Source organism: Prionailurus viverrinus, chromosome B1, assembly GCF_022837055.1.
Source record: "Prionailurus viverrinus isolate Anna chromosome B1, UM_Priviv_1.0, whole genome shotgun sequence".
Taxonomy (NCBI): Eukaryota; Metazoa; Chordata; class Mammalia; order Carnivora; family Felidae; genus Prionailurus; species Prionailurus viverrinus.
In genome coordinates, this window is record NC_062564.1 from 84859018 (window position 1) to 85003196 (window position 144179).

Genomic DNA, 144179 nt, shown 5'->3' on the forward strand with positions numbered 1-144179 from the left:
TGCTAACACAAACAAGCTCACAAGAGGACAACAGTGAAAAAAATTTATCACAAGATGTATAATTGGCAAAGGACCAGATGCATGCATCTTTAGGCTAGTACCTCCTCTCTCTGTAGGCAAACCAACAGGAATCCAGCTTTTGTTCGGAGATTTGCTCATTGAACAGGACATCAGAGCAAGAGAATAAGGGAAATTCAAATACTCACTGACGTTCAGGTTCTGAGAGCCTGGTACATGTGTCACTATGAGAGGAGTATAGTTATCTCTGGCAATGATAAGTCAAGTCTTAAACCACAAAACCCTTTTTCCAGGGAACAAAAACATGACCGTTCCCTGCATTTGCTTGTCTCTGTAGCTCTCCTTTATCTTGGTTCCATTTATGGCTAAAACTCCTTATCATGGACACACCCCTTCTTCAGTCATATTAGCTTTATCCATAAAGTTATATTCCACTCATTTCCTCTTTTAAACAAGACTTTGCAAAGCTCTGAATTCACCATTCTGTGCAGAGTAAAACTTGTGTTTAAATTGTCTTAGAAATCTAATCTTTAATGTTATTTTTCCACGTTTACTTGTTAATATCGGTAAGACCAGCAGAACGCTACATGGTCAGCTCAAATAACAAGACTAACAGACAGAGAGGGAAAAAAAGATAGAATCTAGAAAGGGATCTATGTATATATGTAAAAGAATAATCATATAGTAAAATGTGGTAGGTTAACCTTTGGGGGAAATAATGAACTGAGACACCACCCCCCACCCCAGCCTCACTTCATACGTTATATCAAAATAAAGGGTCAAATGTTTCCAAAACCAAAATGAAACCAAAAACCTACCTGGAGGAAAGATTCATGGACTTTCATTTGGGCTAAAGAAAGACTTTCCAAACAGGGTACCAAGGGCTGAAACCATAAAGAAAGTATTTGATTGATTTGACCATGAGTACATGGACATAAAAACTTTTGTCAAAAACATGACAAGTGTACTTGATAATATGCTCTGAGTCTTTCTCATGGCCACAGCACTTTCTTAAGGAAATAAGCATAGATTTTTTTATTTCACTACTCACCTATCCTCTGTTTTGGGTTTTACTAATGAGTGAGGATGCACAAAAGAAATGATGGAGAAGTAAAGTACTCTTCCATTTAATATTGGCCAGCGCTTAATACTACCCCTGCCTCGATCCCCTTCACATACACACTGACACATTGGACCAAGCTAAAAACATGGCCAGGAGTCTTAAGTAAGACCTTTTATTTCTTAATCCTTAACCTTTGAATCTAACTAACTCTGTTTATGCTCCCAACCAAAAGAACCTGGAATCAAGAGAGAGAATTATGGTGTCAATTTACCCACCCACTCAGTCACAGAACAAAGTATGGTTGGGCCAGAGAGAGGTAGATAGATGGTCAGTCCCAGACCACAGAACAAAATGCTGGAAGTAGGAGACAAGGCAAGAGGCAAGATGCACTCAAATCTGACTTTTGATTTAAAAATGCTAACTGCTAGTGGAAAGAGCCCCTTGATCAATTAGATTAGCCACCCTTCCTCCTGGGAGAGGGTGGAGAATGAGAGGCTGAAATGTCAGATGTATCCTCTATCACACTTTCCTAAATGAATAAGCTGGGGCATGTTAAATCTTTTTTTTTCTGAGCAGGAGCAGAAATGTGAGAGGGGGAGAAGGGCCCCATTCAACCACATTGCATCCTTAAATTTATCCAGATCCTTTGACAGAGAGGCATATATCCTAAAAGAATAATTAGAAGTATGCAAAAATATTGTCTCAAAGATATTCACTGAAGAGGTGGTTTATAACAATAAGAGTGTAAAGTAACTAATGTCCAACATTAAAAAAAAGGTTTTGAATAAGAAAATATTTTATATTAATACAATAGACTGCTATATAGCCATTAAAATCAGGTTAACAATAAATTTGCTGAAAATTGCTCATAAGAAATTATATATAATATAATCTTATTTTTATATTTAAGAAATGTACACACACAAGAATGGCAAGTTAGAAAAATAATTGCTCGTAGTGATTGTCTCTAAGTGGTAGAACCAGGTGTGATTTTAATTATTTCTTTATTAGAACCTGAATTGTCTGATCTTCCCATAGCAAATATGTAATATGAAAATTAATAATGAAGAGTGGATTGGGTCTATCACTATGAAAGACACAGCTGTGTCAGGAATTGGCAAAGAGTATTAACATCTGATTTATGCAAGAACCACTTCTCAACAACTCAATAATTGATCGAAACACTCCATTTTGGGTCTCTTATTAGAAATTGCTATGTGTCTCTTAACATGGGTTTCTTCTAAAGTAAATGTCACCTGGTTTTATCTTGCCTATTTGACCTTACATTATTCACTCTCACCTGCAGATGAACTAATTTAGAGATCTGCAGGTTCATTCATCTATCTAGTCACACACATTTGCAAGTGGAATGAATGCATGATTTACTAGTGCCCTGGAGATGCAAAAAAGATAATAGTTCCTCTTGAGAGAAACTTTCTGCAAACTTGATGCCTATTCTGGGAAATATATCATACCTGCTTGAAATAACTTGATTACACTCACAAGATAATATGATAACACTGCATGACGCAGAAATTTTCACCAAGGACTGTGAAGAGTTGGACAGATCCAGATGTCCTAGCACGCCATGGTTAAGGATTCTTGGCGAAGAATCAACTTACCTTGAACCTTAGAGAGTAAATGGGATTTGAATTTGCAGGAGGGAATATTTCATTATTTTAGGGCATCAGAAATGATGAGGTTAGGGGAAGAGGAAGTTTTAGGGAACTAGAGAGATGGGGTTGGAAAACTAAAGTGGACCATTTGATGGAAAATTCCAAAATCCGGATTAAGGAATTTTTTTAACTCAAAAATTAAATAAAAAAAAACTGACCTCCATAATTAAAGTCACTATAATTATTCCCAAATCTGTCTATGGTGCCCATTGGCCACTTCCAGGCAATAGCATCCCCAACCAAAAAGATCCTGTTCAGGGTCACTGAAGAATGCTAAGTACCTTTCTCCAGCCACATTGCAACACCTTGTAAACCCTAAGACATAGCAGGATTAGACTTAAAGATGTTATGTTAGACCATTGTGCTAAATAGGACTAGTTACGGGGGAGGGATTAAAGATTTTAGTCTTTGTGTTGGTGTGGGTGTGGAGGGGGTCTTTTTTGGCTTTCCTTTTTCACTAGAGACTCTCCACTTCTTATGGAACCAATAATGTTAACAAGAATTCTATGACTAAGGGTAACCAGGCTGACTCTCCTCTAAGGATTAAGCAAATGTCCCATTCTTTGTTTTTCCTGATAGTTTATTTTTACTGTCTCAGCCTTGGTGCTGAGCTTTGAGATTCAGGGGATGAGCTTACAGTGTCAAAGGCAAGAGCAACCACCAGGGCCATCACATAGCATAGCTCAAAAAGATTCCATACTGGGACTTGGAATTGCCAAAACAAGATACAAGTTGTGTCTATCTTCTTCTTTTGTACATACATCTGTCTCAGAAATCTCTCTGGAAAAGGTGGCACTAGCAGCCAGGATTTGTGTTCTGACACCATGGATTTTAAGATGACCCCATGATATAAAATATAAGTGTCAGGATCTTCCAGTGGTTGTATAATCAAATGGCAGCAGAGACCAGGGAGTTACACAGATGTAAAAGCCAGGCAGGTATGTGGAGACTGTGTCGAAATAGAGCCTACCCCATTGATAAAAGAAATGTTGGACTAAGCTGAGTATTTTATAAAACTATAAAATGACTTCAAATCGTCACCCAACTCTCTCAGAAATGTCTGAAATGTCAAGGAAAGACACAAAAGAATCTAAGCCAATCTCAAAGATGACCAGAAAAGCCAGAAGTCATGCATTCTTGATAATTCTTTCTAAAATATTACAGCCCCTGTGTTGGGTGAACCACCAGAATTCCCTGGCAATTGTTTAGGACCAGTATCTCTATAGACCCTGCCTTCTTTCTCAAACACCAATCCTCATTTCAGTTGGATTAATTTTCCTTATGTGATTGCTAGGACATTAAAGCAAGATCATCCCAAGTAACAATTTTGTTCTTAAGTTTTTGGGGAAACAGCTGTACAGAAAAGGTTAAATTATTAGTGTTTGGGGAAAATGATGTGGGGAGAAAATGAAAAATAATTTTGTCTTGTTCTAACAAAGAACAATCTGTGCAGCACTTAAGAACAAAAGATCACAAAAACTTTGCTCTAGTGCATGCTTTCTTCTACTCTTCTGTAAGAGGGAGGAAGACTGAGATGGTCACAGGGTGGGGAGAAAATATCCAAGAGGTGAAAGTGATGAGGGCACAGTGGTGACAGCAAAAATTCTGAGGTCAAGGTAATGGTATTGGGATGCCCTTGTCCATCAACCTCTTTTGGTCAACTTCTACTCATCTTTTAAATTTTTGATATTACCTCTTTCAAGAGATATACTTTAACCCCTGTCAGGCTCCTTTCAAGACTCTTGAGTTCCTATAACACTCCCAAGAATGTATCGAACGATGCACTTCCATTTAGTACTCTTTTGAGGTACAGATAGAAGTGTGACTCTTCCTCCTTTTGCCTCACCTCATCCTCCTTGAGGTCTGGGCAATTTAGCTGTGAAAGGTAGAAAACAGAGTTACGACACCCAAAATTCTGTAGGACATATGATAGAGACAAAGGTAAAATGCTGTGTGGTTTTGCCTTTGCAAAGTATGTCCAATGATAAGTTACCTATTTGTTGGCCATACAATAAATTCTACTAGCCAATGATGGTTTCCATAAACTTTATTTACTTCTAGAATAAAGGAATATTCCACTGCCCCAATTCATGGCTAAGAGCAATCATCAGGTTCCTTCTTGTCATCACATGGCATAGTCAACAATTTGTATCCTTGCCTTATCAATGTGATAATTGACTTACTGAAAAATTATATGGTATGTCCATAAGAGGTTTTATTCCTAGCAATTTGTTCTTAAAATTGTTTTTTTTTTTGAGGTTCCATCAATAAATTCTACTCTGTTTTTTTTTTTTTCTAGCTACCAATGGCCAGCCACATACCTGGCCTCCATATATACATTGGGACCAAAACAGAGTTAAAGATATTGGTGCAGAGGGGTGTCTACATGGCTCAGTTGGTTAAGCATCCTACTCTTGGTTTAGGCTCAGGTCGTAATCTCACAGTTCATGGGTTCAAACCCCGAGTTTGGCTCTGCACTGACAATGTGGAGCCTGCTCAGGATTCTTTCTCTCTACCTCTTTCACTGCCCCTCCCCTGCTCTCTCTTTCTCTCTCAAAATAAATAAATAAACTTAAAAAAAAGATATTAATGCAGATCTCTTCAATATATCTGATAGCCAAAGTCACTTGGGAATATCAAAACACTCTGGAAAGGAGAAATAACACCCAGGAATTGGGTAGATAAGTCAAATCCTTTCTTTTTAGACAGAAATGCTAACATTAAAAAAAAAAAAAAAGTACTAGAAACAACAAATCCCCCTCCCTCAGGTAAGCACCCAGAACCTCCTTTAGGAAAAGGGAGGAGAACACTCAGACCTATGTCCCAGAAAAAAAGGAAATAAGGAAATTACTTTTTTTTTTTTTTAGATGGTATCAATCAACTTAATGGCTACAGCTTCCAGAAAGATCTCAGAGGCAACATGCATCATCACTGATGTGCTTGCTAGCTGAAGAGTCCCCATGGGAAGGGTGTTCATTTTGTAGCTAATGTAAATTACAGTGCCTGTCTTTGTATTTCAGTGATTTGAAGTGACATTCTATTAAAGGTGTTCCTGATATAAACAGGATTAGGTGGTAATGGGAGAATTAAACAAGAATTACGCTTGGCTGGTAACCTTGAGACTAATGGTCTTCAAGAATAACACAAAAGTCTTCCTTTCTCTCTATTTTTTTACACTGTGATTTCTCTTTGTAAGTGGCAACTTCAAAAATTGAAAACTTGTAGATTAAGACCTGTTTTCTACCACATTTGTTTACTACCATCTGCTTAGAGACTTTATCAATAATGAAATTTTGATAGTAGGTCAACCTAATGTAAGTTCCATGTTAATCACGACCTTGATACTTTGGTAAAAAAAAAAAAAAAAATACTGACCAAATTGTCCTGCCTTTGTAGCTTAATGAGAGCATGAAATCATTCATTAGCAAGGCAGTGAACTAAACTACAAGAAAGAGTGACCGTGACCTATTCGAAAGCATTTCAGCCTCAGCTTCACCTGGCACTTGGGAGTTGTGATGCAATGCAACCTAGACATATTTGCTTATTGACAATCTGAGGACAAAAAATAAGAAGATGAGTAACTAAGGTAATATATCAGATAAAAAATAATACAAATAATGTAAGCAATTACATTCAGCAGCAGTAATAGGGTCAACATTGCAGGTCTTATGTTTGTAAGATAGGTGAAAGCTAGCAGATGAAACAGCTTGGAAATGAGTTGGAAGAGAAGATAAGAATTTTGGAATATCACAATATTCCCTGTAACAGGTGACAATTAACCAATACAATTCAGATAAGTAAGTGTTAAAGTTGAAATAGAGGTGGGAGAGGCAATGGTCAAATTAGCTTAAAGGCAGCATTCCCCAGGGCAACCAGTTGCTAAGCCAAAAAGCCTAGCAAAGGGACAATTTGTTTTGAGACTTTACTGATGAAATCTGATAGGTAGACAAGACTGGAACTCTAAAAATTCTGCTCAAGTCCAAGAGGTATTAAAATAGAACTCTTTCAAGCAAATTCTGGACATATTTAATACTGTACTTTTTTTATCCTGAGGCTATTCTGTTTTGCTGATTATAACTCCTGAGTAATCGCCTCACTAGAGTAACAGGAAACCACAAAGTGCTCAGGGGAGGAGATAGGGAACACAGTTATCTCGTATTTACTCTGTACCAAGAACTGTAGTCAGCATCTAACTTAATTCACAACAATCCTGTCAGATAATATTGTTACTCCTTTTTTAGAGACAAGAAAATAGGCTCAGAGTGGTTAGGCAACTTGCGCAGCATCAGGTGACGATGAATACCACATCACGTTTCTTGACTCTGTAGGTGGTGTCAACTCAGTAATGGCTCCTGGAATTGTGGCCTCCTGGAAGACCTCAGAGGCAAAAGCTCTCCTATGTCACATTTTATGAGTATTATACCTTTGTTATTCAAAATGTGGTCCTTGGACCACAACATCGCACTTCCTGGGAGCTAATGAGTCATAATCTGCATTGAAACAAGATCTTGAGATGGCATTAAAGTAGGGTGCAAGTTTTACAAGACCTAGCACTGCCTGACCCTTTGACTTAGTAAGGAGGAAAAAAAGATTCCTAGAGAGGCAATCTTAGCATCTTCTGATTCATGGAACACTCTAAGAGCCTGATGCAAACTTTAGACCTTCTCCTAAAAAACAATATATGCACACTGATAGACACACTTATACTTACTTCTTGAGAGTTAATGACTCCCTGAAACCCATGCACTACAACCTAGGTATCTAGATGCTAGGTTAAAAATGCCTTTGAGAGGTGATTAAGGTGACAGAGAAATCTACACAGTATACAAAGTTTGGATAGTGAAAAACCATGGCCAAAAGAGAAAAATTTACTCTTTCAATCATCAGCAATATGATCATATAAGTTGAACCACATACATATTCTTAGAAATTGGCAGAACAGTATCATCTTTAACTCATTTACATGAACACAATTGATTTTCCTAGAAGAAAATCAATTTTTGCCTCTATTTCTTTATTTATTCATTCCTTCTCCATGGACTTGATCAATAGTTATTTGGAGTTTCACTCCCAATGCTAAGATCTTCCATATTGATAAAATGTGTTTTTCAAAGATGATGTTTGAATGTTACATTATTCTGGGGACTTTTGGATATAGCTTCAACCATGATTTCAAAACCTAACTTCAATAATTTTATAATTATGTACTTAGTTATAATCCTGGATATTTCAGCTTTTGTATTTATTAACTATAAGTCTGCAGAAAAAAAAACACAACCAAATATGTATTTTTTATTTTGAATAGACTCTCCAAGTTCTCAACTCTTTTTCACCATTTTATAAATACTCTTAAAGCTATAAAGTCATCAAATATGGACTTCCTTCTTTACCCTTTTCTCCCTTTCCTTTGGACTTCAGAGAATGGATATTTTTATCCTGAAGAGTTCAGTTCCTTCCTAGCCAGACTTTCACATCATCTGGAAAGTAATATAGAAATAGATTCTGGACAAATAGTAATATAGAAATAGATTATCATCCATCCTGTCCTCTTGCATAAAGTTTTGGTCATGTCCAAGCCTTTACTAGTGTCTTGGTCTAGTCTTACTTGGCTTTTGCTAGTGCCTTTCTCTCTTCCATTAAAAGAAAAGAAAAAGAAAAAGAAAAGAAAACTCTTGGTTTTGAATTTTGCTAACATTTCTTCTCTTGTCCTCACTGTCCATGCCCCTAGAAGAGAATTCACTGTCAATGTAATTTCCTGTTGGAATAATTTCCTCACACATATTTCTTTACAAAATCAGAATAATTAGAATTCGTTGTTAACTTTCACAAAAATGCTACAAAAATTTTAAGTTCCTTTAAGTTTATGAAGAAAAAAACCACAACTACTTAATTTTTTAAAATCAATATAAGAGTTCAGACTTTGATTCTGTAGTGACAATCTGATAAAGTAACATTTTGTATAAATAACTGACCGAGCATCTTTTCACAAGGGGGAAGAGAAGGGGGAAAAAATAGTTACAAACAGAGAGGGAGAGAGGCAAACCACAATAGACTATTAAATACAGAGAACAAACTAAGGGTGGATGGGGGGGTAGGGGAGAGGGAAAATGGGTGATGGGCATTGAAGAGGGCACTTGGGATGAGCACTGGGTGTTGTATGTAAGCCAACTTGACAATAAATTATATTCATTAAAATAAATAAGTAAATAAGTAAATAAATAAATAAATAACTGACCATAAACTAATCAGTAAATTTTAACGAAATTGAAACATCTGCAAAAGGCACAATTATGACATTGTCTAAATAAATCATACCACCAATGACACTTTTTGTTTTCTTCCTTTTTGTTTTAGTTTTAAACCAAACACTTAACACCATAACAAGACCAAATTTCAAAGTTAAATATAATTAGTCACATGCAGAAAACTATTTAATGAGGGAATTAAAATCTGAATTTACTAAACTATTACACCTTATGGTTTGGTCGCTTTCTCAGATTGTTAAACACAAATCAAAATTGAAGTAATATTTGATTTCTTAATCTCCACAATCACTATATTATCCTTGTTTATTTCAATCTATTTAAAGAATGTGCAAGACCAGAGCAGTGAGAATACCAACTATGCTCAAAGCCAGTGTGAACAAGCCTGAACACTTCAGAAGTGGCTGACAATCGAATCCACTAGAGTTGATGGCCAGCCATGTAACTGAGGTCTCCAAGTTAGCTTCCATGTAGAATACAATGTTTATTAAAGGATAAGTAATAAATATGTGCCAATTTGCAGATCACATATATATTATTAAAAACAATGTAACCTGAACAATTGCTTAACACTTGGGACTTCCAAAAATATTTTTCAGGGAAGGGTATTTTACCATTGACATTGCTTAGAATCACTGGCACATAGTGATCATAAAACCAGACAGACATTCAGTTTTATTATTGTTTTTAAATTCTCTACAGACAATGCACCCACTTGAAGCCTACACCTGGGCTTCCATGGTCAGCCCTAGGTATACCTCTGCTTGCAAATATTTATTCCTCTGAGCATATTTTATGTTTATTGTTTGAAATAAAATAAAGATGACTAAGAAATGAAATAAATCTTTAGGGACAAGTCAGCTTGCCAGGAAAACACTATGGCCTCGTGGGAAACCAAGTTCCTTAAAACAGGAAAAGTCTGAAGCCCAGATGCCTTGCAGAGTTATGATCTCATCGTGTTGACAGGAGGTTATACTTCCTATCTCTTCTGGTTCAGGGTTCAAAAGACCTCTCTGTGAGGAGAAAGGGTTCCTCTGCTTTGCAGACCTACCTTGTCTTACCAAAGGAAAAAAAAATCCCTTCTATATTAGCCATATCACCCATCAAAAAAGCCATTCAACTGAAAAGCAGGGAGTAGCATCATGGTGGCCATTTAGATGAAGTCTGTGGCTGCCTGTTAACTTTCTGTTTCCAGGGAGAGTGGCTTTGCTGATTTCCAGATGCTTAACCTGTGAAACACTGAAGAATCAGGGCCAAATGACCAACACAAACAATAACCATTTTAAAAAAGTACTGCCTAACATCTGCAATTTGAATTAAATCCTTCTTCTACAGAAAGTATGATATTTTTCTTATGCTGCAGTGAAGAAAGATAACAGGTCTGTGGTTTTCATAAACTCTGGGACACCAAGAGCTTATATTATATTGAAAATAGTGGATTTCTTTTCACATGAGATGTTTAAAACAATGCTATTAATAATGCTGTGTATAACAACTGCCTTTATTTATTCATAAATACAGCACAAACATCTTACTTGTCACGAGGAGAGGATTTTCTTTTACTATAAAAAGATAATTAATTCAGGCTGAATAAACTTAATGGTGCATTTGCCATCTGGGCAAAGCAAACAAAACACCAGAATAGAATTGTGTGAAGAAAAAATAATCAAAATATGGAATTAAAATACATGCTTAAGCTCTGTTTTGATTTCTTTAACAACAAATAACTTTCCACCCCAAGTATTATGCTCCTGCTTATTTGAAAGGAAATAGAAAAGGCAATAGGGCATTTAAAAATACAGAACTGAACACGGACAAAAATTTCAGGTGATTTCTTTCTTCCTTTGTTTTTTACACATCAGCAACATAAGCAAATTGTTACACATAAGCGACAAAGCATCTCTTCTCATCTCTACCCATGAGGGACAGAAACTCTTACCGAATACAATCATATAGATACAAGTGTTTTGTGGACTTTAAAGAGCCATAAAAGTATAAGGGGATTCATATTATTTCCGTCAGCCTGGTGTGCCCTTAGAGAGCAGAACTCAGACACACCGAGGGCTTTGACTTTATTAAATCGACTCTCGAAAGTGAACTTCGCTGACAGCCATGATCTTTAAAAACTCTGGAGAGGGGCGCCTGGGTGGCGCAGTCGGTTAAGCGTCCGGCTTCAGCCAGGTCACGAGCTCACAGTCCGTGAGTTCGAGCCCCGCGTCAGGCTCTGGGCTGATGGCTCAGAGCCTGGAGCCTGTTTCCGATTCTGTGTCTCCCTCTCTCTCTGTCCCTCCCCCGTTCATGCTCTGTCTCTCTCTGTCCCAAAAATAAATAAACGTTGAAAAAAAAAATAAAAATAAAAAAATAAAAACTCTGGAGAAGATGGTACTTGTCATGTGGAGCCATCACTGCCCTGACATTCTAGTCTCACCTGTAGGCTTTTAGCTGCTTATTCAGAAATTTGGCTTCTTTCTTATCCTCTCCTTAAACATCTCGGATTCATCTCTTCTCAATCCTTCTGCAGCATAACCCCCTGATTATATGTATGTAATTGTGCTTTCAAAGCTTCCCCCCCACCTCCCCCCACCCCCCCCAGTCACACCTATCTTGCACCTTTCCATTCCCTGTTTTAACTGTGCCTTGCCACCAGACAGCAGAGCACCATTATTACCTCCTGGTGCCTTCCTCTATCCCAGTTTTCTTGCTGAAGATGGTTGGTTTCTCTTATATCAAATAGTTCTCATTAAAAAGTGATTTTAAAAAGTCCTTTTTTTCCAGAAAGGCTTCCAGGTGTGAAGATTCGGACCACAGATCAATTCTGACTGGCCTCAGAACCCAGCACTGGATTTACGTGTTAATCCTGAGACCTTGGCCTCTCAAGTCATATATACAGCAAACAGGTTTGTTGCACTTGACAGTGAATGAATAATTACTTGCTGAAGTTGGTCTCCATTAAGTGTTGCAAGGAGTCCATTAATGATGACAATAATAAGGCCCGTAGAAGATGATGCTATTAGAAATAATTTTATTATCCTGGGATTTAGCAGTAAGGAGATTTTGACTTCAACTCTTTTCTCAACAGCAGAAACAAAACCTGCTGTATTTTTATACATATCAGAGTAAGAGTCCCTTTCTTTTGGAGTGTAACGCAAAATTTTTACCACCAATATCCTTACTTGGCCTATGAGACCAGTTGATATTTATCTTACCAGCTTCTTTCATTGTTTTCTTTGACCCTAGCCACTCTGGCCTTTCTTCTGCTCTTTGAACGTGCTGTAATCCTTCCATACTCAAGGTTTCGGCAGGCTGTTTCCCGGACTGATCCCCCTGCAGCAAGACTTTATAATTCATAGCAGAACTCAGATACCACTGTTTCAAAGAAGCTCTGACAGCTGGAATGAATCTGCCCCTTCCTTTATATGCTCACCTCGTGCCCTTCATAGAACCAATAATAACTGAATCAGCACACGATTAATTTAATAACACGACCCTCCTCCTAGAATGTAAACTCTGTGAGAGTTGAACCTATGGCTGCCTTCTTCAGAGTTGTAACCGCAGCACCTGGCAGAATGCTTGCACACAGTGGGTTTTCAATAAATGGAGTTACAATATGGCCAGAGAAGTGAATTCTTTCATGATAGTGAGGATGATGAAGACAAATCGCCTTTAGGGTGACACTGGAGTCCCTGATAATGTTCTCAAAGTGTTGACGCAGTTTGTAAAAACTAAATGTACGATTTTCAATTTGGCTTCTATGTAACAATTTCCTCTTCAATTCCTCTCGTAGATAACTTCTTTTCAAATCCAGGATTAAAGAGCTAAACTATAGGACTGTCAAAAGTTCAGAAATAACAGAAATAAAACCAGCGAATCACTGAAGTAGTAATTAGTAAAAGTTTATTGTGCACACACCAAAAAGTCTACAAACCAGAAGCGCTCAGACCAAAACATGGAAGGCAGCTCAAGGGGTATATTGTGATAAAGTAGTTCCTGTAGCGAGAAGGCAGACTATTCTTTACAGTGATTGGTTATAATACTAAAATTTTCTTAAATGATAGGGAATTGGTCAATGGTTACCTCATACCCATCTCGAGAAATAGTTTAGATTTTGTTTATGGTTTTCAGAGGCATAAGCAAGAAATGACCCAGTCAGGTCAGCCTTGCAAAATAAGCTAAATTAGGGTTTGTTTGTATGATTAAACTGATTTTGTCTGCTTAGGGGATTTTCAAGGCTGGTCTCCATTTGTTTTTTAACAAGGACAAAATCACAACTCTTTATTAATGATTCATTAGTTTTTTTTTTTCTACATTGCATCCGATGGATTGTACAATTAGGGGACTTTTCAATGAAGCTAAAGTTTGCCTTGCATAATAAATTCCTTAGCGAAGATAAAATTCAATCATCAGATACATTCAGAAGCATTGAACTAAATCTCTATGGAAATGGGATTTCCTCTGGGCAAAATATTTATACATGACATGCATATGTTAACTGTGACTCATATATGAATGCAGAGAACTTACACTAAGCCTGATCTAACACAGATAGAGGAACAAAAATGCATTTCCTAGTATTTCTGCATGTGGGGAAAGGGATCAACCACATACTTACTTGGTTTTCATATTGTGTATGTTGGTTTGACCTTATGAGCCTTTGAATTTGATGGACAGAAGAAGTAACACATCAAAACACATTATTAATAAGGCTCTCTCACAACAGTAACAGCAGCAAAAGAAATAATTCCATCGATTCTCTGTTCTGAGGTGAAAAATGAGAGTATGTAAAACTAGGTTTGTGCTTGGGTTTTAAAAATCTCTGGGCTCACAAATTATGTATTGGTTCAGTTTGATTTCCATGTCCTCTGATTTCTAACCCATTTTTGCTTATTGCAAGAGAGTGTAGAAATGATATTCTCTCATATCTTTTGTTCATCTGAAATTTTTAAAAGGTAAGGATATCATCCACAAAAATGATATTGGACTGTAAACCTAATTTTTATTAGGCTTGCCTTTTCTATTTGGAGTTTTAAGTCTACGGATTTGTGCTTGATTAAATGTAGTGTAAGGCCAATGCTTTCAGCATATAGGACAGCAGGTGAGACACAAACACTGTATTCCAGTCTACACAAATAACATTAAGCTGGTTTACAACAGAGGACAGTTTAAGAAGGCAAAATTTTGAAACATAAATGAAAAACTGATTTTGTTAAGAATTCAGGCATGAAAAAAAAAACCGCTTAGGATGTTTAACATGATTAGTTCTTTTCTTAAGTTAGCTAAGAATGTTTTAAGAAGCTTCACATCTATGCCTTGAGTTCCTTAAGATTAACTGAAGTGACTCATACTAAGTAAATAATGTGTGAGGAATTCTGAGTGCCAGAAAATGCCAAATTAAAAAAAAATTAATGTTTATTCATTTTTGAGAGACAGAGACAGAGCATGAGCAGGGGGTGGGGCAGAGAGGGAGACACAGAATCCGAAGCAGGTTCCAGGCTCTGCTCTGTCAGCACAGAGCCCAACATGGGGCTCAAACTCACCAATGACATGATCATGACTTGAGCCAAAGTCAGATGCTTAACCAACTGAGCCACCCAGGTGCCCCTGGAAAATGCCAAATTGGACTTGTGTGCTTATATAACAAGAACAGATCATTGGCCACTATAAAATATTGGTGACATGACATTATGATTTTCCTTCTCCATCCCAACAAACACTGTAAGGAGGCTAACTTTTGTCTAAGGGTTGGAATAGCAACTTGCAGTTAAAAGTGGTGCACTTTTCCTATTCTCCATCAATAGAAAAGCTAGGGAAAAAAAATAAAATGTAGATTTAAAAAACCCATTTCAGATGAAATTAAAACAAATAAACAAAAAAACTTGCCACAATCTTAATCCCTAAACTTTAAAGTGTGGCTGTAAAATACTATTTGATATCAGGGAACAAACTGATAGCCAACACATGACTCTTTGAAATTCAAATAGGATATAGATTTCTCCAAAACTATCCTGAAAGAAATGCTTAAGCATACATTGACTAGAGCAATGAAGATACACGAGCATGGGTGGGGTACTGGGGATAAAAGAATGTTTTGACAGATAACTGGTTTGTATTGTGAGATGGAGAGAAAATGAATTTGTAGGAGATCAGTTCCTACCCTGGAGTCTCTCAGTGAAGAACGGACCCACAAATATATGGTCAACTAATCTTCAACAAAGCACAGAATAGTATACAATAGAAAAAAAGACAGTCTCTTTAGCAAATGGTGCTGGAAGAACCAGACCACAGCATGCAGAAGAATGGAACTGGACCACTTTCTTACACCATACACAAAAATAAACTCAAAATGGATGAAACACCTAAATGTGAGACAGGAAACCATCAAAATCTGACAGGAGAAAACAGGCAGCAACCTCTTTGACCTTGGTCACAGCAACTTCTTACTAGACATGTCTCCGGAGGCAAGGGAAATAAAAGAAAAAATGAACTATTGGGACCTCATCAAGATAAAAAGCTTCCGCACAGTGAAGTAAACAATAAACAAAACTAAAAGGCAACCGACAGAATGGGAGAAGATACTTGCAAATGACATATCAGGTAAAGAGTTAGTATCCAAAATCTACAAAGAACTTACTGAACTCCCAAAACACAAATAATCCAGTGAAGAAATGGGCAGAGGACATGAATAGACATTTTTTTCCAAAGAAGACATCCAGATGGCAAACAGACACATGAGAAGATGCTCAACATTGCTCATCATCAGGGAAATACAAATCAAAACCACACTGAGATACCACCTCACACGTGTCAGAATGGCTGATTTCACAACTCAGGAAACAACAACTGTTGGTGAGGATGTGGAGAAAGGGATGTGCACTGTTGGTGGGAGTGTAGCCACTCTGGAAAACAGTGTGCAGGTTCCTCAAAAAATTAAAAATAGAAATACTCTATGACCCAGCAATTGCACTACTAGGGATTTATCCAAAGGATACAAAAATGCTGATTTGAAGGGGCACATGCACCCCAATGTTTATAGCAGTGCTATCGACAATAGTCAAAGTATGGAAAGAGCCCAAATGTCCATCAACTGATGGGGGAATGGATTAAGAGGATGTGGTATATACTTACAATGGAATACTGCTCAGCGACAAAAAAGAATGAAATCTTGCCATTTGTAACAGTATGGATGGAACCGGAGGGTATTATGCTTAGCGAAATAAGTCAGTCAGAGAAAGACAGAGATCATATGATTTCACTCATATGTGGAATTTGAGAAACTTAACAGATGACCATAGGGGAAGGGAAGGAAAAAGAAGATAAAAACAGAGGAGGCAAACGATAAGAGACTCTTAAATACAGAGAACAAAATGAGGGTTGATAGGGGGTGGGGGAGTGGGTTAAAGGTGTGATGGGCATTAAGGAAGGTACTTGTTGGGATGAGCACTGGGTGTCATATATAAAAGATAAATCACTGGGTTCTATTCCTGAAGCCAAGACTATACCATAAGCTAACTAACTTGAGGAAAAACAAAACAAAAGAAAAAAATGAAAAACAAACAAAAACACCATAAGTGAACTAGGTGAAAGAAATGGTGATAAGACAAAAATATTTCATTTTAGTCATAGTTTTATTAAAAAAGACCTTGCAAATTTCAGACAGCATACTGCAAAAATATACAATTACTTTATGTCAGATAATGCTGGCTCTAACGAACCAGCAAATTTTTTATTATACATGCGTGGCAAAAAAAAAAAAAAAAAGTGAAAATAAAATACCTGCACTTGGGAAAGCATGGAATACAAACATCATTACAACCATTAGTTTCCTATACACGATTCTACCTATCTACCTCAGTGGAGCTTTATTATTGTCACTCCCACCTAAGATTTACTGACACATATTACCTGCCAGGTACATGCACTTTTTGTCTTTTATAACAGGTGCTTTATATATCAATTACAGAGTAAAACACCGGTTTCACACCTATTTCTTCCTTTATCATTGGTAGTTAATTCTTCCTCCTTGTGCTACACCTAATGGAGAAGTGAAGGCTGGTGGTCAGTGGTCCTATGCTGGCTGGAACATACGGTTTCCCTGCCCCAGGGGTGCTCAGCCCCACAGCTTGTGCAATTTGACTATTGCCCTTGAACGAATGTCCCCTATTTTCTTACAGGAGGTAAACATCAATGCAATTTCGAAGGATAAAGTATATACACAATTTTATTCAATACTTTATATTATGCTACAAATATGTACAATTTCAATAATAAATTAAGAATAAATGAACGAAATAAGTACGAAGACAGTTCATAGACACCATGTTGCTCAATGACATTTTTCTGCCTTCATTTCTAACAGTTCGTGTGATCCAAGATTCCAGATTGTCCTCTTGTTAAAAAAATTGGGGCAGCATGCATGAAATGAGGAGTTTCACAGCCTCTAAGCTGCAGGAAGATGTTTGCTAACAGTAGAAATGCTGAAGGGGATCAATCACAATCAAGAAGAGTTGATAAACATTTGTACAATATGTACAAAACTCTGCAGAAATTCTTTAATGTTCTTTTCCTCCAGTTCCTCACATTCTTTGCATCCTGTTTCAGTTATATTCTAGTGAATAAGAAGAAAGGATTAGATTGCAAAGACTACTATATCCCTTTCCTGGGAATATCACATCATTTGAACCATACAGTGAGGTCTTGAGACATAAAAACTTTGGCACATTAATGTCATATTTGGAAAAACCACTAGAAAAAACTGGGAGATCTGGTTTAGGCTTATTTTTCCTATAATGGGTTAAGGACATTGGAGACATAAGCCATGTCTATCAGACCATGGACTTCCTGCTTAGAGCCCTTCAGTAGTTTCTGATCGTCTACCCCATAAAGACTATGCCTCCCTTGCATGGGACACAGGCCCTCCTTGAGGGGTTCCTCACCTGTTTCTTTCACCTGTCCCCACCACCTCCAATGACATACCCTAAGTACAATGAGCTCATGCCTTTACCCCCACATACACATCATGCTATTAGATGCCCCACTGCCTTTGTTCTTCTCTCTGCATATTCCACACTTGCTATTTTAGCTACCACTACTCAGGCTGAGATTACTCAGGTCCTATCTCCATTAGGAAGGCATTCCTAAACCTAGGAGTTCCCCAGGTTGGGCTAAATGTTCCATCTTTACATTCTCAGAACTCTCCCTCATATATCAATCATATCATGTCATATCATATCATATCATATATTGATATTAGGGAGTTTTTTGATTTTTATACCACTAGTCTCTAGGCTTTTCTAAGAGCACAAGGCCATATATTTTTGTTTCCCTAGCCTTTAGCATAAGGCCTAGCACATAGCATTCCCCCAGTCATTGCTGGTTGAACTAAACTATGTAGGTGAATACCACAAATTGTAATTCAAACACCGTTTCATGGATAACTAGAATATTCCAAATGTAGTAATCATAAATAAACTACTTAGAGATCATCCAAACCAGGAAAGCTGTACCAGCAAAAATCAAAATGAGATTTTATGTCCATTAAGCACTTGAAATTCAGATTCACCAACATTTATCAAGCACATACTCTATGCCAGGGACTGTCATATTCTATGTAGCGCTGTCCTATTTGAAAATAATCATGTCAGATAGCAAGGCAGAGATGTTACACGATGCATCTCAGTTGACATAACCAGTGAAATGCTCTGCATCCAGCTCTTCTGACTGCAGTCTTGCCAGCTCCTTCTGCTACACGTGCTACACATACCAGGCCATGATGACGGTGACTGTGAACATGCACACTGAATATTCTACCAATAACAGAGAGGTAACCTATCACAAGAGTATTTTAAACATCAGTATAGGCATTTCATAAATATATTAAGTGTCTAGAATATGCCCGGCATTGTTCTGGGAGCTGGGACACAGCTCTAAAACACACACACACATATACACAGACACACAGAAATACCTGCCCCTTAGACACTGACATTCTAGTAGGGAAAAGCAGACAAGTAAGTAAAATGTCAGATAGGGGGGCGTGCAGAGAAGGGGACAGGGTGTGGGGGTGGATTGCAACTGTGAAGAGGTGACATCACTGAGAAGGAGACATTTAAGCAAAGACCTTAAAGCAACCTGGCATTTTTAGAGCAGTTCAGGGTGTCCAGCCCTACTCGCTCAGAGGGTCTTGGCACATTCAGTTTCCTCGGCCTGTTAAACATACTTCCCCAGATAGGAGGCTCATTCCCTCATGTCTTTCCAAATGTCAGCTTAGCGGGTAAACCTTTAAAATAGAACCCCAGCCCTCTTACCTGCCTTCTTTTTGGCCACTGATTTAATAAATAACTGAGTCATTATTCATTTCCTTTTGCTTGCTTTATTTATGATTTACGTTTTACTTATGTCCCTTAAGAGCAGAGACCATGTGTGTTTTTGCACGTCTGTTATCCTGAAGGCCTACAACGAGGCCCCAAAAGTATATGTTAAATTCATGAATTATTGTTATGCCTTCTTTGTTTGTAAAACTTCCTTCTATCCACTCTGCTTTGGCCACTCGTGTTTTGCCATGAAAACCATCATTCTTTTACTTCAGGGCCTTTGCCCAGCTCACCCTCAGGCCTGCTGTGGGAGTCCCTGGCATTTTCTCTCCTAGAACCATACTTCTCGTGGTGCATGGCAAGGCCCAAATTCTACTTGAATTTTTAATATTTTTATTAGTATCTTCTTGTGGCATTTGTCCTTCCAGTGGATAAGAAGACCTCCCCTGAAGCAAAGCCGCTTGCGTATGAATCCGGCTCCCCATTTTACCAGCTGTGTGGACTGGAGGGAGTGATTCAAGCCCTTGGTGCTCCGATTTCTTCAACCTTAAAACAGAAACAAGGAGGGGCACCTGGGCAGCTCATTTGGTTAAGAGTCTGACTCTTGATCTCGGCTCAGGTCGTGATCTCACAGTTCATGAGTTTGAGCCCCACATCGGGCTCTGTGCTGGCCGTGTGGAGCCTGCTTGGGATTCTGTCTCTCCCTCTTTCTCCCCCTTCCCCTCGTGCATTCTCTCTCTCTCAAAATAAATAAATAAACTTAAAAAAAAAACAGAAACAAGGGTAACTCACAGATTTATTGTGAGGATGTAATGAATCACCGTTTAAGCCTCAAAGAACAGTGTCTGGCATAGAGTAATTACTGAATAAATGTGAATTGCTATTATTGATGCTAAACACTTAACCATGTAATTAGACCGATGTCTATCCACTGCACCTGGTGATAAACACCTTGGGGCCAACGACCTCACTGGTTCATCACTGTCACTCTAGCACAAAAGGGCCTGGAATCACGCAGTAAATGTTTGTTGAATGAATACACTGATAGACCACTTTAAGATTTTGGACATACTACTGATGGTGCCAGTTCTGAAGGTCACTCCGCTGGCATTAACTCCCTCTCCCGAGTGCCTCTTCGGACAATCTGCTTGTTCATTACATCTGGCTAATGACTTCTCCCAACCAAGACATAAACATCCGATATAGCTCTGTATGACTATTGGGTAACTCACCCTGTTAGAAGATAAACCGCTGTTTGCTAGGATAATAATGTTTTCTACTGTTTGATGAATGGTCTCATTTTTGGACTCAAGCGAAATAACATGTAACTCCAGGAGAAAGCACTTCATCGCTGTTACTTTGCAATTGGGCTAAAAAAAAAGAGTTGCAAAGAATCACTTTGAAAAAATTATCTTTCCATTATGCACTTTTACATAGATGCAATTTTGATTTTTTTAAAAAGTTAATCCAAATATTTTATAAAGAAACACAAAACCCCTAAGAAGTTTTACACAGGAGGCAATTTTTTGCTTTGTTTTGTTTTTAAATCAAAACCAAAACAAACGGACAATAAAACAATCTAAAAAGATGGCAATAGTATACAGAAGAAAGAACACAAAGCTAGAAAACATGGAAATAACAGGCCACTTTTTCTCAATGAGAGCATTTCCTCCTTGTAAAAGGGTAGTAATACCAGCCTGAGACTCTCAAAACATTAGTATAGATAGTCTGCTAAAAGAATTTTTAGAATCAGACTGTACTGTTAATATCTGAAACAGTGACAGCTGCTGGCCATGCTAGTTCCATAAGTCCCAGAGCTCCAGGGGCAGAAGAAATCCCAAGAAATTTATTAGAAAAATAAGGGTAGGAGTACTGCCCATTCACGGGCTGGCCACATCAGAAAGGTACCTTTCAGATACCACAAAAATATGTTTCCCACAATAGTGACTTTAACAAAATCCCCAACTTAAAATAAAAGAAGCATTAATGATCATCTGGGGATGTGACCATGGATTGTCTGACTTTAGGTTCTCACTGCCTTGTACAGTGCCTGGGATCCTACAGGCACTTCTAGAATGCTTACTGAATGGATGAAGGGAGGAGGGAACATACCCACATGCCTGGCATTGGCCATCTTCCTTATCTCCCACAGCAGCCGCTCAGGATTGCAAGGGTAAATACCATCCCCACAGATAGATAGGTAGGTAGGTAGGTAGATAAAATAATAAATAAAACTGAGGCTCATAAATGTTTAGTGACTTCTTAGGCAACGCACCTAGGAAGTGGCTGAATCAGAGTTTACATCTAAATTTCAACCTCAGCTTCTTTCTATAAGCCGTGAGTTACAAGGTTATCTTCTTGCAAAAAAAAGCAATCTCAGGATGCTGAGTTTGGGTGGTTACCTGACTGCTCTCTACTTTGAAAGAAAAATGGAAAACATACTAAAGCCTAAGGAGGAAGACAATGTCTATGTGTAGCACCGCTATCCAAGGGGTTGATGAATATCTGGTTTTTCTAGCTTGTGGTGAAGCCCTCTTCCCAAAGCTGAAAAAGCCTTCACAGGTGCAAATTCTTCCATTTCAGAGAAGTTCTAATTGAGCAATCACAGAGAGTGGACTCACTGTTCTCCTCGCACACAACATAGAGTTCGTTTTCCGTGAGGTGAAGAAGTTGGGGATTTGTTTCTTGTTTTTTAGTAGCCAACCCAGAGGGGAAGAACAGCAACATAGCTAAAATTATACAGGCCTTAGGCAATGTCAGTGTATTAATGAAACAAGTTCAAGATCATTTTTTAATTCTGATAGGTTTTATGAGTTGTGTTTATTTCTTTTCTCACATCGAGAGTAACTGGCCAGAATTCTTTTCTGACAATTGTAGAGATTCATGCAAAATGTGGAACATGAGTGCATTTAAGCAATTTGTAGAAAATATAATTAAGCGTGGAAATACACTCCAGGACTGGAAACAAGGGCTATGGCGGACAGCTTTAAATTGAATACATTAACCTGATTTTTGCACTTAATTGCATCATGATCTAATTGCATCATAAAATATGTAATATATTTTGTTTGACATTGATGGAAAAGGCTGTTTTATATTTTGATTTGGTACCATAATGAAAATAGCATCTATGTAAGCTCTTTGTCCCCAAGTCCCACAACCTCAACAATTACTTACAAAATGCATTGATCGCATGTTGTCAGAACACAACAAAAGTTAGACTTAAAAACTATACATTCTTCAGTAAGTTTATGAAAATATGCTTCTTCAACTTTTGAAAACTGGAAAATATAACAATTTTCAAAAAAAAATAAACTCTACTCACATGAACATCACTTTCAGTATATAAAGTGGCATCGATATGTAAGGACTGAAAGGAAACAAAATTAGATAATATGAAAAATTATGACCTGCTTTAGATATAGTGAAAACAACTTACTGAACATTTTAAACTTTTTAAATTACATTTTTTAAATTTTGAGATAATTTCAGTTTCATATGCAATTGTAAGAGAAAATGTAGAGAGATCCCACAAACCCTTCACCATTCCTCAGTGGGAATATTCTGAATGCCATAGTACAATACCATAACCAGGAAACTGACACTCATACAATCCACCCACCTTGTTGAGATTTCACCAGTTCCATGTGCACTGATGTGGCTATGTAGTTCTACTCAGTTTTACCAGATGTGTAAATTCATGTAACCACCTCCACAGTTAAGGCACAGAACAGTTCCATCACCATTAAAATCCTCCTCCCACACTTTCATAGCCCAAACCACCTTTCTCCCTACACATTCCACCCCCCACTTTCTAATCCCTGGCACCCACTTCTCTCTTCTCCATTCCTATATCACTTCAAGAATGTTATGTAAGTGGAATCATATAGTACATAACCTTTTGAGACTGGCTTTTTGAAAAACTTAATAGACTATTCTTTGAGCAGTTGTAGGTTTCTGAGAAGAAAGTACAGAAACTTCCCAAACTTCCTTGTCCCCCTGCACAGTTTCTTCTATTATTAGTATCTTGCATTAGCGTGGTACATCTATTACAATTGATGAACCAATACTGATACATCTGTAACAAAAGTTCGTAGATTACATTGGGATTCACTCTTAGTGTTGTATATTCTATGAATTTTAACCAATATATAATGACATGTATCCACCATTACAGTATCACACAAAATAGTTTTATTATAAAAATCACCTGTGCTCCATCTATTCATTTCTCCCTTTCCTCTAACACCTGGAAACCACTGATGTTTTTACTATAGCCATATGACATTCTTATCCATTGGATACATTCTGCATCCATTGGATATTCTTATCCATTGGACATTCTTATCAAATGGATACATTCTGTATCCATTCTTGCAGAATGTCATAGAGTTGGAACCACATGTAGCCTTTTTAGATTGGCTTTTTTCACTCAGTGATATGTTTTTAAGGTTTCTCCATGTCTTTTCATGTCCAGAAGCTCATTTCTTTTTATTGCTGAATAATATTCTACTGTATGGATGTACCTCTGTTAGCTTATTCAGACTGGCTTTTTTTCCACACAGCATAATAGAGAGCCATCCAACTTGTTGTATCAGTAATTTTTCCTTTTATTTGCTCAGTATTATTCCATGATTAATGTACCACAGTTCATTCATCTGTTCAAGGGCATTTGGGCTGTTTTCAGTTTTTAGCTATTATAGATAAAGGGCTACGAACGTACATGTGCCTGTTTTCCTGTGGAGGTAAGTTTTCATTTCTCTGATATAAATGTTCAAGAGTGCAACTGTTGGATCACATGGCAAATGTGTTTTATATTGGTGGCAAATTTGTTTTATAAAAAACACCCAAACTATTTTAGAGTAGCTATAAAATTTTACATTCTCATCAGACATATGTGTGATCCAGTTTCTCCACATCCTTGCCAGCATTTAGCATTATTACTTTTAATTTAAATATTCTTACAAGAGTATAGTGATATGTCATTGTCGTTTTAATCTGCAACCTCTAAATAATATGCAGCAATTTATGGGTACTTTCTTCCAGAACAAAGTCTTGGAGTGATTTATAATTTCTTCCTTTCTAATCTGCCACATTTAGGTCTTGTTCTTGCCTTGCCAATTTACCTAAAGTTCCAACACTGTTTTGAATAAGAGTAGTGAGAGGTGACATATTTGCCTTGTTTCTAATCTCAGCAGAAAAACATTCAGTCTTTACCCATTATGTATGATGTTAGCTCTAAGTTTTTTGTACATGCTTGGTATCAAGTTGAAAAAGTTACTTCTCTATTTCTGGTTTGCTGAGAAATTTTACTAGGAATAGGTATATTTTAAAATGCTATTTCTCCATCAATTGATCTAATCATATGATAGTCTACTTTAGCCTGTTGATAACGTGGATTACATTGACTGATTTCCCAATATTAAGCAGGTCTTGCATATCTGGAAACGATCCCTTTGGTCATGGTGTGTAATTTTTTTTAATACACTGGTGGATTTTATTTGCTAATATTTTATTGAGAATTTTGCATCTAAGTCATTAGAAGTATTTTCTGCTTTCTCTTTTGGTACTGTCTTTGTCTGGTTTTAGCATCTGGGTAATACTTGCCTCCTAATATGAGTTAGAAGATGTTCTTCTATTTTTGGAAGTTATTGTAAAATTGGTGTTAATTCTTCTTTAAGTGTTTGGTAGAACACTCCAGTGAAACCAGCTGGGCGTAGGGATTCGTTTGGGGGAGTTCTTTTTGGCAAATTCAGTGTCTTTAATAGTTATAGTAGTTTGAGGATTGTTTATTTCATCTTTGTTAAATTTTGGTAGTTTGTGTTTTTGAGGAATTGGTCCATTTCTTCCAAATTGTCAAATTTAGAGAATAAAGTTGTTTATAGTTTTTCTTTATTATCCTTTTAATGTCTGCAGATTCTGTAGTGATAGTCTCTAATTTCAGTCCTGATATTAATAGTTTATATCATCCCTCTTTTAATCTTTGTCAGTCCTGCTGGAAGTTTATCAATTTTACTGATTTTTTCCCCTAATAATGAGCATCATGTTTCATCAAGTTTCTCTATTGTTTTCCTGATTTCAATTTCATTATTTTCTGCCCTTATATTTACTTTTTCTTTCCTTCTGCTTGTGTTAGGTTTATTTTGCTCTTCTCTCTCCAGTTTTTTGAGGTGGGAACTTGGATAGTTGATCCAAGATCTTTCCTTTTTCCTAATATAATCACTTAGCTTTACAAATTTCCCTCTCAGTAATGCTTTACCTGAATCCTACAGATCTTGATATGTTGTATTTTCATTTTCATTCAGTTCTATGTACTTTTTTTATATCCTTTGAGACTTAATCTTTGACCTATAGAATACTTAGAAGTATTATTTAATTTTCAAGCGTTTGGAGACTTTCCTGCTATATTTATATAATTGACTTCTACTTTATTCCACTGTGGTCAGAGAACATACTCTGCATGATTGCAATTCTGATGAATTTGTTAAAGTTTGTTTTATGGCCCGTGACATGTTTAGTCTTGGTGACTCATCCCTGAAAAAAATACTAATTCCCTGTTGGTGGGTGAAAGGTTTCATCTATTGTTGGCTGACTGTGTTGTCCAGTTTTTCTATATCCTTTTTGATTCTCTGTCCAGTGATTCATTTGTTACTTAGGAAGTGGTAAAGTCCTGCACTATAATTGTGAATGTGCTTTTTCTCCTTTCAGTTTGATTCGTTTTTGCTTCTTGCCTTGTCAGGCTCTGTCATTGGGTGTGTACACATTTAAGATCACATTGTCCTGGTGGATTGATCTCTTACCATTTTGAAATGTACCTCTTGATTCTAGTATTTTTACTTGCTGTGAAGTCTACTTAATCTGATATTAATATAACTACTTCTGATTTTTAAAAATTACTGTGTGCATGTGCATCAGCTTCCTAAAGCTATTGTAATTAAGTATCAAAATGAGGGCTTAAAACAAAAATAATTTATTCTCTTACAGCTTTGGAAGCTAAAGGTACAAAATCAAGATGTCAGTAGGGCCATGCTCCCTCCAAAGGTTCTAGAACAATCCTGGTTTACCTCTCCCAAGTCTCTAGTGGCTCCTGGCAATCTTGGACCTCTTGTGGCTTATAGCTGCATCATTCTGGCCTTCTTTGGCTTGTAGCTGCCTCCAATTTCACATGGCCTTCTTCCCTGTGAGTCTCTCTATGTTCTGACCTCTTCTTGTAAGGACAGCTAGACATTGGAGTTAAGGCCCAACCCACCCCAGTATGACTTCATCTTAACTAATTATATTTGCAAAGACCCTATGTCCAAATAAGTTCACCTTCTGAGTTTCCCAGTAGACATGACTTTTTTATGGGGGGGGGGGGGGGCACTATTCAAACCATTATAATATGGTATATTTTTTTCTCTTTTCAATTTCAACCTACTTATGCCACTGTATTTGAAGTATTATTATTTAATTTCCAATTGTAGACAGCAAAATAGCAAAATGCGGTTGGTGTTTTGTTATCAATTTGGCTAATCTCCCTCCTTTACTGTATTCTGTTTCTCCTCCCTTTTGAGATGCTAATGATAGGAATGTTGAACCTTTTATTATCCCAAAGATCCCTGAGGCTTTTTTTCCCCCCACAGTCTGTTTTCTATTACCCTATCTTCAAGTTCACTGCCTTTCCTCTGTCACAGTCATCCTGCTCATGAGTTTCTCCAGTTTGTTTTGTATTTCAGTTATTGTACTTTTCAGTTCTGTCATTTTCATTTGGTTCCTTTTACATATTGTATTTCTTTGCTAAGACTTCATTTTATCCAGTTGTTTTCAAGGGTATGTGTAATTGCTTGGTACATTTTTATGATGGCTGCTTTAAAATCCTTGTCAAATAATTCTAACATCTAAACCATCTCCATTTCAAAGTCTATTTCAGAGACTTTTCTCATTCCAGTTGTGTTTTTCCTGCTTCTTGGCACAATGAGTGATTTTCAGCTGTATTCTGATATTTTAGCTTTATGTTAGGAGACCCTGGTTCCATCTAAACCTTCTATTGTAGCATACAGCCACCCTGTTTGGGTTGAGGCTCTGACTTACATATATTTGCTGTGGTTCCCATGATGATTTAGTTTTCAGAATCTTTGCAGTGCTAACTTGAAATGCTCGGTTCACCAGATGCCCCTGGGATGCCCACTGGCCCCTGCTGTATCACTCAAGGGGTGGAGGACAATTCTCTTAGCCAATTATCAGTGGGACTCCTGTTTTCCTCCCCCTGCTAGTTCTGCCAGGCCAGCTGGTGTCTCTAGGTGAGAGACGGGGTTCTCTGGCCACAGGACAGAGAGCTCTTCCCTGGGCCAGGCCATCCCCCCTGCAAGTGCCTCCAGGCTGCCAGGTTTCTTTGGTAGGAGAAGGGAGTCTTTGGCCTGTGGTGATAGAGAGCTCTTCATAGTGGGCCACTTATAAATTGAGTTTTAAAGATAATTACGATCCAAAAATTGTTAAGTAAAAGCATTGAAGGTTTTACCAGGCTCATGAATTTCTACAAAAATATTGCTTCAAGTGAGGTTTCATTAAGACTGACAGCGAAACACAGGGAGAGGCATACTCCACAGCAATCATACCAGATAGCTTATGGAAAAATGAGTACTCACTTGAATAAGCTTGTCAATTATTTTCAAATCACTTATTACATCCTGCCAGTTTGCCTCTGTTTTAGGAAGACCTGCACTGATACAGCTGAAAGCAAAACCAAAGAGCAAAACATTTTGAATAAGCATAATACTGGCTTGATGAATACATAGGCAAAAGAGCAATCAAGATTTTCTTATTCTGATCAGTGAAAAGATAAGTGTTATCCTTGCCTTTGTGCATTCAACAGCTTTGTAGATGAATATAAGCGCAGAATATACAGTACAACCCCTTAACACTTTAGATTAATTTAAGGGCTGACCAACTGGGATTGGAGAAAAACCTAATTTGGAAGGATAACTATAAATAACCTGGTGCAATTTATCACAATGGAAAACACACAGCACGTAATGTGTGGTAGTGCTCAGTAAATGTTTTTGAATAAACTGCTGATATTCTTTAAGTAGAAGATCCATCAGACTTTTAAGTCTATTAAATAGGTGAAATTCTTTACATATATATATTTTTAATGTTTTTTTAACATTTATTTATTTATTTTTTTTATTTTTTTTTTTCAACGTTTATTTTATTTTTTGGACAGAGAGAGACAAAGCATGAACGGGGGAGGGACAGAGAGAGAGAGGGAGACACAGAATCGGAAACAGGCTCCAGGCTCTGAGCCATCAGCCCAGAGCCTGACGCGGGGCTCGAACTCACGGACCGCGAGATCGTGACCTGGCTGAAGTTGGACGCTTAACCGACTGCGCCACCCAGGCGCCCCACATTTATTTATTTTTGAGACAGAGAGACAGAGCATGAACAGGGGAGGTTACAGAGAGAGGGAGACACAAAATCTGAAGCAGGCTCCAGGCTCTGAGTTGTCAGCACAGAGCCCAATGCGGGGCTAGAAATCACGGACTGCGAGATCATGACCTGAGCTGAAGTTGGACGCTTAACTGACTGAGCCACACAGGCGCCCCTATATATTTTTTAATGTTTATTTATTACTGACAGAGAGAGACATAGGGCACGAGTGTAGGGAGGGGCAGAGAAAGAGAGAGACACAGAATCTGAAATAGGCTCCAGGCTCTGAACTATCAGCACAGAGCCTGACACTGGGCTTAAACTCACAAACCACCAGATCATGACCTGAGCCCAAGTCACACGTTTAATGAACTGAGCCACCCAGGTGCCCCAGGAGTGATTCTCAAAATAAGCAATAATCACTTTCATGGAATGACTTTGATAATAAATATTCTTTACTATAGATTCAACATGCACCTTGCACATTGCTCATGTTACGACTATGCTTGCCCTAGCTTCCTTCATAAATATTACAGACTTGAGCCAAATATAGTCTTGAATGATCATATACTTACTCATTTTGGTAACACTGAAATTTAACATCAGGACAAAAGACTTATCATACACTGACCAAGTGACTGTGGAATGATTCTTCAAACTTCAGGAACCAATAGTTGCTTCCTGATGGATCTTGTACAGAAGCAAGATAGCCAATACTAATTTTTCGTGTGAGCAAAGATGCACTACACACATCCACAGCTCCCCACACCAGGAGGGCATCAGTAAGGGAAAGTGAGCTGGGAGTCATACTACATAACTACAGGTTGGGTACTTTGGGCCAACTGTGTACACAGTGTTAGCTGCATCTAAGAAAGAAGAAGAAAGTTAATAAAGCACAGAAATGTCTGAATGTTTATGAAGAGGAAAAGCAAAAGGCCTAAATAAAGAAATGTTTCCAATTGAGGGAGGATAAGGTTCAAAGGACAGGAGACTTCAGTGCCAGGGATAGATAACAGAATAACACGAACAAGCCCTCAGTATCTATTTTTTATGTTGTGAAAATCATGTAAGATGTGAATAAGGAATGTACTTCCAAGTTTAGGTAAATGTTAAGAGATCCAGTTTATTGGAAGGGTATAACACTTAGCTGGGATATTAGCAGAATGTAGAAATGTTCAAGTGGGTGTTAACCAAACTTCCTCTGAGTGTTCATAATCTGCCCTCTATTGTTCCCAAATACTTAGAGCCTAAGGATTTAAGCAAACTGGACATAAACCAATTTAATAGAGAATATGCTGAGTAACAATGATCATGGCCATTAACATGATGATATTTAGGCTGAAAGATAAAATTACCTCAAAATGAAGACAGGAATGCAAGCTTCAGTTAAAAAATGGCTGTTCAGAAGTAAACACAAGTAGCACTGGATGGAAGTACTTCTCAAAAATGGTTTCTGAAAAACAGAATCATATGCAAAGCAGTTAAAACATGTTTAGTTAAAAAATGATATACATTTAAAATGATATTTTATCATGTTGTAGGTTCCAGGAGGTAAATTGATCAAAACTTCAGAATTAATGCTCTCTATTAGAATTAATGAAGCTAGAATTTATCTTTCTTCCTTTCTCCCTCCTGCCATCTCTGTCTCCTATGTGCAAAATTACTTGCTATATATTTTTCCAGATGCATTTCAATGATGATAATTTTAAGAAAATTCCCATATTACTAATCTATGTATATACTAACATTACTACTTACTTTGTTTCTATTATCCTTATTCTCCTCATATTTTTTTTCCTTTTTAATAATTCAACAGATATTTTTTGTTTGTTTGTTCTTAATTATCTATGGCATGTTCATTCTTTTTTCTTTGGATGTCATTGAAAATAGTTACAGACCCAACTAAAGATACTCTGTGCCATCCTAACAAGTGATACATAGTAATTTTTCTTGGTGATTTAGGGAAATATTCATCTTAGAACTTCTCAGAGTTTTGATATGTTTGCCTGCCTCTTTCACACTGTCAAAGCCTTTACAGTTTCAGAGAGCCCTTGAACCACTAAGAATCTGTTTCATTTAGTCTACACTGAAAGGATGAATAATACCTAGACCTTGCCATCAAAGACTACACTATTCATTGAGTAGAAGAAAATTCAAAGAACAAAACAGGGTGAGAAAAGTGAAATGATACATTTACAATGGCACGAAGAGCCCATCAGGGTGTTAGTAGAGTTCAAATACCTATTCCACTTAGTTTCAAAATAAGAATAGTCCACACATGAATAGACCCCTGGGACACAACAAGATCTTTGGAGAATTGTCATATAACTTATCATGAAGTATCTGAGATTCAAGTGATCCTTTTGAAAAGTCCATATACTATCTCTACTAATTTTCCTTACCGAAATTCTCATTACTCAATGCCAGAGTAAATCCTTAAGTGTTGAAGAAGAGCTGGCTATGACAGTGGGATTCCAGCAGCCATCCATCCAGAATACTTCCTACAATACAATCGAGGGTAAGGAATTAAAAACACGGTGGGCTAGTGAGGAAAAGGACTAGTGAGGAAAAGGAAGGAAGGGAATTAATATTCACTGAGCACTTACTTTTTCATGGGCACTCATCAGTCACTTCATATATACATCACTTTTAAATTATTTTTTAAGTTTATTTATTTATTTTTGAGAAAGGGACAGAAAGAGTGAGCAGCGTGGGGCACAGGGAGAGAGAGGGAGACAGAGAATCCTAAGCAGGCTCTGCACTGTCAGCACAGAGCCTGATGTGGGGCTTGAACTCACAAACTGTGAGACCATTGACCTGAGCTGAAACCAAGAGTCGGACCTTTACCCCACTGAGCCACCCAGGCGCCTCTATACACATCACCTTTAATCCTCACAACAATCCTACAGGGTGGGGTTACCAGCATTTGGGTAAACTGCCCAGGCCCCAGAGCAAGTCCAAGACCGCCAGGATTTGAGACCAGGTCTGTCTGAAGACAAAGCCCAAACACTTTCCACTATAGTATGTTCTTGAATTGGCAAATTCCAAAGTTGAATATTTACTTAGTAACCAATAGAAGTCACCAAATACCTGGCTTCATATAAACCACTGACTGTTAATTTAATTTACAACAGAAGTATCTACTTCTACAGACATTGAACAGCTGTTTTCAGTCTTTGAAATAAATCAGTGTTAATTGAAATGTTATTTGAGAATTTCATAAGTAACAAATTCTATTTTTTCTAATTCAAGACAATGAAGAATGTGAGGTTTACACAGTCCCATATTCAACTCCATTTTATTAAAGTAAAGATTAAAACTAAGACATATAAAATATAAACAATTATTTTTGCCATCCTTTAAAAATAGTATGTATTTGTTGACCTCTCCACAAAAATCAAAATCTGCTCTGCCCCTGACATAAATATTCATTGCAATTAAGTTTTGTAAGCTCAATTAATTAAATTATTTTATTTTTCACATGACTGTTTTATGATATATGATGTATAAATCTTTATTATTTTAATGTTTTATTTATTTTCGACAGAGAGAGTGCACACACACATGCATAAGTGGGGGTGAAGCAGACAGAAAGAGAGAGACAGAGGATCCAAAGCAGGCTCCGGGCTCTGTGCTGACAGCAGTGAGCCTGACAAGGGGCTTGAACTCATGAACCGTGAGATCATGACCTGAGCCGAAGTTGGACGCTCAACCGACTGAGCCACCGAGGCACCCCCGATGTAAAAATCTTTAAAAGAAAAACTAGTATTTACCTACATGTTAAATAAGACACTATGAGACTACATTCAACAGGAATGCCTCTTTTTCAATAACATATTAAATTGAGTCCTCCTGTTACATATGACCTGAATCGTATGTACGATTTTAATTAAAGCAAACTCTCCTTATTCCTCTCAACCAATAATCATTCTCTTTGCCTGTATTATCTCAATGCTTCAAGTTTTTACAAAACTTCAGTTATCTCGTAATTGTCCAAAGCCTCTTAAATTCCTTCCATCTTTTTGAGTTATGGTATCCCAAACTTCGCATTGGTCAAATAACAGTATCTATTGACCTGGGACTGAGGGGTACCGAGGGTGACGGAGGTGTTAGTAAGGCCTTGGGAAACTACTGCAGTAAGCAATGAGGATTTCACTCCTGGGCTTTTGCAGCAGAGCATCTCCCCACGTGCAGGGTGTCTGACCCTTACCAGTGTGGCAGTGGACTTGCACTGCCCTGCCCAGCCACCTCCAGCTGGCATAGGTCAAGGAGACTAAATGCTGTGCTCAGAATGCTCCTACCAAGCATGGTGGAATGCAGCCGAAAACCACATCAAAAGCTTCAAGCAAAATAATGTTAATAGAGACCAATGGAGGGGAAAAGGAAACTTTTACAGCTTTGCCACCAACAAAAGAACTGATGTGGTTTCCTAGGCTAAGAGCAAAAAATGTGGCTTTCAAAGCAGCTTTGAAAGCATTCAACCTGCCACTTACTAGTGCTGTGGACCAGTAATTTTACTAAAATATGTGTGAGTGCAAGCATGCACGTGTGTGGGTCAAAAATCAGTGTGGATCTTAAAAACTGAAAAGGTAGAATACCCTATTCCTTTCTCTTTAGCCAGGACTCAATGTTAACTATTAATATAATTAATATTAATGACGGTAATATTATAATATGTATTGCTTACCTAGTGCTTTCGGTTTATAACATTATTTCCTATACAGTACTACATTCAATCCTGGCAATATCTTATAGCGAAAGACATTACTCTTATTTTACAGTGACGAAATTGAGGTTCTGAGAGGTTAAATGACTTGCTTCAGGTAAATGTCATGCATGTGGCCATGAAAATCTACCTCACAATCCAAGTTGGGCAGAAGGAGGAGGGATGCAAGAAACTGAGAAGTGTAAGCCCCTTAATATAGGAAGTAGCTGGGGCACCTGGGTGGCTCAGATGGCTGAGCATCTGACTCTTGGTTTTGGCTCATGTCATGATCTTGGTGGTTTGTGGGTTCAAGCCCCACATCCAGTTCTGCTCTGGCAGCGCAGAGCCTGCTTGGAATTCTCTCTCTCTCCTCTCTCTCTGCCCCTTCCCTGCTCTCTCTCTCTCTGTCTCAAAATCAACAAACATTAAAAAACATATACATATGTGAATAATAAAAATATATATGTGAATATATATATGTGAATATATATATATATATATATATATATATATATATATATATATAAAATAAAAATCCCTGCTCTCTAACAGTTTAAAAACAGGTCTTTCAAATTTCTTGTGTGAAACAGAATTCAAGTTCTTCCACATCCATTATTCCATGTGATTCTCACAAAACACTTGCTAGAAGTGGCTGAAACCAGGTTAATTACTTTCTGAGAAGGCAAATCTAGGTATGAAATAAATTACCCACTCCCTTTATGTCATATTTTTGGAGAACTGGGAAAGCAGTGTTTAATCCTGGCGTACTAATGGCATATGGTCACGAAATGCCCTCACAATCAGCGTCTTTGGTTTGCCCTTCATTCAACTGGGTGCACGACTCCAGGAAAAAAAGAAAGACTAAATCCCAGCCCTACACCCAAGTTGCTCACAAAGTTTGAGCAGGAAATTTTTTGCGATCTTGTGATTGGGTGTCACTGCAGGGTGGCTGTTGACCTTATGGTGGCACTGAAAAGCTAGCAGGATGTCACTGCCCAGGGGTAAGACATTGGGAAGAGTTGACAAATCAACACAGCTGGGCAGCTCTAAGAGCTCTAATTCCAGAGTGACTTGTGGAAAATAATTGTGCACATCTTGCATTCCATACCAATATTGTAGTCCTTCCCGGTGAGGAAATATAACCTAATGCACTGCCGTTTGGCCTTGTTTTATTCTGTTTCGTTATTTACTCGCCTTGTCACACATTTAAAGTAAATTTAAAAAGGCTTAGCACAAAAGAAGAGTTATAAGTATTGGTTAATTTGGTAAACACATTAATCTGTTCACTCAAAAAAAAAAAAAAACTAAAAGTGAGGGCAAACCAATGTTGCGTGCTTCTGGAGAATATAAAGAATGGAAGACAGCATTGCTGCCCCTTATGCATTTAGTAAATGTTTACTGAGTACTTACTATGTGCTAGACATTTCTCTATGACCTTGGGATACATCGATCAATGCAGAGGGCAGAGAACCTTGATTTTAGGAGGAAAGAGACCATTTGTAACATACATAAACTAGTTAATTATATATTTGATTAGAGAGAGGTAGGTGATATAGGGAAAAGAAAACACAAAGTAAGGCACGAAAGATGTGGTCGTGATTTTGAGTAGGTGATCAGGATAGAGTTCAGCGAGAATAAAATCAGATCAGAGATGCAAAGGCAGGAAGGGAATGTGCCCTAATACACCCAAGTAAAGAGCATTTGAGGCACCTGGAAGAGCTAGATCAAAGGCACATTGGCACCTGCATGTCTGTGAGTCTGAGGATCACAAAAGAGGCTGAGGGAGTGAGCAAGGCAGAGCATAGTCTGAGATGGGGTCAGAAAGGTGGACAGGGAGGGGTGGCTCAGATTGTGCCCTTTCAGCCACTCTACACTCTAAGGATCTGAAGTGAGAAGTCACTGCAGCATTTTGGGCAAATAACTGATACCCTCTGAATGACGTTTTAAGCAATCTGTCTTGGCCCCTGTGTTAAGGACAGGCAAGGATGGAAGCAGAGGTCCTGAGACTACAGGAATGCAGGTGACACACAGTGGTGGCTGCAGTGTGCAGGGTGGCAGTAGAGACAGGGACATGTAGTTGGAGTCAGGAAACATTGATATGACAGAACCAACAGGATTTCCTGAAAGACTGGATGTGGGCCATAAGAGAACAAAATACTCCCAAGTCTTTTGCCTGAGCACCTGAGATCTGAAGCTGCCGTAAACTGAAACGAGATGGACTGTGGGCCGAACAGATGCTCTGAAAGGAGGGGTCGTATCAGGAGTTTTCATTTTGGACATGTGCAATTTGTGAGAGGCTGAGTGCACAGCCACACAGAAACGCCAAACGGGCCGTTGGATGCAAGAATCTTGAGTTCGGGAAAGTGGTTTGAGCCTGAAATCGATATGGAACTCATGATGCTGGTGGACTTCACAGAGGGAAAGGTAGAGAAGAGGACCAAACCTGAGCCAAGGTATTTCAATATTAATTAGTTGGGGGGGGGGGGCAGAGGGGGAGAAGGACCAGCAAAGAAAATCTCAAAGGGAAGACCAGTGAAAGGGGGGAAAAAGGAGAGAGTGTGATGTTCTAGAAATCAATGAGAATTATATCCAGGACAAGAAATGACAATCACATCAAAGGTGCTGAGAGTTCAAAGAAGATACAGATTGAGCCCTGACCAGTGAGCTTATAACCTGGGGGTCATGGGTGACTCCGACAAGAGCACTCTCAGCAGAGTGATGGAGACAGAAGCCTGCCTGAAATGGACTGAGGAGAAAGTAGGAGGAAAGAATTAATGAAATGCTAAGTACAGGCAATGTTTTGCAGAATACTGCTCCAAAAGGGAGAAACAAAAGATGGTGGTAATAGGTATTAGAAGGTAGAGATGTGCTGAGGGAAAAATCGAGGATGTTAGCGGGAGAAAGGACCATTGCCAGGACCATTGCCAGATGACGTTCTTGAAAAGTCAGGTGAGGATGAGAAAAGAATTTTGTGCACAAGTGGGGCGGTGGCTAGGTCACCTGTTGTCATGGAAGGAAGGCTGAGGGTCAAGGTGGTGCAATAGCTAGGTGGTAGATAACTGTGTTGGTATATGTCCTCCACTACTGCTTCAATATTCTCAATGAATCAGGATAAAAAGTCATTAGCAGACAGTGAGGACAGGGAAGGTGTTGGGTTGAGGACAGAGGAAAATATATGACAGAGGAGAATGACAAATGTAAGTACGGTATGAGAGCTATGCCTATTGGAAGGAAGTCCATGGCCGTGAATGGTCAGAGAGTAAGATTCATCAGCATGTGCGTGTTTTCTGCAGCCACATTAAACTGCAAGGATCAGGCAGGCCTGCCGTAGGTGGAGAACTGGATTTGATCATGGTCATGTACGCCAGCAAGCACAAACAAGAGAGAGGCAAGGGACTTGAGGTTATGTGAGAAAGTACAATGGAGATATGGCCAGGAAATCTAAGTTTTTGTTTTTACTGTAAGACTTCATGGAGGAAGTGTTCCCGGAACCATACCTTAAAGAATGATTAGATTTTAGGGGCGCCTGGGTGGCTCAGTCGGTTGAGTGTCCGACTTCAGCTCAGGTCATGATCTCGCGGTCCGTGGGTTTGAGCCCCACGTCGGGCTCTGTGCAGACCGCTCAGAGCCTGGAGCCTGTTTCGGATTCTGTGTCTCCCTCTCTCTCTGACCCTCTCCCATTCATGCTCTGTCTCTCTCTGTCTCAAAAATAAACGTTAAAAAAAAAATTAAAAAAAAAAAAGAATGATTAGATTTTAGATGTGAGTAAAGACAGAGAGACAACATTCTAGGTTAGGTAGAGGAAAGAGCCTGAACAAGGACATACACAAACAAGTGCAGTGTGTATTCAGAGGAAAGTGTGTCATTTGATAATAGTGTGAAAGCAGTGAAAAGGAAGAATGGACAAAACTGTTGTGAGTATATAAAGCAGGGATTGCCAAACATGTTCTCTAAAGGGACATATGTCAGCCTTTGTCTTACATTCTCGGTCACAACTACTTAAGCCTGCTATGACAGTGGGAAAACAGCCATAGATGATGTATGAATGAATGCATTCAGAACAGACAGTTGGTGAATTTGGCCCACAGGCTATCGTTTACAGACCTCTGACTCCTGGGGATCTCTTAATCAGTCCCAATTGGAATACAGTTGAGAAAGCAGTATGTTTAAACGTCTCAAATTGTCCTACCATTAACGGTACCAGCATTTTTTTCTGTAATTGCTTTTTAGCTGTTTTCAATAGACACTAATATGAAATTTTCAAATATGAAATTACATTAAAGACAATCTATGTTCAATATTAAAGCTTTAAAAAACACCCAATTTGGACTATGTTACTGTGGGTTCCTTTTTTTTTTTTTTTTTTTTTTTTTTTTTTTTGAGAGTGAGAGACCGAGGGAAAGGGGCAAAGGGACAGAAGGAATCTTAAGCAGGCTCCATACTCAGCACAGGGCCCAATGCAGGGCTCGATGCCACAACCCTGGGATCATGATCTGAGCCAAAATCAAGAGTCAGACGCTCAACTGATGGGGCACCGAGGCGGCTCAGTTAGTTAAGTGGCCGACTCTTGATTTCAGCTCAGGTCATAATCTCACAGTTCCTGAGATCAAGCCCTGCATTGGGCTTTGTGCTTAAAGCGTGGAGCCTCCTTCAGATCCTCTGTCTCCCTCTTTCTGCCCCTACCCCACTCAAGCTCTTGCTCCCCACCCCCCTCTCTCAAAAATAAATAAAATTAAAAAAATTATTTTTTAAAGTCAGACACCCAACTGAAGGAGCCACCTGGGTGCCCCACATAAGGTCACTACTTTGACTTTTAAAAATTAATTCATATAATATCTGAAGTTGGTATTTAATTCTCTCATAAGGCCACACATCATGTTAACAGAGCCTGTAAATCTCACAATTTATCAAAATAACAAAATAAATGATTAAGATGTTTCTTCTTTTAAAAATACTATTTCATATAAGGTTTACAAAATACATATTTTCAATATATATTTTCAATTAAACAATGGTTAAGTTTTCGGGAATACTTAAGACAAGACAAATTGCTTAATTATAGTGAAAAGCTTCTAAAGCAAATCACAACCATTTACATGCCTATACTGCCAAGGACAAAGGCAGTGATAAAATCTGGACACCTTAGTTACCATGACTACTCAAAAAACATTAATTAAATAGATGGTATAAAAAATGAATATAGAAACACTTCAGGTAGTTTATCATCTAACAAAGACGATGGTTCGTAAATGTAGCTGGACGGCATATACGCTCAAACCACTCTATGATCATAGTTCCATGTAGCAATATGTTCATGTGCTTTTTTTTGATTATTTGGTGCAAATGTTCTTGAAAAATGTGTTGTGTAAGTGTTTTTGAAAAATGGTAGCTAGTATAATTCTCTAGGGCAGGTATAATGGACAGCTTGCCCAGGATAGCACAGCTATAATATTTAACCTACTGTCTAGGAATAGGTAATGAGATCTGTTCCTCTACCCCATTTTCCAAAAGTACTGCATTCAGAACGCTTGGAAAAGGTGAAGAAATTCTCCCAAACCAGAGCACAAAAGGAAAAATATGGAAATTATGAGATAGATCTAGAAATTCCAACATAGTACTGAAGCAGAACTCCAGAAAGAGCAAAGAGAATAGAGAACAAGAATTAATTACAAAATGATTTTTACAAATTCTACAGAGTTGGAAAAGGACACTAGCTTTTACATTGAAGGGACATAAAAAGCATAGATAAAAAATGTAGTATTTAAAAATTTTTTTTTCAACGTTTTTATTTATTTTTGGGACAGAGAGAGACAGAGCATGAACGAGGGAGGGGCAGAGAGAGAGGGAGACACAGAATCGGAAAGAGGCTCCAGGCTCCGAGCCATCAGCCCAGAGCCTGACGCGGGGCTCGAACTCACGGACCGCGAGATCGTGACCTGGCTGAAGTCGGACGCTTAACTGACTGCGCCACCCAGGCGCCCCTAAAAAATGTAGTATTTTTAATTTAAACTCTCTAATTCCAGGATAAAGAAAACCACGCTAATAGTATTCATGGAGTAAAACCAAGTTAAACACAAGAATCAGAATGAATCTGATTAAATCTGGTACTTAAAAGACAATAGAACTAACCTTCAAACTTTAATGGAAAATGGACTTGAACCTAAGAAGGTATTAAAGAAAGAGGGAAAAAATACTGTTTCGTAACAATATCTTAGAAAATGTAAGATCCACAGAATGTGAAAAAATAGTGTGAAAATGTATTTTGGGAAAATAAAAATGTCCAAAAAAATAGAAAAAGATGTGGGATGTAAAAATAGGAAGCATAAAACAAATAACATTTATATTTGGGTCTAAATAATGGCACCATTCTTCTGAAGTATGTGGTTTTTTACCTACTTTATTCATTCATTTATTTTGCAAAAATGTGAGATCCTTGGGGCACCTGGGTGGCTCAGTCAGTTAAGCTTCCGACTTCAGCTCAGGTCATGATCTCATGATTATTGGGTTCAGGCCATGTAGGGCTCTGTGCTGACAGCTCAGAGCCTGGAGGCTGCTTCAGATTCTGTGTCTCCCTCTCTTTCTGCCCCTCCCCTGCTTGTGCTCTTTCTCTCTCTCAAAAATAAATATTAAAAAAAGTAAAAATAAAAATAAAATTTGAGATCTTTGTGGTTAAAAACCCTATTTATCTTGTCCATTACGTACCTCCAACACATAAAAGCATACTAGGTACATAATAAGCACATATTCTATGTTTGTTGGATTTGATTTTTCATTTGTTTGCAATTACATTGTTCTTGTCCTCACAACCATCAACCTCTTCACTGCACTTGCTTCTCCATCCAGATGTCCCAGTTAGTCACTGTAATACTATGCTACATGGCATCCTAAATTCCCTCCACGTTTCATCTTTCTGCTATTTTTATTTTGCTAATTTCAAATTACAAGCTACAAAGCACTGCTGGAAAAAAATGCACCATTATAACTTCTTGAGAACTTCTGCTGGGCCTTTTCTACATCTAGCCAATAATCTCTCGCTCTCCCTGACATTCTCCACCACTTTTAAAATCCACTTTATTGAGGTATAATTTCAACATAATAAAAAAACACCTATTTTAGGTATACAGTATGCAGGATTTTAACAATCGTATACATCTTAAAATCACCATGGCAACCGTAAAACACATAGATAGAAAGCATATACATATAATCACAAAAATTGCCTTCAAGCCCGTTTACAGTCACTCTATTCCCAACCCCAATACCAGGTAACTACTGACCTAATATGTACTTTCCCAAGTAGTGATGCGGAAGGAAAAGTACAGATAATCTCTGTGGGAAAAGAAGAGGAAGTAAACACATGCTAGGATCATTATTTACTTACAGAACATAAAACACATTCATGGTGAGTAACTGCAAAACAATCAAGATAAAAGCTTACTACAGAAAAAACAAAAAAAACCTAAATATATATTATCATTATAATTTCCAAACCCTGCCCCTCCCCCCCAAAAAAGGAAAATAAGGCAATGAAAACTTGAGGAATCTAACAGAAGATAGCGGAGGCAGAAAGGGAAAAAAAATAGAGGAAGTATAGTAAAAAATACAGAGTAAAGTGGCAGTAGTAAGTCTAAATATACAAGCATATCCCTCCACACATGCAATGTGATAAAATTGTGATATGTGATAAAAACTACTCCTGCTTCCTGAAAGAACAGACACTGAGACTGAGTTTAAAAAGTAGAGAGACAGAAAGACAGATGAATGTTAAAATATGCTATTTATAACAAAAGGAACAAAAATAAAATGGCACAAAAAGCTTGAAAATGAAAGAACAAAAAATGATATGCTTAAGCCAATATGATTATAGTAATAATAAATTATGGAAAAATTAGAATTCAAGTGGCCAGTACTAAGCAACACAAAGGCTGATACACATGGATAGAAGTTATAATCTTCAAAATATATAATAATCATGAACTTTTATGCACCTAATAACATGGTTATAAATTGTATAAAGGAAAAACTAATAGAAAAACAAGGGGTTATTATAGATTTTAGAACATTTTTCAGAAATTTAAATATGAAAATGAGTAGGCCTATGGTCTGTGGTGTGCAAGTAAGCTGGTTCTTTAAAACAAACAAACAAACAAACAAAACACTGATATGTAGCATTTGCCAATATCTGATGTGGAAAATACCCAATCATTCTGATTTCAAGCCACCAATGGTTTAACAACTAGTTCATTAAATGCCTGACTAGCCGCTCACTTTCACAAGCCAATTAGAACTGTTTTCAGCAAACCATTGCCTATGGTAAAATTTAAAAGCAGAATGAATAATGTTTCATGTAGTACATATGTCTTTTAGATTAAATAGATATAGATAGATGAAAACATTCTAGCCTACAGAATAGCACATAAAATACTCATAAAAGTTGTCCATGACCTAGATCTAAAATGTCCATGTGCCAGACGTAAAACAAAGCCTCAAAAAATAATAAAAATCTGAAAGCATATATACCACATAATATGATCACAAACCAATAAACATTGGATTACTGAATGGAATCATATTGAATTACAATAATATTAGTAACTTTGAATTAAAATCAATAATAAAAGAAAAGAAAAATTCTAAAATCTGCCCACTAAAAAATGTAAAATGATACTTTTAAATAATGCTAGTATAAAAGATAAAGTCAATATGAAAAGTACACTTCATTAAAAAAAACTGGGGGCACCAAAATCTGATACCAATACTAAATAATAGTATCCCAAAAAAGAAAATTATATGGCAATCTCTTGTGAACACAGATGCAATTTTCCAAAATAAAAAATTAACCAATTCAGGGGTGCCTGGGTGGCTCTGTCAGTTAAGTGTCTGACTGTTGACCTCAGTTCAGGTCTTGATCTCAGTCGTGAGTTCAAGCCTCTCATTGGGCTCCATGATGGGCATGAAGCCTACTTTAAAAAAAAAAAAAAAAAAAAAATTAACAAATTCATCAAGCAGTGTTTTAGCAGAGTACAATTAAATGACTAAGTAGATTTCATTTTTGAATTGAAAGGATGATTAACATTGGGAAGTTTATCAGTGTACTTGCTATATTAAGACATTAAAGGAGAAAAGTCATGTGGTTGCCTTCATAGACAGGACAAAACTCAGCATAAATTCCTAAAATAAAAAATGTCAAAATATTCTCCAACTGATAAAGACTATTTAATACAAACCCGCAGGATTCCTATCTGGGGCCATTTTCACTATAGGTACAGAACAAGGAGGCACACAATCAGGGCTGCTAGTCAACACTGATATATGATCACAGCTACATGGGTTCAAATCCTGGCTCTCTCACTTACTATCGGGGTGACCCTAAGACAAGTATATACCTTGGTTATTTTTCTTTCTAAGTCAGTAAAATGGAAGATGAGCTCAGAACATACCTCCTATGATTACTGTGAAGATGAATGCTTTACATGTAAAGCACTTTAGACACTGCATGAAACAGGAAAGAGTCGTAACAATATTTATTAACATTACCTTGGCAATTCATCAAGAACCTTTGAGAAAATATGGCAAGCATCATTATTACAAATTACAAATTTAAAAAGTAAATTACAAATAAAGAAAGTAAAACTCAGAAGTTGAGTAATTTGCCCAACATCACACATGCTAAGAAGGAAGTTTCAGAGTTTAGTCTTGTCTCCTTCATTCACTTATACATTTATCAAATATTTACTGAGCCCCTACTATGTGTCAGTAAGTAATTCTTCCTCTAAGGACACAGCACGGAAAAACGAAAAAAAAAAACCAGAAAATGTGTAATTCTAAAGTTTGACTACAATGTCCTCAATTACTATGGAGAACAATAAATGCAGCATGTGTGAAATTAATCTCTGTTTTGTACAGGACGGCAAGGAAGACCTCACCAATAAGATGGCATTGCATTTAAAGAAAGAGGGTTAGCAAACAGTATCTGAGGAAATAGCTTTCCAGGAAGAGGCAACAAGAAATGCAAAGACCTTGTGGGAGAAGTGTGTTAGCAACAGCAAGGAGGCTAACTGAGCCAGAAATTCAACAGGTAAGGTCAGGGTTAGGTAAGGGAGAGTGGCAGGAAGTATATCATCAGGTAAGGACTTGGGTTTAACTGGAAAACTTGTGTGAAGTATCTTGAGCACTGGAAGGATGTGAATTGGCTTAGACTTTATTTATTTTTTTTTTCTGAACTTTATTGACAAATTGGTTTCCATACAACACCTAGTGCTCATCCCAAAAGGTGCCCTCCTCAATACCCATCACCCACCCTCTCCTCCCTCCCACCCCCCATCAACCCTCAGTTTGTTCTCAGTTTTTAACAGTCTTTTATGCTTTGGCTCTCTCCCATTCTAACCTCTTTTTTTTTTTTTTCCTTCCCCTCCCCCATGGGTTCCTGTTAAGTTTCTCAGGATCCACATAAGAGTGAAACCATATGGTATCTGTCTTTCTCTGTATGGCTTATTTCACTTAGCATCACACTCTCCAGTTCCATCCACGTTGCTACAAAAGGCCATATTTCATTTTTTCTCATTGCCACGTAATATTCCATTGTGTATATAAACCACAATTTCTTTATCCATTCATCAGTTGATGGACATTTAGGCTCTTTCCATAATTTGGCTATTGTTGAGAGTGCTGCTATGAACATTGGGGTCCAAGTGCCCCTATGCATCAGTGCTCCTGTATCCCTTGGATAAATTCCTAGCAGTGCTATTGCTGGGTCATAGGGTAGGTCTATTTTTAATTTTCTGAGGAACCTCCACACTGCTTTCCAGAGCGGCTGCACCAATTTGCATTCCCACCAACAGTGCAAGAGGGTTCCCGTTTCTCCACATCCTCTCCAGCATCTATAGTCTCCTGATTTGTTCATTTTGGCCACTCTGACTGGCGTGAGGTGATACCTGAGTGTGGTTTTGATTTGTATTTCCCTGATAAGGAGCGACGCTGAACATCTTTTCATGTGCCTGTTGGCCATCCGGATGTCTTCTTTAGAGAAGTGTCTATTCATGTTTTCTGCCCATTTCTTCACTGGGTTATTTGTTTTTTGGGTGTGGAGTTTGGTGAGCTCTTTATAGATTTTGGATACTAGCCCTTTGTCCGATATGTCATTTGCGAATATCTTTTCCCATTCCGTTGGTTGCCTTTTAGTTTTGTTGGTTGTTTCCTTTGCTGTGCAGAAGCTTTTTATCTTCATAAGGTCCCAGTAATTCACTTTTGCTTTTAATTCCCTTGCCTTTGGGGATGTGTCGAGTAAGAGATTGCTACGGCTGAGGTCAGAGAGGTCTTTTCCTGCTTTCTCCTCTAAGGTTTTGATGGTTTCCTGTCTCACATTTAGGTCCTTTATCCATTTTGAGTTTATTTTTGTGAATGGTGTGAGAAAGTGGTCTAGTTTCAACCTTCTGCATGTTGCTGTCCAGTTCTCCCAGCACCATTTGTTAAAGAGGCTGTCTTTTTTCCATTGGATGTTCTTTCCTGCTTTGTCAAAGATGAGTTGGCCATACGTTTGTGGGTCTAGTTCTGGGGTTTCTATTCTATTCCATTGGTCTATGTGTCTGTTTTGGTGCCAATACCATGCTGTCTTGATGATGACAGCTTTGTAGTAGAGGCTAAAGTCTGGGATTGTCATGCCTCCTGCTTTGGTCTTCTTCTTCAAAATTCCTTTGGCTATTCGGGGCCTTTTGTGGTTCCATATGAATTTTAGGATTGCTTGTTCTAGTTTCGAGAAGAATGCTGGTGCAATTTTGATTGGGATTGCATTGAATGTGTAGATAGCTTTGGGTAGTATTGACATTTTGACAATATTTATTTTTCCAATCCATGAGCAGGGAATGTCTTTCCATTTCTTTAAATCTTCTTCAATTTCCTTCATAAGCTTTCTATAGTTTTCAGCATACAGATCCTTTACATCTTTGGTTAGATTTATTCCTAGGTATTTTATGCTTCTTGGTGCAATTGTGAATGGGATCAGTTTCTTTATTTGTCTTTCTGTTGCTTCATTGTTAGTGTATAAGAATGCAACTGATTTCTGTACATTGATTTTGTATCCTGCAACTTTGCTGAATTCCTGTATCAGTTCTAGCGGACTTTTGGTGGAGTCTATCGGATTTTCCATGTATAATATCATGTCATCTGCAAAAAGCGAAAGCTTGACTTCATCTTTGCCAATTTTGATGCCTTTGATTTCCTTTTGTTGTCTGATTGCTGATGCTAGAACTTCCAGCACTATGTTAAACAGCAGCGGTGAGAGTGGGCATCCTTGTCGTGTTCCTGATCTCAGGGAAAAAGCTTTCAGTTTTTCCCCGTTGAGGATGATGTTAGCTGTGGGCTTTTCATAAATGGCTTTTATGATCTTTAAGTATGTTCCTTCTATCCCGACTTTCTCAAGGGTTTTTATTAAGAAAGGGTGCTGGATTTTGTCGAAGGCCTTTTCTGCATCGATTGACAGGATCATATGGTTCTTCTCTCTTTTTTTGTTAATGTGATGTATCACGTTGATTGATTTGCGAATGTTGAACCAGCCCTGCATCCCAGGAATGAATCCCACTTGATCATGGTGAATAATTCTTTTTACATGCCGTTGAATTCGATTTGCTAGTATCTTATTGAGAATTTTTGCATCCATATTCATCAGGGATATTGGCCTGTAGTTCTCTTTTTTTACTGGGTCTCTGTCTGGTTTAGGAATCAAAGTAATACTGGCTTCATAGAATGAGTCTGGAAGTTTTCCTTCCCTTTCTATTTCTTGGAATAGCTTGAGAAGGATAGGTATTATCTCTGCTTTAAACGTCTGGTAGAACTCCCCTGGGAAGCCATCTGGTCCTGGACTCTTATTTGTTGGGAGATTTTTGATAACCGATTCAATTTCTTCGCTGGTTATGGGTCTGTTCAAGCTTTCTATTTCCTCCTGATTGAGTTTTGGAAGAGTGTGGGTGTTCAGGAATTTGTCCATTTCTTCCAGGTTGTCCAATTTGTTGGCATATAAGTTTTCATAGTATTCCCTGATAATTGTTTGTATCTCTGAGGGATTGGTTGTAATCATTCCATTTTCATTCATGATTTTATCTATTTGGGTCATCTCCCTTTTCTTTTTGAGAAGCCTGGCTAGAGGTTTGTCAATTTTGTTTATTTTTTCAAAAAACCAACTCTTGGTTTCGTTGATCTGCTCTACAGTTTTTTTAGATTCTATATTGTTTATTTCTGCTCTGATCTTTATTATTTCTCTTCTTCTGCTGGGCTTAGGCTGCCTTTGCTGTTCTGCTTCTAGTTCCTTTAGGTGTGCTGTTAGATTTTGTATTTGGGATTTTTCTTGTTTCTTGAGATAGGCCTGGATTGCAATGTATTTTCCTCTCAGGACTGCCTTTGCTGTGTCCCAAAGCGTTTGGATTGTTGTATTTTCATTTTCATTTGTTTCCATATATTTTTTAATTTCTTCTCTAATGCCTGGTTGACCCACTCATTCGTTAGTAGGGTGTTCTTTAACCTCCATGCTTTTGGAGGTTTTCCAGACTTTTTTCTGTGGTTGATTTCAAGCTTCATAGCATTGTGGTCTGAAAGTAAGCATGGTATAATTTCAATTCTTGTAAACTTATGAAGGGCTGTTTTGTGACCCAGTATATGATCTATCTTGGAGAATGTTCCATGTGCACTCGAGAAGAAAGTATATTCCGTTGCTTTGGGATGCAGAGTTCTAAATATATCTGTCAAGTCCATCTGATCCAATGTCTCATTCAGGGCCCTTGTTCCTTTATTCACCGTGTGTCTAGATGATCTATCCATTTCTGTAAGTGGTGTATTAAAGTCCCCTGCAATTACCACATTCTTATCAATAAGGTTGCTTATGTTTATGAGTAATTGTTTTATATATTTGGGGGCTCCGGTATTCGGTGCATAGACATTTATAATTGTTAGCTCTTCCTGATGGATAGACCCTGTAACTATTATATAATGTCCTTCTTCATCTCTTGTTACAGCCTTTAATTTAAAGTCTAGTTTGTCTGATATAAGTATGGCTACTCCAGCTTTCTTTTGGCTTCCAGTCGCATGATAAATAGTTCTCCATCCCCTCACTCTCAATCTAAAGGTGTCCTCAGGTCTAAAATGAGTCTCTTGTAGACAGCAAATAGATGGGTCTTGTTTTTTTATCCATTCTGATACCCTATGTCTTTTGGTTGGCGCATTTAATCCATTTACATTCAGTGTTATTATAGAAAGATACGGGTTTAGAGTCATTGTGATGTCTGTATGTTTTATGCTTATAGTGATGTCTCTGGGACTTTGTCTCACAGGGTCCCCCTTAGGATCTCTTGTAGGGCTGGTTTAGTGGTGACAAATTCCTTCAGTTTTTGTTTGTTTGGGAAGACCTTTATCTCTCCTTCTATTCTAAATGACAGACTTGCTGGATAAAGGATTCTTGGCTGCATATTTTTTCTGTCTAGCACCCTGAAAATCTCGTGCCAATTCTTTCTGGCCTGCCAAGTTTCAAAAGAGAGATCAGTCATGAGTCTTATAGGTCTCCCTTTATATGTGAGGGCACGTTTACCCCTTGCTGCTTTCAGAATTTTCTCTTTATCCTTGTATTTTGCCAGTTTCACTATGATATGTGGTGCAGAAGATCGATTCAAGTTACGTCTGAAGGGAGTTCTCTGTGCCTCTTGGATTTCAATGCCTTTTTCCTTCCCCAGTTCAGGGAAGTTCTCAGCTATTATTTCTTCAAGTACCCCTTCAGCACCTTTCCCTCTCTCTTCCTCCTCTGGGATACCAATTATGCGTATATTATTTCTTTTTAGTGTATCACTTAATTCTCTAATTTTCCCCTCATATTCCTGGATTTTTTTATCTCTCTTTTTCTCAGCTTCCTCTTTTTCCATAACTTTATCTTCTAGTTCACCTATTCTCTCCTCTGCCTCTTCAAGCCGAGCAGTGGTGGTTTCCATTTTGTTATGCATTTCGTTTAAAGCGTTTTTCAGCTCCTCGTGACTGTTCCTTAGTCCCTTGATCTCTGTAGCAAGAGATTCTCTGCTGTCCTGTATACTGTTTTCAAGCCCAGCGATTAATTTTATGACTATTATTCTAAATTCACTTTCTGTTATATTATTTAAATCCTTTTGATCAGCTCATTAGCTGTTGTTATTTCCTGGAGATTCTTCTGAGGGGAGTTCTTCCGCTTGGTCATTTTGGATAGTCCCTGGCGTGGTGAGGACCTGCAGGGCACTTCCCCTGTGCTGTGGTGTATAACTGGAGTTGGTGGGCGGGGCCGCAGTCAGACCTGATGTCCGCCCCCAGCCCACCGCTGGGGCCACAGTCAGACTGGTGTGTGCCTTCTCTTCCCCTCTCCTAGGGGCGGGATTCACTGTGGGGTGGTGTGGCTCGTCTGGGCTACTTGCACCCTGCCCGGCTTGTGATGCTGGGGATATGGCGTATTAGCTGGGGTGGGTAGGCAAGGTGCTCGGGGGCAGGAGGGGCAGGCTTAGATCGCTTCTCCTTAGGTGATCCACTTCAGGAGGGGCCCTGTGGCAGCGGGAGGGAGTCAGATCCGCTGCCGGAGGTTTGGCTCCGCCGAAGCGCAGAGTTGGGTGTTTGCGCGGAGCGAGCAAGTTCCCTGGCAGGAACCGGTTCCCTTTGGGATTTCGGCTGGGGGATGGGCGGGGGAAATGGCGCTGGTGAGCGCCTTTGTTCCCCACCAAACTGAGCTCTGTTGTCAGGGGGCTCAGCAGCTCTCCCTCCCTTTGTCCTCCAGCCTTCCCGCTTTCTGAGCAGAGCTGTTAACTTATGACCTCCCAGAGGCTAAGTCGCGCTTGTTGTGGGAACACAGTCCGTCAGGCCCCTCCGCTTTTGCAAGCCAGACTCGGGGGCTCTGCCTGGCCGGCGAGCCGCCCCTCCGCCCCGGCTCCCTCCCGCCAGTCCGTGGAGCGCGCACCGCCTCGCAGCCCTTCCTACCCTCTTCCGTGGGCCTCTCGTCTGCATTTGGCTCCGGCGACTCCGTTCTGCTAATCCTCTGGCGGTTTTCTGGGTTATTTAGGCAGGTGTAGATGGAATCTAAGTGATCAGCAGGACGTGCGGTGAGCCCAGCGTCCTCCTAAGCCGCCATCTTGCCGCAACTCTCCTGGCTTAGACTTTAAAGGCCGCACTCTGGTTGCCATATTGAGAAAGACTGTGTGGGCAAGCCTGGGCACAGGGAGACAATTGTAGCACAGGGTTGCTACAATAATCCACAATAATAGAAATAGAGATGCAGAGAGGTATATGTCCTGATGAACTGGATGTTAGGTATGAAAGAAAGAGAAGTGTCAAGGATGACTCTGAAGGCTTTGACCAGAAATGGCAAGAAGAGTATTACCATTTATTAAAACAAAGGAAGCTGTGAGAGGAACAGGTCAGAGAAAAGAAGGGTTCGGTTTTAAAAAGATTAAGTTTCACGGTTATTAGGTAGTCAACTTTATCAAGACATTGGGAGAAGCTTGATTTCAGCCCGAGATCCCAGAAAGAATTATGGGAATATTGATAATATACCAAATAAGCAATGAATCGGTGAGTGCAAAGGAAACCAGAGGCCTATTGGTCTTTACGATTCAGTTCTTGTACAGCAGACATTTACTGGGTATCCCCTATGTGCCCGGCACTAGGGTTCTAAAGGAGAATAAGCAGAGTCCTTGTTCTTCAAGAAGTTACAAAAACACACATATAGTTTCATTATGATATCATAAATACTAAGACAGTTTCGGTATCCAGATTTTTAGGTTGAGAGAAATCCTAGAGGAGATGACAAAAATAGATTCCCTGAGAGAATAAATAAAGTTAGCCAATCCAAGGAAGAAGAGAAGGACTAACCAGGTAGAGGGGAAATAATGGGCGAAGGCACAGAGGCAGGAAACAATAGGAAGCATGCAGGTAAACCCCAACACTGTGAATTTCCCGGCATATCAAGTTAGAGAAAAGGAACGGTAGTGGTATAGTAAATGATAAACGAGAGCCCTGCCTGACAGGAGTATTTGCTGTTCACTGTGTTCATGAGTGCTATGGCATGATTAAATCTGCATTGGATATAGATCATCTTGACCACTGGGCAGAGGGTGTACGTAAACGAAGCAAGACCGAAGGCAGGAAAATGAGTCAATTATTATTACAGTAGTCAACATAAGGACTAAACTGAGGAAGAAGTAATAGGAATTGAAAAGTAATAATAATATTAGTTATCATAGTAATACTTCCCTGCAAAATTGGCAGGTCCTGTTGGCTGTCCTAGAATGTACGCTGAGGTGGGGAGGAAGAGTCTAGGATGACTAATGGCTTGTATGCTTTGATGGTAGGGTAGTGGGATCACTAATTGAGATTGGACCCAGGCTGGGCTCATTTGAAGGGAAGATGGTTCACTCAGTGTTGGAAATGTCAAGTTGGGAAGGCTGGTGGGACACCAAAGAAAATGTTCAGGCACACAGATGAATATACAAATCAAAGCTGAAGAGATGGCAGGGCTGGAGACAGAAGGCATTGGCCTAAAACCGTGAGTTCGGAGGAGAGCAAGCTAGGAGAACATGTAAAGAGAAAACTATGGTGAGAAAAGAGAGAACAAACATCTTTAACCTTTCTTTAGATAATGGCTTCAGTGAAAGGCTCCTAATTGCTTCAGGTTATTGGTCACAGCTAACGTGATCACACAGCAAGCAATTATAGCACTCTCATGGACTCTGATGGCGCATTTCCTTGAATGTAAGAAGCACGTTTTTCCAATGTGAACATTTCTGAAATAGGGTCACTTCTTATAAATGATCTCTATCGTCATCCTCAGAAAAGCTGCTCTTAAAAAGATTGTGCTTAAAAAAAATGACCATGTTTCACCACCGGTGCACTGGAAAAAGAGACTACGAGGGATTTATGTGCAGGACGTATATTGAGAAGTGCCTTTAGGATCAGTATCTGTGAGGGAAGAGAAAAAAGCTCAATTGGGCAGAGGGAGAAATAAGGTCATCACCACCTGGGCTTTGTGGAGCTCTAAAGCTGGGATAGCTCTCAGGAGTTGCACCAAGTTGGGCAAAGGAGGGCCTTTATAACACTCCCTCCCAAGAAACACTGGATGCAGGCTGCCCCAGGGGAGTGGGTGTGACCTTGGACAAGGAGAGTCTCTCCCAGAGAGAACTGTCCCCTGAGACTCTAGCAAGCAGTACTCCCAGCAGCTAGCATAACAAACTCTTCGTTCCTTCAGATGAGTATGCCCACAGCACAGCATCCAATACTAATGATTATTTAGGAATGAAGGAAATGCAGCATTTTTACCTCAGCATGATGTGATCTTACTATGATCATGAAGTATTAAACATAAACTTTCTCTGGCACAACCCATTTCAAAATCAATTTTAGTAAAAATATAGGTCATCTGAAATCCTACCCTGTTTGGGATAAAGGAGAAAAAAGAGCATTATTTCTTTAAAAAAATTATGTAAGGTCAAAAAAGACATCCACTGCAAAATTCCTAGGGATTTCCTCAAAAATATTTGGCAATGAAAGAATAAAATAATCATGGTAAGTGCTAACCTACTGAGCACTTAGAATGAGAGGCAGATTTACCACGAACTCAGTGGTGCTCCCATACCTCTGTCTTGCATTGCCAATGGTGAGGAAGCAACAGTCCTAGCCCTGTAGTGGGACCCCCGCTTTTGGTCACCTTCTACCTCCTAGAAGTCATACTGGGTTTGTAAGCAGCTACTACCTGCCGGCAGGCTGCCGGAACTTCCTTCAATCTGTTTGGACTCTAATGATAATCTAGCCCCATTGGACCTCATGAAGAATCTGGACCTTATCTGTGACTCTAAGGATGTGAATGCAATGCATCAGGGCCACTATGGGTCCCAGGTTCTCACCCACTTTATATGCCTTGCCCCCATCTCTCATAGCAAGACCTCATCCACAGGATAGGGATGGGGAGCCAAGAGGGAACAGTAAGGACCTGGCCAAGCTGTGGAGGCACTGCCTGTCTGAGATCATGTCAAGTGAAACCCAAAAGCTGGATTTCTCCACAGTTTCCCTCCAAACAAGAAGGACCACCTGAGCATGACGCTGTGGAAACAGAAATGCAGTGTTTCTAGTAATGCATTATCAAGGTAAATGAATACTTCCTAAACCATCAATAATAAGAAACAAATTTCTACCCACACTGCTATAGATAAAAATAAATTTTCTATTTGCTTTATAAAAAAATATTAAAAATCATTATCATATAAAAGAGGAAATCTGAGTGTATGCAGACAAAAAATTTGTAGGAAATAAAGTATATAAAGATGAGTTAGGGGTGTGTGTGGGTGGCTCAGTCAGTTAAGCTTCCAACTTCTGCTCAGGTCATGATCTCACTGTTTGTGGGTTGAAGCCCCGCATCAGGCTCTGTGCTGACAGCTTGAAGCCTGGAGCCTGTTTCAGATTCTTTGTCTCCATCTCTCTCTTTCTCTCTCTCTCTCTGCCCCTTCCCCACTTATGCTCTCTCTGTCTCTCAAAAATAAACATTAAAATTTTTTTTGAGCTCACGTTCTTTAAATTCTATGCTATATTGAAATAATCCATTTATAGATTCTTTTGATGCACTTTGATATGTAGCCTTTCATTTATCATTCAACATTTACTAAGCCCCTTTTTTGGTTAAGGGAATGTGCCAGGTGCTGGAGAGTATCAGGCAGATATTATATAGTTCCTACCCCCCACAAACCATAAAGACTAATAAGGAGACCCAAAATGCTGCAACAGAAAGCACAATAAAATACACAGGTTTTAAAAAGTGCTACAAATAAATAAAGGAGAAATAGTGAATTAAACATTCTCATCTGCCAGGTGAAAGAGAGTGAGCAATGGTGTATGAACATAGGCTACGTTTTCCTTTCATTCATGGAACATTGGGGAGCTAATGTGACAATATTTTAGAATTTCAACTCAAGATAGTGGATATATCTGGGTAACAAATTTTTAAAGTTTCATTTTAGGACTAATTAACACATATTTTCTGAGTACCTATGATGTGACTGGCATTCTGATAGGTATTTGGTGATCACATTGGGAAAAAAATTTATATTTGGAAAGAGTAACGGAGCTCCTATAATCTACCCTCTTTTGTAATGAGGAAGCTGAGGCCAGAAAGATATGTGGCATATATTACAAGAGTCGTCTTTTTCAGGAAGCCTTTCCCTAAATGATCACAATCAGCTACCATTTTACTTTTTTCTAAACTCAGCACACTTTTATGGCTCTTGTCCTTTAGTTGGGTACTTGTTTTTTATATATGGAGATCATGAGCTTTTTAACTCTTTTTTAAATGATCAATGGTACCTTTAGATACATAGCATCTAAAAGCTATACGCTTTTTCCTCAGAAAAATGCACATAAGTACATATCCAAAAACTTAAATAAAATCATCTTAATATTACAAATTCAATCCTCCAGAGGTCTCAGGATCCCAGATTAATAATCTTTCTTCTGGATTGCTGGCTTCATAAAATGATTTTTTTCTTATCTATGCCCATAATACATGCGTAAAATACATTTATCTGTGTATCTCCCATAGTGCTTAAAGTTGCAATCAATATGATAGAAGCTTAATAAATTTCCACCAATTTGAATTATCCAAGAACTAAATTGTAGCCAACTGAAGACACAGAACCAGCCTCAACTGCCTGCCTGGTCATGTCTTACACTATTTCATGATTTCTCTTAAAAACAAAAAACACCTAATCATTGCCATTGTGGGCTCAGTTTTACAATGGAGGGAAAATAAATGTCCAAGTACAAACTCGGTATAACCACTTAGATATGACGGTACACGGAATAACAATTCATGTTTAGGAAAGGGCAGCACCTCTAACACAGAAAGTACTCAGGAAATATTTGGAGAGTGACTGTGAACCCATAAATAAATAAATAAGAAATAAGAATGAATAAATGCTGCTGCAAATGGAGAAAGCTTTGGGATGTAGTGGCGATTGTGGTTACTATTTTTTTTTTTTAATTTTTTTTTCAACGTTTATTTATTTTTGGGACAGAGAGAGACAGAGCATGAACGGGGGAGGGGCAGAGAGAGAGGGAGACACAGAATCGGAAACAGGCTCCAGGCTCTGAGCCATCAGCCCAGAGCCTGATGCGGGGCTCGAACTCACAGACCGCGAGATCGTGACCTGGCTGAAGTCGGACACTTAACCGACTGCGCCACCCAGGCGCCCCTGTGGTTACTATTGAAGAGTGACCTGTGAGGAGCACCAGATGTTGTCTGGAAGTGTTGACTCACTATATTGTACAGCTGACTAATATTACACTATTAGTATGTTAACTAACTGGAATTTAAATAAAACTAAAAAAAATAAATAAATAAGTGAATAGAATTTGAATAAGAAGGAGGCTAGCCCAGCTAATACTGATCCAGCATAAATAATAACACCTGAGTATGAGAAAACCTAAGAGGTGCCATTGAAAAAAAAAAAGGTATCAAAGGAAGTCAAAGGAAATTGTAGAGAAGCAAAATTTGTCATCCCAGGACGTGTCTCTTTGGCGTGTAGATTATTCTAAGCTGATTATTTTTAAGAAACAGAAGGTTCCAGAAAAATCTTTGGCCTTCCCCCAACTGCCTAAAAGAATTTAGAGGACCCACCCTGGGAAGGGAGCTACCACCAGAGATAACAACAGTATATAATATGAGCTAGGAATAGTAGACAGGGAGGAATTTAGCAAAATCTGTTTGGTAAAATCCTTCTCTATGTCCCATTGCTTCTGTATGACCTAGCAAATATTTGTTTACCAAACATTTGCTCTTTTTCATCTTCCTGTGAATTGTCTTCCCTCCCATTGAAGTCCCAGACCCCATCCTCTTCTCCTTAGCTCTGGATGGCACATAAGCCTCAAACGCCTGACTGCTTATGGGCCTCATAATCTTATGGAGCCCCCTACATACATAATTCAATTTTATTTTCTCCTGTTAATTTGTCTCATGTCAACTTAATTCTTAGACCAGCCACCAGAATCTTAAAGGGTACAGGAAAATTTTTCACCAATAAAACACATTTGAATAGTCAGGCTGGTGTAGGATTACATATGACCTACAAAATGAAGCTGAGGGATCTGATTTGATTTTCTAAGCAATGGGATACTATTTTAGATTCTTAGTAATGTTACCTACGAGTTGTCCTTGACAGGAATTAGTAATCAAATGAAAAACTGAAGAGAAAAATGTCACATATCATTTTTTTAACATCAGCTAGTATGAATAGTCAGACTAGCTGTTCATCTATTAAACTATTACCTTAATCTGATAAACAGTCCTTCTACTTTAATAAATACATTTGTGATTCCTGGTAATTGACAGTCATCCCTTTTACAGGAAAAGGGAAGACCTGAGAATTTGTAGTTGATTTAATGTTGAGCCCATGTGTTAATTATTAGCTGAATAAGTACAGGGTTGAGTCATAATTAGTTCGTATCCATATCTATATGAAATTTTCTAGCATCCTCAGCACATATGCCTAATAGGATCTCTCTTCTGGATTGTGACCCTCTTTGGCTACTAATGCTCTTCATTATTCAATCTCTACAAATCCGTTCACGGTATGATTGGGATATAGTCCCCTCTAGAACTCTAACTAGGAAGCCAGCATCCATCTTGCTAATTCAGATGGAAAGATAAACACTAGAGGTCATATCACCCCCAATGCATGGCTGGACCAGGCAAGAACACACATGCTCAAGGGGCAAGAAGGTTTACTTGCCATTCAAAGTAACTATAGGACAAGTAGTTAATCAGCACTAATGAAATCTCTCACATACAGAACAAAATCTCAGATTCCAAGTCTATTGGGATGGCACAGATGTCCCAAGGACCAGATGGAGTGGCACCAGAAGTTATTAAGTAGCATCTGCTAACATGACCCTCAGGGGCTCCAATCAACAGTGTCCACCTTCTCAGGAGACCCCTTGCTCCAAATTTTGCCCTTAAAACCCCTCACCTCCAAGACATCAGAGAGTTTGGGACTTTTGAGCATTAGCTCCCCATTTTCCTGGGTGGTGCCACACCAATACAGTATCTTTGTTCACTGTAAACGCTCAGTGTCAGTTTTTATTGGCTTGCTGTGCACTGAGTGGACAAACTTTCATTGGGTTCAGTTACAAAACTTTGGTGGGAAAATTTTTGTAACATTATTAAAATTAATTCTATTGGTGGAATTCAATTATCAATATTTTCCAAGGTTAGATTCAATAAAGAATATTCACAGTTAATCACTGTTAAGTAAAGTTTTCCTAGTGTTCATATTTTCTCTCAACAAATATGGATTTAAGAGGGAAGTATATATAAGAAGAACAAAGCTGGATATTAACATATTAATAATTTATATGAGAAGCTAATAGTTAAACTTGCCCTTGTTAACTCTGAACAAAGGTTCAGAAAAAAAAAACACAGTTTTTTAGCAAAATAGCAAAAAATAAAATAGCAAAACCTATTTTAAAGGAGGAAAGACACACGAAAAGAACAAAATCTTACAATAACAATCTCTGTGGTAGAGTACATGCATTCAAATGTTGTATCTAATGTTGACTCTTCATCAAAAATTTTGAACAATTGTCTAGAAAAATCACTGCTCAGCAGAAGATACTTCAACATGAGCTATAAGTCTGTGAATTTAATTGAAATCCACAGTCTGTATGGTGCCAAAAGAAAATAATGAGTCTTGGCCTCAGGAACAACAAAATGGGTCACTTAATGTCTGGGAGTTACATACAACAAATGGAGAGAATAAGCCTTCTGTACTAACAACCCTTATCAAGCCAATTAATGACTTAAACTGAGCACCGGAGAGATTCTGTGGGCTATTGTCTGAAAAGAAAGAAGGCTTTATAATAGGGTAAAAAGGCCATGCAGAGGAATTGCCTTACGAAAAAAAATGTTTTCTCAGTTTCCAGTAGAAATATATGAAACATAAATTATATGGGAATGAGGAATATGTTAAGAATCCTGTTATTTCACTTTGATTCCCTTGGGCACCCATTATCATGCTAGAACTGAATATTTACATAAAATAAACACCATTAGCAGAAAAGAAGATGACAGAAAATTCCTTTCCCACTTAGAGCATTTCAACATCTGGGTTACCATGGGCCATTAAAGCACAATGAAACAGTCTGCCTGGACTGCCACATACCTTTTTATTTATTTATTTTTAAAGGAAAATGTGAGGAAATATCTGTATAGTTTAGTCTCCCTTTGTATGCTGAGCAACCTGTTTCCAGGCAGAACAAAAGATTACTATGACTTCTATTTCTCTTTAAAAAATGTCTTCTCCCTTTTTACTCAAGTTAATTAAACACACCAACTCCTATGAAAAAAAAGAGAAGGAAAGAAACCATGTTTCATGGGTTATCTCGTGTTTGAGTTCAGAGCAACAATCTCAAAGTGTTTGGGGGAAAGAAGAAAAATATACAGTAATGGAAAACAGGCAGTCTCTCAGGCTCTCCCTGTTTAGGCAAAACAGGACCACTAATAAGTTACAGAATTACAGGGAGAATTTAGGCGTGTACTGACTGGGCTGATTAGCTGATCATGGGTATGATTAGCTGATCATAGATATCAGCTAATAAGAATATGAAGATAGGCTACTGAATAGCTTCTGGCCACAAAACGTAGGTGGAGAACAAGAAATTTTAATACAGAAGAACTGCCATTAAAGAATGCTGCTTTCAATTAAAAAATCTTCCTAAAATCTCCAGTTAATACTCACTGGGGACTCCCATGCGTGAAGCAGTTCTTGGGAGCTATTCCTAGAGTAATAAAAGAGGAAATTACTGAACATCAAGGATTTTTGGTCTTTGACAATGTAAATATCCAAGGAGGACACCCAGAAAGCTTGGTTCTAATGTATACCACGGGTGAGTCGAACAAGACTATGGAGCCCCTCCAGGAATACTGAAGGGGGGGGGGGGGGTGATGTTTTGGAGAAAGAAAGCGGAAGGATGAAGGGTGTGTCCAAATATACTGGGCAAACACAGCTCTGAGTTAAAACTAACACTCAGGTTCTGAGCTTTTAATAGCACACGGGCGGCAACTATAAACATAACTTCCGATCACATTTTATAGGACTTTCCTTTAGAGCCAAGACATAAAGCCATCTCCATGAAGGAAGCTTTACAACAAAACTTTCCATCAAAGTGTTCAGCAGAAACAGAACCCACTGACAAGTCTCTGATATTCAAAGAACAACAACAACAACAAAATAAAAACAGTAATCCAATATTCATTCAGTAGAATGAAGCACATAAAACACAGGAGATAGCTCACTCCTGGACATGGTATTGGTGGCATTAGGCTTCCTGCCTTGAACACTTAGAGTCACACTCTCCCTCCAGCTATAATAAAATATTGCTATCCAACTAGAAAATCAACACATTGGCTTCCAAAGCACATGGACTCAGTAGTTTTCCTATCAGAATCCTACAGCTTTATGAAGCCACGTACTGATAGAATGGCGATGTAAAAAGAAAATAAAACCAAAAGAAAAACAGACAAACAGCTGTTTCCCCTTGCACTAAGGCATCACTGCAAACATATAGTAGTATAGGCTTTTACATAGTGAAAACTCTTTTTGTTCCCTACGTACTGAATGACAGCATGAATAGTTACGTCCTGTTTTGGTTGCTATTTTCCAAACTTTATTACCAGAAAAATCATTCCCTATGTGCATGTTCCCCATAATATCCTCCCTTCCAGAGAAAGAAGTTATAGCTCAGACCCCGTTTCTAATTTAACTGTTCATTTAATTTTCTTTAACACTTTAAAATATCAACTGGATGCTTTGACTTGTCACAAGTGGGCCATCAACTTGGAAGAGAACTCATAAGAATGACAATACCAGTGTTTCATACAACGTAGTTCACAGAGAAAGGCGCAACCAACTTTACCAAGTTGTCTTTAACAATTCAATGCAAGACAACTCTGGCCATAGTCTGCTATCATGATGTCTGTGCTTTAATATATTGGTATTTTATCCTAGATAGAAGAAATATGAACATCTCATTAAAGGACAATGATGCATAAATTGTGACCAATAACATTCCAAGTAAAAGATTTCTGGTGAAATAAGAAAGACAGGATAAAAATGGAACACTTATTCAAGAAGAACAAAGTGTGCATAAAAGTCAGAACCCAAGAAAGTATTCTTGTGTAAAGAAAGAACAATCCTATAATTTAAGTATGACAAACCCCATATACGTGCCAATGAACTTTACTGTAATACTCATGCAAGTTCAACTGTAAAATTTTTTCATATGTCTTTAGGAGATCCAGCAAACAAATTTCTAAGCAGTCAAACCAAAATAAATGAAATATTTCCGGCAACTCAGAAACTAACCAAAATATATCACAGATGTGTTTAAAATGTAATAGAATTTTAGAACTGCCTATTTCAGAGATGTCTAGTGATCCCAAATTACTTAGCTATTGAGAAAACCAGGCCTGGACTTTGTTTCGCACACAAAATGCACTGTTCCTGATACAGTTGAGGAGGTTATAGTCCGTACGGCTCCGCTTGACCTAGTAAATCATGGGGAACAAAGCAGGTGCCTATTAGTGTCTTAATGTGGGGGGGGGGGGGTGCAGTGGAGAAGAAGATTCAAAGCTGCCAATAAAGAAATCAATGGTTCTCTCAAAAATGTTAGCTTCAAGAGCCTAAGAAATATATGATACATAATTGTTTGTGTTATTTAAAATCAATAAGATAACACTTATCTGTTTTCCTTTATTGTGGTATACCCCACTTCCAATATTCTGCTTCATAAAAACATGCTTCATGTGGTCTCCAGTCAATGGTAGCTTTGTTTGATCAAGAATGGAATTTTTCTTAATTGACTTTGTATCTTCTGCAATTAGTTCCTTTAGCATATTACTATAGGAATCATACTCAAATTAATTCTTAAAAGTATATAAATAAAAAGAAAAACCATTATTGCACTCAAATTTCCAAAAGAAACAGAAATAAGCCTGACTCTCAGTTAACCAAATATTTGAAGTGTGTTTATAAGATAAACAGTGGGAAGACAGGGTACCAAGTAGAAACCAAAGCTTGAAATCAAATAGGGCAGACTAAACAGACATTAGCACAAATCACAGAAATATGTAGAGCATAACAAAACCTAATTTATGTGATTCTTGACCATCTGCATCTCCTATTTTACAGGACCAGTGTGCATGTAAAGCTTGTGTTGGAACCCTCCAAGGCAGTATTTTTTACAGCAGTCTGTGGCACCAACACAGTCTGGCTATATAGCAGTAAGGCTGGTCTTCATAATGCCTATGGAGAAAATCAAACCCTATGATCAGTGTGATATAGGGACAAAGGTCTGTCATTCAGCCAAAACCCAGGCTTGACCTCCAAATCTGTCAATTACTGTTTTGAGTAATAGGATGTAGCAAGCAGAATTATACATCCCACCCCACCCCCCAAATCCCACCCTAGATGTGCATATGATGAAATACCACTGCTGCGGTTGTGTTACATTATATGGGTATAGTTGACCTTAATAGGGAGATTATTGAAGGCGATGGTGCAGGGGGAGAAACAGTGGCTAATCTAATCACACGAATCTTTAAAAACAGAGAACTCTTTCTGCCTGGCAGAAGAAAGGGAAGTCAGGGAGTCTCAGATCATAAGGACCACACATGCCTTTGCTGGTCTGAAGATTGAGAGGGCCATATAAGAGGGAATACTCAGGGCACCTGGGTGGCTCTATTGGTTAAGCATCCGACTTTGACTAAGGTTATTATTTCGCGGTTTGTGAGTTCGAGCCCCACACCAGCTCAGAGCCTGGAGCCTGCTTCAGATTCTGTGCCTCCCTCTCTCTCTGTCCCTCCCTGGCTCATGCTCTATCTCTTAAAAATAAATATTTTTTTAAATTAAATTAAAAAAAGAGGGAATACTGATGATTTCTAGGTATGGTGCATGACCCCTGCTGACAGCCAGCAAGGAAATAAGGACCTTACTCCTATAACAAAGAACTAAATTCTGCCCACAAGCTGAATGAGCTTGGCATGGATTCTTTCCAGAACCTCCAGACAACAACAGCTCAGTCTGGCAGAAACCTTAATTTCTACCTTGATACTCTGAGTAGAATACCCAGTAGAACTTGTCTGACTTTTAATCCCCAGAACTGTGATATAGTTAATGGGTGTTACTTTAAGTCACTAAGTTTGTAAATATTTATTACACAGCATAGAAAACTAATATATCCCTATATGTTTATTTATTTAACTTCCAGAGCTTCTGAAAAACATAATACAAATAATAAATGGTTGTAATGAGAAGTAATGAGGTCCTGCACGCAACGTGCCTAACACAGTATTTAAGGTGCAGTAAGCATTTAAGATGCAATTACTGTACCTTTAAATACTTTATTTTATGAAACTTCAGATATTTCTGACACATTTTATAAGTCGACCTTTCTGAAATCCTCTGCAAACTCATTTGGGTAATACTTCTGCCTTCATTCCCCTATACACTGAAGAGATATACAGGTTTGTGAAAGCAGAATGAAGTTTTATAGGAGGTATCACAATAAAATAGTCAGAGGATTCCACAAAGCACATGTGAAAATCAGTTTCATTAATCTGTATGTGCATCCTATGCATGCTGCATTTCAGTTGACCATTAGAAAAACAACAAAAGGGATTTCATCCTATTAAGTAAACAGAGGTTGGAAGTGCTCTAGGTTGTGGTTTTATACTACAACAAAAAATGCCCGGAAAACTGCCTGAAACCTACACAAATCTAGTGTCAACCAAGCTGCCACCCAAACCGGAAAGACCAAGTGCTATGTGCTGAGTTTCATCTGCTTGTTCAACTGCTCCACATTATTTGGAGCAACAAACAAACAAACAAAATCACTCCCCATCCCCACTCTATGCTCTATAAGCCTTGGTTATGCACTAAGAGGGAAAAAAAAAGTTGAATTAAAATACATTTATCTTTCTGTCGTTGAGGAATAATCGTGACAGCTATTAAGAGACAGCATTTATTTCCTATTGCTAAATCATTGAAGATACGGTAATGATCAACTAAGACTTTAAAACTCTTCAACTAGTAGATTTCCTATCGATGCAAACAGATCCTTCACTCAAGCCACCAGCTAGATGTGGGTGCAAGTTTTCTTTAATTATAAGCAATTACTATGAGCTGTAGAGAAGGTCACCATATCTTATTTCATATTATTATTTGCTAGTAATGATTACTGAAGCACAGAAAAAATATATACAACTGTTAGCCATTGTGTATAGAAAAATATTTACATTTTATCGAATGTGGAATGAAGACACACCACATTACAAACATGGTCCTAAAATTTCGTCCTGTCCCTGTGCTCTTACTTCACCATTTCTCCCATCAAGAGCTGGAATCTATTTCCCCTCCCACTAATGTGGGCTGGTCCTGTCCCTATAACTTTCTATGACTGAGAGGATGTGGCAGAAACAATGAGTAATCTCCAAGGGTAGGTCCTAGGGGGCCCTGCCACCCTACTGTCCCCATCTTGGAGCTCCTGTTCATATGAAAGAAAATCCAGGGAAATTACTAATGAAGAAGCTACAGGGAGAGAAAAACTCAGACCACAGTCAGTCTCAAGTTCCTAGATATGTGAGTAAGGAGATCATGGATAAGACCGGACAAGACCAGCAGAAAAGCTGCCCAGCCAATAGACAGAATCATGAGAAATAATAAAGTGTTGTGGCTTTAAGCTACTAAATTTTGGATGTTTTGTTATACAGCAACATATAACTGATTCACTATATATAAATTTTTCAATCACGAGATTTAGAAAATATGTTAGTAATTTCTTGTCAACGTAACCCTCAGACTACCACATGAAATCATCTAAGCTTCCCTAGCACTCTGAAGTACCTTCCACACCCTCATTTTTTCCTCATATAACCTATGAGCTAGTTATTGTTATTCAGATTTAAGGAGGAGGAAACAAAGGCTGATTAGTTTACCTAGCTAGTAAGTGTGCCCACAAAACTGAGTCTTCCCACTGGTCTGTGAGCTTCTTTAGGTAGGGGTTATCCTACACATCTTTGTACCTCAAGTATATGCACGGTGACCAAAATAAAGAAGGTTATTTTTAAAAGGTTGGATGGATAAATGGGTGCATAGATAGATGGATGAACTGATGAATGGATTAATCTGCTGCTTCTGCTATTTTAAATATTGGAGAAAAAAATGATATACATGTAGCCCACCCCCACATCCAGCCCCTTCAAGGTCTTTCTTTTCCATGCTAGCTGTTTTGACTATTTTTCATCTGAGTTAGTACCTAGATATTTTATATTCTCGGTTGACTTGTCCTAAGTCAAATTCTATTTATCAATGTTTCCCTCAAAACTTAGAACCTGAAACTGAACATAATATTGTGCTTATCTAAAATAATTTTTTTTTGTAATCTGAACTCTGAATCTGCGAGAGAGTAATATTCTTTGTAGATTTCAAAAGTTTATCTGAAATAAAGTATCACCTTAAAGAAAACAGAATAATTTCTGGGTTTTAACAGGAAAATATTCAACCTCTCTAGAAATCTGTTGTAAAATGCAAAATGCTTTTGCTAAATTTATGATCAATAAATTTCAGTTAGGAAAATGTACTTAGTCCATAGTAATCTACTCGAATTGAGGGAATAAGCAGACTCATTAATTTTGGCTACCTTAAGAATCTTCTTTGGATTGCACCATTGATTTTGGTTAATTTGTATATAATTAAAGAACTCAAATTGTTTTATTAAATTCTTTCTATTATGCATATATTTTGGTCAGTTTTAAATTTTTTTTTCAACGTTTATTTATTTTTGGGGGGACAGAGAGAGACAGAGCATGAACGGGGGAGGGGCGGAGAGAGAGGGAGACACAGAATCGGAAACAGGCTCCAGGCTCTGAGCCATCAGCCCAGAGCCTGACGCAGGGCTCGAACTCACGGACCGCGAAATGGTGACCTGGCTGAAGTCGGATGCTTAACCGACTGCGCCACCCAGGCGCCCCTATTTTGGTCAGTTTTAAAAGAATACTATTCCTTCCAATCCCACAGTTAAAACATAAATAATCCCAATGCCTTGAAGCCAAATGCAGCTAGCTACTATTCTTATGTCCTGTTTCATTCTATAGTTTATCATGATGAGAGCGTCATAAACCAAAAGCTTCACTTTTTGTCTCTGTAACACCCAATAAGTCAAACATTATTTTACATCAATTTCTATGGAACCATGAAATTAAGAATTCTCTGAAACAGTTTAACTGTTAAGTTCTAATCAATATTTTTAAAACATATCTATGTTAATTTTACTGAATATACTTTTGTATATGTTGATAGAGAAGTTTTTACAAAGTAACTTTACAGAGCTCACAAAATGGAGAACATAATTTTATAAAATCTATTTCTAGGCAAAAATTTTCTCGCTTTAAATATTTATATAATTTTATTTTAACAACAATATTCAATTTGAATTAGAATACTGTATATAGTGTCCGTGCTCACTAATGATTTCTCAAATCACATCATGCTAACGATGAAGAACTCTAAATCTCTGACCCCAACAACTCTGTCAAGGTTCTGTTCTTTTGCAGTAAATTACAGCAGGTGTTGGCAAACTATGTCTTGATGGGGCAAATCAGGTTGCAGCCTGTTTTTGTTCTACAATTTTACCTTTTTTAAAAAAAATCAAAAGAAGAACTTAAAACATTTAAAAAGATTATGTAACAGATTCCATATCTGGCCCACAAAGACTAAAATATTTACCATCTTGCCCTTAACACAAAACGTTTGTCAATTCCTGACCAATTGGTATTTCTACCTGAACGGCCTATCACTATCTCAAAATTAATCTAAAATCAAAATTTTGGGGGAGCCTGGGTGGATCAGTTGGTTAAGTGTCTGACTCTTGATTTCAGCACAGGTCACAATCTCATGGTTCGTGAGATGGAACCGCACATTGGGCTCTGCACTGACAGCATGGAGCCTGCTTGGGATTCTCTCTCTCCCTCTCTCTCTGTACCCCCCCCCAACCCCCCCCCATCTCTCTCTCTCTCTAAATAAACTTAAAAAAATAAAAATAAAATAAAAAATTTTCTGCCCAGGCCTACAAAAACTCTTAGAGACTATAGCAGAGAAAGGAATACTTCCCAACATGCCCCCCCCCCAAATTCTGCCAGACAATACTCTCTTCTGACAAATCTCCATTTATCTGAAATTCAGCAGTGGCCAGAACCTCTGTCTGACCCCAGATGGCCATCTCTATGTTTTCCTGTATCCCTGCTGCTATTTGTAACAACTTAATCTAGGCCTGTGTGTCCTTAAGGCTGAATTGCCTTGAATACAATCTCTCTCTCTCACTCTTTGGTTCTACTCTTTGTATTCCTTATGGATTCATTTAAAGCAATATTACTGTCACCCATATTTTATCAAATCTTCTTCCTGCTTACTATTATGTCTAAATTCTATGGCACCTTCAAAGTCCTACTTAATCAGGCACCTGCATTTCTAAATTTTCCATTTGGTTGCCAATAAGAAGTTACCTATCTCCCTCCAGTTGGGTCGATCACTTTACCACATTCTACTTATGTTCCAATACTTTCAGATATATTAAAGAAGGATAATTTTTGGAGTGTGATTAATAATATTAAAATAATAATTGCTAACAAATACCAAATACTATGTATCAGTTACTGTTCTAAGCTATACATATATTTTTAACTAAATTTGTTGTGATGGCAACTTTCTAAGGAAGGTAATTATTATCATCATTTTAAAGGTGAGAAATCTGAGGATTTCACAACACACCTAAAGTTACACAACTAGTAAGTAAGTAGCATCACTAGAGCAGGAAACCAAGCAGCCTGGCTTACGTCCCTGTTTTTACCCCTGTGCTACACTCAGTTAAGTCAATATTTACTCCTGTTTGGAAGATCCCTACCACCTAGCTTTCTGGAGGCTTCTGCCTTGAAAATGAAACTTGGTCTAGATAGAGTTTCTCCCACAGTAAAGAGTGAAAACACTATCTATGTATAAATGCTAGAAAACAGGTTGCCCTCGGAATCGGAAAGATGTGATGCAAGTAGATGTTTCAGCCAGGAGGGTAAGAAGGCTAAGAGAAACAGAGGTTGAAGAAGACATGTGTGTAATAAATTCTCCAGCCATGGGTGGATACCCTTGGGAAAGTGGGTTGAGAGGGCACTTGGTCCTGCCTCCCTGCTTTGCAATTCCTCATGGATACCAAATGTGATATCCATTCGGGAGGTAGCCGAATGTGATAAAAAAAAAACAAAGGATTAGCTAAGCAGAGGAAAGGACTGAGGTAACACAGCCAAGCCTCCTCTCTGGAAGGAATTCAGGCGTGTCTGCCTAAACCCACAAAGGAACACAGAAGATGGCTGAGAAAGAGCCAGCAGCTTGCACAGGAGAGGCAGCGGTGAGGTGGCGTAAAGGAAGCTGACCCTAGGACAACAGACATGGCTTAAAAGCATGGCCTGGTAACACAGACGGAGGCTCAGAGGATCTGTGGCATCTATCTTTCCAAACGCCTTCCACTTTAAGGAAAATATATCTCCACAAGGATACGCATATATTTTCCGGGAAATGTGGCACTAAGTATTATCTCTATCTCAAAAGCAATCATTTAGCAAATTTTAATAAAATTACAAAGTGGCTTAACCACAATTATAAAATATGTATTAGTAAAAGATAATCATGCATCCTGTATACTCATTTAATGCACAAATTCCATCTCTGTAAAGTGAGCTTTACTAACAACAAAGACAGCAGATGAAGCTTAATATCCCATAAAATGTTAACGTCGGGTCAGCTTTTCCATCAAATATTTAAGTGATCTATTGCATCATAAAATTAAAATTTAGCTAGTGAATTACATAAGCTTACTAAGTGAGGTTAGCAAGTGAGGTTCATGTTAATATACATATATGACCAGCCCTCAGTATATATGTGTATATGGCTACCCTTCAGAGTGTTTTGACAACTTCCTAAATTATGTGCACAATACCAAGACAAAAATAACACATTTCCCAATATCACCCACTATAAGAGAACTAAAAGAAAATAAAAGTGTTTGAAAGGTTAGCATTTGACTTCACTCCACCCTTCCTTCCTATAACTGAATAAACAGAGCCCTGAAAAGTAGAAGACAAACTTGTTTTCTAATCCTGCTGACTGGACAAAGCAAGCACATTTTTTGTTTTTGTTTTTGTTTTTAAAGTGAGTGGCATGCTGAGAGTGAAAAAAGGGGTGTGAGTTAAACCACAGGTGCTCAAACACAGGGTGGGCGGATATGTGCGCTGACAAAGACAGGCCACTGCTCTCCAAGATTCCAGTCAGACTTGCTTTGCTCAAGTTCATTCACTGTAAGTTATCCCATAGAAAAATCATACCATCACCTCAACAGATGGCAATAATAGTCATTGCTTACTGAGCGCCAACTATATTCCAAGGGCAATGAAAAACACATGTAAGGCTTCAGCTCATGTGCCATTTATAGAATGCCTATGAGGCAGGTATGATTTCTATCTGCACTGTATAAATGCTGACACGACTGCATAAGCCGCTAGCCCCAGGTTCCAATGCAATGCTGTACTAACCAGTAGAGCAGGGCTTCAAATTCCAGTCAGTCCAATCTCTTAAATACTGCATCAGTTGTGCCCTAAAAATACCTTTGACAAAATTCACTACCCATTCTTTTTTTAAAAAAATAGTAAATTCTTAGTAATGGGGATAGAATAATTTCTTAATCAAATCTTCCTTAAACTAATACCAACTTCAAACCTACTAACAAATCACTGTAAGTATCCCCACTGTATTCAAGAATAAGAATAGATACTCTGATGGCTATTTTTCGGCACTTTCTTGGAATTTCTAATTAATACACATAACGCATAAAAATAAGAAACTACAATTATAATTATATTCAAAAACTTAAAACTATTACAGATTATACAATTGTAGTTTTAAGTTTTGTGGTTTTTTTTTTTTTGAGAGAGAGAGAGAGAGAGAGAGGGAGACAGAAAGTAGTGGAGGGGCACAGAGAGAAAAGGAGAGAGAAAGAGAATCCTAAGCAGGCTCCACACTGTCAGTGGAGAGCCAGATTCAGGGCTCAAACCCATGAACAATGAGATCATGACCTGAGCCCAAACCAAGAGTCAGATGCTTAACCGACTGAGCCATCCAGACACTCCTCTACAATTGTTCTTTTTTATTCTACAATTATTTAATTAACAAAGCTAAGCAAATTACCTGAGATATCATACTGGACTAAAACAGCAAGGTTGCTTTTTTGCTTGTTTTTTTTTAATGTTTATTTTGAGAGAGAGAGAGAGAGAGAGAGAGAGAGTGAGCAGGGGAGGGACAGACAGAGAGGGAGAGAGAAAATCCAAAGCAGGCTCCTCACTATCACCCCAGAGCCTGACACAGGGCTTGAACCCAGGAACCATGAGTTCATGACCTGAACCAAAACCAAGAGTCTGACATCTGACTGACTGAGCCCAGGAGCCCCTAAAATCACAAGTTCTATGAGATGGTTTATAAAAAAATGAATGAAAAATAAAAATTAAATAACTACTTATTTTCATATTCATCATTCTATATCTTAGCAAGATAGAAAATTATCTAATTCACATTACCGACAAAATTATACAATACTCAGGAATGAATAGGATAAGGAATGTACTAGAACTATATAAAAAAATCAATAAAACTAGCTTGAAAAGCAAAAAGGACAATCAAATAAGTTGAAATGCATATTTTATTCCTGGATGGTAACAATATATATTACAGAGATATCATTTTTCCAAATTATTTCACAAGAAATGAAATTGGAAGTAAAATTGACAAAAAAAATTGACAAAGGAAGTGAAATTGACACTATGATTTTTAAGTTTATGTGGAAAAATACACTGGTAAAAATAATTTTGAAATATAAAAGTAATAAAAAATAACTAGGCCTAGTAGATGTTGAAATTTACTACAAAATGAAAATAAGCTTGTCACTGAAGGATTGATAGCTGTCTCAGTGAAAGAAATCTTAAAGCAGCAGGTAAGAGAATGTTTGCTATTTCACAAAAATTCTATACAGTCACTGGTTAGCTATTTAGGAGAAAAATTATATTCTCATCTCACTTCATATGACAAATTCCAGTTTGTAAAAAAAGACATCTAGAAAACAATATGTAAGTAAGCATCTGACTTCTGGATAGGCTTAAAGCAATTTTTTAAAACCTCAACAAAATAAGATTGATAGATTTGACAAAATAAAAACAATTAATTTCTATAAATTAATGTGCAATGAATAATAGGATAAACAGACTAAAAATGTGGAAATAAACATCTCAAAATGTACTAGTTCCTTATATATGAAATGATTATAAAATTTTGTAAGAAAAAATCTCTAAATATAAAAAATTTGAACAGATAATTTCAAAGAATAAAAATATAAATAACAAATGAACGCTTTAAAGAATTCAACCTACAGTAATCAACAATGCAAGATAAAATATGATTAAATTTAAAAATTCTCAAAAAATTACATTTTATTTTTTCTGGAAAGGTAAAACACGGTTGAATAACAAAACAATACGAAAAGGTATTCAGTTAGAAATTGTGCTGGGATTCTTTTCCCTGTCTACTCTATATTCTCTCTACATTCTTCTTTTTATTTAAACAACCTTTTGTATTAGCTCCTGTGAATTCTTGAAAGTTTCCTAATGAAATGCAAGCAAATTGAAAAGCATATACTTATATTCCCATATTCCCTAAATAAAATTAAAAAACAACTAAAAATTTGCATGAGGTTGAATATTTTTAATGAATTGAAAGACTATTTCTTGTTACATACACTACTTGTATTTCTTGCAAACTGTCTATTCATTATCATTATCTTTTTCCATTGTTCTATTGTTTTTATTTCTCCCCAACCCCACAGTTTCTAAAATATATTAGAGAAACAATTCTTGTTGATTTCAGAGGTAAATACTTTTCCCCAGCTTATCATTCTTCTTTAGAATTTCTCCAGAGTTGCTGTTTTTTGATTTTGTTGTCAACCAAAGGATTTAGTGAGTCAGATTTGTCTCTTTTTTTCTCTCTTTTAGATGTTAGAATCGAATCATAGTTAGAAATCTTTCCAGTTACATTTTTTGGGGTTTTCTAAGTATTAAGTCATCTACAAATAACAGTTTCTCTTGTCTAGCTTTGTTGATTAATAACTCTGGCATACTATTACAAATAGGTGTGAGAGCTGTGCGCCCTTATCTTGTTTGTCTTTTAGCAGAAATAGCAAAAGTGCCTCTAGCATTTTGCCATTAATTATTTTTCTGTCTTTGGGCTGAGTTTGTGTGTGTATGAATGTGTGAGTGCATAAATAGTTTGTCATGGTTACAAAATGTTTAACTCTTACTGTATTGAGTTATCTCTTTTTTAAAAAAAAAAATCCAGAATGGCTGTTGAATTTTGTCAAATGAACACTCAGCATCTATAGAGATTAACACATAATTTTTTCCTTAGATTAATTAACATGATGAATTATTTTTAGTAGAGTTCATCATTTTTCATTCCTGGAATGATCTCTCCTTCATCATGATATATTACTCCTTGAATGAGTTGCTGGAGTCTTTCTCCTGATAATTTTCTGAAGAGTTTGCATTCCTATTTATAAACGAAAGCATGAATAGTTTTCTTCTTGTGAAATTTTGACCAACCTCAGGTGTCAATGATATTATGACTTCATGAAAATAATTTAAAGTTTGTATTACTCTGAAAGGGGTTAAATCATACTTCTTTAAAAAACCATCAGAAAGAATATAATACACAAATGAGGAATATCATAATATCTAGTTAATAGTTAATATCTAGAATACAACTTTAAGAAGATGCATGTTGCTGGGGCACCTGGGTGACTCAGTCAGTCAAGTGTCCAACTCTTGATTTCAACTCAGGTCATGATCTCAAGGATCATGAGTTTGAGCCCCACATTGGGCTCTGCACTGACAGCATGCAGGCTGCTTGGGATTCTCTCTCTCCCCCCCTCTGCCCCTCCCCTGCTTTCTCTCTCTCTCTCTCTCTCTCTCAAAATAAATAAATAAACTTCAAAAAATTAAAAATTAAAAAGACACACATTGTTATATTTAATGTAACATATAAGAGTAAAATAAGATTAATTAACAAATTAATAGAGGAAAAGGATAATAAAAAGTTGATTAATCCACCCAAAGGCAAGAAAGGAGGAAAAAGCTACATACAGAGATGGGTCAAACAAGAAACCATAGTTGGATGGTAGATATAAACACAACCATATCAGTGATTATTTTAAATGAAAATGGACTAAACACTCTGAAAAAGACTAAGATTGTCAGGTGGAATTCAAAACAAAAATGTAAAACACAGCCACATGTTGTTTACAAGAGATGCACCTGTAACATGAGGACAAAGACATGCTGAAGGTAAATGGAAGGGAAAATATAGGTCATGCAAATATATTGGAAAAAGCAGATGTTAAGCCAAGTAACTTTATTAGAAAGACAGGAGGGTATTTCATACCCCTGCAAAGCTCCATCCACCAGGGGGATATCACAATCTAAAAGATAACCCTCTAAAAACCATAGCTTTAAATTTTATAAAGAAAATGAATAGAACTAAAGAAAAAACAGGCAGATGTCCCATTACTGTGGGTGATTTTAAAATATCTCTCTTACAAGTTAATAGATTGACATTAAAATAAAAATTCAGGAATGATAGGGTAGGTCTGAAAAAAAAAAAACAAATAATAATAACTTGATCTACCTGACACGTACCCAACAGTGGCAAAATTCACACTTTTTTTTAAGTTACTACTGGAATATTGGCCAAAATTTACCATATGCTGGGCCATTAAGCAAGTCATTACAAAATTAAAAGGACCAAAATTATTCAATGTTTCTTCTCTGATAGAATTCTGGCTGCAAAATCAATAACAAAAAAGATAACCAGGGAATTTTTAATTGCTTGAAAATCGAGCAGTATGTTTTGTGAGTAACAAGTGAATCAGAGGAGAAATCCCAATGGAAACCAAACAATAAAGAAATGAAATCATCATCAGGCACAGAAGAAGTATTCCATTAAGGAGTGGGATTCCAGGCAAGCAGGAGGAAGTGAAAATGGGAAAGAAGCAGGAGAGGGGAGAAAGCCAGCAGAAGGGCTACTGTGAGGCTGGCTATTTCTAAGTGCGCACAGTGACAAAAACCGCACCTTCGTGGTTATTCACAGGCGGAGAAAAGGGCAAGAATTTGTTACTAACTGCTGAATCACACTAATCAGGATGAGCTACAGAGCCTGTTAATTTGTTCACATTTTCATGTCAGGAGGAAAGTCCAGGCAAGAAGTCCATGACTTGGCCCCACCTGGCGGGATGCACCTTGGGAAGTCCCTCGGAGTTTTTAAGAGGTAGTTCATGCATCTCTTCTGAGCTCCTCAGCTTCGTCACTGGAACCTGCCACCAAGTTACACAGCCCCCTTTCCATCCAATTGCATTCCACTCCTTTTTGAAAGATGTACTCTGTGAGATCTGCTACCAGTGGAAGAAAAAATCTTTCTCCATTTCTTACAGCAATGACTTCCTGCTGGAGCTTAGTTCCCACTGGGAACAGGGTTCTTTCCTTGTTGGACTACTTATCTGCCTGCCTGTGACTACTGACATTTGCAACAGGGCCCCTCCCATACTGCCATTCCTCTGTGTCACTTGGCAGGGCTTCCTGCACAAATTCTGCTGGCCTCAGTTGCTTTTGCCTACACTGACACATGTTTTGGATTTTATGGCTTTTCATTGTCTCTGCGGTTTATGATAGACTTAGTTTTGAGTCTCCCTACAATTCCATTCTATATGGTTTCTAGGAGGAAAATTACCTTTGGCCCAAACTACTGCCCTATTCATCGTGGAACCAGGAAGAATTGTTTTAAAACCGTTAAATGTCACTGGTGAGGATGCAGTGTCATTAAGACTCACGAAATGGTGACGAAGGTATAAATTTGTACATATTTCCTGGAATATGTGTTGAGCACCGCTAAAATATTTAAGGTGTCAGACATATTAATTCTCCTCCTAGAAAATTTTTCTTAACACAATTGTCAGAAATCTGGACAGTAATTTATTCAAAAATAAATTCACATAAATATTATTTTGAATAACCACAAATTAACAAAATCATAATGGACTGTGATACATTTTTTGTCATTTTATTTATTTATTTATTTATTTATTTATTTTAATGTTTATTTACTTTTGAAGGAGAGAATGACAGAGTGTGAGTGGGAGGTGGGGCAGAGAGAGAGGGAGACACAGAATCAGAAGCAGGCTCCAGGCTCTGTGCTGACAGTTCAGAGCCTGACGCGGGGCTCAAACCCACAAACCACGAGATCATGACCTGAGCAGAAGTCAGACATTCAACCGACTGAGCCACCCAGGCACCCCTATTTATTTTTTTAATTTAATTTATTTATTTTGTGAGACATAGTGAGCAAGTGAGCATGAGCAGAGGAAGGGCAGAGAGAGAGGGAGAGAGAGAATCCCAAGCAGGTCCTAAGCTGTCAGCACAGACGCTGACATGGGGCTTGATCTGATGAACCATGAGATCATGACCTGAGCTGAACTCAAGAGTACAATGCTTAACAGACTGAGCCACCCAGGCACCCCTTTTTTAAACCTCAGTATTATCCTCACATTAAAATAGTATTAAAAATACTCACAGTATTAACACCTCACAGTATTAAAAATAATACTTACATTACTTATGTAATATCACAGGGAAATGTCACTGTCTGCTGTTAAAAAACAAAACTACAAGGCAAATGTTCAAACCTTTTTATATCAACTATGTAGAAAAAACAATGCAACAAGTTGCCGATTAGTAATTGCCTTGCTGGTAATATTTTCCCCACTTTACAGTTTTCTGTAGTGTTCACTCTTACTATAATAAGCACATACTACTTTGATAATCAGAAAAATAGTAAGAGAAAAATTTTTAAACTTGACATAAATTGAATTAAATGATGGTGACTCAAGGCCACCCAAGCCTGGAGGTTGCAGCCCTGGACAAAATAAAAAAGGAAGGGGCTTTGAGTGAACGCATGCACAGATGAGAGCCTACATAACCTGGTCTGTACCCAAATTCATCTTCCTAAGTGCATTTTTTTTCTCAGAATATAAGAAAGGAAACAAAGATAATAGTAAATACTACAAGTGAGATTCAGTTAGCATAAGTGTCAATGCAGCCAAAATCTCTTGAGCATAGTCTAGTATGTTTCCCAACAGATTACCCAAAATAAAAGCTACCTTCAAAGGAGCACCCCATAGAAATAAAACCTTTCTGGATCCTTGTTACAGTAACCCAGGTGCTCATTAAGGAGCATCTTAAAATTGATGGTCTGCTTTTACTATGCAAATTGTAAGAGACACATCTTTATTTCTTTTTTTTTTTTTTTAATTTTTTTTTTCAATGTTTTTATTTATTTTTGGGACAGAGAGAGACAGAGCATGAACGGGGGAGGGGCAGAGAGAGAGGGAGACACAGAATCGGAAACAGGCTCCAGGCCCTGAGCCATCAGCCCAGAGCCCGACGCGGGGCTCGAACTCACGGACCGCGAGATCATGACCTGGCTGAAGTCGGACGCTTAACCGACTGCGCCACCCAGGCGCCCCGACACATCTTTATTTCTACCTAGCCTGTATTCTTCTCAACCCTCCCTCACATCAGACAAGAACAACTCTCACAGGCCTCCACAAAATACCCACACCAAAACACCTCTGTTTTGAAGTACCCCTTGGAAGCAATAACTAAAAAAATCTAGGAATCAAGGAGAATCAGAAAAACAGAAAGCACATGACACTTGGCTTATGACTTCAAAACAAATGAGGGGAGATTCCTGTTTAGTTTCCTGCATACTGCAAGAATGATTTCATTTAAAGAAAATTCCCCCGTTTCTTGCTCTGGCATTGACCATAATGGAATTTTTAAAAAATGTGTTTATTCATTTTCATAAATATCTAGAAATGACAAGGCATCTAGAAATTCAAAACTATGTCGCTATGATAAGAATGTCACAAGTTCTACCTCTCAACATCCAAAATGTTCTCCTGCTGCTTCTCTGAGCTCCCAATGGTGGCAACATCTGTTATGTGTCTACCTTAACACTATCAGTAGGTTGTTTCTTGAATTTGGGGAATACTTTTTTTTTAAATGCTTATTTGTTTTTGAAAGAGAGAGACAGAGCATGATCAGGGGAGGGGCAGAGAGAGAGGGAGACACAGAATCCGAAGCAGGCTCCAGGCTCTGAGCTGTCAGCACAGAGCCCAACGTGGGGCTCAAACTTGTGAACTGAGAGATCATGACCTGAGCTGAGGTGGGACGCTTAACTGACTGAGCCACCCCGGTGCCCCTTGAATTTGGGTAATTCTTAATAATTCTAGGAAATAGAGCGGTTTCAAGGAAGCATATGAAGCATGCTCTTCATACTTTTTCTTTCAGTTTATATTTCCTTTATTTTCTGATGGCAGAAATGACTACACAAGAGAGGAATTAGCTTTTTCCTCCTAGGATTCTTGTAAAGTTTCAATTCTTATAATCATTTTTACTTGCTCTATTGTGTATCCTGATCTGTACACATACCACAGGATTTCTTCTGAAGGAATAAATGTAAATTATAACTGAAAGTAAAAATGAAAGGTGTGCTTTCACTTTATTCAAAAAGAAGTCAGTTCCTTGAATTTCCATTTCTGTGACATTCTTTTGTTTAATTCCTGAGACTGAATTTGACTTCACATTATTCTCAATATTTTCAAAAGTTTCCATGGGTCATTCAAAATATCTGATCTACATCATTGTCTAATTTCCTTACATTAGTGAAATCATTCAGAAATTGGGTGGTTGGATTACATATATTGTTTAGTTTTGAGCATCTCAGTTCCTTTAAAATTAACCTAATACTATAGCAGAAGGTGAGATACACATTGTCATCTTCTTATATGCTCAGGGTAGGCAAGTTTTGACCCACAGTCCAAACCTCACCCACCACCGGTTTTGTAAATAAAGTTCTATTGAGACAGAGCCACACCTATTCACGTCTATGGCTGCTTTCCAGGAATAAAGGCAGATTTGAGTAATTCCCACAGATCATTTGGCTCATAAAGGCTAAAATATTTATTATCTGGCTCTCTTCAGAAAAAAAATCTGCCTACCTTTGTAGGTACAGTGCCTCCTGTCCTCAGAAAATGCTTTAAACATTTTACGACAAACAGCATTTTCCTATAAACCAAGATGCTCATGTTTAAAAAACTAAGAATGTGTGTGTGTGTGTGTGTATAAAACTTCAACCGGTTTTTCACATCTTCCTTATTATTAGTTACATTATTACATAAAAGAATCTATACTACATGATATAATTCTTAAAAACTTATTTATACAACCTCCTGTGGGCTGGCTGTGTGCTAACATTAATTTCTTTGCTTCTTCTGACAATACCAGTATGGCACATGATGAGATATTGCTTTAAAAAGCCAGATTGCAATATGTAGGAATGCATTCTGTAGGTGTCAAAGGTGGGGATTAAAAGATTTAAAATTACATATTGAATAATACTTTGGATTTATGATTACCTCCATATCTGGTCATACTAGAAAAGACAGGAAGACTCATATGGAGAAAGCCTCAAAAGTCCACAGGAATTTTTATTACTCTTTCCTAAAATCTTCAAACTCCCCCATAATGTAACTCACACCCACGATGACTACAGCTACTTCATGTTGGAAGACAAGTAATCACACACTATTTAAAATAAACTATAATGTTTCATGCAGTTTCTCCTTAAAGTTGTTCAGTTCCCCAAACATAGCACAAAGTACACTGATGTCAAATGTATCTGTGAACTTGATACCAAGTCACTGGCCAACTCCAAGGAAGGTGCTGAGAATAAGTTACAAATATCTGTTCTACGAGCGGAGTAGCAAAGTCTCCACTGGTACACTCAGCAGGAAAACACAAAATCATAACATCATATTTTCAAGGGATATGTGATTTTGAAAGGGTTTGAATATGCCAACATATCGCAGCATCAGCAAACCCAAAAGTAGGTATTTCCTATTAAAAAAAAAAAAGGTAATCAAACATATCATTTTTAAAAGTTAAGGAGTGTAATTTCTATATTATAAAATGATAAACATCTTAACCAAAATTCAGTATGGTCCATGATATAAAGGATATTTATATATTTATATTTTATACTAATAAAATTATCTCTATAGTCTCATTTTTTACTATTACTGATTTAATAAAAGTTTCACATAATTGTAAGTCAAAAGTATAACCATTTGATATACATTGCCTATATGATGGAACGTTCCTGTTTTATTTAAAATATTTATTTGGCGGAGCCTGGATGGCTCAGTCGGTTAAGTGTCAGATTCTTGGTTTTGGCTCAGGTCATGATCTCACAGTTCATGAGTTCGAGTCCCGAGTCAGGATCTACGCTGGCAGAGCAGAGCCTGCTTGGGATTCTCTCTCTCTCCCCTTCTCTGTGCCCCTCTCCCTCTCATGCTGTCCCTGTCTCTCTCAAAATAAATAAATAAACTTAAAAAAATAAATAAAAAATAAAATATTTATTCAAAACTTATCATGTATAAGGACCTAATAACTGGTTTTGATCCTTAAGGAACTCACCAACCAGTGGGGGAAAAAAATGCAAACAACTAATCCTCTTAGTGTTTGAATAAAAGACTAAAGAAAGGCCCATGTTAAAACACAGGATGAGGTAATTAATTCTAAAGAGGTGAGGAAAATGAGGGATTTGGAAAGACTTCAGTGAGAGGGTGACATCTGAGCTAGCCTTTCAGAATGAGTAATGTTACTCTAGCAAAGGGGGTGATGCCTGCAGAGGCTCTGAATTCAAGAAGGCGGGTGAGGAATGGTATTTTAAGGGGATTTTGAATGTGTCTCTACTCTTGCCCTGTAATTGGTGAATAGAACCTAATGTTGGGGGTAAAGAAGCATTAAGTTGCCTCCTGTTCTAAAGAAAGTTTTACAGCGAGGTTCAGACACCCATTCCAGTGCTAACTCAGAGGTAGACAAGCCCTTACTTTTACTTTCTCCAAACCACCAACTCCACCCCAACATCCTTCCCAAGTCCATATACAGAAGACTAAAAAAACAGAAAAGAATAGAAAGGCAATGGTTGGAATCACTAGCCAAGGGCATAATGAAAAACCCTATGGGACTATACACAGAAGAGACAGTGCTATAGACTGAATTGTTTCCCCCCAAATTCTTATGTTGAAGCCCTAACTTCAGTGTGATGGTATTTGGAGATGAGGCTTTGGAAATGTAATTAGAGTTAAACGAGGTCATAAGGGTGAGGCCCTCATGATGGGATTAGTGCCCCTATAAGAAGAGACACCAGAGAAATTATCTCCCCCTTTATCTCTCCACCGTGTAGGACACAGCAAGAAGGCAGCCATCTGCAAGCCAAGAAGAGACCTCACCAGAGAAATGACTCAGCTGCCACCTTGATCTTGGACTTCCCAGTCTTCAGAAGCCAGGCATGGTATTTTGTTATGGCAGACTGAGCTGAGTAAAACAGACTGGCATCTCATTTCCCAGGAATACATATCACCTTAAGGGATTGCAGATTTGCTGTTAAACCTACCTGACCAAAGGTATTACAATTATTATTGTAATAATGGAGAAAAGCATCAGATTTTATTTCCAGTATTTGATTCAGCAAAGCTGTGGATCCAAGCTGGCCTCTTTGCAAGGGGACCCAGATAATCAGACCTAGTGGGCTATACCACTAGGGGAGGGAGGTGAGAGGGGAGGAAGAGATTAAGCCTAATTATGCTCGGAGGGCCAGGGTAGAGACCACTGTACCTGTGAGGAAGAACTCACACATGTTCCATAGAAATGACCAGCTTTGGAGACCACCCCCACATAAGGTATCCATGGTTAGTTACTATCAGCAGGAAGAGAAGCACAACCAACAGAGGATGACCTCAAATCAGAAAATATCTGGCCTTTGTGCCCTAGCCCCCCTCTCAGTCTCAAATTCCATCAGTGAAAACCAGAAGGAAGTTAGAAGGCAAGAAAACATGAACCACACTCTCTTCCCCCAATGGGCCCCCAGGTCTCACTTCAATTGGCAGAACGTAAGATGACACTGGCATTTTACTTTTATTTTTTTTTAACAAAATTTTTTTAAGGTTTATTTATTTTTGAAGGAGAGAGACAGAGCATGAGCAGGGGAGGGGCAGAGAGAGAGAGGGAGACACAGAATCTGAAACAGGCTCCAGGCTCTGAGCTGTCAGCACAGAGCCCAACGCAGGGCTCGAACCTGGGAACAGTGAGATCATGACCTAGGCCGAAGTTGGACTCTTAACCAACTGAGCCACCCAGGCACCCCTTATTTTTTTAAAGTTTATTTATTTTGAGAGAAAGGGAGCATGTATGCGAGTGGGGGGTGGGGCAGAGAAAGGGAAAGAGAATCCCAAGCAGGCTTAGCCCTGTCAGCACATAGCCCAACCTGGGGCTCAAATATAGGAACCATGAGATCATGATCTGAGCTGAAACCAAGAGTCAGATACTTAACGAACTGAGCTACCCAGGTGCCCCAGTGACACTGGCATTTAAAATGGGCTCCACAGTTGAATAGTTGGAAGTGACCAGCATGCTATAGGATCTGACACTTTGCAAACAAATCATTGCAAATGGATGATGAGGGCAGTGGTTCCAGAAACATTTCAGAGTTAGCATATAGAGGTTTTACATACCATCTGTTAGTAGACGAAAAGGAAGGAGTCAATGTTTGGTCAGAAAAGATTAATTTGTTTTGGACCTATTTAGGGCAAATTCATATTTCATCATTTCCTCCTACCCCCTGACACTGTCTTTTCTAGTTTGTTCCCTTTCAGATTCCCTTTTTAACAATCTTTCACCTGATCCATTACCATAGTAATAATAATCAGCCTAACATAATAAGCATAACAAGAATTCTTATTAAGCTTTGTGTTGAAAGAACAGATTAAGGTTTTTGAGAAAAGTGTTCAATTTAAAAGTTAATCTTAGACACAGCCATCAATCTTAGCATGTTTTTTTTTCTTTTCCATCTTCACGTGTACGTGATGTTCATATAACAGCCAACTCCTTACTCCTGATTTTATTTACCATGTCACCGTCTCCTCCATTATCTTGTAACAACTTCATTGAGAATTTTGCTTAGAGATTTTTCCATCTTCTCTATGAAGCTCCATCAACTCTATTAGGCACACCTAAAAGAGGTCCATTCTGTGGACCCTCTTCCCTCTCCAATCAAAAACAAGCCCTAACTTCGGTGGGATGGTGTTTGGAGATCAGGCTTTGGAAATGTAATTAAAGTTAAATGAGGTCATAAGGGTGAGGCCCTCATGATGGGATTAGTGCCCCTATAAGAAGAGACACCAGAGAAATTATCTCCCCCCTTTATCTCTTATGCCACCGCAACTGATGATTCCCGCATAAGGCATGAGAATGAAAGTAGCAAATACGCTAAAAGGCACAGGATGGGCACTCATGTTTCCAGAGGGATGGGGGGATAGCTTCTTCAGGAAACACTTACCAAAAGGTAACAAAAATATTTAAAAAACAAAAGAAACGCGGGGCGCCTGGGTGGCGCAGTCGGTTAAGCGTCCGACTTCAGCCAGGTCACGATCTCGCGGTCCGTGAGTTCGAGCCCCGCGTCGGGCTCTGGGCTGATGGCTCAGAGCCTGGAGCCTGTTTCCGATTCTGTGTCTCCCTCTCTCTCTGCCCCTCCCCCGTTCATGCTCTGTCTCTCTCTGTCCCAAAAATAAATAAAACGTTGAAAAAAAAAAAAATTAAAAAAAAAAAAAAAAAAAAAAAAGAAACTAACTCAGGTCTCATGACATTTTGCCCCAAGAATCTGATTGAGATTAAGTGACATACTCTTAAAAATGCTATCACAATACATCTTCTCCATAAATGCACAGCAGTGATAGCAGATGATTAGGGCTGACCTAGTCAGGTCGATGGCCTCTATGTGGCCAAATACATGTTTAGGAAAACTAGTCCCATCCCCTGGAGTTTAATTAGTACATATTTAAATGGAATTAGAAGCAAAGAATGTTAGATATTCCAAAGAACTTCCAGTTGGGCATCCATATTTCATAGAGAAAGAAATTGGGTCACCAAGAAATCAAGTGACTTGCTCTGAACATCAAAATTATGAAGGAATTGATACTCATTTCCATAAAAAATGTGAAGGTGCTATTCAGAGTTATAGTAAACTCTGAAGCACTCATCACCCCAGCTGACAGCTCAGAGCTGAGTCTTCGCAGAAATGTGCCCCCAGTGGAAGGGAGCCACCTGGGACAAAGTCACAACAGCTCCCTGTAGGGGACTGGCCTCCTTCCCTGGAGTTGGAATATCCCTAAAGGGCCATCCCAGCTTGAGAGCACTCACTCTCCATGGGACCAGTTGGCTGAGACCTCTGTGCAACTGTATCACAGTTCACCTTCTCCCTCTGTCTACCTTACTTCTATCAGCACTCACTTCCATCAAGTGCCATTCCTGAGAACATGCCCCAGTAGGTCTCTTGCATGTACATTTCTAGCTCAGAGTCTGACTCCCAGGGAACTCAACCTACAAAAACAGTCTATTCTACTACTTGAGAAAAGCGAAGCCTGGGAAACACCTGGATTACATTGACATAAATTACTGTGGGATTTTCTTTAATTCAACAAGGTGCACTATGGATCCCCAATGAATATCCACAGTTAACCGAAAGTTATTTAGCCAGAGAACCCTCTATTTATATTGAACATCTTCTCAGACTGTTTACGGAATCTCCTCTGGGAAACATGAATGCAATTCACTCTAGCTCACATTAGAATATGATTGCTAAAGTTACTATTGTCAATATGTCCTGTAATAGCAAAAGACTGCGAACGACTTAAAAGTCCACAGAAGACTGCTTAAATAAATTATGATATATACATATAATGGAATATTATACATCCACAGGAAAAAATGAGAAGGTCTTTAAGTGCTAGTATGAAAAAGCATCCAAGGTGTATTATTTTAAGTGCAAGAAACAAGGTTACTCAACAGTGCATATCTGTTTTTTAAAAAAGAATTAAACACATGTTTGTGTTTCCTCGTGTATGCACAAAATATTTATAAAGGTATGAACTAAGAAACGCTACCAGTAGTTGTTTCTATAAAAGGGAATTAAAAGCAGCTTGGTACCCTCTGAATTTCAAACCATAGGAATGGATTACCTTTTGAAAAAAACAAAATATTAAAAATTAAAAACAAAACACTGCCAAATATTATATAGCAGGTATTTAAAAACTTTGTCTAAGCATATGAAGAGACTCTCAAAAAAAATGTGTAATATCACTAAAAAGTTACTCAGATTATGAGCTCCTTGAAGACAGGAACTATATCTTTTTATTCATTTATTCATAATGCCCAAAACCTAGCAGAAGGCCTGAAGCAAAGAAGGCAGTCAATAATTTGTTTTTTAATCCTGTTGCTTCCACACAGCAACAGATTTAAAACAGCCTTTTCTTTCTTTTTTTTTTTTAATTTTTTTTTAATGTTTATTTATTTTTGAGACAGAGAGAGACAGAGCATGAATGAGGGAGGGTCAGAGAGAGGGAGACACAGAATCTGAAACGGGCTCCAGGCGCTCAGCTGTCAGCACAGAGCCCGACGCGGGGCTCGAACTCACGGACCACGAGATCATGACCTGAGCCGAAGTCGGCCGCTTAACCGACTGAGCCACCCAGGCGCCCCTCTTTCTTTTTTTAATATTAAACTTTGTTGGGTTTTTTGGGGGTTTTTTTTTGGTTTTGTTTTTTAATGTAGGATGCAGGGGGCACTTGGGTGACTCAGTGGGTTAAGCATCCAACTCTTGGTTTTGGCTCAGGTCATGATCCCAAGGTTCATGCGTTCAAGCCCTACTTGGGCTCTGCAGCTGGCAGTGTGGAGTAAGTTTGTGATTCTCTCTCTTCCCCTTTCTCTCTGCCCCTCCCCCGCACATGCTGTCTCTGTCTCTCTCAAAATAAATACACAAATTTTTTAAAAAATGTAGGATCCGGGGAAACTCTACAAATGGGGAAAGAATACCACATTCTTTTACTCCCGCCTTGGTTTTTCTATTAGCCTATAGTCAGCAACACCTAAAAAGTATCTGGAGTTACGCTGTGAATACAGCAGCCGCCAACCATATGTGGCTATTTAAACATAAATGAAAATTTGAAAACATAAAGCTAACAATTCACTTCCTCAGTGGAGCTAGCCACATTTCAAGTGCTCAAAAGCCACACATGGTTTGTGGTTACCATATTGGACACAGCAGCTAGAGAACACATGCACCACGGCAGAAACCTCGTTTGGATGTCACTGATGCAGGTAGAGCAGACACTTCGGTTTCAGTCCCATCTAGACTGAATTCCAACTCAGCTACTTACTAACAATAAGGTTTGGAGGAGATGAATTCATCTCCAAGGGCCTCAATTTCTTCATCTGTAGAATGGAGGAAATGATAGTGTCTACCCTACCCGGGTCACGGTAAGGGTCAAGTGAGCTCATTCACCAAAACCTACATGGAACAGTCTCTGACACACAGGGAGCCCTTGAAAATGTGACCTCTTAGTGATTATCACCCCCATGAATGTGACCCCCCTCACCATGAACCAGTCCTCATATCACTCACAATCAGGCTGTTCCATCCCTCCCATAGGTCCCACAGAGAAAGGAGCCATGAGCACCCTTGCCGTCTAGTTCAGTGTTATTAAAGCACCAGTTTACAGTGAGTACAACTTACACCGATTCCTCCTCCAGGAAAGACTCGTTGTGAAAAACATGTCAGGTGAACTAATGTGTGCTACTGATGGGGTGAAGTTACATTCTGGCGCAAGCCCTTTCTTGGGTCAAATCCTGGAGACAAACATGTTCATACTGCGGATTTCAATGGTCTGGGTGGATAGGTTTTTAAAATTCTCACAAAGAAGACAGCTGTCACACTTTGCCATGAAAAGGGTGACATCTAGTACAGCAAAACTGAAGGGGCAGAGGCAGCTGGGTCAGTCAAGGTGAGGTTTTTATAGCTGACTAATGTGAACTAAGTTTTAGAGAACATAAATCATGATGAGAGAAGAGATAAGGGAGAAGAATGGCAAAGGAACAATACCAAGAGAAAGGAAAGAGAAAGGAGAGAAGACTTATAGCTTTAGGCCTTCAAAGATAAAGAAATACTTTCCTTTTATCCCAGAGGCCAGGCCATTCCCTTGTTCACTTGTGGCTTCCGACAACAGAAAACCAGACAGACTTGAATCTACTGGTGGCCAGTTTGGGCCTCTTTAGCGCTACCATCTTCATATAATAGAAATATTAAATATATATAATTCTAAACTGAATATATACATATAATTTTATATATATATATATACATGTATATATATACATGTATATATATATACATAGGTATATATACATACAAATATACATATATATACATACAAATGTACATAGGTATACATACAATGTATACATATATATATATATATATATATATATATGTAAGGAAGCTATTGTGGCGACTTTCTGATCCTTCAAACATTTGCAGGTAAAGATAAATGAGCCAAGGGGCGCCTGGGTGGCTCAGTCAGTTAAGCCTCCAATTTCAGCTCAGGTCATGATCTCACGGTCTGTGGATTCAAGTCCCGTGTTGGGCTCTGTGCTGACAGCCCAAAGCCTGGAGCCTGCTTCAGATTTCTGTGTCTCCTTCTATCTCCTGCCCTTCCCCACTCATGCTCTGTCTCTGTCTCTGTCTCTGTCTCTCTCAAAAATAAATAACATTAAAAAAAAAAAAAAGATAAATGGACCAAAAAAAAAAAAAAAAAAAGAAAAAAAACCCAAAAAGTGCCCACGTGTGTGTGTTTTAAATGAATGTTCTTGTTTTGAATTCTTCAGGTATTTATATAAAAAGACCTATATAAAAATTAATCTTCATCATAAAAATAAGTCAATTATTACTAACCAATTCTCTAGAACTGCTACTATAGATAATTGTTTAACTATTAAAGTGTATGTTGTGATTTACAACGGCCATAATGGCACCAGTTTCTACATGATTGCTCAGTGTTGCCACAGAAGACATACCTTATCTGCTGTAGCATGAAATGCCATATGACAATTTATAATGATGCACACTTCTTCTTAACTGCTGATAATAACCTATCAGGGAAAACGACAGCTTAATTATATAGCATATCTCCTACTGGATTTGAACATTTCTATGGCTTCTCACAAATCCCTTACAGAAGCCAAGAGGAACGATTACCACGATCCTCAGAAATAACACTAATAATTAAGTAAAAAAAAAAAAAAACTAAGGCAAAGTGGATCTTTTATTAAATACAGATGAACTTTAGCCCACATAATCCCTCAGTCCTCTGTCTCCAGACAGCTTTACCAGAGCTGGCTGTCATCCTTCTAATGTTCTATTTTTCTTGCTTATTAGGCCTTTGGTATCTTCCATTCCAAATAGTTGGCTTATTATGAGATGCATCAAGTGATTTACTCAGAGCATTTGATCTCTGAATCAACACAGTGGCCACGAATTGGCTGTCGGAGTCCCAAATGTCTTATTCCTAAAGCACTGCTTGCTGAGCTCCTTCCTGACAAGTAAACTAAACTTCTCAAGTCTCCACAGCAAAGCAGTAGGTGCTTATAAAACTGATGAGAAGCAGGCTGTCTCTATTAATAAAAGTTACTTGCGATTGGGAGAGTGCTTGGACTCTTGAGTTCCAGGGTGGTCCATGTCATGGCTGGCCAGAGAACTCGGCTATCTTTTACAGAGATACTGGTTCCCTCCTCTCCACCAGGGCTCAGTGAAATTACCCTGGACATCGTGAACCCAGATTAGGGCATTTCATCAGTTTTAGTTCTTTATCTCTTCTTTCCTTGGTCTCACTAAATATTCTTATTCACATAGTAGTTACCAAACTACTACTACGACTAGATTGCCCTTCCTTTATCCTTTCTAATCTTTGCTTTTCATTCTTCTCTGCTTTTTAGCACTTCTTCCACACGCCTCAGCATTTGTGCAGAGAAAAATGGGCTACGCAGACATCATCAAACACGTTGTGTGCCCCATTCCTTCTATGGGATTACCCATTTGTTACAGTGTTTAAAATTCTAACCCTTTCTGTTTGGTGTATTTGTACAGAATGCTCCAAATGGCTGTATTTCTGTAGTCTAAAATGTCACATTTCTTTTGAAGTTTTTTTTTCCCCCTCAGAGGTGGTTATGGAAAGGTAAAATAGGCGGCTGGCTTCTGTGACCAGAGCCATTCCTACGACAAAGACTGTCCTATTAACTTAAATGACCAAATTACTAATGAGAAGATTTCTGACAAACGTGGAATGGGAACAAATGAAACTTCAAAGCCTTGTAGAACGTATCATCTAGGATAGAAAACAGCACAGAAAATTATCTCCATTCAGTTATAGAACATAGCCCTCCAGGCAACTACCATTAAATGTGTCACTCCATGTGCTGGGACCACGGACATTCATTTCTATAGACATAGAATTTCTCTCTTTGGACTTGTGTAAACAATAGCAGTGGCATTCACCACCTTTTCTTTGACTAGACTCTATGGAGACTACCATGTTTACAAACTATTCATCACTAGAAAATTACAATTTCCAAAACTATGGTTCATGTAACATTGAGACTGAAGGCTCCTTGATAAAATTTGGAGCCTCCCTCATCTTACCAAAACCATGGAATGGACTGAAAGCTTAGAGAATTGAACTCTGGTCCTGGTTGTCTTTAGACAGCATGTGACCTTAGCAAGGTACTTCATGTCTTTTAACCTCAGTTTCTTTATCTTTAAAATAAAGAAACTAGGGGCACCTGGGTGGCTCAGTCGGTTAAGCGGCCAACTTCGGCTCAGGTCATGATCTCACAGTCCGTGAGTTCGAGCCCCGCATCGGGCTCTGTGCTGACTGCTCAGAGCCTGGAGCCTGTTTCAGATTCTGTGTCTCCCTCTCTCTCTGACCCTCCCCCGTTCATGCTCTGTCTCTGTCTCAAAAATAAATAAACGTTAAAAAAAAAAAATTTTTTTTAAATAAAGAAACTAGACTGGAAGGTGTCCAAAGTTCTCCCCAGTGTTGGAGTGCACCTATTAAGGTCACAGGTAGCTTACGACATATGGTCAAATTTATCCATATTATGTTAATCACTTGTACTGTCAGGTTTGATGCCTGAGGGAATTCCTCTGCTCTAATCACCTTAGTTCTCCAGAAGAGAACAAAAGTGCAGAGAAACTAAACATAGTATCCAGGCTTACACAAAGAGGTAAAGTTGGGGCTTGCCACGTGTCCTGGATTTCCTGGATTTCATTTGTCATTAGTAGTTCATTCAGCTAACAGGAAGCACAAGGCGTGTGCTATCATTGTGCTTCCTCTCCACATTACCTTCAATTTCAAACCAGGTCTTCTTATCCTTAAAATCAAGAGTTATAAAATGCTTGGGGCTCACAATCCTGTATGTCTTGATTATAACTAAAGGGCAGTATTAGCGGAATTTGAATTGTTTTAATTTCATGCCTTAAATCTAATGATCCTGTACCAGCATGACCAGCAAAATGCTGCTATAATCCAATTTACTTCACTCTACTTATTTCCAAATAGCTACTTTCTAGGTCTGAACAACTAAACATGTCATCCGTAACAACTCTGTGTCATCCTAACCCACAGTAGCCCAGCTGACATCTACCTTGGAAGAATGGGAAGATGGAAGTTTCATAATCTCCTTTACCCTGTGGCTAAGCCACCACACTCTTGCTTTTATCCTGGGATTCCTGGAATCTTTTCCCAACGTGGTTTGATAATAACAATCATAAACACCATCATACATTTACATATCTATTTATTGGAAGAATCACTTGGGAGAAGGAAGAGCAATTAATCCTAGGAAGTTCCTAGTTAAATGAAGATCCAGCAAGAGCAGCTAGCTTTGTCTTTGGAAATACACCCTGTAGGTTCCAGAGAAATAAGATAGTTTGTAGAATGCCAATATATGCTCAGGAGCTAATTCCAAATCTATAAAAATCCCTTGGGAGAGAGAAGGATCTATTTGGCAGACTAGACTTGGATAGTTGGGGGCCGGAAGTAGAGGATAAGATGAGGAAGAAGGTTGTAGTTGTTGTACCCCCTTCCCTCCTTATCTTCCCTGAAAGGTAGGATCAGGTGATCTTGTTTTAGTGCACATGTTAAACTTGACTGGCACTTTCTGGTTGGACCTGGATTGTGGGGCACTCAGAACCTAGAAAATCGGCAACATAACTGCATGAACCCATACCCTGGGTCCAAGTAATTGTTTTTCCCATCATTGCTACAAGACAGAGGAGTACCTCCAGTAAGACATTGGGAAAGATCCTTGACAAACAAGGTACTGGAATTGGAGAGTCACGGAACTGTTAAATCCAGAGTGCAACAGTATACCCTTCAACCTGGAGAGTATCCCACACCAACGCATTTGGAGGACATAAGCTAGAGCCAAGGGTTTTGTCTCCTGGCTGATGATAATGCTAGCCATGATGATCCCAATCTAAGAAAGAGAAGTTTACAGGGAAGAGTATATAGTGTGGTCTCTATAAAAGAGAGATAAAACTTAAAAAAATTTATGCCAGATGGGAAAAGCCTAATGAAACAGATAAAACAAGAATTAAAAAAAAATGCTTTGTAGACTGTAAGAAGGATTTTGGAAATATGAATCGGGAGCAAGAAATATGAAGAAATAACTGGGTATAATAAATATAAAAAAGCCACAAGTCATAAAGTAGAGAATTAAGTAGATAGCCTGAATGTCGGAAACAATACTGTTGGAAAGTGGCAGAATGAGCTACACAGTTAGATCGGGCAATATCCTGGAAGCCATTAGTAAGTAAAAATTAGCTAGGGGAAAAAAAAAAAGGAAGAGTGAAGTGTACATGGAGGATGAAAGTAGGAAATTCAACTCTGTCTACTTGCAGTCTGAAAAATAAGACAACAAATAAAAAGATAATAATCAAGATTTTTCCAAAATTCTAAACATCGGACCTCAAAATAAAGAAGATAACAGACTAGCAAAGAAAATAACTTAAAAACACATCCCACTCATAGGGATATTTTAGTAGCATTCACAAAGATTTAAGACCTCCAAAGAAGACACACAAATGGCCAACAGACACATTAAAAGATGCTCAACACCACCGATCATCAGGGAATGCAAATCAAAACCACAATGGGGTATCACCTCACACCTGTCAGAATGGCTAAAATAAAAAATACAACAGGGGCGCCTGGGTGGCGCAGTCGGTTAAGCGTCCGACTTCAGCAGGTCACGATCTTGCGGTCCGTGAGTTCGAGCCCCGCGTCAGGCTCTGGGCTGATGGCTCAGAGCCTGGAGCCTGCTTCCGATTCTGTGTCTCCCTCTCTCTCTGCCCCTCCCCCGTTCATGCTCTGTCTCTCTCTGTCCCAAAAATAAATAAACGTTGAAAAAAAAATTAAAAAAAAAAAATACAACAAACAGCAAGCGTTGGCAAGGATGTAGAGAAAAAGGAACTCCCGTGTACTGTCGGTGAGAATGCAAACAGGTAGAGCCACTGTGGAAAACAGTACAGAAGTTCTTTAAAAAATTAAAAATAGAATTACCATATGATGCAATAATTCTACTACTGGGTATTTACCCAAATAGCACAAAAACACTAATTTGGAAAGATATACGCGCCCCTATGTTTACTGCAGCATTATTTACAATAGCCAAATTATGGAAGCAACCCAAGAGTCCATTTATATAGATGAATGGATAAAGAAGATGTGGTATATTTACAATGGAATATTACTCAGCCGTAAAAAAGAATGAAATCTTCCATTTGCAACAATATGGATGGATCTAGAGAGTATAATGCGAAGTAAAATATGTCAGTCAAAGAAAGATAAATACCATTTGATTTCACTCATAGGTGGAGTTTAAGAAACAAAACAAAGAAAAAAGAGACAAACAAACAAACAAAAAAACAGACTCTTAACTATAGAGAACAAACAGATGGCTACCAGAGGGGAGGTAGGTGGGGAGATTGGTGAAATAGGCGAAGAGGATTAAGTGTACATTTACCATGATAAGCACTGAGTCATATATAGAACTATTGAATCATTATACTGTACATTGGAAACTAATACAGCACTGTATATTAACTACACTGGAATTAAAAAAAAAAAAATTCACGCCAAAGAGAAACTTCAACAATATTCATTAGAGTGAAAACAGACAAAGGTCACAGTGACATCAGGCTTCTTGAAAGAAACAACAGATACAAGAAGATAATGGAGCAGAGTCCCCACAATGCTGAAGAAAAATAGGGGTGCCCGAGTGGCTCAGTCAGTTAAGTGCCTGACTTCGGCTCATGTCATGATCGCAGGGTTTGTGAGTTCCAGCCCTGCATCAGGTTCTGTGCTGACAGCTCAGAGTCTGGAGCCTGCTTCTCATTCTGTGTCTACCCCTATTTCTGCCCCTCCCCCACTCACGGTCTGTCTCTCTCCGTCTCTCAAAAATGAATAAGCATTAAAAAAAAAATTTTTTTTAATGCTGAAGAAAAATAACCTTGTACCTAGAATTAAGTATCTGGGCAAGCCATTATTTACATCTGGGAAAAATTAGTATATTCACAGGTACATAAGACCTCAGAAAAATTCACCCTTTGCAGCCTGTTTGAAGTAATTTTCGGAGGAAGCAAAAAGATATAGGAAGTAAAGGTAAGTAAAAATTTGACATTTACTATTGTTTAAATAAAGCAAAACTTACAAAGCACTTAGAGTACTGCTTACACATTAAGTACTCAGTAAAAATAAGCAGCTGTTATCTTTGTTTTTTTATTTACTTTGTTTTTTTTTATTTATTCTATTTACTCTGTTAAATAGTTGCACTCTTACTGACACTGTCATCATTCTCCAATACTAAAGAAAATGCTTTTTAAGCATAGTTCTGTGTTAAGTACGATGTTTACTAGAGATTATTTTGCAAATATCATTCATTCATTCATTTACCCATTTGGAAGATCCCATTTAATCTTACGAAACTCTTACTCAAAAGTTTGATAAAACTTTTTCTGCATGCAGCCATTAGGATTATATTAATAGGGTTTCTAATATTGGACCATCCATACGATCTGTAGGTAAATTCCATTTGATTAAGATAAGAGTGTCTCCTGGCAGGTGCAGTAGCACTGTGTTTTACTCTTACGTTAGCTAATATTTTATTTAATATTAAAAAATGCTGCTGAGGCTTTGTTACTCCGACAGTCTCGATGAACTTGCTTATTAGTTTTCATAGCTGGTTAATTTTCATGGCTTTCATTCATAAATAAAGATAATTTTACCCCCTCCCTTTTAATCTTCATGCCTCTTCTTAGTTCTTCCAGTGAGGTAGCAGACTAGGTGAAGGGTACAGGCTCTGGAGAGGGACTTAACTGAGGACCTTGGGCACAGGGTCTTGGTGCCTCTGAGTCATCTGAAGAGTAGCTGGAAAAGCACCTCCAGGAGTTTATGAGGGTTCCACAAGTTAAAGTGCTTGGCACATGGCCAACAATAAATGTTAGCTATTGAAATATTTACTGAATAAAGTTAAGAACAAGAGATACCTAATCCAATCTTGGAAATTTAGGAAAATATCCTCAAAAAAAAACAATACCAAACTGAGACCTCTGGACCAGGTGGGTGAATCAGGAGAAAGGGGAGAGGGAAAAGAATGGATGGAATAATGCACTCTGGAGGGGAGACACACACATCCACATGCTTAGTGATGACAGAAAACATGTTTAGAGAATGGACAGCTGTTTAGTACAACCATACATGGATGACCCAGCTATTCATATACCAATATTCATTTCTCCAGTAGATAACAAGTTCCTGAAAGGAATCATGTTCGGTTCAGCTTTTTATCCCTCAGAGCACTTGAAATTGAGCCATGCACTGAGAAAATGTTCAATAAATATTTGTATTTTTAGGAAGGTTTATGGTCCGTTGTTCATCGGCCTGATTGACAACCATAGCATGGAAGCCAATACTTTACAAACTGCAGAGGCTGAGAGTAATGCATCTTGAATTAAGAAAGGTCAAAGTTTAGAGGAGAAATATCTCAATATCAATCTAAATGAGCCATCATAAAACCACATGTCTGAAGTTTTAGACGTCCTTCACGAAATAATGAAAAGAGGATCTTGCTTCCCAGGAGTAGAGTCTAAAGGTATACGATATAGATCCTTAAAATGTTGCCATTTGGGGTTACTGCAAATTTTCAAGTGACATCATAAAGCTGTTATGACTATATATTTGTTTCCTAGGATTCTTGGGAAAAGGAGCACTAAATAAGTCAAATATTAACCATCCTAATATTTTTACAAAAATTTTCTCATCTTTTTTGTACTTGGAAATCTTTTTTTTTTTCAAAATACTTGGCAAAAAAAAATTAAGAAAGTTTAAAAATTTTTATTTGAAGAAATTTAGAGAATAGGGTGTATCTTGTTTCATTTCATTTGTTGAAGCATTTGCTTTGCACTTATAAAATTACTCCCTCAATAAAAACGGGCACAAAACATTAAACAGCCCCTCCCTTTCTTTGTTTTAGTTCTAAAAAGGTTCATTCTAATCTATAAAGCTCATAAGCATCATCCTAAAAATGAATGTAAGGGTTTTATCAGTAGCCTGACCCAAATTAGATCCTTAGGAAATTCTATTTCCCCTCCTGACCTTGACAATAAGGAGTCTGCTGGGAGTGGTTTTCCAACAGCTCTGCGATGATCACTGGTGATGTATTTCTAGTCCAATCTGGTCAAACTCCTTTTCTCAAAAACTTACTATCACTTGACCCCTCAGCAATATGTGATAGATTATTTTTTTTTTTATTTTTTAATGTTTATTTTTGGGAGAGAGACACACAGACCACAAGTGGGGGAGGGGCAGAGAGAGAGGGAGACAAAGAATCTGAAGCAGGCTCCAGGTTCTGAGCTGTCAGCACAGAGCCCGACGTGGGGCTGGAACTCACGGACCATGAGATCATGACCTGAGCCGAAGTCGGACGCTTAACTGACTGAGCCACCCAGGCGCCCCTGTGATAGATTATTGACAAGAAAAATAACATTTTTAAAGGTTTACTATGTGCCCGTTTTTATTGAGGGAGTAATTTTATAAATACGGTGTTTCCCAAACTCCAGCCCTTCCAACTCCATGATCACAGTTCTTGTCATTCTTTGTCCCATCTTCATCATTTATTCAAGAGGAGAGTCAATATGAACACAAGTCAATAATGATAAAATGTCGCAGATACAATTAGAGAGCTATCCATCGGGAGAGGACAGAACAAAGGAGAAAATGTAGTCAATATTTCCGGGGGGAGGAGGTGGCTAGAGGGGAAGTAATGTTGGGGTTTTGCCTGGAGAATTTCGCAGAGAAAGTGACTCTTTAAAGACTGGTATATTTACAAAATGAACTCACAGCTACAGAAAATAGATTGGTGGTTGCCAGAAGCAGGGGCTTGGTGGGTGGGTGAAATGGATACAAGGCGTCAAAAGGTACAAGCTTCCAGTTATAAAATAAACATGCCATGGGAATGCAATGTACAGCCCGGTGACTACAGTTAATGACACTATACTGCCTGTCTGAAAGTTTCGAAGAGGGTAAGCCTCTCTTGCATGGGAGTTTGGAAGTAGTAGGGTGGGGGGGAGGGAAGGGGGCGGGGACATTCAATTCAGTCCATAACAGTTAGCTTTCCAAAAACTGAAAAAAATCTGAACTCCAAACACATCTGACCCTAAGAGTTTGGGATAAAGTACTATAAACCTTAGTTTATAGTTATAGGTACATGGAAAAGAGTTTAAGCACAGTGCTGGTGGGAGTGCCACAGGAAGTACGTGGGTTAGGGAAAACCTCACTGCAAATGGGATATTGAACTAAACCAGTGAAGTAAGGGAGTGGGCTATATCTGAGATAACAGCAGTCTAAGAAGGGGAACAGCAAGTTCAAAGACTCTTAGATAAGAGCAGTGCAGTATGGGTGCTGAGTAGAAAGACTGTCAGTGTGACTGAAACAGTGAGCTAAAGGAATAATAGTAGAGGAGATAACAGATATACAAATCACTTAGGGCCTTACTGACCATTGTAACGGAATTTGGCTTTTAGAGAAGTGAGATGAGAAGGCAATAGTGGTTTTGAATAGAGTAGCATGACCTAATTAATGTTTTAACAGAATCACAACCAGGGTACCTGGGTGGCTCAGTAGGTTAAGCATCAGACTTAGGCTCCGGTCATTATCTCATAGTTCTTGAGTTCAGGCCCCACATCGGGCTTTCTGCTGTCAGCACAGAGCCTGTTTCAGATCTTCTGTCTCGTTCTCTCTCTGCACCTCCCCCTCTCATGCTCTCCCTCTCTCAAAAATAAATAGACTTTAAAAATAAAATCACAACGTGCAGCTGATAATCTCCAAAGATGGATGCCATCATCACTGCCTTCCTTTCGTGAACAAGCATGACAAGTTACCCAGCAAGAGGCAGAGTCTGTGTCCTCTCTCACTGAATCTGGGATGGGCCTCTGACTGTTTCATTCTGACCAATGAAGCAAACATAAAGTCTGGGAATTTTGTTCCCAGGCCTTAAGAGGATTTGCAGCTCCCACTTCCTCTTTTATGGACCCTGGACACTATGGAAGGAGTCTGACAACCCTGAGACCATCACGCCAGAAGAAAGCCCAATCTCGCCATGTGAAAAGGCCAAGTGGAAGAGAATGAAGGAACCCAGCCAACAGCCAGATTCAATGTCTTGAACCATCTCCGATAGTCCTTGGACAAATGGGAGTCAAATCAACTGAGACCACAGACATTGTGGAGTAGAGACAAGTCATTGTCACTATGTCCTGTCCAAATTTCTAACCTCAAAACCTTGAACAAATAAAATGGTTCTAAATTTTGGAGTTTATTGTATAGCAATGAAAAACTGACACTAAAATTGGGATGAGACCGGGTGATGTGTAGACACCTAAAGAGTATCAAGGACACAGTGAAGGCCAGAAAGGCATTGATGAACTTCTTCCTGGAGGCCGGACAGAAGCAACTCCTATTACGTAGTGGCAGAATGTTTGGCAACACTGCAACAATATGGAAGAATGAAAACATACCTCATGAGCTTGTGGGCCTACCTAAGGAGATTTCTGAATGTGATAACTGGCTTCATTCAGCTGCCTAGGATTAATTACGGGAAGAGAAAGATGAACTGAAGTGGTCAAGTAGAAGTTAGAGGGAATCATTCAACACAGGACTTGCTAGGTTAGAAAATAAAACTTTTTGGGGCACCTGGGTGGCTCAGTCGGTTAAGCATCCGACTTCGGCTCAGGTCATGATCTCGCGGTCTGTGAGTTCGAGCCCTGCGTCGGGCTCTGTGTTGACAGCTCAGAGCCTGGAGCCTGTTTCAGATTCTGTGTCTCCCTCTCTCTCTCTGACCCTCCCCCGTTCATGCTATCTCTCCCTGTCTCAAAAATAAATAAATATTTAAAAAAAGAAAATTAAAAAAAAAAAAGAAAATTAAACTTTTTGTCATTCTTGCCTCTCCAGACAGCAGTAGATGCTCAAAGAAAGAAGCAGTCTTAGGACAAAGTTCAAAGCCAAGTATTAGTACAATGTACTCTCAGGTTAAAGATCAAATCAAGCATGTGGCTGGAAGATGCCTCATTAAGACCTCACATTAAGGCAGAGCCTCAGAGACTCAGTCAGCGGGACAAAGGACTTCTTTTTTTTTTTTTAACATTTATTTTTTATTTTTGTGTGGGACACAGAGACAGAGACAGAGCACAAGGTGGGGGAGGGGCAGAGAGAGATGGAGAGACACAGAATCCGAAGCAGGTTCCAGGCTCTGAGCTGTCAGCACAGAGCCTGACGTGGGGCTCAAACCCACGAACCACAAGATCATGACCTGAGCCAAAGTCTGACGCTTAACGGACTGAGACACCCAGATGCTCTCCAAAGGGTTTCTAAAACAGTAAGGGTCTCTCCTATAGCATTCGGATTTGCAGCCGAAGTAAAGAGGAGCCTGTCATAAAAGTCTTGGGTACATAAGTTTTCCATAATGGAATGAACCTCAATAAAATTTATAGGAAGGCCTCGAGGTTTATGAGAAAACTGTACTAAAATAACTCACCACCAGGTAAACGAAAAGGAGGACACAGAAGATCCCTAGATCCCGAACTCAAAGCTGGAAGCAGTCTACCCAAGTGCTGACAAAAGCTATTTCTCATGGAAAAGGAAGAATGACTCAAAGGAGGGGTCTTTAACTTTCCAGTCAGCCCAGCTGAGGTGCCAGACATAGGAATGAAGAAATCTTCTGGGATGTTTCATCTCCAACAAGCTGAATGTAGCCCAGATTGCAGAATCATGACAAATAACAAATTACTATTTGTCAAGCCAGTGGGTTCTGGGTGTTTCTGTTCATTTATTTTGTGGGTTTGTTTGTTTGTTTAATGCAGGCAGGGCAAATAACAAGCATTCTGACTGCTGTGTTGTGTTAAGAACAAGCTGGGGGTGGGGGGAGCAAGTACAGCATCAGGGAGACCAACTCTTGCAATAATACCATAAGGCAGGACAATAGTGGCTTGGACCTAGATGGCAGCTGCAAAGGTGACAAGAAGTCAGATGTGGGATATATTTTGAAAGGACAGTTTAAAGGACTTAGTGGCAGATTAAAATGTGGGGTATGAAAAAAAAAAAAAAAAGGAGAACTCCGAGACTGACTAAGAGATTATCCATGCAACTCAAAGAATAGAACGGCCATCAAGTGAGATAAGGGAGACCATGGAAGAAGCAGTTTTGGGGGTTAAGTCAGGAATTCAACGAGTAGGATACATCTACTCAGGAATGCAGACTAGACTGTTGTCTAGATGAGTCTGGAGTTCAGGGGGAGGTCATGACTGGAGACACGAATCACCACTCTCGGAAGGCACTAACAACCACCAGGCAGGATGCAGTCAGGGAGTGAGTGTACATAGATAGAGAAAGGATCCAGTGACTGAGCAGCGGACTCCTCTGTTGAGAGGATAGGGAATAGGAACCAGCAAGCTACTGAAATGGATGATGGGGAGGCAGAGGACAATGACGAGAGGAGGACTGTCTGGAAGCAAAAATGAAGAACTCAGGTCCTGCTGAAAGGGAACCCAGCCCTAACCACGGATTTAACATGGGGAGGGGGGGTCTTGGTATCTCTGATGATACAGTTTTATGGAGCAGTAGGAATGACAGGCTGCCTGGTTCAAGAGAGAATGAGAAGAGAGAAATTGGAGACAGAAAGTAGAATTGACTTTCAGAGCTTTCCTATAAAATGGAGACCTAAAAACCAGGTGGCAGCTGGAGAGAAACACAAAGCCAAAGAGAGTTGTTTGTTGTTGCTGTTTATGGGAGAAATTATAGTCATGGGAAAGACCCATTAGAGAGAGACAAAAATTGATGATAGAGAGAAGGAATGAATTGCTATAGCTATGTCCTTTAGCAGATAATAGGAATAAGACTGTACATCTGAAGGACTGCCGTGGATTTCTGGCTCATTTCCTTATCTCTAATTATTTTTTCTTCAATAAATCCTACCCTAGACTAATTTTCCCCAATTACAATACTCCAACATTGTTTTTTTGCTATATTATATTTCCTACCTGTTTTACATTCCTCTGATTACTTCTTAAATTGTTGAATGATCTCTCATTGAAGTCGATACAAACCAGTCATGTGACCAACCCTTGACTGGGCTCACACTATTATGTCTTTATTCAAAATATAACTGTAGAGACACATAACAAGATTAATTTACAGAGACAAAAGCTATTACAGCATACAAGGAGAAATATAAGGAGAAAATAATTCTACCTGGGCAGTAGAAGGGGTTTCAGAAACTGTGGAGATTGGAGGCTTTGAGCAGGAGGCAGGAAGAATGACAAAAAGTGAGCAGGAATAGCAAGGGTGGTCTAGAGTATAGAGAAGTGTGTCTAGAACTGCATGGAAGAGGAGCCCAGACTGGGAAGGCTATCTAAGACCCCAAGCAGGGCTAGAACCTATTCCTGCCCCCCCCCCAACACTGCTCTCAGTGGGAAGCCTCTGCAGCTGCCAGTTCTTTACCATTCCCCCCCCCCACCCCACCCCTCGACAAAAACATACACTATTGCTTAAGCACAATGGGCCATGGCAATGCAGAAACCAAGCATAGGGGGCAGGGCGGGTAACAGGTTGAACCAGAGCAAACTGAGATCTTCAAAGGGAAGAACAGGCACCCCTGGGGAACCCCATAGCTGTCCAAGGTCTGTAAGGGTATAGAGAGTTCTAAAGGAACAATTTTCAGATCCACTATTTACAAAGGGACCCCTTTTTATAAGCAATATGCCTGAAATGTGCTGACAGCAAGCATTTTCTGGCAAGTTCTCCTTTCCCACTTCCCCTTTCATAATTACCCTCCACCCATTTTACCAAAGAAAGGCACATCACTCTCCCATTCAGAATCTTACCATGTGCCTTGCCTCTCCAGGGTGCCAAATCAAGGGGCAATTTGAAAAACTGGTATTAGAGAAACCTGCCTTAATCAAAGCATTGATATCAACACCACCCAGGTCTACATTTATGATACACATCTTATGATACAATATAGTTTTATGCCTCATAATTATCAAAACTCAAATGAATTACTCTGGTTACCTGTGTACTAATAATCTTTACAATAACATAAAGAATAATTTTAACAAAATTATTTTAAAACTTTTAAACATATACTTTTTGTTGTTGATACGTACAAAAGAAAATAAGTGGGGAAAATATACTGTAAAGTTTCTAGCTATAAAATGTTCAGTTAAAGAATAACTGGGGTCAGTGCTAACAGTGCACAAGGAGTATTTCATTTCTCGAGTTTCTATTAGAAGGTACATGAACGAAATGCCCAGTGAGAGTGAAATGATACAAGGGATCATGGCATGTGCCACAGGGCTGCTTTCCTATGTCACTCTGATGAGTAGAGCCTCCCCCCACCAACCTTATAACCGATCATATTTTCTTCTTGTAGGATCATTTTCAGTTTCAATTCCTCTATTTAACAAAATACTGTCGTCACTCTCCTGATCCCCTCTGCACCCTGTTAGCACTTGGAGAAACCTTAGTATTTGGAAAACAATCAACTATGTATTCTTAGAACATGATCAGCTAACAGGCATTCAGACTTTTTTAATCCATATTTATATGGTCTATATACAAAATATGCATGGAGATAGATAGATAGATAGATAGATAGCAGATCTACGTATATTTTGGTCCTTCCAAAGATGACCTGCAAGACACTACTGGACTCTGGAATAAAACACTGAAAAATATATGTATACATATGCCCTGCCTCCAGACATAAAACATATATGAATAACACTGCTGAATTGAAATGAGATCAAACAGCCTCTTATTTATTTTTCATTCCAACACTGAGTATAACCTGAAAAAAAAGTGAAGTAATAAATGGTAATTAATATAATTAATAATAGTTAATTAGTAAAACTCACCATTAAATAGCTAGTAGTAAATACATTGCAGTACTAGCTAAAACCACACATGTTCTCTCAACGCCCCTATGGAATTTTTCCATTCAATCCATTCAAATAGGAGAGCAGCAAGCACTTAAGCATTGTTCAACCTCAAAAGCCTCACATGGTAATCTGCAATCACTGAGTAAGTAAATCTAAGAGCTAATACTGAGCTAAGAAAAGAAGCTGGCTTCTTGCCAACTCTCATACCATTGGAGCCTGTGAAAAGGCTTCTTAAATAGTTGACTACACCACCTCGGTTGTGATATAACTGGGAAAGGCTTCTGTTCTGATCTCTCCATGAATCCCACCTTTCTACTTGGATGGATGAATGGTTAGATCGATAGATTCAGACATTGATCAATCCACCTGTACCTATGTCATGCTCTATCAGCAAAAACTGATGCAAATTAAACAAATGTTTTCATTCAGGAACCGTAAGAGAAATTTCTCCAAGGAACCAAACGCGAATAAATACTCATGCGAATATTATTTGATCATAAAGCTACTCTTTAAATGTATAATTAATGAAGTCAATCATGCAAGTACTGTATAAGCAGTATTACTTGAAACCCAACCTTCTATCATAAAACTGCATCAAAATGAAGTAGTAGATAGTTGTCACTGACAAATTGTGGGAAATACTTCTATGGAAATATCATCCTTTATAAACACCAGTGATCTGAAATCTGTCCAGGTTCAAATCCCAGCTCTACCACTTAACTAGCTCTGTGACTTTGGGAAAGTTATTTAATTACCCTATGCTTCCATTTTCTCGGCTATATAACACAGCCCGTACCACCACCTAAGTTTATCTTGATGATTTTTAAAAATACATACATACTCGGAACAATGTCCGGTACATACTAAGAACTCAACAAGTATTAGCTATGATTCATATTATTTCCCATAATTCAAGTTGCTGGCCAAAAGACAGCACTCTCTGTATTATCATTAACTAACCTTCAAAAGAATAGTTATCTAATGAACAAACTTAACAGTCAACTCTAAGAGAGAAATGAAAAAAAGGACAGTTTTCTAAGTTTTAAAATGTTTTAAAAACTATTTGGGGCCCAAGAGACATTTAAAAACCTAATTAGAGTTGTGGATATTTTCTTCAGAAAAATCCACTTACATACAACATTTCAGGGCTTCATTCACATCCTTCCTGAAATCTACTCAGAGCCAGCAAACCTGAGATGGAGAACCTTCTAGGGTTTAAAATCCTTCAATTATCAAACTCTATTTCAATAAACGTTAAACCACAGATTTTCCCCATCCTCCAAAAAAGATTATAAACTTGTATTTCATTGACAAATATTGTGTCTTGCAATATAGCTGTTGACATTTATATACAAATCTCATTGATGAAAAGAAAATCATCAAATTGTTCTTCTTAAGTCCCCCAATAATCTGCAGTAAAGTTCCAAACTCCAGGACAACAGCTTCAAACCAGGTTCTAGAGTTACCACTCCAAATTGGCAGAGAATAGTGAACCAAAGTATGGGAAGGAGCATCTGGCTGGCTCAGTCCACAGAGCATGCGACTCTTGATCTCAAGGATGTGACTGCAAGCCCCACACTGGGTGCAGAGCTTACTTAATATATATAGAGAGAGAGAGGGAGAGGGAGAGAGAGAGAGATGATAGATAGATAGATAGATAGATAGATAGATAGATAGACAGGCAGACAGGCAGACAATTAAAAATCAGGATTTTTAGAGATTCAGGACCAGTGACTAACCTAACTCCTCTGGGTCACTCTGTCACAGAGCAGATGATATGCAGGAAAAGGCCATTCTGAGTATGACTCAAATTTTGAGAGGAGGAAACAGAGGGAGAGATGTAAGAATGTGACCTTAAAACACAATCACAACAAACCTTTAGAACTTTCTGAGATATCTTAACTTGATTATGTAAAATTTTAAATTCTTCATCGCTTTTTAAGTCTAAGAAGGCTATTGCTTTTTCTTCAGTTCCTTCTTTTATATATCTTTATATAAACGATATATTTATATCTTTTCTATATCTTTATGCTTTTTCCTTTGTGCCTCCTTCCTCTATCTACCATGCCCACCACACTGCTTTTCAATAAAAGAACAGTAGTTTAAAATTTGATCCATATTGTACCTTGATGCTTTCAGTGGAATAGTCCACCACACAGCCACTGCACTGCTGAAGGCCACAATCACCCGGACCTTATCTGTTCATTCAATCAAACCTTTTTATTTTAGGCACACTGACAATAAAGGTCAATAAAACCTTTTTATTTTAGGCACACTGACAAGATGAGCAAGCCCATCAGTTACAGGTAGATGGTATGCCCCTTGCCATAACATTAGAAAGTAGTTTTAAAAACATAATGGAAAAGTAGCTAGCAAAAACCACTTTACTTCCAGTTCTGAAACTTCTGACGCATCCTGTTTAAGAATCTGTTATAAGCATCGTTTAAGAATCATCTTGCTTTATGGATACGCTGACGTTATCAAAGTCTTCAACGCACGGAATTACATAGTTCAATTAAAATGAATTGTAAACATTCGCAAAATGCAGTCTCAGTAACACTGGAAAAAAATTAACTGGACTTTCATTTAAATCCATCTTGAATAAGGATTTTACTGCAAGCTTAAGTCTCCTGTATCTCTTCCAAGTTTCTAATACTGCTTTTCTAAGAGATGAGTGGCTTGATCAAGGCTGGAACTAATAACATAGACCCAGGCCTGAGTGCCCATCAGTAACCATTTCTGCAAGTTCCTCTCCCTAGGAGGACAAGTGTCCGTCCTCCTGATCAAAGAAAGGGAGGGTAACTTGATTTTGCAAGCAAAGGGAGAGACCAACCCGCAGGGTCCTAGACACATTTGAGCTGACCCGCAAGGAGTGTGGGAGGGGGCAGGGAAGAAGCGGGGAGCTGCGGTACCTTTCTTCGAACTCTCTGAGCTCGGTTAGGTGCAGAACTCCGCTCAGTGCTGCCAGACCGCGTCTTCTCCGAAACGGGCAGCCTGGGGCAGGAGGCAGGCGCACGTCCCTCTCTCTCCGCGGGTCAGCTGCGGAGTTAGCGGAGAGGAGACCCGCTGCCTGCAGCACCGAAAGAGCCAAGCGCACGGAGGAGCCGCGCGGAACCCGCAAGCGGACCAGCAATCTGCGTTCCTCTGGGAGCAGAGGATGGCGAGGAGAGCCCACGGAAGGAATAAAGGGTCAGAAGGGGGAAAACCTCTGCACGTAGTGCAACGGAAAACTGAAGTCGCGGTTAAGTGTTCCCCGTGAGAGGGCGGGGCGGCCCGGTCCGCAGCTGGTGGGGGGAAATGGGTAGGTCCGCCCGGAGCTGGGAGAGGCCCGAGGCGTAGACTTTCGGGGAAAATTCCATCGCCCTTTCAACCACCACCACCTTCCCCCCCACAGGCGGAGAAGCAGAACTCTGTACCTCCATCGAGTCCCGGCTGTAGGGCTGGGGGGCGGCGAGCGGCGCAGCCGGACGGGAACTGCCACCCGGCTCCCTGCCTTGGCGTTGGGCTTCGACTACAAAGAGCGAGTCAGCTGGGGTTCCCCTGGGCGCCCTGAACCCAGGGAGTCCCAACCCTCAGCGAAAAGAAAAGTGAAAGAGAAAAGAGCAAGGAGCAGAGGGCAAGATAAACATCTTCAGAGGAGGCTGGGGGAGGGGCGGGATGGCAGCAGCCCCTGAACGACTGCCCAGGTGTTGCAGCTCCACGCCCCCAGGGCTGGGACGCCCCGCAGGCTTCCGCCACTGCCCAGTCCTGGGGCGCAAAACCTGGAGGGAGAGCTTGGACGAAGGCAGGGAGCGTCTGTCCCCGATTTCGGCCTTTACTTTCTGGGGCACCTGCAGGGAAAGCGTGAAATCTCAGACCACCCGCCGCACGCACCCAGCCTAGCTTGGCGCAGGCTTCCCCAGAGAAGCCTGGAGACCTGGGCGCGTGGCGTGCACCCAAGTGGCCCACAGGCGAGGGAAAAAATGTGTAGGAGCGAGTTGGGCGACTGTTCCAGACCAGCCCCTCAACCCGCGCGGCGCAGGCTGTAAGAAGATAGCCTCTGAAGTTTTATTAGAACGGAGTAAGACACCTGGATGACTAGGGAGTTAGGGTAAACTGGAAGGAATGAGCCAGCCTGTAAATTACTTTTCCAGTCTAGTCTTACACTGCACATGGTCCCATCAAATAGGACCGTGTGAAATGTTATTATAATATTTTACAGTTGAAGGAAGGGACTAGGTTCTCTGAAGCTGAGTGATCTTTATGCTACACAGAGTCATCAGAGAAGACCTCCTGCCCAGTTTTGGAAACACTTTGGAGAAAACCTTGAACACATTTGAATTACCGAAAATCCCTAACAAAAAGTGCTTCCCCAAATTTTCCAGTCATGTCACAGAAAAAAATGATATGGCTCCTGGAGTTTAATAAACACTTAACCATCTTTCCTTTACAATTGAGTATATGTTTAAAAAAATAGAAATATATTAGAAGTGACTTAAATATTAAATGTGCATAAAATTCCACGTAAAAAAATTTCATTTTTATGAAAAAGTTCATCTGCAGATAGTCACTATCAACAAAATAAGTGATATATAAACATGTAAAGACCATTTTAACAATTCAAAAATTTACCGTAGTTGTAAATGATAGTTAAAGAAATTGAGCATTCGGGGCGCCTGGGTGGCGCAGTCGGTTAAGCGTCCGACTTCAGCCAGGTCACGATCTCGCGGTCCGTGAGTTCGAGCCCCGCGTCAGGCTCTGGGCTGACGGCTCAGAGCCTGGAGCCTGTTTCCGATTCTGTGTCTCCCTCTCTCTCTGCCCCTCCCCCGTTCATGCTCTGTCTCTCTCTGTCCCAAAAATAAATAAACGTTGAAAAAAATTAAAAAAAAAAAAAGAAATTGAGCATTCTTTTCTGTCCGAGACAATGTAGTGTTGAATTTTCTTGTAATAATGCCAAGGATCTCAAATCTAATCAGACTTTTTCATAGCAATTGCTGAAGCTCTAATTTGCAGAATGGGCATTCATTGTGAAAGCAGGCCTTCGTGGGATTGGATTCTGTAACAAAGATGGTGGCCACAAAAGGCGGACACTGTGTATACACGAATATGCAAATTAGGAATGGAGAATCGGATCTGTGTCCTACCGTCAACTTGGACTGAAGCAGAGCTTCTTGGGCTCCTGCAAAGTGGGCTCCTGTCATACCTCCTTCAGCACACTTACGGATGCTGTGTACTCTGCAGCTGGGAGCTGCAATAGATGTCCAGACAGTATGACATCTCATGGCCACACAGAGCCAGATATCATTGCTGCCAGAGGACACCTCCCATCTCAGAACTTGCTGTGATCCGGCTGCCCGGGAGCACTGGAGAAAGCTGCTCTTAGCTAGGGCTTACTAGCCTATGGGCTCCAGCTGCCCACAGGGCTAAGGGGCATCTATGTCCGACAGCACACTTTGACCATGTGACCACCATGAGCTACTAGAGAGGTTTTCACAATGCTCTGGAAAACTGATGGGGATTTTCTTCATAAACCTGAGTTTTAAAGTGTAATCTGAGTACATAAGAATAATAAAACTGGTCTACAAATACTGACCAAACTAATATATATGAGTTCTAAACCAAGAAGGGCTGAATGGGATATAAAGCATTTAGTTACGTTGGGGAGATAAAAAACATAAATAACAATAAAGTGAAATTGAAAATGATTACAGCCATAAGATAGGCTTTGCTGTACTATTTGCCTCCTAAATAAGTCAAATTTGTTTTCTTAATTACAGAAAATAAAACTATTTTGAATTAGTTATAGAAGTGCCTGCAATTCAATGATGTTGGGTTTTCAGCATAGTTTGTTTTTGTTGCACTACACTCAAAGAGAAAAGTCTAATATATGCAACTTGTATTTTCAGTTGCCACAGGCTGTTTGGCAAGATATTGAAAATTCCTCACACCAATAAACAAGTAAATTCCACTGTATAAATTAAAAACAAAAACCAAGACTGATGAAATAATTTGAAACTACCATAATTCATAAAATTAAAATGTAGAAAGAAGTAAAAATTAACTAAACCTCATAGAAGTGACCATAATAACCTTTCTTTGAATTTAAATAATTAACAATAAAATCATAGTTCAATATATTTTTATTATCTGATTTTTCTTTCCAAAGGCAATGTTTGCCAATTGGGCAGTTGTCTTTTTATTTTTAATTTATATTTAAATTTTAGTTAATATACAGTGAAAGACTGGTTTCAGGAGTAGAATTCAGTGATACATGACTTACATGCAACACCCAGGGCCCCTCACAAGTGCCCTCTTTAATACCCATCACCCATCTTGCCTCCCTCACCCACTTACCTCCATCAACCCTCAGTTTGTTATTTATCCTTGTTTGTTTGTTTGTTTAATTTTTGGACTTTCTCCATAGTTTGGCTATTGTTGATAATGCTGGTGTAAATATTGGGGTGCACACACCCCCTTTGAAACTATATATTAGTATCCTTTGGGTAAATACCAAGTTGTACAATTGCTGAATCATAGGGTAGTTCTATTTTTAATTTTTTGAGGAACCTCCATACTGTTCTCCAGAGTGGCTGCACCAGCTTGCACTCCCATCAGTGGTGCAAGAGGGTCCCCCTTTTCCTGCAACTTCACCAACACCTGTTGTTTCTTGTGTTGTTAAATGTAGCCATTCCAACAAGTGTAAAGTGGTATCTCATTGTGGTTTTGATTTGTAGTTGCCTGATAATGAGTGATACTGAGCATCTTTTCATGTGTCTGTTATGTCTGGATGTCTTCTTTGGCAAAGTGTCTATTAATGTTTTCTGCCCATTAGTTAACTGGGTTATTTGTCTTTAAAATAAATTACTAAAAAAATAAATAAAATAAATTACTAGTAAGTGTTTCCTATAGCTTTTGAGACTACATGTCAGTAGTTACCAGTTAGCTCATCTGATTCAGAGTTCAAAGTCCATGACTGTGACCTTATTTATGATCCTAAGAATGAAACACAGGCTAAGAACTAGTTGACCTTTGGGTCTTTCTTTTTTTTTTTTCAATATATGATATCTATTGTCTAATTGGTTCCCATACAACACGCAGTGCTCATCCCAAAAGGTGTCCTCCTCAATACCCATCACACACCCTCCCCTCCCTCCCACCGCCCATCAACCCTCAGTTTGTTCTCAGTTTTTAAGAGTCTCTTATGCTTTGGCTCTCTCCCACTCTAACCTCTTTTTTTTTTCCTTCCCCTCCCCCATGGGTTTCTGTTAAGTTTCTCAGGATCCACATAAGAGTGAAAACATATGGTATCTGTGTTTCTCTGTATGGCTTATTTCACTTAGCATCACACTCTCCAGTTCCATCCACGTTGCTACAAAGGGCCATATTTCATTCTTTCTCATTGCCACGTAGTACTCCATTGTGTATATAAACCACAATTTCTTTATCCATTCATCAGTTGATGGACATTTAGGCTCTTTCCACAATTTGGCTATTGTTGAGAGTGCTGCGATAAACATTGGGGTACAAGTGCCCCTATGCATCAGTACTCCTGTATCCCTTGGGTAAATTCCTAGCAGTGCTATTGCTGGGTGATAAGGTAGGTCTATTTTTAATTGTTTGAGGACCCTCCACACTGTTTTCCAGAGTGGCTGTACCAGTTTGCATTCCCACCAACAGTGCAAGAGGGTTCCCGTTTCTCCACATCCTCGCCAGCATCTATAGTCTCCTGATTTGTTCATTTTAGCCACTCTGACTGACGTGAGGTGGTATCTGAGTGTGGTTTTGATTTGTATTTCCCTGATGAGGAGCAACGTTGAGCATCTTTTCATGTCCCTGTTGGCCATGTGGATGTCTTCTTTAGAGAAGTGTCTATTCATGTTTTCTGCCCATTTCTTCATTGGGTTATTTGTTTTTTGGGTGTGGAGTTTGGTGAGCTCTTTATAGATTTTGGATACTAGCCCTTTGTCTGATATGTCATTTGCAAATATCTTTTCCCATTCTGTTGGTTGCCTTCTGTTGGTTGTTTCCTTTGCTGTGCAGAAGCTTTTTATCTTCATAAGGTCCCAGTAGTTCATTTTTGCTTTTAATTCCCTTGCCTTTGGGGATGTGTCAAGTAAGAAATTGCTATGGCTGAGGTCAGAGAGGTCTTTTCCTGCTTTCTCCTCTAGGTTTTTGGTGGTTTCCTGTCTCACATTCAGGTCCTTTACCCATTTTGAGTCTATTTTTGTGAATGGTGTGAGAAAGTGGTCTAGTTTCATTCTTCTGCATGTTGCTGTCCAGTTCTCCCAGCACCATTTGTTAAAGAGACTTTTTTCCATTGGATGTACTTTCCTGCTTTGTCAAAGATGAGTTGGCCATACGTTTGTGGGTCTAGTTCTGGGGTTTCTATTCTATTCCATTGGTCTATGTGTCTGTTTTGGTGCCAATACCATGCTGTCTTGATGATGACAGCATTGTAGTAGAGGCTAAAGTCTGGGATTGTGATGCCTCCTGCTTTGGTCTTCTTCTTCAAAATTACTTTGGCTATTCGGGGCCTTTTGTGGTTCCATATGAATTTTAGGATTGCTTGTTCTAGTTTCGAGAAGAATGCTGGTGCAATTTTGATTGGGATTGCATTGAATGTGTAGATAGCTTTGGGTAGTATTGACATTTTGACAATATTTATTCTTCCAATCCATGAGCACGGAATGTCTTTCCATTTCTTTATATCTTCTTCAATTACCTTCATAAGCTGTCTATAGTTTTCAGCATACAGATCTTTTACATCTTTGGTTAGATTTATTCCTAGGTATTTTATGCTTCTTGGTGCAATTGTGAATGGAATCAGTTTCTTTATTCATCTTTCTGTTGCTTCATTGTTAGTGTTTAAGAATGCAACTGATTTCTGTACATTGATTTTGTATCCTGCAACTTTGCTGAATTCATGTATCAGTTCTAGCAGACTTTTGGTGGAGGCTATCGCATTTTCCATGTATAGTATCATGTCATCTGCAAAAAGTGAAAGCTTGACTTCATCTTTGCCAATTTTGATGCCTTTGATTTCCTTTTGTTGTCTGATTGCTGATGCTAGAACTTCCAGCACTATGTTAAACAGCAGCGGTGAGAGTGGGCATCCCTGTCGTGTTCCTGATCTCAGGGAGAAAGCTCTGTTTTTCCCCATTGAGGATGATGTTAGCTGTGGGCTTTTCATAAATGGCTTTTATGATGTTTAAGTATGTTCCTTCTATCCCGACTTTCTCGAGGGTTTTTATTAAGAAAGGATGCTGAGTTTTGTCAAAGGCCTTTTCTGCATCGATTGACAGGATCATATGGTTCTTACCTTTTCTTTTATTAATGTGATGTATCACGTTGATTGATTTGCGAATGTTGAACCAGCCCTGCATCCCAGGAATGAATCCCACTTGATCATGGTGAATAATTCTTTTTATATGCTGTTGAATTCGATTTGCTAGTATCTTATTGAGAATTTTTGCATCCATATTCATCAGGGATATTGGCCTGTAGTTCTCTTTTTTTGCTGGGTCTCTGTCTGGTTTAGGAATCAAAGTAATACTGGCTTCATAGAATGAGTCTGGAAGTTTTCCTTCCCTTTCTATTTCTTGGAATAGCTTGAGAAGGATAGGTATTATCTCTGCTTTAAACGTCTGGTAGAACTCCCCTGGGAAGCCATCTGGTCCTGGACTCTTATTTGTTGGGAGATTTTTGATGACTGATTCTATTTCTTCACTGGTTAGGGGTCTGTTCAAGCTTTCTATTTCCTCCTGATTGAGTTTTGGAAGTGTGTGGGTGCTTAGGAATTTGTCCATTTCTTCCAGGTTGTCCAGTTTGTTGGCATATAAGTTTTCATAGTATTCCCTGATAATTGCTTGTATCTTTGAGGGATTGGTTGTAATAATTCCATTTTCATTCATGATTTTATCTATTTGGGTCCTCTCTCTTTTCTTTTTGAGAAGCCTGGCTAGAGGTTTATCAATTTTGTTTATTTTTTCCAAACCAACTCTTGGTTTTGTTGATCTGCTCTACAGATTTTTTAGACTCTATATTGTTTATTTCTGCTCTGATCTTTATTATTTCTCTTCTTCTGCTGGGTTTAGGCTGTATTTGCTGTTCTGCTTCTATTTCCTTTAGGTGTGCTGTTAGATTTTGTATTTGGGATTTTTCTTGTTTCTTGAGATAGGCCTGGATTGCAATGTATTTTCCTCTCAGGACTGCCTTCGCTGCATCCCAAAGCGTTTGGATTGTTGTATTTTCATTTTCATTTGTTTCCATCTATTTTTTAATTTCTTCTCTAATGCCTGGTTGACCCACTCATTCTTTAGTAGGGTGTTCTTTAACCTCCATGCTTTTGGAGGTTTTCCAGACTTTTTCCTGTGGTTGATTTCAAGCTTCATAGCATTGTGGTCTGAAAGTATTCATGGTATGATTTAAATTCTTGTAAACTTATGAAGGGCTGTTTTGTGACCCAGTATGTGATCTATCTTGGAGAATGTTCCATATGCACTCAAGAAGAAAGTATATTCCGTTGCTTTGGGAGGCAGAGTTCTAAATATATCTGTCAAGTCCATCTGATCCAATGTATCATTCAGGGCCCTTGTTTCTTTATTGACCATGTGTCTATATGATCTATCCATTTCTGTAAGTGGAGTGTTAAAGTCCCCTGCAATTACCACATTCTTATCAATAAGGTTGCTTATGTTTGTGAGTAATTGTTTTATATATTTGGGGCTCCTGTATTCAGCACATAGATATTTATAATTGTTAGCTCTTCTGATGGATAGACCCTGTAATTATTATATAATGCCCTTCTTCATCTCTTGTTCTAGCCTTTAATTTAAAGTCTAGTTTGTCTGATATAAGTATGGCTACTGCAGCTTTCTTTTTACTTCCAGTGGCATGATAAATAGTTCTCTATCCCCTCACTCTCAATATGAAGGTGTCCTCAGGTCTAAAATGAGTCTCTTGTGGACAGCAAATAGATGGGTCTTGTTTTTTTATCCATTTTGATACCCTATGTCTTTTGGTTGGCGCATTTAATCCATTTACATTCAGTGTTATTATAGAAAGATATGGGTTTAGAGTCATTGTGATGTCCATAGGTTTCATGCTTGTAGCAATGTCTCTGGTACTTTGTCTCACAGGATCCCCCTTAGGATCTCTTGTAGGGCCGGTTTAGTGGTGACGAATTCCCTCAGTTTTTGTTTGTTTGGGAAGACCTTTATCTCTCCTTCTATTCTAAATGACAGACTTGCTGGATAAAGGATTCTTGGCTGCATATTTTTTCTGTTCATCACATTGAAGATCTCCTGCCATTCCTTTCTGGCCTGCCAAGTTTCAGTAGAGAGATCAGTCACGAGTCTTATAGGTCTCCCTTTATATGTTAGAGCATGTTTATCCCTACCTGCTTTCAGAATTTTCTCTTTATCCTTGTATTTTGCCAGTTTCACTATGATATGTCGTGCAGAAGATCGATTCAAGTTACGTCTGAAGGGAGTTCTCTGTGCCTCTTGGATTTCAATGCCTTTTTCCTTCCCCAGATCAGGGAAGTTCTCAGCTATGATTTCTTCAAGTACCCCTTCAGCACCTTTCCCTCTTTCTTCCTCCTCTGGAATACCAATTATACGTAGATTATTTCTCTTCAGTGCATCACTTAGTTCTCTAATTTTCCTCTCATACTCCTGGATTTTTTTTTATCTCTCTTTTTCTCAGCTTCTTCTTTTTCCATAATTTTATCTTCTAGTTCACCTATTCTCTCCTCTGCCTCTTCAATCCGAGCCGTGGTTGTCTCCATTTTATTTTGCAGATCATTAATAGCATTTTTTAGCTCCTGGCTGTTCCTTAGTCCCTTGATCTCTGTAGCAAGAGATTCTCTGCTTTCCTTTATACTGTTTTCAAGCCCAGTGATTAATTTTATGACTATTATTCTAAATTCACTTTCTGTTATATTGTTGAAATCATTTTCGATCAGTTCATTAGCTGTTGTTATTTCCTGGATGTTTTTCTGAGGGGAATTCTTCCATTTCATCATTTTGGATAGTCCCTGGAGTGGTGCAGGACTTCGGGGCACTTCCCCTGTGCTGTCTTGAATAACTTGAGTTGGTGGGTGGGGCCGCAGTCAGACCTGATGTCTGCCCCCAGCCCACCGCTGGGGCCACAGTCAGACTGGTGTGTGCCTTCTCTTCCCCTCTCCTCGGGGTGGGATTCACTGTGGGGTGGCGTGGCCCATCTGGGCTACTTGCGCACTGCCAGCCTGTGGTGCTGGGGATCTGGCGTATTAGCTGTGGTGGATCGGCAAGGTGCATAGGGGCTGGAGGGTCAGGCTTAGCTTGCTTTTCCTTTAGAGATCCGCTTTGGGAGGGGCCCTGCGGCACCGGGAGGGATGGATCCGCAGAAGCACAGCGTTCGGTGTTTGCGAGGTGCAAGCAAGTTCCCTGGAAGGAACTGGTTCCCTTTGGGATTTTGGCTGGGGAATGGGCGAAGGAGATGGCGTTGGCAAGCGCCTTTGTTCCCCGCCAAGCTGCACTCTGTCGTCTGGGGTTCAACAACTCTCCCTCCTGTTGTCCTCCAAACCTCCCATTATCAGAGCAGATCTGTTAACTTATAACCTTCCATATGTTAAGTCCCACTTGCTGTCAGAACACACTCCATCTGGCCCCTCTGCTTTTGCAAGTCAGACTCGGGGCCTCTGCTTGGCTGGAGGGCCGCCCCTCCACCCCAGCTCCCTCCTGCCAGTCTGTGTAGTGCATACCACCTCTCCGCCCTTCCTACCCTCTTCCGTGGGCCTCTCATCTAAGCTTGCCTCCGGAGAATCCGTTCTGCTAGACTTCTGGCGATTTTCTGGGTTATTTAGGCAGGTGTGTGTGGAATCTAAGTGATCCACAGGATGCGGTGAGCTCAGTGTCCTCCTATGCCGCCATCTTCCCAGAAGCCCCCAGCCTTTGGGTCTTTAAAAACCTGGCCCAGGACCCCTCAAGTTTCCATTTTGATTAAAACATGCCTGAAATGCAGCTTTACCTCAAGGTTGCTCCCCACCTCTGTTTTGTTTTTTTGGGGTTTTTTGGTGATCATGATAATAGGATAATCTTTCTCTTAAAGATTAGTTAAGTTTTCAAGAAGTTGTTATATTGCATTTTTTTCAGAGGTGTGGCAATACTAGCTAACACTTCTTATAGTTCCTACTGTGTCGCTGAATCTCAAATATTAAATTCTCACAGCAATGCTATGAGATATGAACTATTATATCCATTTAACAGATGGAGAAACCAAAACCCAGAGAAATTACACAACTTGACTAAGGTCATATACAACTGACTAGCGAACAAGGATTTGAACTCAGGTGGTCTGGCTTAAGTATACATCCCTACCTTCTGCTGCCTCTAAATTGACAACTACCCTGTGAAGGGAAGGGTTCTTGAGAAAAAAACAAACAAACAAACAAACATTGACTTCCAGTCAGTGTCTTTCAGTCTCATCTTGTTTGTTCTGGAGTAATTGTCGCTACCACTAAGAAGGAAACTCACCAGTTCCATGAATGTGTGCTTCCTGATCTCCTTGTATTTCTGTAATGAAACTACTATGGATGTGGAAGCCCCACTAAAAACAGATATCTGAATAAAGTGACTGGCAAAAGGCTAGCAGAGCAGATTAGACACTGCAGAACTGGTTTCTGCTAGAAACAGGTGATTTTGTTTGAATTGAAAGGTCAGATGTACCCATGGTAAAGGAGAAGGGACACCTACTTTCAAGCTACAGGTGAATTATAAGCAATTAAATAATAACATCCTTAATTCTTCATATATGTAAATGTATATGGAATCTTAAATGTTTGGGTACTTATTAAGTGGGAGAGAAGGGGTTTAAGTAGAATTGAGAGATAATTTAATGAACTGACAATACTGTGCTCAGTGGTCTTTTAAGGCTGAACTCACTAATCAAAATTTAGTTCAAAAAACGTTACTTACTTTACTTAGATTTATAGTGAAAGCATATCATAAATGTACACAATATGAATTGTGATGGCATTTATTTCAATGATTAACTGTAAAAGGGATTTTACTTTTCATCACAGGTACTTGGAAAATACAAATGGAAAATACACATCTTCTTGAATTAACTCTATAATTTAATTTTATGCACGTTTTACAACATGTAAAAGATGTGATCCAAAGTCAATAGCAATGATGTGTGCTGACAAAAAAAAAAAAAAAATGTGAAACTGACATTGATATTGATATTGATTCTGTGGCTGGCAAATAGACCCTGAGTAAATGTCTGTTGAATTTACTTTGGTGAGAAATAATTTCTTCCTAAAATCAGGGAGGCTAGGTGGCTCAGTCAGTTAAGCGTCTGACTTCAGCTCAAGTCATGATCTGTGCTTCGTGGGTATGAGCCCCGCATCAGGCTCTGTGATGATGGCTCAGACCCTGGAGCTTGCTTCAGATTCTCTGTCTCCTTCTCTCTCTGCCCCTCCCCAACTCGTGCTCTGTCTCTGTGTCTCAAAAATTAATAAACATTAATTTTTTTAATAAATAAAATTAATTCTGGCTAGAATCAAAATCTGAGAACTTATAGATCTAAATGTAGATATGTGTATCTGTATGCACATATATACATATACATACAAATCCATATATCAACACACGTTATATATGTATATGTGTATAAATGTACATAATACTTCTTTGCAAGTGTGAAATAATTTGATAATTTAATTCTGTGATCTACATATATATTTTATACTATAATCACTTTTTATTGAGTTTTTCACTAAAATTTATTCAAAACATTTATCAAAATCAATTTTCAGAAGCACTCTTGACAAATATCAAATATGCCAATAAAAGGCTTATAATCATCTACTAAAATACCATTAGTTTTATTATAGTTATTGTTGTATGGGCAATTACCTTGATGAAGCGGTAGCCTCCAATTACTATCCTGGAAGAATCAGAATGAAAAGCCTTTCTGGCCAAATTAAGATAAACAACATGATTTATTAAATCAATCTAAAATTCACAATGAGAAGCAAAAGAAGAGACCCCAGGCACCAGGTTAAGCATACTTAACGATAGAGTACATGGGTGAAAGACCTCACTAACCCAAATCCTGGATAATACAGTGTTCATATAACCTCTTCCTCTGTCTCTTTTTCTCTCTCTCTGCCACATCTTCCTTCTCTGATGATGGTGTAGTGGTGAAGACCGAAATTGAGGTTTGAATAAGGATGGAGTACACCGATGAAAGTTATCTAGGACCAAAACACACGCTTGCTCTATTAGAGACATTGGAGTGAAGATGTGTATTTCCAATTAGCCTCCTAAACAGCTATGGATTTTAAATACGTTTTATGGACACAGAACATGTAACGCTAGAACAGAACTATACTGGATATCACCAATGAATGGCCAATTTAAAGATGATCTATAAAAATGTCTGCTGAGAAAGTCATGATCATAACTATGACTTTCTATCCCTTCTATCTATAAGTAGTATCTTTGTTCTTGTTTATATTTCATTATACTACTCATTTTTAACATGTTTTTCAGGTTACTTACTATTTTTTTTTTCAACGTTTATTTATTTTTGGGACAGAGAGAGACAGAGCATGAACGGGGAGGGGCAGAGAGAGAGGGAGACACAGAATCAGAAACAGGCTCCAGGCTCTGAGCCATCAGCCCAGAGCCTGCCGCGGGGCTCGAACTCACGGACCGCGAGATCGTGACCTGGCTGAAGTCGGACGCTTAACCTACTGCGCCACCCAGGCGCCCCTTTCTTTTTTTTTTTTCAACGTTTATTACTATCTATTTTTAACACATATTACAAATTTGCCTATGCCTCATAAGCTACTCACTTATGTATTATTTGTATTAATACACACCCTATGATTTTTGCCCATATCTCAAAAGCTGCTAGACCACTTACTATCTATGATTAACACTTCTTAGTAGCTTTATCCATCTCATTGTTTTCTTGTCCTGTATAGAAGAATCGAGTTTTCTTTAATAATATATATTATAGTAATTCTTTCTGCTAATGTGTTTTATTTATTTGAGACTGGTATGCTTGGAAACTTTTATCACATTTATAAGTATTTATCCTGCATCAGGAATGATGTCCTTAACCAAAGGCCCTCTTGACTTGTAGGATCATGGCTGCTCTGATTCTGAAGCTATATCCTGCACACTTACACCATTCTATCTTGGGTCTCAGTGACTCCATGGAATGAATCCAAACCTACTATATTCCTTTGGGATATATATATAGATATATTATATAGATATATATAGAAATATAGATATAGATATACATAGATGTATATAATATATATAGATATAGATAGATATCTATCTATAGATAGATATGTCTATATCTATATATATGTATATATATATAAGAAGAACAGACATATTCTTAAATGTTTTGGTGCTTAGTAGAGGGGAGAAAGTGTTTAAATAGAGCCAAGAGATGATTTAATGTACTAACAATATTATTCTGAACAGTCTTTAAAGGTTGATCTTATCAAAATCTAGCACATTAATTACCTTACTTAGATTTATAAGTATATTTTATATATCTAATGTAAATATATATATGTGTATATATATATATATATATATATATATATATATATATGAGTGTATATGTATATATGACCCACCTCAGGATATTTTCCACATTGGAAAATATATATACATTCCAAGTATATATATTTTAGATGTAAAAAGTAGTGTTTACCAGTTTCCCAGAGTGTGTTTTGACAATTTACTAAATTAAACAATAAGGTTCTAATTACACCATGGATTAAAGAATAAATCACAGAGGAAATTGTAAGATTCCTTGAACTGAATGATAGTGAATACAAAATATACCAAAAATTGAGGAATGCAGCTAACATAGTTCTTAGATAAAAATTTATAATTATCAATACTTATACTGCAAGTAAAAAAGGTAAAATCAATAGAATAAGCTTCTACCTTAAGAATCTAGAAAAAAAAGGCAAAACAAAGTTAAGAGAAGGAAGCAAATAATAAAGACAAGAGATGCAATGGAAAACAATATCAATGAGAAAAGTTACAATGAAAAGATCAATAAAATTGTAACTCTCAACCTAAATTGATCAAGAAAAAAGGGAGAAAACAAAAAATTATCAATATCAATATTAAAGAAGGAGCCATCACAATGAATACTGCAGACATAAATGAAAAATAAAGAATATTAAAACAATTTGATGAGGTTTTGGGGTGATGGTGGGGATTCAGATTCGATGGCCAAGAAAGAATTCTTGAAGATGTCTTTGGTGCAAAAAAAGGTGATTTTATTAAAGCACAGGGACAGGACCCATAGGCAGAAAGAGCTGCACTGGGGTTGGGAAGAGAGACTGATTATACACCTTCAGGTTGGGAGGGGTTTGGTAATAGCATAAGTCTCTAAGGAATTTTGGAAGCAAGGTTTCCAGGATCTTGAGGGGCTAGCTGTTAGGAAAACACCATTTATTACTGTTTAGTAAAGCCTCAGTCATGAGACCTTCAGATGTTTAGCAGGGTCATATGGTTGGAGTATAATTGCCAACATATACTTGGGGGTTAAAGATAAAGGAAGTTTGCAAAATAATTATGTGTTTAAGGAAACTCATAGGATCCTGGGGGGGTGGAGGGGGGCGGGGCGCGGGGAGGAGTCAGGATAACATTAAGCCAAGACTCCCTTTTGCCCGCAGCAAAGTCATCAAGGCAGCTGAGCTCCTAGAGGACGGTCACTATGCCTGTTTCAAGGAATTGTCAATGGGCTAATAGGCAGAAAGGGAATTTAATTTTTCATTTGGCTTTATTTCCCACATCACCTTGTCAAGCACTTAAACCCCCTTACATCCTGATGAGGGTGATATTGGGGCTCCAGGAAATGGAGTCTATAGGTTTCTGAAGATTAGGCTATAGATAAGATTGCTTTTTTCTTGCAATTTACTAAGTTATCTGTAAACTGAAGGAGACTCCTGTCCTGCATGACTGTGGTCTCTGTCAGTCAACCATTTGCTTTCTTTCCTTTCCTTTGTTCTTGGGCAGCCAGGAGTGTCCAAGGAATATCACACATATCCCACCTGGGCACAAAGGGGTGCTGTTAGCCTGTACTTTGCCCTCAGCTTACTTTATGCTCCCTCATCAAACTTATAATAATAAGTTTAGCAATTTAATAAATTTAGCAATTTAAAAGAAAGAGACAAATTCCTTAAAAGCCGTAAGTTAAAAAGGCTGACATACAAAAAAAATAATAATAATAAAATGTTTTAATTATATCCATTATAGAAATTTAATTCATAATACAAATTTTTCCCACAAAGAAAATTCTAGGTCCAAATGGCTTCACTGGAAAATTCTAATAAAAAATTAAGAAAAAATATTGCCAACTTTATACAAGGTTATAAGCAAACCTTTAAGAAAATATAAAAGAAAGAAACACCTCTCAACTTATCTTGTGAAGGCAGAAATATCCTGTCAAAAACAAAGATATTACATGAAGAGAAATCTACACAGAAATATCTTTGAAAGCCAATCAATATAATTCTCCACATTAACTGAATAAAGGGGAAAAAAAGGCATTTATCAAAATTCACCATTTAGCTATAAGAAAACCTCCCAGCAAACCAGAAATAGAAAGAACCCTAAAAAAGGCTACAGCTAATATCTTTATAATGAAAAATGAATGCTTTACTCCTAAAATCAGCAAATACACCTGCTCTATTCAATTGGTACTGGAGATCCTAAGCAGGGCTATCAAATAAGAAAAAAAGAAAAAGAAAAAGAAAAAAAAAAAAAAAAAAAAGAAAGTCACAAATATCAGAAAAAAATAGATAAACTGCAGACAATAGATTCCTAAGGAACCCATAAAAAATATTTGTAGAACTATAATTGAATTTAGCAGGTCACAGGATACAAGATAAATATAAAAACAAAAAGTATATTTTTGTATACAGCAATGAATAATTGGAAATCTAAAGTTTTTAAATATAATTTGCAAAAGCATCCAACATAAAATACTTATGCATAATTTTACTGACATGTACTCTGAAAACTACAAAATATTGTTGGGAGAAACTGAAGATGATCTAAATCTGGGGTTGGCAAACTGTGGCTTACAGTGGTGGCCTGCTTTTGTTTTTAGAATATAGTCACACCTATTTGTTTACATGTGGCTAAGACTGCTTTTACAGTTGAGAGGTTGCAGCAGAGATCATAAAATTTAGCAAAACTTAAAAGATTTATGACTTTGCCCTTTACAGAAAAGTTTATCAACACTTCATCTAAATATCTGGAGAGATACCATGCTCATGACTTGGATGATTTGTTGTTAACATTACAATTTTCCCCAAATGTTATCTACAGATTCAATGCAGTTTCAGCAGACTTTCTTTTACAACTTGGTGGGCTGATTCTAAGATTGATATGCAAATATAGAGGAGCTAGAAGAGGCAAACTCCTCTTGTAAAAATAACAATGTTGGAGGATTTATACTCCCAGATATCAAGATTTACCATGAGGCCATAAAAGCCAAAGCAATGTGGTAATGGCATAACGATTGACAGACAAATAAATGGAACAGAATGAAGAGGTGAGAAGAAAGTCCATATATATGGTCAATTGGACTAGACAGCTGTGCCAAAGTGAAAAAAAATGAAAGGATAACAAACGAAATAGGACCAACTGGGTTTTTTAGGGTTTCAACTGGGTTGAAAAAAACTTATTTACATACATCATTCTTTTTTTTTTTCCAACGTTTATTTATTTTTGAGAGACAGAGCATGAACGGGGGAGGGGCAGAGAGAGAGGGAGACACAGAATCGGAAACAGGCTCCAGGCTCTGAGCCATCAGCCCAGAGCCCCATGCGGGGCTCGAACTCACGGACCGCGAGATCATGACCTGGCTGAAGTCGGACGCTCAACCGACTGCGCCACCCAGGCGCCCCCATACATCATTCTTAAAAACGAACATAAAAATGTGCAGAGACCTAAATATAAAAACTAAAACTATAAGCCTTTAAAAGAAAAAAAAAATAGAATAAAATCTTTGCAATCTTGAGATAAGTTAAGATTTCCTGGAAGAACACAAAAGGTACTAACTCTGAAGGAAAAAAAAAAAAGGTGATATAATTAGATCTCATTAAAATGTAAAATTTTTCTCTCTTTAAGGTCCAAAATGACTACTAATATACTAAAATTTCTGGAGAACCCTGCAGTAAAAGCCCTATTTAATATTGTTTGACTTCTTTCACAAATTTGTTGGTTTAAGAACCATTTTAAAGTAGAATACCAAGTAATCCTTTACAGAATTTGGTGTGTTGTTTTTTTTTTTATCTTTTACAGAATTTATATTCCAAAAAACACACCAGCAAAGTACTATTGAAGACACATTACTTTCTTCTGTAGTAAACTTTACTTACAACTTGATTTATTTTTTATTAAAATTAAGAAGTCCTCATATAAAATTTGGCTGGAGAATTTCAAATTTAAACCTAGGTCACACTTGCTCTGGTTAAAGGAGTCTAAAAAACATCGCCAAGAAGAGGTGTTAATCCTACAAAATTCTAAAAGGAAATTCACTATATTTCTACTTTACTTTGAGAGAAACTGGGGCATAGAGAAACTAGGTGATTCACATCTAATGATATATCCAAGTAATGTCAGGCCTCAGAACAAATGCCTTGAGAAGTGCTAAGAATATTACTAAAATTCGTCAGCCGTAAGTCTTAAAAGAGACAATAATGATTATATTCCAAAATATTCCAAATAAGGACCCATCAAACACCAGCATTTGTCCAATGTAAGATAGTATTGTCACAAACACTGCATTAATTACATAAACCACAAAAGCAACCACTCTCATATATATAGCTAAAACAGCATAGCAAATTTTAGATAGGAGTAATATGGTACCTATTTGGATTCCTATCCAATATAGCACACAGAAAATGTGCTATATTCCAAGAAAGCATTTCAAAATTTACTATAGATTACATAAAGTCAGAAATTCATGCAAACATTGAATGCCCATTTTCCTGAAAAATGGCTTTCAAAAGGAAGAGTTGGCTTATTCTGTGTAAAACATGAATAAGAAATGAAGTTATAGATCAGGCAAAGGAAAATTTTACATTCACAAAGTTAACTTTTATGTTCAAAGTGGTGAAAACAGAAGAAGTGCTGGAAATAGTTACACATGATGTCTGCAGGTACTTTCAAGAATAAGTAATTCTGGGTATGTAAATTGTGTTGGGAGCCTTGCCGCCACGTTTGCTTATGTCACCCCAAAAATACACATCCTCTCTTTCAAATTTACATTTGTTTGCATTTATACCTAAGTTTAGTTTGTGAAATCTAAGATTTGTGGATTTGAAATAGACTTTAACGGATCTAAAACTAATGTTACCAAATTATCCCTTCACGAGCATGTGTGGATTAACTGCACTCTGAACCTCCCACACCCCACAGATTATACAGACATAGCATGGTATAGCCCCTCCTTTCCAAAGGGAAAATATAAGACATAATGGCTACCATTGAGAAGTTTGCAATGTTTTGTGGTTGATCTTGTAGATTAATATAACTGCAAATAGTGGTTTACAGAAAACCCTACATGAAAAACTTTGCTAGAATTTTCTATTACACTTACTTTGAGATAATATTACAGTAGCATTTTTGATTGGCTAGCTTTTTTTTCTGTGATTTCTTAGTGGGAATTTTCATGCTAGATGTGTGCTAATTCTTATGCACTCAAAAATGGAGAGAAAAGGAACTCTGGGATTAAAGTCTCAAACAGATTTAAGCGAGTACCATTAGTCATGCAAACGTACCTCACAGATGTGGACTCACTGAGATAAGATATTGTTTTGTGTTATCAGCTTGATGAAACATGGAAAATATAAAATTGTGAAACAATCTAATGTGGTCGTAGGTGGGTGCTTTATTCATTTGGAAACTGAAAATCAGAGATAAACTTGTTCAGGGTCACATAGAAATTAAATGGTGAATCCAATGTTTGAATCCATCACTATTAGAAAAGCCTCGTCTTCCCTTATGTATTGCAAGCTCATTGAGGATTGGCCATATAATTAACAATTACTCTATTGTTCACTGTCCACCCTATGGCTTGCATACTCTTGTGGTTTAATAGTCAACTAAAATCAACATGGTAGGAATTATGATCTCCAGTTTATGCATGGCAAAACTTGGGTTCAAAGAGATTCAGTTGTTGCTATAGGAAATATAGCTAGAGAAATAGCATAAAATGCCATTTCCTTAATTCTACTTGTGTTTCAATAAAACACACACAGACTTACATATACTTTCTTGGAGACTGAATCAATAAACAACCATGGTTGTGAGGAGACCTGGTCAATTAAAATAGTCTTATGATATTACTTTAAGTATGAAATGAATTTTTTTCTGCCAACCTGTGAGTATTTAGCTTTATAACTGAGACATCTGATTTTTTCTGTGTAGCCTGAATTCAATATTCTTTAATATATGGAGAAAAAAATCATGTCTGCACCTACAGTTTCAACAAAAAAGTTTCAAAATAAATGGTAAAACACAGACTTTATTGGGTCGCTTTTTGAATTAACACGGAGAGAAATGGATGATAAAGTGTTCTTTGACTTGCAAAGGAAAAGAAAAGATCAGACACCAACTTTACATACTGATGTCAACCACAGCTGAACCTTAAGGTAATTGCCTATAAAATCAGATACTTACTCCTTAGGCCGTTATTTAAAAAGTCTCTCATTAGCTGTTCTACTGAGTTTCGTTTCTCTTTTTAATCTTGTGTAATTATATTGGCCCTAAAAAAAAAAAAGCATCACTTTGCTGCCGCCTCCTCCTGTCACTTCAAATATATCTCACTAGCTCCTTTTCTGGTGACTTTAAGCCAAATCCTCTTTCAAAGACCATCTCAAGAGGTTTCTCCTTCAAGGAGACTTTCCATGTTCAATTCATGTTCCAGTTCCTTTAGAATAATTCCTTTGTACTTGAGCACACTTATTTGTGCATCAGTGAGTGTTTGTTTTCAAGCTGTGTCAGGTGTGGTTCTATGTCCTCACAAGATGGTGGTACTTCCAGAAATCAGATAAATAAATGTCTCAGAGCTGGGACTGAAGAGAACACAGAGTTTTTGTTTGTTTAACAATCCCTATTTCGTGGTGCTAGTTTTAGGATTAGAGATGAGGGCCTGGCATATGGGAGGCAGTAAGCTTACTCTGGAAACATGGGGCTTTGGAGAGAGATGGGGGTGCTGTGGGAGGTGGAAGGGAGGGAGAGAGATCTGGGTTCAAATACTGGATTCACTGTTAATTTCTGTGTTATCTTGGACAGGTCCATTTTTACCTGCAGTTTCCACATTTATAAAATGATGACAAGCATACCCCAGTTTTTAAGTGTTGTGAGAATTAATTTAAGATAATTTACACGATAAAGTTTTCATTAGCGTGAACAAGCTGAGATTGGGCTGTCCTGAACAGAGGCCAGCTGTTCGGTTGTCAGGAGGCCTCACCATATTAAATTCAACAAATTTAATATGGTCCAGCCGTGTGTTATATGATTTGAATGTTTAATAATATTAGGGTTATATAATATCATGTGTCAAGATTCTCAATAGCCCCATCAAATAACTACTATTTTTATCAAAACACGCTTTGTCCTGGAAGGTATATAAATAGGCACCACCACCAAGTCCCTTCCTGTCTGCTCCCATCACCCAGCAACCTTCCCTGTGTTTCTTTCTGAAGGTGTAATTGTGATCAAATGTAGCTCTGGCCTGGGAAACCCCTTTCTCCTTTCTCTCTCTCCCTCTCTCTCTCACTCCCTCCCTCCCTTCTACTTTCTCCCTCTCACATGCATCCTTTCTCCTACTTGAATTGAATATAGAAATACACAGAGACATGAAGATCACTTGTAATCTTCGCACTAAAAGATAATAAATGTTAAGTGTAGCTCCAGTCTTTTCCTTGTAGTGAGTATACTGTACATAGAAAATCTTTTTGAAATGTATTTTTAAATTATATATTTTTTAAAAATTTTTTTTTTCAACGTTTATTTATTTTTCGGACAGAGAGAGACAGAGCATGAACAGGCGAGGGGTAGAGAGAGTGGGAGACACAGAATTGGAAACAGGCTCCAGGCTCTGAGCCATCAGCCCAGAGCCCGACGCGGGGCTCGAACTCACGGACCGCGAGATCGTGACCTGGCTGAAGTCGGACGCTTAACCGACTGCGCCACCCAGGCGCCCCTTAAATTATATTTTTAAGAGTATAAAAATAATATACACCCTTTGCACTTATATTGACATCCCAGGTCATTTGACATCTTTCAAAATCCAAATTTAATGAATGTGTAGAATAATACTTCAATTAAACTTTCTTTAGTTGGACATTTAGACATATTAAAAATTTTCAATATTACACAATCAGCATCAGGGTAATCATCTTTAAACATATACAATTTTGTACGTGTTTTGGTATTTTTAGTATAGAGTCTTAGCAGTCACCAATCACAAGGCTCTTAATTAAACTGCTAAGTTTCTTTTGAGAACTTACCACCCACGAGCATTCATGGTATATGACAGCCCCATTTCCCTGTGCCATGCCAACAGCATTCCAATTAGTTGAATTAGAAGTTGTTTTTATAATTGGTAATCATACCAATTATCTGCATGTAATCATAACTCTGTACACTTTCCAAAACTACATTTCTTTTTTTTAAACATTTAAAAAAAATTTTTTTAACGTTTTATTTATTTTCGAGACAGTGAGAGACAGAGCATGAGCAGGGGAGGGTCAGAGAGAGGGAGACACAGAATCTGAAACAGGCTCCAGGCTCTGAGCAGTCAGCACAGAGCCCGATGCGGGGCTCGAAGAGATCATGACCTGAGCCGAAGTTGGCCACTTAACTGACTGAGCCACCCAGGTGCCCCAAAACTATATTTCTTAATGTTTTTCAATACTTAATGAGTTGGAGTACAATTCCAGAAAAATTTTAAGTAGATATTGGTGCCTTGCTTCTTGACTTTATTGTGAAGGTATTTTAACCTTCCATATAATTTTGGTTGTTGGCTAGAAAAACACTCTTTATCATATGAAACAAGTAAGTATATTCTCAATACGTTATTTTATTATAGAAGTGTTTTAAGGTTATTAAATGCCTTTATGATTCAACTGAGATTGTCTTGTAATTGAATTTCTTTGTTTCATTTAAATGATAAATTACAATACATTTTCTCCTTTGGCATACTTCAGTCATATGTTATATATGCTAAACTATCACTTGGTGTTTATTCTTTTGCACATCTGATGAATTCAATAGTTGTTGATTGGATTTCAGAGATCCACATATGCACTCCTCAGGTATGTTGGTGTCTTTATCCATTCCCTTCTTTGATTTATGTGATGCACATGCATATATATAATATTTCTATGGTAGTATAAAGTTTTAATATTGTTAATATTATGTTTAACATTGTTTTATCTCCACCGATGCTTGGTCTATTATGAATACAACAATGACTTTTATCCAAAGGACATTAACTTGAATTCTTTCTTGATATTATTGGAAAAGATAAACAGTTCAAACAGTGAGTAAGAAAAATCGGGGCTCAAATTTCAGCAAGCAACTTCTTTTTGTTGTTGTTTTGTTGTTCATTTATTTTTGAGAGAGAGAGAGGCAGAGACAGAGGGAGAGAGAGAATCCCAAGCACATTCCATGCTATCAGTACAGAACCCCACATGGGGCTTCGAATCCATTAACTGTGAAATCATGATCTGAGCTGAAATCAAGAGTTGGGCACTTAACCAACTGAGCTACCCAGGTGCCCCAAGCAACTTCTTTCAGGCTTAATCTCTTCTCCCTGTAATTGGGGGGTAGAAAGCTAACCTCACATGTCAGTAGACTACTAAGTGACATGACGTGTGCTCAGTATGTATGCTGTGAATTGTCCCTACTGTCCACCTTCCTCCTCAGCACTATCCTTACTTTATAAATTGTATTTCTGGCCTGTGTTTTTCATGTTTATTGTTCTTTCATCAAGCCCTTCACCTTATTATTTTATTTCTTATGTAAGAGAACCTGAAATTTTTCTTCAACACAGAGAGGCAATTTTTTTGCATCAGGTTTTTCAGCAGGGCCCATTCCGCTATTGCTCTTTTACTGGTCAGTTGCCCTTCTAACCACCTCCCTTTCCTTCTGAAATTCTTCTTTTTCCATAGCATCTAGTTGTCTCTTTCTCAGCCTGTACTCTACATTTGACCAATTTCGTATTTCTTAAGAATGACAATGAGTTGAATCTTTTTGGATAAGCCGTGCAGTTGTCTAAAAGTTTCTTTTGCTTTCTCTTATAAATACTTTTTCCAGAGATTGGATTTTCAGAATAATATGCTCTGCTTTCTTTTATACTATAGTCTTTTCTTTTCTAGAGGGACCATATGATGATGATTTTCATCTACTTTTAAAATTATATACCACTTGGTACATAAAAGAACATATGTAACATATATAATAAATAATATGCAAGGAAACAGCACATTCCCCAGACTGTTGAAGTTTCCTGTAAACCCTCTCCCATTACCTGTCTTTGTGCTCTCCCCTTTTGTTAATACATCTCAGACCCTCCTTCTAGCATCTTTCTCCTTCTTGTGAAAGCATATCCTTCAGATATTCCTTCAGGAGGAATCTGTTGTGGTAGATCACTTTTTACATGAAAACATTTTTAATTTGGCTTTCTTCGAAAGATACTTTGCTGGGCATGAGTCTAGGTTTAAATAAACTATCAGCATGTTGAGGATGTTGTTCTAGTGCCTTCTGGCTTCTGTGAAGAGGTTGTCGAGAAGTGAAATATTAGTCCAGTTACCATTCCTTTGTTCATAACGCATCTTTTTTCTCTGTTTTTTTTTCCTAACACTTGCTATTTTATTTGTTTCTCTGCACCCTTTCTAATTTTATACCTATATATGATCATTTACTTTATTTGGGATTTGTTGGTATTCCTCAGAATGCGTTCACTAGGTCTCATGAAATTCTCAGCTATCCTCTATTTAAATGTTGCCTCTTTAGGGCACCTAGGTGGTCAGTCAGTTAAGCATCTCACTTACTTCACCTCAGGTCATGATTTCGTGGTTCACCAGCCTGAGTCCCATGTTGGGCTCTGTGCTGACAGCTCAGAACCTGGAGCCTGCTTTGGATTGTGTCTCCCTCGCTCTCTCTCTCTGCCCCTCCCCTGCTCATTCCTTCTCTTTCTCTCTCAAAAATAAACATTTACAAAATTTAAATGTTGCCTCTTCAGTCTATTTTTTTCCCCAGAACTTTGATTAGCTATGTGTTGGACTAGCTTGTACTATCTTCCGTGTCCCTCAAGCTCTCTTTTATACTTTTTCATCAGTTTCTCTCTGTGAGCACCAATTATATGATTTCTTAATTTATATCTTCTGGTTTGTTAATTCTCTTTTAAACAGTTATTTTGCAAATATGGCTTTAATTTCACTGACTACATTGTTCATTTCTAAAAGCTTAATTTCGCTTTTTGTCAACTATGCCTGCCCATCTTTGTAGATGTTTGATCCTTACTCATGTTTCTAGTCTAGATTTTGTTTACATACATTTATTAGTCGTGCTTACATATTTATATCCCTAATAATTCCAATATCTGTTCTGTTAATCCTGTTATCTCTCACTCACAATTCCTTGTTTTATTTATGGGTTCTGTGAGCTCTGATTCTGAACATGTGTTTGCTAAAATTCCGTGGGGCTTTGTTGAGGTTTGATGTGAGGATGTATTCAGCAAGAAAGAGTTTGCCCACTTTCTCTATGTCCCAGAAAGCTACAAACCCAGATCTCCTTTAAGCCAAATTTCTTTAATTGAAAATAACGTGAATTCAAGCTCAAAGCCCATTAAGGAGCAGCCCTACGGACAGAAAATATTTGGGAAAACTATTGCTTCTTATCCCTTTACCCAAAACCAGTCCTAGTCAGAGAAGTCTCCCATTTCATGGCTTCCCTGATTTGGGTCATTACGACGAGTCTGGGCTTTCCATAGGACTCTCCAATCTAATTCCTCACAGCACACTGGCCCTAATTTTGCCTTGCCCTCCCTTAAGCACAATCATTAAAACCAAAGCTCTAAACTACTAGAGATCATCTTCCCTGGGCCAGTAGCTCCAACTTTCAGTTGCCTCTTGGACTTGTGCTCTTGCCTCATTCCTGACTTCAGAGAATTTCCATAAATTTCTTTAAATCCCATTTATATATGTGATTGCTGTTTTCTAAACTTTTACTCAGCATTTTAAGAGTTTTTGGGTTTTTTTGACATACCTTACAGAATATTTCAGAATTTCTGGGAACTTGTAATGTTGCTTGAAACCAATGACCTCAAGTGAAGATTTTACCATTGGCAGTGTGTTTACCTTGGTCAAGCTACAAGAGAAATGTCCAGCTAGTTCTGTTCAGTTCTGCCTTGGTCAGGAGTAGAGTTTTCCTTTCGGGGCTTCATCCCCATCTAAGATACTTCAACGTCAGAGGCCAGTACAAAAGTCTAGGATTGTTGCAAAGGAAGCTGGACACAGACAGTGGATTACAAGGAACGTCTACACAGATAGACTGCTCAATGCTGAGTCTCTAGCTGATGACACCGTCTCATTTACCCCTTACCTCTTGACTGGGTCCTTCCTTTCAGTTCTCTCTGCCTTCTGTCTCCCTAGCTCCAATCACATTTGGTTTCTATAAGCAAGAAGAAAAATATTCTGCAAGGGTACACAGTAATCTTTCTGTGCTAATGGCTCCTCTGAGTCATTATTTTTGTTTCTGTATTATCCATCGTAGAGGTGGGGAAATAGGGAGGGCAAATCTCCCTTAAAGTATCATTGAGAGATCAGAGATCTCAGAGAAAAATGCACAAAAACATGTAGACAAATTCTTCAAGATTTTAGACAGGTTCTTAGTAGGTAGTTTTCTTTTTCTTGGGTCTCATACCAATGATTTCATGCCAATAATGTTATTTTATTCTGGTCCATAACTATTGTTTTCCAGTTTCCTGTGCTCAAGTGTACAGATTCAGTTCACTCAACCCTACAGCTTATCTTTTGCCTACTGTATTTGAGGTGATCACTTCACTGCAATTGTATAGTCTCTGCCCCACCAGATCAACAGGAGTGTTATTACTCAGCACTGCAACTGCTTTAGTGACTGGATCTGTTCCAGGACTCTGATGTTACCTTTATTGTGCCATGAAGTCAGAGTTTATAGGAACAATACTGCTCAATAAATGTATGCTTGAAGCTTCTGGTAAATTCATGTGTTGGCCGCAAAAGTACTCAAATGTGATATGAACTCTCCTCCTTCAGGCAGATCTGAAGCTTATCTAGTAATTATGATTTGAGGGTTATTTTTAAGTTACTAATTAAATTAAATCTTCAACCAGAGCACAGCTATCACAAATGATTTGCAAACTGATAAGAATGAGAAAAACTAGTATAACAGGTTTTCTCTTTTACTCTTGACTATGTATCTGTCATATTGGCATATGCTTGCTGATTCCTTCTCTCTTTCTCTCTGCCTCTATTCCTCCCTCTCTCTCCAAGTTGAGCTCTGCTTTCAGAAGGGACATGAAAAATGGCACAGTTTTCAAGATCTATTTTGCTCATATTGGAAAACATTTGTTTGACAGGCACAGAGTGAAAAGCTTCAGAAACTTGCAATAAGCTTAAACGGAGAAAAAAGATTCAAGAGATTCTATCTTTTACCCTTTATATTGAGGAATGGAATGCTGTATTAAATATAAATTTTTATTAAAAATTCACATACAAATCATGTAATTAATTTTATTATATGTTTTAAAAGTATTATAACCAAGTTACCAATGTCAATAATTTTCTAAGATTCCTATCTTTTAATTCTCTGGCAATCTGAAAAACAGAATAAATATAGTTTTTACGTTATACTTTTATAAAATAAGTAGAAATTAATGCATACTTACTTTTTAAAAAGTCGATATGCTCTTAAAAAAGAATGTACTCAGAAAAATGATTACTACTTGTTTAAGGTGGCTCATAAATCTTTATTTTTTAATCTCAATCTCCTAATTTATGTATTATTTTTTCATAATATGGATTCTGAGTTTTGAGGATATAAAATAACTTATTAAATTTTTTGGTCCTAACAACTTCCTTACACAGGAACTATAAGATACTTCTTTTGGTCTAAGGATGTCATGGAAAAATTACTGAGATACTAGCAATGCCGTGAACTGAAAAACATTGGGAATTTCTGATCTAGTCTAATATTCCATACAATGCATATGGTAGCTCCTGAACAGAGTCAAAGACTTATAGATGAGACAGATCTATAACAAAGACAGAAGTGAACTAGAAAATAAATAATGATGTAGTGATTATAGTGCCTCCAAATCATGCTACTTTTTTAATTATGAAGCACAGAAAATATCAACGCCTATATGGCTTCTTAAATTTACCCTGCCTATATCTGCTCAACTCAACATTAGAACATCTTACTATTCTCTTCATATTAAGAAAAATACCCTATTTGTTGTGATCTCTTATTTGGTTCCAAAGCCCATACACAGAGAAGCTTTGGGGAATTCATGGAGACGGGAAAAACATATTTATAAAAACAAAACAAAACAAAACAACCTGCAGATTTCCTAAGTGAGTCAATTATAGTTTATATTTGTTGTTGTTGTCATTGTCATCCATGTAATCTCTAATTACTACGAGTTTATTGTTCATCTAACACATTTTTCTTGAGTCCACAGTGGACAAGCATCATATTCTACCAGTGTTAAGTGTTCCATAATGACAGACTTTTTATTATGGCACATATGATAATCAAATTCAAACTTGTCCTTTAAAAACATATATTTTAGGGGGCGCCTGGGTGGCTCAGTCGGTTAAGCCTCCGACTTCAGCCAGGTCACGATCTCGCGGTCCGTGAGTTCGAGCCCCGAGTCGGGCTCTGGGCTGATGGCTCAGAGCCTGGAGCCTGTTTCCGATTCTGTGTCTCCCTCTCTCTCTGCCCCTCCCCCGTTCACGCTCTGTCTCTCTCTCTGTCTCAAAAATAAAAACATTAAGAAAAAAATTTAAAAAAATAAGTAAAAACATATATTTTACATAAATTGAAAACTAAAATCTTATTTTTCTTTATGTGATGAACTCGGGTTAAGATGTCTTTTAAAATTAGATTACTGGTAACTTGCAGATTAAATGAGAATATATTTTGTTAAAAATTTAACAAATGAGTGGCAGTAAAAATACTCAAGTTATAATGAATACGGAATAAAGTGTACAAGTCCCATTTAGTATACTTCTTCATCCCCTACCACCCAAATCCCATTTTCTTCAGAAGTCACCTTTACCTACACTGTGAGATGTAGATTTTTATTACTTCAGGCATTTAAATACAGACACACAAAAAAATAAAATTAATTAATTAATAAATATATAAAAAATAAATTTGTCCTCATTCATAAGTTTTGAAGCATTATATTTATATATATCATGTGCAGATATACATTATTTATTTCCCTATTTTTATTGAGATATATTGATATATAATATTAAAGATGCACAAAATAATTATTTGATATAGGTATATATTGTGAAACGATTACCACAATAAATTTACTTAACGTCTATCAACTCACATAGTAACATATAAATGTATATACATAGGCAAGTTTATATGGACAGAAGATATATATATATGTGGGAATACAGAGGACAGGAGGGAGAAAGTAAGGCAAGAGCATGCGTGCTGAACACAGTACACGCTGAACACAGTAGCTGCTCAGCCAAGGAAAAAGCAAGACAGGCTGAAAATAGCAGAAGAGTTTTTCCTCAAGATGAAATGCTTAGATTACCAAAGAAGGTCGAGTCCACCCTTACCCCTTCCTTCTCCCGGTGCATTCTTCCTAAGTTTGCTAACATATATGCGCAGGCAGGCACGTAGAGTCATGATATAGTTCACGTGATTTATTAACTTGTTTTTCTGCTTTCATTTTCACATACTATTGTTCACTCCCCAATAAACACAAGAGAGCTATCCAGGTTGGGGCCGCACCCAGCCCTCTCTTGCTTGAGGGAGTTTTTCTTGGTGCAGTCCTCCCTGGCTTCTCTTTGTTCCACACCATTTGGACTCTGAGTAATCCTTTCAATCTCACGTGGCACTGAGTGGGATATATACGTATATCTTTTTCATGAATTCATACTTTTCCATAGTATGCGTTTACCATGATATAGCCGGTCTCCTGATTGCGATTTAATTAGATCATTGACAGTTTTTGGTTTTTGTTTGTTTTTGGTTTGTTTCAGAGAGAGAGAACACAAGAGAAAGAGCACAAGTGGGAGGAGAGGGGCACAGGTAGAGAAGAGAGAGAGAGAGAGAGAGAGAGAGAGAGAGAGAATCTTAAGCAGGCTCCATGCCCAGTGCAGGGCTTGATCCCACAACCCTACGATCATTACCCAAGCCAGAATCAAGAGTCAGACACTCAACTGATACAGCCACCCAGGTGCCCCTACAGTTTTTTGCTATTACAGTATATATCCTTCTGCACATATTGAGTAATTTTGTCATATATATCCCTGGAGGCAAAGTCCTTTGGGACAAAATATATGTGCATCTGAAATCTCGTTAGCTATGTCCAAATTGCCTTACAAAGTAGTTAGAACCGTTTGTATTACCAACTGTACAGCAGAGTGCTACCTTCCCTGCAAACTTTTAAGGAGAAATGTTTGCAAATTCATTTTTGGCCTATTACATGATCAAATGTGTGACTATTCAATCAACATTAGAAAATGTTTTTAGGTTTAATGTACAATATTATTAACAGAATTTGCCAGGTCATACATACTGATACACTGTGTCTGTATTATCTGCCAGTTTTTAAGAGAAATTTATTAGATGACCCAACTATGATTGTCCTTTTGTCAGGTACTTTTAAAATTTCTAACAGTTTTTCCTTTACTTTAAAGGTATTATGTTAGGTGCATTAAAAGATTCATGAGCTAGAACATGTTGGTAGATTGTACCTTATAACAATAATATAAAACTGTCACATTGAATTTCTTTTGTCTGACTGGGAATGCATATTTTCTGATAGTATCATAAAGCATTTCTTTTAGTTAGTTTTTGCTTGTTACATTATTTTTGGTCCTTTAGCCTTAAACCATTTGGCTTCATATTGTTTTATAGGTGCCTCTTTCAAAGCACTAAGACTAGAATTTTGTTTTAATTTTTTTAATATTTATTATTTATTATTGAGAGCAAGAGAGAGAGAGAGAGAGAGAGAGAATGAGAATGGGAGGGGCAGAGAAAGAAGGAGACACAATCTGAAGCAGGCTCCAGGCTCCAAGCTGGTATCACAGAGCCTCATGCAGGGCTTGAACCCATGAACCCATGAACCCATGAACTGCTGAGCCAAAGTCAATTGCTCAACCAACTGAGCCACCCACGCGCCCCTTTAAAAAAATTTTTTTTTAATCTTTATTATTTATTTTTGAGAGAGAGAGTAGTACTAATGACTAGAATTTTAACATTTGTTTTTTAAAATTTATTTTATATAGCTTATTCTGAAAACTTCTGTCTTTTGAAAAGAATTAGCTGTGGTTATTTAAATATTTTGACTATCTGACCATCTATTTTGTTTTATTTTTTCCTTCAGTTTTTTGTTTGTTTTTCTTTAAATATTGAAGTATAGGGGGCACCTGGGTGGCTCAGTCGACTGAGCTTCGGACTTGGGCTCAGGTCATGATCTCGGGTTTTGGGAGTTTGAGCCCCGCAGCACCTGGCTTTCTGCCATCGGTGTGGAGCCTGCTTCGGATACTCTGTTGCTCTTTCTCTCTGCCCCTTCCCCACTTGCGCTCTCTCTCTCTCAAAAATAAAAAACATTAAAAAAAATAATGAAGTATACTTGATATGCAATGTTATATCAGTTTCAGGTGTATACATTAGTCAATACCATGATAAGCATAGTCATCTTCTGTCATTAGACACTGTTACCACAATATTACTGACTATATTCCCTATGCTGTTAATTTTCATCTCTGCCACTTATTTGGTTTGTTTTCCATTTACACATATTCTTGTTTTCTTCTTTATTTATTCCTTTTTGTTATATTGGTGGCTTGAATTAGATTTCATTGGTTTGGAAATTTCATATCATGTTTTTATTCATCTAGGGTTGTTTTGGTTGTTGTTATTTCTTAAGGTATAATTCACAGTGGTACAAAGACCTTGCATGTACAGTTGGATCAGTTTTTAAAATGCAACTGTAGAAACTACATCCTTGCCAAGATCTCTCTCCTCTAAGAAATTTCCTTCCCAATCTCTGCCACCCAGCAGCAAGCACTGTGCTCATTTCTACAACCACAAATTCATTATGCAAATCCTAGGATTTCATATAAGTGGAGCCACACCACCCGTGCACGTTCATGTCTGCCTTACTTCGGTCAGCATATGTCATAGATTTCCATCCGTGTGGTTGTGCCAACCAGCAAGTCATTCCTTCATTTCGCTAAGTAGTACTCCAATGTATGAAACACCAGAATCTGTTTATCCACTCACCTCTTGTTGGATATTTAGTTTGTTCCCAAATGTGTACTGTTATGAATAAAGCTACAATAGACATTTTTGTGTAAGATATTTTCTTGGTGGAATGCATGCTAAGGACGGTAAAAAGTCTGTGATTTTACCCTTTTACAAGTTTGCTTGGCACAGTTGTGTAGGTTCTGGCAGAGAAGGCTTGAGACTACTGAGTCAGAGACTAAAGACTTTATCCCTCAGGGCACAGCAAACAGCATAAGTAACAGTCTACTTGCATGGGTTGCCCAGGCCTCCAAGTCCTACGGGGTAATATAGGGAGACCCAGCTGGATGTTACGCATGCCGTGGGTTTGTGACACCAAATGGTGACATCAAATGCTGAGAAGGATGTGGAGCAACAGGAGTTCTCATTCATTTCTGATGGGAATGCAAAATGGTACAGCCACTTTGGAAGACAGTTTGGCAGCTTCTTATAATACTAAACATATTTTTACCATATGATCCAGCAATCACACTCTTAGGTATTTATCCAAATGAATTGAAAACTTACATCCACACAAAAACCTAGGCATGAATGTTTACACTAACGGTATTCATAATTACCAAAACTTGGAAGCAACCAAGGTGCCCTTCAATAGGGGACTAAACAAGCCACAGTACATCCATTCGATGGACTATTATCAGTGATATAAGGAAATGTGCTATCAGGACTGGATAAGATATGTTGGAACATTAAATAGGTATTACTAAAGAAACCAGTTTGAAAGGGTTGCATACTGTGATTCCAAATATATGACATTCTGGAAAAGGCAAAACCATAGAGAAAGCAAAAAGAACAGTGGTTGTCAAGGGATCATTGGTAAGAGGAGAGGGATGAATAGATGGCACACGGGACATCTTTAAGGCAGTGCAATCATTCTGTACGATACTCAAATGGTGGCTACATGATATTAAACACTTGCCAAAACCCAGAGAATTGTATAACATAAAGAGTAAACCTGAATGTAAACTAAGGTCTTTATTAGTTAATAATATATCAATATTGGTTCATCAATTGTAGCAAATATAGCACACTAGGTCAAGATGTTAATAAAAGGAGAAACCATGAGGTGGGTGTGGTGGTGAAGGCTGGTAGGCAGTATATGGGACTCTCTATATTTGATGTGCAATTTCTCCATACCCCTCAAACTGCTGTAAAAAAATAAAGTCTATTACAAAAAATCCTTTAAAAAAAATGGTTCAGAATTAAGGATATCAGTGCTTCTGGACACCTTACACACAGAAATACAAAACCTGAAGGGCCATTTGGGCTGTGTCCATAATTTTGCTATTGTGGATAATGCTTCTATAAACATTGGGTTGCATGGATCCCTCTGAATTAGTATTTTTTTATTCTTTGGGGAAATACCTAGTCATACAATCCTGGATTGTGGATTGTGTTCTATTTTGTGTTCTATTTTTGTGTTCTATTTTGATGTTTTTGAGGAGCCTCCATACTGTTTTCCAGAGTGGCTTGCACGAGTTTGCATTCTCCTCAACAGTGCAGGAGGGTTCCCCTTTCTCCACATCCTTGCCAACAGCTGTTTCTTGTGTTGTTGATTTTAGCCATTCTGACAGGTGTGAGGTGATATCTCAATTGTCCTCACATTATGAACCTCTGCTTTTTACACCATGTGGCTTCTCGCAAATTTTCTTGTGAGTATACCATCCTGTCAGTTAATCTGACTGACAGAAGTTAGGACAAAATATATTTAGTTGTCTTACACAACATTTAGTAAAGCTACCATCAACAGGACTTTAAACATCAGGGTAGGATCAGCCTACCGTACCCATTGAGTGCCATTACCCATTGTTGACTGGCTTTTGTGATCAAAGGTACATTATTTCCCAATTACAGATGGCCCAGAAAGTAAGAACCATGACATAGATTATTCTATGGGACACAATAACATGGCTAGAGTTGGCTGATCAGACTATAATAATACTGTAACCTGAAAATGTGTTAATGTAAGTGAGGCATGACTGATAGCCCTGAAAGGGTTCAAAGGCCTAACATACACCATCTTCTAGTGACAACAGGGGCAATGCTCTGTGTGATGTAGTGTCCCCAGGGCAAGACAAATTGGTCAATTTTGGATAGGAGTCCTAGGTCTGAGAGTGGTACCCTCTAAATCAAAAGCAAGAGTCTGTTACTTTGTGCCGAGTCTCTGATGGTTTATGTGTTGCTACGTCTGGTACTATGGTGAATCAGACAGCAATGGTGGCATCTGAGTGTAGAAGCCTCCATTAGTAGCTTGATTCCATGCGGTATCATCAGAAAGCAAGCCCTTATCATGAGCATCTATTTGTGTGACTCAGACAGTACCATTATTAATCATGATTTTATTTCTATAGGTCATGGCCCCCAAAAGAACTCTCTTTAATTTGCTATCTGTAGTTTTCCAACTGACAAACCAAACAGCCAGTTCATTCACAAATGTTTAAGGGTGAATAAAGTGTAACAAAGTTAGGGAGTGTAGTTTTGGAAAGACCAATGAGAAATGCTTTGAGTCCTGCAACTGACAAGTAACCTTGTCTATTTTTGATCCTGCATAGCTGGGACTGAGGCTGAACTGTGGCTGCAATCCAGTAGACAACATCGGGTTTCAGCTTGGCCAAGCTGTATGTGAAGTAGGCCCAGATATTTAGAGGAGTCTTCTTGAGACAAGAATATCCAGTGGCTAAGCTTCAGGCAGCACAGTAGGGGATAAAGTTTCTCCCAATGAGATAGCTTCTGCTTTTTCCCGTAAAATCAAGAAGCCACTGGAACCAGATCAATTTCATTCTTGAATACACCATTTCCATTTGACAAGGACAGCCTTACATAGTCTTCCCACCTTGTCCATTATGGAGTCTGAGTTGAACCACCCCAAAATGGAAATAGCAGGCCAGAGAGGGCTCCTTGAGTCAGGGATTTATTTTTGAAAAGAACCCCCAAACGAGCTAATAGCTAGATGTGATTGGCTGGTGGTAAATCCAAACCTCAAAGTGTACCTGCCAGGAGGAGCTGCCTCCCTTAGCCAGAGTCTTCAACTGGCAAGATTATTGGTCATAGAGACTCACAGCTCAAACAAGTCTTCACTATAGTAGGCTTTACCATAAACATTATGAATTTCCTTGTTATTCACTCGTGTATTTTATTTTCCTTTGGTCTAGATCCAACTTTATTAAGCCATACTTTCAAAAACAACTTAAGAGGTAAAGTTCTTTGTTATTCCCCCCTTTCAGTATCATATGGCTATTAATACTGTTTATATAATTTAAGATGTATAATTATTTTTCCCAGAAGATTTAAAAATATAATTAAGGACAAAAAGCATTCAATATTAAATCACAAATCCCAAGAATGTGCTTATGTCAGAGTACTTTTCTGGAAAAGTATAAATAAATATGGAACTCTCAAGTCATTTTTACCTCTCCATACCATTTAACAAAATAACATTTTGTCAATAAACATTTATTTAATTTTTTCTATGTGTCAGAGATATCCTACAGCACTAGAGATTCAAAGATGAATAGGTAATACCCATCATCAATTCATCTGGAAGTAAAGGGGTGATTGCAATATACAGTAAAGGTGCTTTGTTAGAGATAAATTCAGGATGCAGTGCTTACAAATAGGAGATAGGGCAAAACTAGGCTGACTCAATTTCCTAGGGAGGTAGCTGCTTAGCGGAGTCTTGATATAAATAATACTCGGTTCAAAAAAAGAAAGAATGGTCATGTTTGTCCCAGGAAGTGGGAGCTGTAAATTCAAAGACGCAGAACTTAAATGGAACCTGACAGGTTTCTGGGAACCATAAGTACCGCACTTCAGGTAGTATTTGGCATATGCTGTAGACCAGAGATTCAGAAGCAATTTCGGACTCAGATGCCCTTGGAGGCTCACAATTGTTAACGTGGTCAAATCATCATATACATACTCATACCTGAAGCAACTCAAGAAAGTATGCACACCAGATGTAATTCAAGGAAATCATTTTCAAATACTGAAATAGCTAAAAATAATATTAAGACAGAGTTGTGAACCAAATTTAGCAACAGGTGGTGAATCTAGACTCCCAATTTAGAAAGTAAACACTGTGAAACATTGTGTCAGAATCTTGTGGCTTAACCATGTGACCATGAACAGGTAATTACATGTCTCTGACACTAATTATCCTCATCTAGAGTCACTTCCAGGGCTAGATTCTATTCTCACAATGCAGTTTTTTTTTTTTTTCAATGTTTATTTATTTTTGGGACGGAGAGAGACAGAGCATGAACGGGGGAGGGGCAGAGAGAGAGAGGGAGACACAGAATCGGAAACAGGCTCCAGGCTCTGAGCCGTCAGCCCAGAGCCTGACGCGGGGCTCGAACTCACGGACCGCGAGATCGTGACCTGGCTGAAGTCGGACGCTTAACCGACTGCGCCACCCAGGCGCCCCTCACAATGCAGTTTTAAAGATACTGGAAACTTAAACCTAAAGCTACATGATGTCATTGAGGATAGAGACAAAACCACATTCATCTTATTTTACATTACATTTTGATGGCATTCATTCTATTTTACCTGATATTATATTATTTTTGTGCCACAGTCTCTCCTACTGTAATATAATCCTCAAAAGGCCAGAAACCCATGCTTTTTTTTTTTCATCTTGATATGTCCCTCAACATTTCATCAATGTCTCACAAATAGGTAATCTTGAATACTGATCAAAGAGAATTTTAAACTTTAAAAAAGAGAAACATTTTTGAAGATGAAGCTGCCTGCATCTTTAGCTAAATAATCTTAAGAAAATGGAATTTTATTAAAATTTTGTTTTCAACGTTTATTTATTTTTGGGACAGAGAGAGACAGAGCATGAACAGGGGAGGGGCAGAGAGAGAGGGAGACACAGAATCAGAAACAGGCTCCAGGCTCTGAGCCATCAGCCCAGAGCCTGACGCGGGGCTTGAACTCACGGACCGAGAGATCGTGACCTGGCTGAAGTCGGACGCTTAACCGACTGCGCCACCCAGGCGCCCCAAGAAAATGGAATTTTAGAAAGCAATCTTTTATTTATTTTATCTTATTTTTTAACCATAACAACAAAAAAGTACAAAACAAGAAACAAAAAACCAAAACTGTTTTATTCTCATGTGACACCAGGTCAAACATCTTGAAAGTAACTGCACTTAATCCTAATTTTTAAAACAAATGGATATGGCTGGAATTAGTTAGCTAATATTTTATTTAGGAGATTTTTAAGCCATGTCTGTTAGTGAAATAAGAGTATACTTTTCTGTTCATTTGTTCTCATCTTGAAGTATTTCCTGGATTTTTCTTCTTTGAAAACTCTAGTTGTTTTTGATAAAGTATTTATGTGGCAAGACTTCTGCATTCATTTTTACTGCTGTGGAATAATTTACTGTACAGTTAGCAGCTTAAAACAACACAAAATTATTATCTCAGTCTCAGTGCGTTAGGAGTCTGCTTGGAGACCTGGGTCCTCTGCTCAGTGTCTCCCATGGCTGAAAACAAGATGTTGGCCAAGCTGGGTTCTTGTCTGGAGTTCACTGGGGAAAAAAATCCACTTTCAAGTTCACTCTGGTTGTTGGGAGAATCTAGTTCTTGCTGGCTATTTGCCAAAAGCCATTTTCAGCTCCTAGAGCCTGCTTGCCATTCCCTGCCATGTCAACCTCTCCAAAATTTGGCAGTCGTTTCTTCATGGCGAGCAAGAGAGCATCTATTGTTTCAGATCTCTGAGTCTCTGTCTCTGACCTCTAGATCTAGACTTAAAGGGGCTCGTGTGTTTGCAAAAGGCCCACCCAGACAATAATCTCTTTCTCCAAGTCAACTGTGCCATCTAACATAATTTCACCACAGAAGTAAAATTCATCACGTTTACAGTCCAGGGGGATTATGTGCATGTGTACACACAATCAGCGATCTTGGGGGGCATTTAGAATTCTGCCCACCAAACTTCTAAGGCAATTATGTTCTTACAGGTGACTGGCAGTTTGGCCAGGTATAAAATTCTATGAACAAAAATATTTTTATTCAATATCTTAAAAGTATTATTCCATTATCTTCTAACTTCCAATGATGCTGTTGAGAAACCTGATGTAACTCCAATTTTTTTTGTAGTTTATCTGTTTCTTGAAGCCTTTAGAACGTATCTTTAATTTTCTTCAGTGTCATTCTAATGTGCATAGATTTTGAGGGTTTTTTTTTTCTGTGAACCCTTTCGATCAGAGTCTCTCATAATTTTTTTTAATGTTTATTTATTTGAGGGGGGTGCGGTAGAAGGGCAGAGGGAGGGAGGGGGAGAGAGAGAGAGAGAGCGAGAAGGAGAGAGAGAACCCCAAGCAGTCTCCACACCCAGCCCATCACGTGGCTCGATTTCACAAACTATGAAGATCACAACATGAGCTGAAATAAGGAGTCAGACACTCAACCAACTGAGCCACCCAGGTGGCCCAGAGTCTCTCATTTTTAATTTTGATGATTATGTCCATTACTTCTTCAGTTATAGCCTCTTTTCAATTTTTTTCTTCTTCTGAGATTCCTATTAGCCAAATATTTAGGCTTTTCTTCCTGCTATCCATATTTTTTACTTCTCTGTTATTACCTGGTGCTTTCTGGGAGAATTCCTCAATGTGTTATTCAACATACTATTTTCGTTTTTGGCTGTTATCCATCTACTTAACCTGATTTATTGTTTTAATAATTTTATTTTTCATAGTTTCTGTTTTCTGTTTTTTATTTTTAAAATACATTTTGATTCTTTTTTATATTGCGAAGTTCTTTCTTTATATCTATTTGGAACATTATCAATGCTATTATAAATAGCATAGAAATCGTCAGTCCATTCCAATATTTCTTTTTCACACTGCGTATTCTATCCACTTTGTTTTCCTCCGTTGTTGAAGTTGTTTTACTTGTCAAGTGCCTCGCTGTTTCAGCTCACGTTGTGTGTGTGTGTGTGTGTGTGTGTGTGTGTGTGGCAGGGGGTGATATGAGAGAGAGAGAGGAGAGATAAAGAGAGACAGATTCACTGCTTTGGCAATACAATTAGGTAGCTGCCACAGTTGAGTCCTGGTCTATGTCAGTTCCAGCAACGGTTGTAAGAAAAGGGAAGGCATGACTCTCAAGTCAGAGAGGAATCATACCACATGCACCAAAGAATTCAAACTCCTCTTGTCCTCTCCCATTTTCTGCTGCCCCCAAAGAAAAACTCTACTAGTGAAAATTTTATTTTGAAAGCTTTAGAAAGAAGAAGTGTATGTTGAAGTGTCCCCTTTGTTTTTCAGCTTGTCAAATGTGATTTTCATTAGGGAGGAAAACTTCCCATAATTTCCCTACAGGGTTCTTGTTGTCCAGGACTGAGTAATAACTCCATGCTCCAACTTCAGGGGAAGCTAGGAAAGCAATTACCTAGAATTATCCAGAATATTCACCCTCTATTATGGGAAGCAGGCTCTTCAAGCCAAGAAATTGAGTGCAAGGGACCAGAAGTAGGATCCAGGAGTGTTTGCCAAGCAAAGTACTGGCAAGATGATAGGCATATAAGGACTATTATCCTCGCTGTAAGAGGGAAACTAAGACTCAGCATTTATTATACTAAAATGCCATGACTATTAAAAAATAAAGTTCCTTTCAGCCACTGAGCATGAAATCAGGCTGGATATCTCCCAATGGGCCTCACAGGGTCATTTGTGACTTTGGTGAGAGAGTAGAGATTTGGATGTAGTGCCAGCATCCTATTAATGGAACACTCAAACTGATAAAAAGAGCTATTTATTTATTCAGAAAGTGAAATGTAACTTTCACATGGACTGAAGTATCTGTACTTATAGGAACAGTGCATTCTTTCTCTATAGGTACACCTAAAATGAGGAAACCTGTATGAATACATGCATATAGACATGAATCAGAAGATTGTTTTATGTGCACAGAATCAACACGGAGGATTAATTCACCCATCGAATGACTGGGACTGACTTAGCTAACTTACCAGGTAACTTACAGCCTAAACTAGTTGCCTTTAGTTACCAGGTAACTAAAGCTTCTCCCTCTCTGGATAGTGCTTGGATGGGCACTAACAGTGCTGTGCCCCCAGCTTCCATCCCTAGGCCTTAAGAGATACAGACACCTCTTTAAGGAGTTTATACATCTTATCAGGAAATACGTCTTGCGAGTTCTGTGCTTTTAGATAATGTCAAGATCCTACAGTTTAATGATCAAGAAAGAATCATATTTCTATCTCATGTTCTTGGTGGGGAGTTGGCACCTCCGTGTGGCCTCTCAATTCTGAACACTGGTATAGGTATTTTTCAATCACTCATTTTTCCTTTGCCGAATTTCCTATAAGTGATGTGTTTTCAAATTGTCCCTTTTCTCTCTTAATTTTGTTGCTCTTCATTAAGAACACAGGGCAAGCTTCGTGAAATTAAAATAACTATTAAACCTGAATAATATTTTCCAGTAAAAATAGTACAATAAAAACTTTACTGGGGCGCCTGGGTGGCGCAGTCGGTTAAGCGTCCGACTTCAGCCAGGTCATGATCTCTCGGTCCGGGAGTTCGAGCCCCGCGTCGGGCTCTGGGCTGATGGCTCGGAGCCTGGAGCCTGTTTCCGATTCTGTGTCTCCCTCTCTCTCTGCCCCTCCCCCGTTCATGCTCTGTCTCTCTCGGTCCCAAAAATAAAAAAAAAAAAAAAAAAAAAAAAAAAAACTTTACTATAACGCTTAATCTTCTCTAAAAGCTCCACTCCAAAATCTGTTCATTTCAAATACATTGTATCTTATTTCCAAAAAGACCGCTAGATAATAAAAGTTCATATTATTGTATTTATTGCTGTACTTGACCAGATATTCAGAGTTGTTGCGCAGTAAGATGAAAGTATTATTACTTGAAATAGGTATCTACTTTAAACTGGTAGCTATAATTCTTTACAAAGACAAGTTGTTAATGGCAAATACATTCCAAAGTCTTCATTTAAAGAAATTAATATATGAATAGATGTGTGATACAAGCACATATTCATTTTAAAAAAGAACAGCTTGTCTTTTCCCCCTAAGGAAACATTTATATGATAGTTACACATAAAAAGCCAAGTTTAGAGAAAATATACTTTTGTTGCTATGGGTTGTAGAAGTGAATACTTTACTAGAATTATCTAAAAATTGTCTCAGTGTAGCATTTAACTTCACATTTGGGCCACAGCCTCTATTTTCCAAAATTTTATCCATTAATATTAACATGACAGGTACATGATAAAATAGTATACTCAATATACATTGACAACAGAAATACATCGATGTGTCTCCTACCTGTAGGTACCAGGATTCCTTTATTAGCATCTTTAAAGAACACATAACATGCCTTATTTGAAAGAAGGTTTAATGGCTTTTATAACATTGTTATACTAAAGATATCTGACACTGGTATATGAAATGATCTGAAGAATTATATCAT

At 38.3% G+C, this 144179-nt stretch overlaps 2 protein-coding genes across 5 annotated transcripts; one reads left to right on the forward strand and one right to left on the reverse strand.

The window, feature by feature from the left end:
• Positions 1–16623: 16623 nt before the first annotated feature.
• IL15 (interleukin 15) lies at positions 16624–103696 on the reverse strand. 4 transcript variants are annotated; one of them, XM_047857370.1, is made up of 8 exons: positions 103564–103628; positions 103060–103291; positions 31135–31233; positions 30088–30185; positions 27952–28036; positions 22653–22697; positions 20560–20697; positions 16624–17622 (listed from the first exon to the last, which is right to left on the reverse strand). In XM_047857370.1, exons 3-8 carry the CDS (start codon positions 31144–31146, stop codon positions 17512–17514), a joined length of 489 nt encoding a protein of 162 aa, XP_047713326.1. In that variant the 5' UTR covers positions 31147–31233; positions 103060–103291; positions 103564–103628; the 3' UTR covers positions 16624–17511. The 4 variants fall into 4 exon arrangements, with proteins under 4 accessions (XP_047713326.1, XP_047713327.1, XP_047713324.1 ...); XM_047857371.1 differs by lacking the exon at positions 103564–103628 and adding an exon at positions 101887–101952 and having other exon boundaries at positions 103060–103518; XM_047857368.1 differs by lacking the exon at positions 103060–103291 and having other exon boundaries at positions 103564–103696.
• LOC125164800 (uncharacterized) lies at positions 98772–104210 on the forward strand. The gene is made up of 3 exons (XM_047857591.1): positions 98772–98897; positions 103089–103336; positions 103542–104210. Exons 1-3 carry the CDS (start codon positions 98772–98774, stop codon positions 103819–103821), a joined length of 654 nt encoding a protein of 217 aa, XP_047713547.1. The 3' UTR covers positions 103822–104210.
• The last annotated feature ends 39969 nt before the right edge of the window (positions 104211–144179 follow it).

Excerpts from the sequence above, each read along its gene's own strand:
- IL15 (XM_047857368.1), bottom strand. Across the intron at positions 28,037-30,087 it reads ATTCCTGTCTTCATTTTGAG|CTGTATCAGTGCAGGTCTTC; the intron begins GTAATTTTATCT and ends TTTTGCTTTCAG. Across the intron at positions 20,698-22,652 it reads ATACTGAAAGTGATGTTCAT|CCCAATTGCAAAGTAACAGC; the intron begins GTGAGTAGAGTT and ends CTTTTTTTTTAG.
- LOC125164800 (XM_047857591.1), top strand. The coding sequence starts at position 98,772 with ATGGCAATGCAGAAACCAAGCATAGGGGGCAGGGCGGGTAACAGGTTG. Across the intron at positions 98,898-103,088 it reads GCTGTCCAAGGTCTGTAAGG|GTGCAGAACTCCGCTCAGTG; the intron begins GTATAGAGAGTT and ends GAGCTCGGTTAG. Across the intron at positions 103,337-103,541 it reads GCCCACGGAAGGAATAAAGG|GCGGAGAAGCAGAACTCTGT; the intron begins GTCAGAAGGGGG and ends TCCCCCCCACAG.